This window comes from Grus americana, chromosome 25 (assembly GCF_028858705.1).
Source record: "Grus americana isolate bGruAme1 chromosome 25, bGruAme1.mat, whole genome shotgun sequence".
Taxonomy (NCBI): domain Eukaryota; kingdom Metazoa; phylum Chordata; class Aves; order Gruiformes; family Gruidae; genus Grus; species Grus americana.
In genome coordinates this window covers 1,696,565-1,817,393 of record NC_072876.1, presented here as the reverse complement: position 1 = coordinate 1,817,393, position 120,829 = coordinate 1,696,565, and the positions used below count along the sequence as shown (strand labels likewise).

At 57.4% G+C, this 120,829-nt stretch overlaps 4 protein-coding genes across 7 annotated transcripts; all 4 read left to right on the top strand.

Moving 5' to 3' along the window:
* The first annotated feature begins 4,341 nt into the window (after positions 1-4,341).
* On the top strand, positions 4,342-10,535 carry LOC129196569 (sperm-associated antigen 4 protein-like). 2 transcript variants are annotated; one of them, XM_054804294.1, is made up of 11 exons: positions 4,342-4,803; positions 5,053-5,137; positions 5,706-5,773; positions 6,372-6,433; positions 6,621-6,652; positions 6,907-7,000; positions 7,586-7,661; positions 8,230-8,342; positions 8,916-9,086; positions 9,452-9,541; positions 10,351-10,535. In XM_054804294.1, the coding sequence occupies exons 1-11, from the start codon at positions 4,521-4,523 to the stop codon at positions 10,480-10,482; spliced, it is 1,206 nt and encodes a 401-aa protein (XP_054660269.1). In that variant the 5' UTR covers positions 4,342-4,520; the 3' UTR covers positions 10,483-10,535. The 2 variants fall into 2 exon arrangements, with proteins under 2 accessions (XP_054660269.1, XP_054660270.1); XM_054804295.1 differs by lacking the exons at positions 4,342-4,803; positions 5,053-5,137 and adding an exon at positions 5,153-5,541.
* A 2,192-nt stretch (positions 10,536-12,727) lies between these two features.
* On the top strand, positions 12,728-61,647 carry CACNA1S (calcium voltage-gated channel subunit alpha1 S). Its single transcript, XM_054803732.1, has 44 exons — positions 12,728-13,017; positions 17,759-17,864; positions 26,183-26,322; positions 26,897-27,030; positions 27,624-27,776; positions 28,053-28,258; positions 28,849-28,952; positions 31,677-31,825; positions 32,806-32,887; positions 33,413-33,573; positions 34,284-34,509; positions 35,079-35,286; positions 35,595-35,715; positions 36,196-36,310; positions 36,436-36,529; positions 37,247-37,316; positions 37,561-37,693; positions 37,962-38,091; positions 38,848-38,907; positions 39,512-39,618; positions 40,040-40,127; positions 40,365-40,472; positions 41,275-41,327; positions 41,599-41,745; positions 42,023-42,224; positions 43,628-43,786; positions 44,125-44,235; positions 44,755-44,838; positions 48,334-48,390; positions 50,409-50,537; positions 51,194-51,259; positions 51,794-51,885; positions 52,388-52,547; positions 53,081-53,208; positions 53,651-53,747; positions 55,145-55,247; positions 56,377-56,478; positions 56,600-56,724; positions 57,771-57,899; positions 58,704-58,903; positions 59,648-59,712; positions 60,192-60,301; positions 60,818-60,934; positions 61,156-61,647. Exons 1-44 carry the CDS (start codon positions 12,857-12,859, stop codon positions 61,414-61,416), a joined length of 5,553 nt encoding a protein of 1,850 aa, XP_054659707.1. The 5' UTR covers positions 12,728-12,856; the 3' UTR covers positions 61,417-61,647.
* Positions 61,648-66,259: 4,612 nt separating this feature from the next.
* Positions 66,260-106,170, top strand: KIF21B (kinesin family member 21B). 2 transcript variants are annotated; one of them, XR_008574161.1, is made up of 36 exons: positions 66,260-66,370; positions 81,184-81,406; positions 81,755-81,937; positions 84,983-85,132; positions 85,370-85,504; positions 85,884-86,051; positions 86,564-86,679; positions 87,296-87,491; positions 87,895-88,084; positions 88,188-88,251; positions 88,690-88,914; positions 89,202-89,283; positions 89,773-89,890; positions 90,172-90,363; positions 91,071-91,270; positions 91,434-91,541; positions 91,974-92,042; positions 92,447-92,676; positions 93,078-93,225; positions 93,322-93,516; positions 94,320-94,421; positions 94,559-94,724; positions 94,976-95,036; positions 95,356-95,413; positions 95,930-96,135; positions 96,629-96,703; positions 96,874-96,987; positions 97,667-97,705; positions 99,517-99,653; positions 99,845-100,025; positions 100,406-100,570; positions 101,117-101,234; positions 101,987-102,157; positions 102,638-102,837; positions 103,280-103,546; positions 104,117-106,170. XR_008574161.1 is itself a non-coding variant. In XM_054803733.1 (35 exons), the coding sequence occupies exons 1-35, from the start codon at positions 66,333-66,335 to the stop codon at positions 104,169-104,171; spliced, it is 4,878 nt and encodes a 1,625-aa protein (XP_054659708.1). In that variant the 5' UTR covers positions 66,260-66,332; the 3' UTR covers positions 104,172-106,170. The 2 variants fall into 2 exon arrangements, 1 of the variants encoding a protein (XP_054659708.1); XM_054803733.1 differs by lacking the exon at positions 103,280-103,546.
* Positions 106,171-112,855: 6,685 nt separating this feature from the next.
* ELF3 (E74 like ETS transcription factor 3) lies at positions 112,856-118,019 on the top strand. 2 transcript variants are annotated; one of them, XM_054803788.1, is made up of 9 exons: positions 112,856-112,965; positions 113,784-113,952; positions 114,624-114,845; positions 115,066-115,152; positions 115,248-115,367; positions 115,566-115,655; positions 116,294-116,410; positions 116,593-116,788; positions 116,932-118,019. In XM_054803788.1, the coding sequence occupies exons 2-9, from the start codon at positions 113,790-113,792 to the stop codon at positions 117,050-117,052; spliced, it is 1,116 nt and encodes a 371-aa protein (XP_054659763.1). In that variant the 5' UTR covers positions 112,856-112,965; positions 113,784-113,789; the 3' UTR covers positions 117,053-118,019. The 2 variants fall into 2 exon arrangements, with proteins under 2 accessions (XP_054659763.1, XP_054659762.1); XM_054803787.1 differs by having other exon boundaries at positions 112,863-112,965; positions 113,753-113,952.
* The last annotated feature ends 2,810 nt before the right edge of the window (positions 118,020-120,829 follow it).

Genomic DNA, 120,829 nt, shown 5'->3' with positions numbered 1-120,829 from the left:
AAGTTTCGATGAAGTGAAGAGAAAACTGATGGAAGCCCCTGCACTAGGGCTCCCGAACTTGAGAAAGCCCTTTTTGGTTCTAAGAGACAAGAAGTGGCATGGGGGGTGCTGACACAGCATTTGGGAAGCTGGAAGTGGGATACTTTCCCAAACAACTGGATGAGGTCAGTAAAGGTTGGCCCGCCTGCTTGCGAGCAGTAGCGGCGACTGTAACCCTAATAGAGGAATCTCGAAAACTAACCCTGGGCCAACCAATTAGCGTATTTGTGCCTCATGCTCTACCGTCTCTCCTTGAAAATAAGGGACGTCACTGGATAGCCCCAAGTAGGTTAGCCAAATATCAAGCTGTGTTGTTAGAACAAGACGATGTCGTACTTTCTTGGACCTCCACCTTGAATCCTTACTCCCAATCACTGAGTCTGATGAACTGCAACATGCGTGTGTAACCACTGTTGAACAAGTGTATTCCAGCAGGCCGGACCTACAAGATGAGCCCCTACCTGATGTCGAAGCGGAGCTCTTCACCGACGGCGGCGGCAGCAGTTACGTGTGGGACACGGCGGGGCTGTGCTCCGTACGCCCTGTGTCCCCGCGCTGCCATGCTGGGACCCTGGTACAGGCCGTGCTGCCCTCAGATGTATGCGATGTTATACCCAGAGCGAGATTAAGACACAAACGAGGTCATATGGTGCTAACTGGCGGACTTTATTGAACAAAGTATTTATCAAGAAAGTAGCGATAGGAAAGGGAAAGAGAGAATAGAAAAGGAGGAAATTTAGCAAGCAGTCAGGATAGAGTTGCAAAAGATAGGCACCACCACGGATCCAGCGGCGTCCCGTTGGTCCGTAGTCTTCGTGTATTCCGGCGGTGAGAGTCCCCATCACCGTTTGACCGAGCGGTCTTTAATAGGGTATGCGGGAGGTCGTCCCCTCGACGACAGCACGGACTGCATACCTGCACATGCTCCGGACAGGCTGGGGTGGTCGCCCCTGTCTAGGCGTACCCCCACCACACCCCCAAAGCGACGGGACTGTTCTTTGACCCCTGTTGGTCTGCTCATGGCAACTGGGCTCAGCCAGTCCGGCGGGGAGTCTCGCAAAGAGCCTATCAGGGTTGCGAACAAGCTTTGTTCGGGTGGGCAAGATCTTGGGAGGGGACAAAGCCAGGAGAGCTGACCCAAAGTGACCAGGGGGAGATTCCGTAGCACGTGGCGTCTGCTCAGCAATACACCGCTCAGAAAGCTGTGTCCAGCCAAGACAGGATGAAAACCACGGCCTCTAAAAACTCCAGAGCCTGCAGGGACTGAGCTAATGGGAAACTGACCCTGGCCAGAAGGGCCAGACAGAAGCAAGACTTCGTTTCCCTCTCTGCAGCTGCCTAACAGACAGCGCTGCGCCCGCTACGCCGCCGGCGCCGTGGACCCGCGGGCTCTAGGACCCGGTGACCGACGCGGGCCGGGGCTTCGCGGCCTGAGCCCCGGTCCGCTAGCGAAGGCCCTCCCCCGGCTGCCGAGGCGCCGCGCTGCAGCGGAGGAGGCGGGAGAGTGCCACCGCACCCCCGGCACCGTGCGCTCGCCTGGTCCGCGTCAGCGGACGCTGGGGCTGCGGGCTTTCGTCTGCACAAAAAGGGTCCGAACATTGGATTACTATCCCACTCGCCCAAACTCAGCGTCCACCCTCCAAACCGAAAACGTCCAGCCCCTGCTCCCAGGCCAAAGGTGCCAGCCCCAAAACGGGCGCCCGACCTGAAACCTCCCTCAGCGGAACTTGCACAGCCCCATGGGGGGCACTGGGGCTGCGGGCTTGGGTTTCCACAGAAGTAGTCCAAATATCGCCTTCCGTCCCTCTCGCCCTCGACCAGCGTCCAGCCTCCAAACTGAAAACATCCAGCCCCTGCTCCCAAGCGAAAGGTGCCAGCCCCAAAACGGGTGCCTGGCCTGAAACCTCCCTCAGCAGCCCTTGTACAGGCCCACTGACGTTGGGGCAGCGGACTCGCCTAGCCACGCAAGGGGTCCGAAAACACCTTATGTCCCTCTCGCCCAAAATCTGCATCCAGCCTCCAAAGTGAAAATGTCCAGCCCCTGCTCCCAGGCGAAAGCTGCCAGCCCCAAAACGGGTGCCTGGCCTGAAACCTCCCTCAGCGGCCCTCGCACAGCCCCACAGACACTGGGGCTGCAGGCTTGCGTCTGCCCGGAAAGGGTCCTAACAGTGCCTTTCCATCCCCGTCGCCCAAAATCGGCGTCAGCCTCCAAACTGAAAATGTCCAGCCCCTGCTCCCAGGTGAAAGCTGCCAGCCCCAAAACGGGTACCTGGCCTGAAACCTCCCTCAGCGGCCGACGCACACCTCACTGACATTGGGGCTGCGGACTCGCCTGAACCCCGAAAGAGGCTAAAGACTGCCGTACTGTCCCTCTCGTCCTGAACGACAGTCCGGCCTTTAAACTGAAAAGGTCCAGCCCCTGCTCCCAGGCGAAAGCTGCCAGCCCCAAAAGGGATTCCTGGCCGCACAGAGGCTTGGCTGGGCAGAACCCCCTGGAGAAAGCACTCCTTGGGGTTGTCGGTGGGGTCGGCCTGCTGACCGCAGCAACCCAGCCTTTGCCCCGGGGGCTTGCTGGGTGAGCTTCTGCCCTGCACAGGCCCTGCTCCCGCCCCAGTTTAACCGGGCCGCTCCAGGCAGCGGAGGACTCCTGACAGCCTTCCCTTGGCATGCCGGCGCCTCTGGGTGCTGTGGCCGGCCCCTGGCCCGCGCTGCCATGCTGGGACCCTGGTACAGGCCGTGCTGCCCTCAGCGCAGCCTGCGCCCCTGCGCAGGGACCCTCCTGGCCCTGCAGGCCACTGCCGGACAAGGAAGGAGCACACTCCTCTGTTTCAAACTAGCAACGTGTCTTGGGTCTGGCTGAGATGGAGTTAATTTTCCCCACAGCAGCCCTCCTAGTGCTGTGCTGTGTATTGGTAGTTCGCAAGGCGTTGGTAACACACCAGCGTTTTGGCTACTACTGAGCAGCGCCGGCTGTCACGCACCAAGGCTGTCTCTCCAACATTTCTCCCCCCCTCAGCAGTAGGCTGGGGGTGGGCAAGATCTTGGGAGGGGACAGCGCCAGGAGAGCTGACCCCAAAGTGGCCAAAGGGAGATTCCGTGCCACGTGAGAAAGGGGAAGTCTGAGGGCCGGTGCAAGCAAAAGCGGGCGAGAGCAGAGGGTCCTTGTTAACCAGACATTCCGCTGGGCCCCTGACAGCACATCTGGGCTACTGGGTTTTTCTTCTTGGCCTACAAAACACTTGCGAGAGGAGAAACGCTGCTGGAAGCAGCTGTCCCATGGGGCGAGAGCAAAGCCCTCTTTCGAGCACCCTTTCTGGTTTCCCGGGGATGCCCAGGAGAGCTGGAAGCCCGCCCAGCAGGCCAGGCCAGGCCAGGCCAGGCAGTCGCCCGGCAGGGGAGCGTGGCAGGGTTTGGGGGGCCCACAGGCATGGGCTCCCACTGCCCAGGAGGGCGGCAGCCGTGTTGCCCCAGGGGAGCCCACAGGGTGTCCCCGCCCTGCTCAGCCGTGGGGAGCCCCAGCGTGACATCAGAGCCGCCATTGTGAGGTCAGAGCTAGCCGTCCGCAGAGCCCTGTGGTGCGCACGCAGGGGTCCCAGAGCTGCCGTGTGGCTGTTGCCCTGGGCAGGTGTGCTCCTGCTGGGGGCGGCTTTGGACTGCTGCCGCCGGAGCTGTTTTTGCCCGGGTAGCCAAACTGCTGGGGCTGAGGGGGAAGAACTGAGCAGGGAGCCTGCCTTTGCCCAGAGATGGCAAGAAGAAAGGCCTCCCGAGGAAGACGCCGAGGGGCCTCCAAAGTCTCCTTGGCGAATGAGGCTGACCAACAGCCGGCAGGGGAGGCAGCGGGGCCCAGCCGCTGCCAGATGAGTAGGTAGGAAGTGGGCTGCTTCTGCTCGGGGCATCAGGATAGGGTGGTAGCACGGATGCGGCCCGAGGGCGGCCAGTGGGGTGCGGAGCAGCGTGGAGAAGCCGACGGAGGTTTTCTGAAGGAGAGCCCCCCCCGTGGCTTGCGAAGCCCCCTTCTGTGGGGATGGCTCTCAGCTGAAAGCCTGGCTCGCTCCCCCAGCCAGAAGCCAGTGTGCAGCAGGGCCGTTTGGGGAAGCGGGAGCCTCGTGCTGCAGGGTTCGGAGTTCAGCCCTGCTGCACGGGGAGATTTTGCTGCACGGGGAGGCCAAGCCCCTGGGACCTGAGACTGGCCCCCTCGGGACGCTGAGGTGCAGTCCTGCCTGGCTGAGGGGGACAGCTGTGCAGGGAGGAGAGGGGTCGGGAGACCGCCAGCGCGCAGGGAAGAGGTGGGCACGGTGGGGGCGTGGTGGGGGACAGCAGCCTGTGCCCCCTCCGTCAACGGCCACTGCGAGATGCCTGCCAAGGGGCAGGGAGAGACGGGGTGACAATCGGGCTGTGCTGCCGGGTGGGCTTCCCGAGGCGGGGGACTGCTGCTGCCAGCTTGCTTCCTCTTCTGCCACCGCAGGCCTGTAAAGCAAAGGATGGGGAAAGGAGAAGGGGGGACCCCTGGAAGCAGCCCAGCTGTGCTGCCCTCCCTCGCTGCTGCTGGGACGGCCCGTCCTCTGGCAAGGGCCTCCGCTCAGGCTACTCCTGCCCGCCTCGCCTCCCGCGGCGTGGGGACAGTGGGCAGCCGGCTTTTGTCTTTTGCCTTCCACAGGAACCTTTGCATGGACGTAGAACTGCTGAGCCTCTCTTCGATGCCAAGTGCCGGCTCAGTCAGTCAGGGGCCTGCCAAGTGGCGCGACAAGGCCACAGAAAGTACACGTAAGCTCAGCACTGCTGCTTGCTGTGAAGTCCTCTGGGGTGAACCGGGAGAGCCGCGCTGTGCCAGAGCTCTGGCCAAATGTCCCAAGTGGCAGGAGAAGTGCAGGCTGCCCTGCTCTGTGCCCCAGGGAGGGAGCGCGTAGGACTCGGTGCCCGCCTCCCCACAGGGAGCTGAAAGACGCGTGGCCGGGCATCCTGGAGAGGAGACCTCAAGCGACGGGCCTAACTCTTCTCTGGTTTCTTTCCCAGGGATGGTCTTCAGCCGCCTTTGCCATCTGGCAGGTGCCCTTGTCTCCCTGTGGAGACATATGCTGAGCGCGTGCGTCTTCGCCGTGTACGTACTACGCGTTTCTGTGTGGACGGGAGGAGGAGAAAGGGGATGCCTGAGGGCCGGTGCGAGCAAAAGCGGGGGAGAGCAGAGGGTGTTCCCGAGCCAGCAGCCCGGGGCTCCCGCTCGGGCGCCGAAGCTCGTGCTGTGGCCGTTCTCAGGGAGAGCCAAGAGCAAAGCCCCTCGGCAGTCTCACCCCCACGTATTTGCCAAAGCCCCGAACTTTGGCTGCGGTAGCACAAACTGCCGCGTAGCCAGACGCTCGGGTGCAGAGCCAAGCCTCCGCAGGGGAAGGGTTTTCCCCGGCTCTGGAAGGAGAGCGCGCGGGTCTGGGAGGGCTCTGGGAGGAAAGCCGGACACGTGCCCCTGGAGCCCTTCCTTTGGGGAAGATCTGCCGGCTGTGTCGAAGGGTGTGGACAGAAATTGTGTTCCTCCTGGGCGCTGCTTTGTCAGCTCTCTGTCAGCAGCAGGCTTCCAAAACGGTGGCTTTTTGGCCTGAAAAGGGAAATCCACCTGTGAAGGGGTTTGTCCAAGACTCGGATCATTGACAGCCACAGGACTCCCTCTTTTTCAGGCAAAAGATGGCCCTGCGGAAGAAGAGGTTCTTGAAAGTCGTCTTCTTGTTGCTCCCAGTGGCTCTTGGTGAGTTTGCATGAGCAAACATCTGAGCGCGACAGCCTGACTGTGCTGGATGCCAGCTTTCAGCTGGCCCGCTTTCCTTTTTGGGCCAGCACGCGCGGAAGCTCCCGTGGCCCAAGGGCTTTCTGGGTATGTCCGTGGCTGGGACTGGCTTCCGGACTGCCAGTAAGACTGGTAGCCTCGCGGCCGTCCTGCTGCTCTGGCCGCTGCACCAAATGGCTTGCTTGGTCTGCAAGAGAAGGGCGTAGGTATTTCCAGGCCTGAACTGGGGATTCTCAGAGGGGAGGGGCCATGCACCGAGACGGAGAGGTCCCTCTCCTAGCCCATGCAGCCTGGTCTCGGTGCTCACTGAAGCAGTGAGGGCAAATGGGGAGTAGCTCCAGGGCACCGAGCACACCCGAAGATCATGGCTGTGCGGTCCCCTCAAGCCTGGGCTGATGGGTCCCAGTAAGAGGAGCGTCCTCTCTCTGCACCCCATGTTCCCCGCCTCCTCAGCTAACCTGCTGCCCCACCCCCATGGCAGCAGGGAGGCGACAACGCGACTGCAGGCATCGCTAGCAACCCCAGTACACTAACTGTCTCTTGGTGATGTGAATTGCAGCTGGTGTTTACCGCGGGACCTCATGGCCGGCATGGACAGTGCGGGGAAAGGGACCGATAGAGGTCGGTGACTCTTGTGGGACAGGCACCTCCTGCAAGGGAGCGTTGCTGACCGTGGCTGGATAAACCACGGGCTCCTCTGCTTCCACGCAGGGTGACGCAAAGGAGCAGCAGCTGGTGCCGTGTCTTCCTAGGGAAGCCTCGGCACCTCTGGTAGTGGATGCTCTAACGGAGCCTTTTTCCTTTTCAGGAGCCGACACGTGCGTCTGCAGCAGACCTAAAGTAAGAGCTGTTTCCTGAGCTCCAGCTGGGTCTGTGCAGAAGCATCAGCCGACCTTGTGCTACCTGCACTCATCTTCCTAAGAGCCAGGGCTCCCATGCTTCCCTGCTGCCTTTGCCTTTTGCTCAGCCGGGTGCAGAAGGGAAGCAGGAGCAAAGCAGGGAAAGCGCACGTCTCTCTCCTCCTTGCTGAGCTCAGATGCTCCCTAGAGGGGATGGGCCGCTCTCTGACAAGCTCTGCTTTCCCGTTCCTGCAGGAACTTGGGCGCTTTGTTGGCGGAGCAAACCCGAAAGATGCAGCTTCTGCTGGAGGAGGTGGCGCAGCTGAGGGTGGAGATCAGCAGTGCAAAGGTGATCCTGCAGTTTGGGGAAGGAGGCTTGGCTGGGCAGAACCCCCTGGAGAAAGCACTCCTTGGGGTTGTCGGTGGGGTCGGCCTGCTGACCGCAGCAACCCAGCCTTTGCCCCGGGGGCTTGCTGGGTGAGCTTCTGCCCTGCACAGGCCCTGCTCCCGCCCCAGTTTAACCGGGCCGCTCCAGGCAGCGGAGGACTCCTGACAGCCTTCCCTTAGCACGCCGGCGCCTCTGGCTGCTCTGGCCGAGCCCCTGAGGCAGCGGTGAGACCCCGGCACGCTCACGGGGCCAGCCATGGCTGGCAGGGCCTGAGCCCGTCTCCCGGCTGACCTGGAGAGCGTGGAGGCTGGGCAGGAGGGTGCGAGACCCTCGCCAACCCACCTCGGGGCCATGGCCGTGGCCACGGCCACAGATCCTGGTCCTCAGTCCTCGCGGCTCACGTCAGCAGCAGAAAGTCTTGCAGCTCTGTGGACAAGGCTTGCCTTGCATTTCTGACACTGACCCTTTGCCTCTGCGGGCGCTGGTAGCCACGCTGAACTGCCCGCTGATGCGGTCCTTTTCTCTGTGTGTTTATGGTGTTCCCAGGAAGTGAAGCAGGCAGCGTCCCAGACGGCTTGGGAAGCCTCCGTCGAGATGTCTGACTGGGCCCTGAAAAGCTCTGGTATGGACACAAGCAGCCCTGTCTCCTTGCCCTGCGCTTGTCTGTAACACTCCCCACAGGAGCCGGTGCTCCAGGCGCTGCTCTCCAAAGTGGGGGAGCTTAAATGCTTCATGGGGTCCAAGAGCAAGGCTGTGGCAGAGTGGCTCTCTCAGACTGCTCCCAGTGCTGCCCACAGCCTCCGCACGGGTGCCTCTGGCGCTGCCCCCGCACGTGTTCCTGTGCTGATGAAGGGGCTCTCTTCCGCTCCACTGCATTTGAAAAGGCAATGGCTGGGCCATCCTTTGCTGCCCACGCAGCAAGCCCTCAGCATTGGTCTGCTGTCATTCCCATGGGCGCCTGCTGTCTCCCAGAACGCTCAGGACCTTCTCCTCGTGGCGCTGTGAGAGAAACAGTCAATAGGCGCACGGATGCCATCATTCCCCCGCACCGCTGGGCACCCCCACCGGCGTGGTGATGAGGACAGGACCGACAGACGTGGAGCTGGCCAGCGGCGTCAGAAATAGTGCCTGAGCACCAAGTCCTCCTAGTCGGTGGCCTCTTGCAGTCATCTGCTCTCCCTTCCTTACAGGTGCCACCATCGACATGCAGAGAACTTCTGAGACCTACCACTGTCAAGAGCATTGGAGCTGCAGGGTTTTAAGCTTCTTCTACCCTGCCAAACCTCCTGATACTATTTTGCAGGTATTGGAGCAGAAATCCTCACGGAAGGTTTCCTTCCTTCCTGTGAGCAGTGGTACTGCTTAAGCCCACCGTGTTGATCAGGTTCCTGAAGCCAGAGCTCTAATGCAGGGCTCGGCTCGCTAGAAATCAGCGGTTCCCCTCAGGAGGGGAACGGAGCTGAACTGAGCTGAACTGCTGCGTCTTGCCCGCAGCCCTCTGCCACAGCTGGACGAGAGACTTTCTCCCTGGTGACCCCGTTTCCACACTCCTCCCTACGAGAGATGTTTTGGGGGCAGGAGGCGGGAGGTGGGGGGTGCCCTGCAGAGCCACTGGGCAGAGACGTGTTTCTGCTAGGCCCTTACTAGGATGGTTTCATCACCGGTATTCTCCTCTGCTCCGTAATACTGAGAGCCCCCTTTGTCGGGCAGGGAAGAAGGCCTCCTGCTTCTGTGCGTTTCCTCACACGCGCCTCATTTCCCGGCTGAAACAGACCCCATGGACACACCGACGCCTGTGCCTCAGGCTACATGGGCAGCTCCATGTGTCGGCCCCACCACTCTCTCACACTTCATTGCTCTCGCGTTCTGCTTGCAGCCAGATGTCTCCCAAGGAAACTGCTGGCCTTTACAAGGGCATCAGGGCCAGGTGGTCATCAGGTTGCCAGCACGAGTCCATCTGACTGGTGTCACTGTGCAGCACACCATGGGCCAAGAAGTCTTTACGTCTCGGACCACGAGCAGCGCCCCCAGAGACATGGCTGTCTTTGTAAGTCTCTGCTGGGCGTTTCCGGTGGGGATGTGGCCCCGGGGGAAAGCCGGTCAGGGACGGGGTCTTGCTTGCTTTCGGGCATCCTTTGGGGTTTGTGTCCTGCTCTCTCCCGAGCACTGCAGTGCCCCAGCGGCATGCTTCAAGGGCCCTAGAGGTTTCATCCCTCTTAAGACTTGTTCTGGCCAAGCACCTGAGGGTTCTTGACCAAAACTCAAGGCGGAGACTAAGCTCCACCATAACCAGTGCCAGACTACGGCTGGAGCCCCAGGAGAGGCTGGGGAGGTAACAGGGCTGATCCAGCACATACGTTCCCTCTTTGTCGGGATGAGTCTGAGCTGCTGTCCTTGTGCTTTGCCCCCGAGGGAGTGGACACGGACAGAGAAGAGGAAACTCTCCTTGGGACGTTCACGTACAACATAGCAAAAGAGGCCATTCAGACCTTCCCTCTACAGGTACGATCCGCGCACGGGGGCAAGGTGCCAGGGAGCGGAACAGGTTTGCCTGCAAGTCCGTGGCAGGAAGAGCGTGACTGCTTTCTCCCTGGGCAGATGACCAATGGGGAGAGAGAGAAAGAGAGAGAGAGAGAGACCTGGCAGGGTTGGGAGGGCTGAGTAGCACGCGGTGGTGGTAGCAAAAGGCTAGCAAGGGCAGGGTCAGGCCCGTGAGAGCATGAGTGCCGAGAGATCCCCGGCAGCACCCACTGCCTTTGGCAGAGCCAGCTGCACACGCGGCCACTCCACCCAAGCAACGTCTTTGTGCCGTGGAGAAACAGGGACGCCTGGTGGCAAAAGCCATCGGGCAGCACCGTCGCTCCAGGTGGTGGCCTGCTGGTGGGCTGGACAGTGTCCTCTCCTCCCAGCATAGCGTGCCCCTTCTCTCCCGGTGCTCTGCTCTCACGCCTGCCAGGAGGAAAGCAGGCAGTGCGGACAGCGGGAGCGTGGTGGGGTTGCACACCAGCTGCCCCACGCATAGGAGCACCTCCCCGGCTTCTCAGTCGGCACAGGGCAAGCAGCAGAGGGAAGGGGCAGAGGGAAGGGAGACTGAGCCGAGCCCCAGCCGGGCTGGCATGCAGAGGATGCCAGGTGCCTTCCCCCTTCCCGTGTCCCCAGCTTCCCCAGCAGCGAGCCTCAGATTTCCACAGCCGCCCCCACCACCTTTCAGGAGCTTGCTCCTGAGCAGGAGCAGGGCTGGCAGGGGGAGATACGTTGGTGGCATTGGTGCTCTTAACACCCCCGTCTCCTTTTCCCTCGTTTCTTCACAGAACGCACCGGTTCCCAGAGCCTTTTCGTCTGTCAGGCTTCTTGTGAAGAGCAACTGGGGAAAACCAGCGTACACCTGCATTTATCGAGTGCAGGTTCACGGGAAGATGGCAAAACCAGAAAGCCTCAACTGAAAGCGGAGGCGGACAAAAAGAAGGACAAACATAATAAAGAAAAAAGCGTGGCAATTCAGATGGGCGTAGCAGATTTGTCTCCAAAGCGGGGTGCACAAGAAGCTCCATTGCGAGGAGGGCGGGAGGGTGTGGAAAATGTTAGAACTTCAACCTCATTTTTTCTTAAAAACGAGGAAGAGATTAAGCGTTCCTAAGATTTAATCCAGAGAGGAGAGGCCCAGCCTGGCACCGCTCCTTCTCCCGCCGCCCCGGGAGGCTCCGCAAGTGGCACCAGCCTAGGGCACGCAGGAGGGCTTCAGCTTGCAGCAGGGAGACTGCCACCCGTCCCCAGAGCAGGCTCCGCAGGAGCTCTCCCAGGAGCTCGGCCACTCTCTTCCCGGCATCTCAGGCAACGGCGCCCGCCAGGAGGTGACGGGCAGGGCCCCCCCGCCAGCCACTGCAGCGCCTTTCTCTGGCCCCGCCACACTCCGGCCCCGTTGCCCTTGTCCCAACAAGCCTTGGGACAGCTCCTTGGGGCGCCCAGGGCCGGGGTTAGCAGCTCCTGCCGTCCTTTCTCGATAGAGGAGAAAAAAGATTTTAGAACGGACACCAGAATGTGGTAAAAGTTTCGATGAAGTGAAGAGAAAACTGATGGAAGCCCCTGCACTAGGGCTCCCGAACTTGAGAAAACCCTTTTTGGTTCTAAGAGACAAGAAGTGGCATGGGGGGTGCTGACACAGCATTTGGGAAGCTGGAAGTGGGATACTTTCCCAAACAACTGGATGAGGTCAGTAAAGGTTGGCCCGCCTGCTTGCGAGCAGTAGCGGCGACTGTAACCCTAATAGAGGAATCTCGAAAACTAACCCTGGGCCAACCAATTAGCGTATTTGTGCCTCATGCTCTACCGTCTCTCCTTGAAAATAAGGGACGTCACTGGATAGCCCCAAGTAGGTTAGCCAAATATCAAGCTGTGTTGTTAGAACAAGACGATGTCGTACTTTCTTGGACCTCCACCTTGAATCCTTACTCCCAATCACTGAGTCTGATGAACTGCAACATGCGTGTGTAACCACTGTTGAACAAGTGTATTCCAGCAGGCCGGACCTACAAGATGAGCCCCTACCTGATGTCGAAGCGGAGCTCTTCACCGACGGCGGCGGCAGCAGTTACGTGTGGGACACGGCGGGGCTGTGCTCCATATGCCCTGTGTCCCCGCGCTGCCATGCTGGGGCAGAACTGGTCAGTCACATTAGACTGTAACATCTCTGTAGGATAGGGATACCATTTGCCGTGGGACATAACTGTAAATAATAAGATCGCTACAATTATTTTGCTGACTCAGTCCAGAACACCCCAGGAAAACCCCAAGAGCAGCCCTTCCTAGTGCCTCAGTTTCCCCCACTGTGAAGAGCTGCTGACAATCTACCTATTTCCCTGTGTGCCTTCCAGCTCAGGTGTCACCATAACTGTTCATACCATTCATTCAGTTGGGCTTTCCCAAGTCCAGCTGGACTTGCCAGGAGACAATCCTGCCTAGGCTTGTTGGGGTTCCTGCATCCCCTGGCATCCTCCATACCCTGCAAGCAGGTCTGGGGAGGTGAGGCTAAGCAAGGGGTTGTTTGAGTGACCAGTGTCAGCCAAGGGTTTCCTCTGTCTCTCCAGAGAAGCAGGCCAGAGTAGTTTTTGGACTCACCATGATTCCCTGGAGCTCTGAGGTTGGAGTCAAAGTCCCTGTCAGATGGACCCAGCCCCAGAGGCCCTACAGCCCCAGGATCACAAGGCCCGGGGTTCAGCTGAGCAGTTTGTACCAAATGAAGGTGAAATCTTGCAGAGAAGGGACTGATCAGTTTGTGGGGTAACCTTCTTTGGGAACCAGACAGAGTTGGGTTCTCCATCTCACCCTGAATAAACTGATTCATCAAATGGGGCTGCATGCATTGCTTCAGACAGCCTGGATTTCCAGTTTGGGCAAGGGAGGCCACGGAAGCTGAGGAGAGAACTGACCTGGGACAAAGGTGCCTTTCTTTCAGAGACACTGTGCCCAGCACTGGGCAGCCTGTTCCCACCCCCAGCCTGGGTCAGTGGCATGTGAAGCACTTGCTGCCTCCCAATGCATCGGGTAAAGAAGCAACAGCTGCAGGGGCCCTTTTGCTGCCTCAGGAGCTGTGACAGCACCCGGGAGCCAGGCCAGGATCTAAATTTAAACTCATGCTTCGTGTGTTTGTACATGCAAGTGCAGGCTCCAGCCCCCACTCCCCACCACCTCCCCCGGTGCACAGAGGAGACAGACTCTGCAAGAAGGGAGATCCAGAGAAGCTCTAGCTGGCTGGGATCTGGGGAAGGGGGGCTCGGCCGTGGTGCAGGAGGGGGTAGAAACAACTAGGGGAGAAACACCATGGAGCCTGCTTCTCCCCAGGATGACGTGAAGAAGAGGCAACAGAAGGAGAAGTCCAAGAAACCAGTGCCACCAGCAGCCCCCCGGCCAGCCAGGGCTCTGTTCTGCTTAACCCTGCAAAACCCGCTGCGGAAGGCATGCATCAGCATCGTGGAGTGGAAGTATCCTTCTGGCTACGTGGGCTTGGAGCACCCATGTGTGCGCCTGTGAGCAGGGGTGCTGGGGAGCAGGACCCTGTGGGCTGTAGGCAGGAGAGCTGTCACCCCACTTCAAGCCTGTGCTGGCTCTCATCAGGTCTGTAAAAGGCAACGAGGTGCCTGGGGAGTTCCGGTGGGATGCATTAGCAAAGGCAACGGCTGTACAAACTGGGGATATGAATAGGCTTGTGGGGGAAGCTGGGGGTGAGAAGCAAGTCAAGCCATGGGAACCTTCGGTAGGGTGGTGCAGGAACAGGCAGGGGCAGCCTGGGTGGCAAGGGACTTGTGGCAGGAACATATTTTGTGCCAGCAGGAGTTGTGCTGGGGAGAAATGGGACCCCAGCCCACCAGGAGGGGAGAGGATTTGGCATGTGAAGAGGGGGCACAGTGCCCATGCCGAAGTGAGTATGGGGCCAGGCAGAGGAGGAGGGCCGGGCTGGGGCAGCAGGAGCTGAGGGTGAAGCTGGGGACAACAGGTTGCCCCAGCATGAGAGGTTTGGGGTTGTGTAGTGAGACCATGGCGAGTTGCTTGGGATGGCTCTTTGTGTGTGTCACGACTGGCCTGATCCCACAGCTGCTCCCTGCCCTGATGGTGGGGGCTGGCCAGCATCCCCCGAATCCTTGCCGACACTGTTGTCCTCTCAGCCCCCCTTTCCCATCCCTCCCTGCCGCTGCTGTCACAGGTGAAGGCTTTTGTGAATGATACTGTTCAGAGGGACAGTATCTCTCTGTCTTAATTTAGGCTTAATTTAGGGATGGGTTTTGGGTGGTTGCTCTTTGATTTGCCATCTTTTCACTAGCTCAGAAATACCAAAATGTTATGTTTCTGCCACTCATCCAGGAACTATTTTAGGCCATTAGATATCACCTTGTTCACCTGTATTTTATGGAAGGGAAGAGGATGGGAGATGAAACATTTCAGTATGGTTTCAGCAAAACATTTGGGCTCAGGCAAAAATGATGGAATCTGTGGATGTTTCCAGCAAATCGAGTTCTTCCACCCCAACTTTTCTCATTTCAGTTGCTGAACCAACCTGCATGTTCCTACCCTTGGTAGGATCATCCCAGCCCTGGCCAGGCTTTGCTACTCTTGGAGGTGGTTTGGTTGCATTAGGCTGGCTGTGTTGCTGTACATGTAGTGCCGTGGGGACACCAAAACCATGACCCCACACTGCAAGAGATGCCAGCTTGTTCAAAGCCCGGGGTGCCCATTTGCAGGCACTCAGGGCATGCTCACACCTCTGGTGGTGCTGTGCTGGCCATGGATTTTGAGCCCTTGCTCCTTCACTGCAAAGGGGCTTTCTGTCCTTCAAGGAGAAGGAACAAAGCTAAAATTGGGAAATTCTCCATTTCTGCTTCTCTGGAATGAGGACTGGGTTGTTCTACAAGCACATGGAAGGGAACTGTGTCTGTGTCTTAAATAAGCACTGAGTATGGAAGAAACTTGTACATACACCCTTGTGGCAGGGGAAGAGCTGGAAATAGGACTTACATCTTCCAACATACTCAAACACATTCCTCCTCCTGGGCCAACACATGCCAGAGAGTGTGTAGCACAGTGGGGGATCTTTCCCACACTGGTGCCCTGGAAGGGGAGTGTGGAGGGGTGAGGTGGGTGTCCCACCAGGAAGGTTCCAGGTGCAGGTGGTTCTGACCTGTGCAGGACAAATGATCCAGGGCATCAGATTTCTCCAGTGCCTCTCTTGCGCCTGGCTGTATTTATACCCAAATGCACCTGGCTGCCGTCGTTCAGGGATCAGGGTTTGCAAGGGATGACAGGGTCGTTCCAGTAGGTTGTTATGGTCTTCAGGACCAGGCAAGCTGCCAAGGCGAGATTAGCTGTGACCATTTTCCATAGGGATACTTGGCATCTCGGTTCAATATGGCAGTACACTTTTCTGTTCCTTGGGCCCATCTCTGCTGTATAGCTTCTGCTGTCAGAGCACAAAGCTGAGCCACAGGAGTGGGACAGAGTCTTTTCCAGGCAGTTGGAGGGTGGGGAGTATCACTGCACTCAGCCTAGGGTGGGTGAAAGTCAGACTGGCTTGAGGCAAAGGGACTTTTATGCTGAAATTTGCTCACATCTCAAAACCCACGTTTGTTAGCCCAAGGAAATCTGGGTACTCTGCAAATTGCTGGATATTGTGTGCTTGACAGCTAGCTCAGCAAGTTGATGGTTGTTGGGCCATGTCTAGCTTTGTGGTGTCACTTATTCCAGGTCATTTTGCAGCCAGGAAAACTTCAAGACAGATGAGTGAGGAGTATGGGGACCCTGGAGGACTACAGACCTGCAAGGCACTAAGGGCCTAATTCCTGCTGCAAGGCAGATGTTGGGACCCTTGGATGCTGTGTGGCAGGAGGCTGCTGGAGAGAAAGAAGTGAGATTGCAGGACAAGGAAATTAAGAGGATGTTGAGGCTCTGGGTCAGTGACAAAAGGCAGAGGAACCGTGCCCAGTGACACTACATGCCTCTTTCTTGGTTCAATCTGTCCAACTGCATTTCTATCTAATAACAGTGCCAGACTCGCAGACTCACAAGCAGCAAGCTGATTCCAGCTCCAGTTACAAGATATGTCATCCTTCAAGGAGGGCTGCTCATCTCACCCTGTCAGAGCAGGCAGGGAAGCCTCTAACCCTTGGGCTCTGCCCCTTTACCTGAAACACAGAGAGGAACAGCTTTTCCAGCTGACTTTAGTTTTTAAAGTGTCATCAAGTTGATGGATAGAAGGGTCCAGAAAAGGCAAAATAACCAGTGATGAGCATAGGACACAACTGACAGCACACAGCCAGCTCAGCAGGCCGATATGGAGACAATGCCTCCTAAGTGCCCCTTGCCCCATGATCCTGGATTGGGCAGTGGTATGGCCACCACAGCCCAAGGCAGACCTCAGCATAAGTGTCTGGAAAGCTGAGCTAATTATTTGATTAACTGTGGTGTAGAGAAGCGTCAGTATGACTGTAGGGCCTCTCTGCTGGGTTACTCTGCTGAGTTTCAAGGGATGTGCTGGGCTCTGTAGAGGCATCAGTCTGCATGGCTGAGCTCCCACAGAGCATGTTCCTGGGCGCTGTTCTCCTTTGGAAGTTCTACCCAAAGTGAGATGGGGATGCTGGGGAATCCTGTCTTTTACTGGAACCTCTGTACCCACTGGATGAGATTTACCAGTTTGCCCATGATGGCAGGTTAGTAGTTGCAGGTGGAGATGGGAATGAGAGGTCTCAAAACAGTTTATGGGGGTAGACGCTGGCTGTGGTCATGTGTGGATGTTGGCTGGTAGAACAATGAAGAGGAGAAGGGGCTGGAGGCGAGTGTACTGATTTACGTCACTGTTTCTTGATTTACACTGTAGGTGGGTCTCGCCCAGTGGGCAGCTGGATCGACATTTTCATTTCCTCCATCTGCTTCTAGTTTCAGTGGGTTCCAGGAATACAGGCAAGGCAAGTGGATCAGGAATAACTGAAAGGTACTTGTCAAGAGACATTATTGGCGAGGAAACTTTGAGATTAGTGTTGTCACCTAAAATGTTTCTTGGAGGTTTTTGCATCATGCTGTACCCAGCTGTCTTCTGGCAGCATGAGGCCACTAGATGAGTAGAAGAGACCCCTTTGCTTTTAGGTATGTGTATAGCTGCATGGTGCGGTGGCTAGGCACAAGCACTTCAGAGCTGCAGCAGGGCCTGTATGTGACCAGCATAGGGGTATCAAAAGATGATGGCTGTCTTCTGACCAGGTATCTACTGCATTCCCAGGGTACCACAGGGTGGCAGGTTTGGATCATGCTGGGAGGAACAGAGTGGGGTCCTTGGGGTGAGAGCCTGGTGGTGGACGAGGTCCCGGAGCCAGAGTTTGAGCTCTTTTGGGACTTCAGGAACATGATAACTGAAGCTTGACCATGAGGTTTCAGTGGCCCAGAAGAGCAGTGACAGCAGCAGGAGCCCGGGAGTGACCAAGTACCTGTCCTAGGGCCTTCAGGGGGAAATAGCAAGTCACCTCATTTGTTCAGAGATGTCATAGGTCCCAAACAACACAATTCCACCTTCTAGGGAGTGGGATGGAGCATTCCACTCTCTCCTAGCCCTTGGGACTCCTGGGGACAGTCACAGGAACACTGCCTGCACTGGGTCACTGAGGCTGAAGGACACCTGAGGATGTTAGCAGCTGGATGTTCTGCTAGAGGAGACCCTAGCTAAGCTGTCTTGCCTCTAGATACCTTCTAGTGAGGAAGACATGGCCCACCTGAGATCTGCTGCTCAGCAGTGTCTCCCTTGTGGATGCTGAGTACAGAGGGAGCCAGGGCCAGCACACTCTGAAGGGTGATGCTTTGGTTAAGTGCCTACATTATGCAAGAGGGTCCTGATTTTCAGGATGATTCACTGAAGGATGATGAGGGGGAAACTACCAGCTCTCCAATCCCCTTGTTATTCCTCCACCACAGCCTTTTAATTTGTGCCACCTCCCCATATGTCCTGTGCCAAATCTGCCCCTCCAGCAGCCATGTGCTGAGTGTCATCTTGGCCTCCCCGGGGACCCAAGAAATGGGCAGCAACTGAGGATGTGCAGAGGGTGAAGTCTGACTGCTGCCTTTGGTTTTGAGTCAGAATTTGTTTCCCCATAGCCAGTGGGGTTTTCCCACACATACCCAGACAGGACAGAGCAGTGGCACGGCTGTATTTCATTCCTGTCTCCATTCCTTAACGCTTTCTCTCAGACCCTTCGAGATCATCATCCTCCTGACCATCTTTGCCAACTGTGTTGCACTGGCCATTTACCTGCCGATGCCTGAAGATGACACCAACGTTGCCAACTCCAGCCTGGTAAGGCACAGCCCTTCCCACTATCATGCTGGACAGCCAGGTGCTCATCTTAGAGGGCTCTGCGGAGCTGGTTGTTCAGTGTGGTGTGGGTGCAAGATGGTAATATCTGTAGTGGAGGCATCTGCTGCTGCCCTGTGGGGTGCTGTCAGGCATCATCAGTCCAACGAGAGATGCTGCAAAGTCAGAGAAAGGCAGAGTGGTGGAGGAACCGCAGCAAAAGGGATTTTCAGAGGGGCTGAAACTGCCCCTAGGTTGAGATCAAAGGCAGCACATTGGTGTGTGAAGTACACAGGAAGGAAGAATTGATGCCAAAAAAAGGCTCAAATGTCTTGTTTCAGCATTTTTGGAATAAAAGTTTCTGACCTTTCATTTCAAAACTATTTTAATTTTGGTACTTTTTAATTAAGAGGAGAAAAAAAAACATCTCTGTTAAGCAGAGAGGTTGCTCCTTTCCAATCAGTTATTCTTTTTTTTTTTTTTTCCACAGCCACTCCATTTTGCCTGGAATAAGATGTTTTAATGTGATCCAAATCAATAGTCTGCACTATTTTTAGTTTGCCACCCCTTTCCTTGCTTCAGATCTCCATTGTGGTTCAATTCACATTGATTTCCATTGAGAGTCTGAGTTTGATGACCAAATCAAAGCATCTAAATACATCCTTTTCTAATGAAATGTTCTTTTCTGCTAATTTCAGGACTCCTCAGTGGAGTGTGTTGTGTGCAGGTCTTGATGCACTTAAAAAAAGCACCTCTACTGTTTTTGCCTGTTTCTTAGAGACTCTGCAGAGTTAGTTCCTGGGGTTTTCATTTAGCCTCCTGGTATGCTGTCTGATCAGCTTCTCTAACACCTGCGAGTTCAGGGCAGAGTTAAGCTCAAGATGCTAGTTTTGGTTTCTTCCTTGGCCAACGGGGCATAACAGGATTTGAAAGGTGCAGTTATCTCAGCTGAGAGATTGAAGAGGCAAAGCAAAACTGGGGCAGGTTGAGCATGGAAAGCAGGAGGTGGGAACAGCAGGGATGGGGACTTCCCACTGGGAGGGGGTTTGGGATTTGGCTGAAATCAGGACATCTATGAGGACAGAGCAGGAGAAAGCCCAGCAGTATGTGGTAGTGTGGCATGATGGAGGACAACCTGGCAGCAACATGCCTTGCAGTGCTCCCCAGCAGGGACTGGTGCTGCCCAAGAAAGACCAACAGCCTTTCCTATTAATGGGAGGCAGGCAGGCATGTACTGAGTAATGTCATGTATAAATGAAATTTCATCTATTTATATTTCTTGTATATTAGATTACTTATGCTATATCATATTGGGGGATTTTTCAGCCTGTTGCCATGCCAACAGCCCACTGTATCAGGAGCCTGACAGCCCCAGGCTTCTGTTCTTTTATCCCTGCTCTGCATGTCCCTTTGTCATCAAGTTTTGGTGGCTTTGTAAGATCAATCCCAGCTAAGAGCTGAGCCAGACCCCCATCACCTTGGGTATCGTGCTGTGCTCTGCGCAGGGAGCGCAAGTAGTGCAACAAAGGGTTGTTGGAGGCATTTCCTCCTGCAGCAGAGATGCTGCAAAGCATTTAATCTCTCCCTGTCACTTTTTTAATTGCCCCTCTTCATTGCACAGCCCTCTCCAGAGAGGATGGAGTTTATCTAAAGACCTTGAAATTGTTGAGGAGGCAAAACGTCTGAGGGGAAACTGAGTCAGAGCAGTGAGGACATTGCCTCACGTTATTTGTGGAGGCAGGATCGAGGCTCACTCTCATCAGAGATCACTCCTAACGGGTGTGCAGGAGCCTGTCCAGCCTGAGCTTCCTTCAGAGACCCCTCCTTCATCCCAGGCACTTAATGCAGTGAAAGCCACTCTGCTCTAAAGCTGGGGGTCTCCAGCAAGAAGGTTCTTGGGAAGGGAGGATCTCCTGGGATATCTCTGCTGCCACTTTCTTCCCGCAAAGTTGGAAAACCTGGAGAGCAGCCACACGTGTGACTGTCTTACCAGGACCACCTGGGAAAGATTTGCACACAGAGTTTACACTAGATTTAGAATTAGTCTCATGAAAGCTTTGTTAACCAGAACTCATTCTGGAGGATGTAAAAAGTATATTTAATAACCCATAAATCTTCTATGAATCCATTTTGCTTTATCCTGGAAGAAATACAGTTGTTTAATTTCAATGTGTTTCATTATTATTCTTTTTAGATTAGATTTCTTCTAATTGAGAAGATTTTTTTGTAATGCTGTTTTTCTCTAATTTTGTCCAATTCTAATGAAATCAAAATATTTTCTTTGACTGTTATGAAATTGATTTTTCAACTTGATCAAAAATTCACAGCATTTATTTCACTTTGACTTGAGTTTCCAAAATTGTCAGTGAGCTCCAAATCACACTTTGTCTTTCACTAGAAGCCTTGCTCCAAGAGCAAGCAAGTTTAGAAATGTGTTTAGCAAGGCAAGTTATTCAAGGGGATTCACCCAAGCAAGTAGAGATGTCTGCATGTGAGCTGACTGCCTGGATCCTGTTTATGGTCAATGGAGAAATAAATACAAATTTAGAGTAGGGTTTGTCTCCTAGGGCAGTTGGTCTCCTCCTGAAGGAGGTTCTGGTGGGTGGTAGTTGATATGCTGCACACGCTAAAGTACCTATTTTTCCCCACTAATGGGACCCAAGGGTGACTGCTCATAGGGAGACCACCCTTTCAGAGCATCCAAAAGCATCTGGGCTGAGTCCCATGTGCTTTGTAAGCATATCAGGTAGAGCGTGGGCCTGGTGAGTCAGGGACAGAGCTGGGGCTCAAGCTGTGCAGAAGACAGTAACACAGGTCATGGTCTATGTGTAGGCACTCTCTTAGTATCATAGATAATGGCTTTATGTTTAGGTAGAACGGATGTTTAATATAAAGGAATATGCTTCCAAAAATACCACCATTTTGGGTTGCATTGGGTTGTATCTCAGCCACAGAGGTCGGGACTCCCTGTGTTTTAAAGCCTGAACACAGCCCCAGGCACAATTCCGTTACAGGAATATTCGCATCTGATGCTGTTGCAGGTGTCCCAGACCTCCATCTGCTGCTCTGGAGGGGTATGACTTGCTTGTGGGTCCTGTGTAACATCTGGCACCCCACGACTGTCTCATGTAGCCCAGGGCATCTCCAGTAGCACTGAAAACAGCTACGTTTGGGCAGCTGACTCGTGTCCAGCAGTCCTTGAGCAGAGATTGCTGGTGCAGTGCTGGTTTTGAAGAGCAAGTACCTGCTGTTGGCTGTCTGTCCCTTGAGGCTGGCATGGGTCACTCACTGCAGGGAAGTCTGATTACATGTGGCTTTCCTAGAGCCTGGGGTCACCCTTGATCTCCTGGCATCCTGTAATAGCTGTGAGAACAGACCACACGCCTGCATATCTCCATGCACAGACTCGGTGCATGGGACTTCAGAAACTACTGTTGCTCTTTTACCCAGCATCTTGAGGGATGCACATAAAGATGCAGCTGTGTGAGCTTCCCCTGCCTCAGTCCTCCTCTTGTTTCTGGGCTGGGGCTGCTGTCAAGGGCCAGCACCCTGCCCAGTTTGTGGCTTGTCAAGCCTGGCTCCTGTGGCTCAACCTGGGGTTTTGGGTAGGCAGCTGAACCAGACCCCTCTGATCTCCCTGTTGCTGTCCCTTTCTGGCCCTACTCACAGTGCTTGGCCACCCCAGGCACCTTTTCATATACAGCCCTGCCATCACAAGGTTGCCTTCTTTCAAGCTCCTTCCCCTGTGGACAGACAGAGAGGATTTCACCTCGCCTTTGCACAGATCCCAGCTGTGACTTTTGCCGCCCATTGCTGGTGCACAGTCCTCACTCCCCAGTTTGCCCAGCAGAGCTGACAACTTGTCCTGAATGCCAGTAAAAATACAGCAGCTTCCAAAGCCTGCTCCATCAAGCAAGATGTCCCATGGTCCCCAGCTCCACAGCAAGGCTTCCTCTGAAGGGACCTTGCTGACCGTCTGTTCCCAGCTCTGGAGAAGGGTGGATTAGCTGCAGCTGCCCTGGATTTCTCTTCCTCTAGTTGGGCTCTCCATACCCTGGGTCTGACAGGTGATAGCTAAGCCCTTGTCCATAGTGTGTCCAAATCATTCTCCTGTCCATGGTTTTGCTGGCTGAGGTGGTAGCACCCAGCAAAGCCTTTTCAAACCAAGAAGTCCTAGAGCATTTAGTCCAGGGACAACCCTCAGGAATGCCACCAAGGTATCCCACAGACACCTGATCAGATGTGGGGTAGCTGGTGTGACAGGGAAGGGATATGGAGCAATGAGGAGCTGTGGACAGCAAGTGAGGGAGATGCAATGAGGAACAGCTCATAGGGCCTGGCCCCTTCCATGCTTGCATAGCTGCTGGAGAGGTTTATTGCTTTTTTGGTTCTTGCCTCTGCAGTCCTGGGGTTTGTCAAGCCCAGGTCTGTCACTTGTTTACGGGAAAGGAGGAGCTGTGGCTGAGGTATATGGCAGGAACATCACAGCGTCATGGAGCAGCTGAGGGTGGAGGGACCTCTGGAGATCATCTAGTCCAACCCCCTGCTCTAAAAAAATTGTGCAAACAATTCAAAACCTCTCCCAAATTCTTTCCTTCACATCTCTCCATCACAAGCGCTCTCCATGCTCTGCCAGAGGCCACGGTGAGAAGCAGAAATGTTTTTCTCAATGTCTATTCCCAGACATGGTGTGCAGCAGCCCTGAGGGGCCTTCTTGCCCTCCACTGTGCCCTTCCCATACTGGGTAGCAGGGTTTCCCACCATGTACTCAAAGGAGTCTTCCTCTGCTCCAGCCCTCATTTTTATCTTGATTTCCAAAGGAAGAGGAGCCTATGAGATTTCTGTAACTGTGTTCCCATACATTCATTAGCTGTTCTGTCCCCTTCTTCCTCTCACACCTGCAGGGCTTGTCTCATCTGCATTCAGGGTAAGGGGAGAAAGGCAGAGAGCTACTCTGTTTTGCAAGCACGGTTGCTGCAAGCCCCTGGAGAACACCCTTATGGGTGTTTTATGTTTAAAAAGCCCTTATGAAAGACTTCAGCAGCACAGCTACCTGTCCTGTGTTTCCTGGTGCAGGCAGTCCACACATGCATCATGGTCAACCCATTGGTGCACATATGAAAAACACTTTTATTGGGAAGGTAGTCAAACACTGTCACAAGTTGCCTGGGGGTGTTGTAGAGTATTTGGAGACATTCAAAACCTGCGTGAACAAATTTCTGAGCAACCCACTTCTAAGCTGGCCCTGCTTTGAGCAGCAAGGGCTTGTACTAGGTGACCTCCAGAGATCCCTGCAGGCCTCAAACCTCCTGTGAGCTGTGACAAGTGCCTCAGCCACGGCAAGGGCCATCCGTCTGCCTAGCAGCAAAAGGCAGTGTGAGACAGCAGAGGTGATGGGGGCTGGAGCTGCAGGGGGACAGGGGAGCAGGGCCTGACTGGGACTGAGAGGCTCCAGGGGAGGTGCAGGGGCTGATGGTGCAGCAGCAGGAGCAGGAACAGAAGTTTGGAGGGGTCAGGGAGGAGTGTGAGTGCTGTGAGTCCTGCTGCACATAGGTGTCTTCTGCTGGGAAGCAGGGGTAGCTATCTGGCTGTGTTACGGTCACGCTGTCCCCTCACCATCTATCCCCCACTTGGGCCAGCCAGGAGGCTTTATCCAAGCCCTGCTCCCCCTGTTCCCTGGAAGGACACACCAGGGACATGGAGCTGGGACTCATTCTGGAGACCCCTGCATGGCCGTAGGTGCTGGGAGCTGACATTGCTGAGGAGGCTGGAGCTGTGTCATGTTGCATTGCATCGGCATGGTGCACGCTGTTATTCCTGCTGCTCTGTGGCTCACTGAGCAGCCACAGGTCAGGTTACTCTATGTCCCCTAACATGGTTGAAGCATGTGTGTGTATAGCAGCCTGATGTGTTATAAAGACCTGCATCTTTTTATAGTGGCTTTTTGAAGGCTGGGCTCTTCATACACCCAATCCAAGCTCTGTCAAGCAGCTCTGCCATCCTTCCCTAAATAGCTTCCCACTGTGGGTAGTCAGCTCTGAATTCTGGGGGTGATGGGGGGACGGTGGGTGGCAGTAGCACAGAGTGGGTCCTCAGCTGCTAGAAACTGGCCAGGGCTTCAATGAAGTCAGTGGAGTTGTGCCTGTACGCAGCGTGTACCTGCCTGACACAAAGGGTCTGCCGTGTCTCCCTCATGGCACAGGGTGGTCACTTGGGTTGGGGGTGCAGTCTCCATGCTGACCTGCAACATGGGCAGCACCAGAGCTGAGGGAAGTGCATGACTGATTTTTTTCTCAAATCAGCCTGGGCAGATGAAGTGGGGTCTGCACCAGGTGCAGAACATGTGGTACTTGACCTGGTATAAAGTCTGCCAGGACAAAATATCCCTTAGCTTCTTTCTGCTGGTATCCAGAGGCAGCAGTAAGTTTGCCCTGGCTCAGGACATTGCTTTGTGGCTGCATGAGTTTCATTGCCAGTATGTGTCCTGCAGCTACACCTACCACTTGGACAATCCAGAGAGAGCTTGCCATGACTGGCACTGAAAAGCTACCCCACCTTAGATCACTGACAAAGATGTTTGTGAGATGTCTTCAAGTCAGGGGCCTGGCTCCTCTTGGTCTGCTAACATCAGCACTCGCCCACAGTTTACAGCCAGATAAGCCAGGGGAACTGGACCCACAGCTGTAGGACAGGTGATGGGGCATCCCTCCAGCCAACACTGGTGCATCACTGAGCTGGTACTGTAAGGAAATTTGCAATTACTGCCTCTCCTAGGATGGAGGGAATGTAACCAGGTCACAGGGGGCTGCCTGCTGGCTCTCCCTTGGCCCAGGTTTGAACCTTGCTGCTCACTGGCTGTACATGGTGGGCAAATACCATTGGAGCTGGCCAGATCACTGTTCATCTGGTTTGGGTTTCTCAAAGGGACCTCTAAGGAATAGCAAGTCATCTTTTGATTCTGGGCAAGGGGTTTTTAGAGGGAGATCCCTGCTAGTCAGAGAACCTGGAGCCTGATTTTGTCCTGCTGGTTGAAGCAGGGCAAGGAACTAGCTTTTGCAGTGCTGGAGCTCCAGATTGGATCCTGACACTTACCAGCCTGGGCCTTGGCAGCTGCAGGGCTGCTGTAGCTTGCAGTGGGCTCCCCCATTTCTCCTCCATTTGCAGCAGGCGAGATACCGCACCACACCACTGGCTGCTGGTGCGGGTCTGCAGTCCCTCCATATGTGAAATGATCCTTATGATAGTTGTGTTTACATGTCTGGGATTGCAAGGACAAGCTTTTGAAGACAGACTAACGGGCATCTGCAGTCTTCCCCAGTGGAGACCTGCTCCCAGTTTGGTCTGAGATGTTTCTGCCTTTCTTGGTGAAATTCCCTGCAAAGCCTAAGCAGGGACGCTCCTTGCCCTTCATGGGGTGCAGATGGAGGAGAGGGGCTGTGGAAGACCAGAAATATAAATACTCTCATCCATCTGGCTGCTCCGGAGGGATTTTAATCCCAGTCTGGAAAGGGCCATCAGCAGCAAGGGCAATGATTGCAGTGACAGGCAGAACCAGGTGGGCACAGGCAGGTCTTGGCCATGGTCTGGGGAAAGACGAGCTATTCTGGGCCTTGCAGCTGCAGGGCTGTGCTGAACCCCTGCAGTGGCGTGCCAGGTCCTGCCTGGGAGTTGACACAATGCATCTGCCCAGCAGAGCTCCCAGGTCAGTTTTTAGCCACTCACTCTGCCAAGCAAACATCTGGCATTGGGCAGGAGGTCTTGAGCCCAAGGTCTCACTTCCCTGGAAACCCAAGGCACAAAGGAAGCCACAACGCAGCTGGCTTGTCCCATGGTGACTGTGTGGTGTCTCCAGGACAGACCCAGCAAGCCCTCAGCTGAAGAGGATGAGGAGAAGGCATCAGTGCTGCCTGCAGGAGGAAGGCTGTGGGAGAATAAGAGGGTGAAGCAGCAGCGAGGAGAACCGGACATGCCCTAGGCCAGGCACCTTTGGTTGCTGCATTGGGAAATGGTGGCTTTGCTGGCATAGTTTGTAAGAACAGGTACCCATAGCCCAGGGACATGGTCCTGGCAGTGTGCCATTGAAGGGATGCAGGGGATCATGCTGTAGGCCAGAGAGTGGCATGTGGTGGCTCAGCATGCCACCCCTTCCTGCCCAGGGTAGCCACAGTGCTGCCTGGTGTGCATGGGAGATTACAGATGGGTTAGCAGCAGGGGCTGATCCAGAGACAAGTTGGGGGCAGCTGTGCATTGTGGTGATGCCAAGGGAGGTGACAGTCTGCTCTAATGAAGCATCCTCTCCTGCTTGTCTTTCCAATCCCCAGGAGAAGATCGAATATGCCTTCCTGATCTTCTTTGCCATTGAGGCGATGCTCAAGATAATTGCCTATGGGTTTCTTTTCCATACGGATGCCTATCTCCGAAACGGCTGGAATGTGCTTGACTTCTCCATCGTGTCCCTTGGGTAATGCAAGGAGGGGGAGCTGCTGGTGCTCAGCTTGTGCCAGGCCTGGGATAGCCCATCAGCTACATTGATTTTTTTAGTGACTGCAGTGGGTTTGGGGGCAACTTGTAGACTCAGTTCACAGCATTGTCCCATGGGCCCTGTTTTCATGCCCTGACATTTTCTGGGATCCTCTCTAAGTCCTGTTTCTTCCTGTCTGACACCTTAATGCCTCTTAGGTCTCCTTGTCCTGGAGAATGGGAGTGGCATGGGGTCCACCGGGGTTTGGCACACAGGGAGAGGGTTTACTGGGAACCAGGGGGTGGGAGGGCCCCTGGATGCTCAGCAGTGAAGGTGGCACCCAGTGGAGGGGTGCCCAGCCACAAGTGCACCCAGGAGTTGGACTTAGCCAAGAGCTGTTCCCTGGGTCAGGCTGAGTGTGGCTGGCAGAGCCTGTCCATCACTTTCCTGCCTGCAGAGCTCTGAATCCTTAGCACAGATTTCTTGGTCTCCATCCTCATGCCCTTCTCTTTCTCCCTGTCCTTCCTTCTGCTTCTCCCTCTTCCTTCCCTGCTCTGTGCCCCGGTTCTTTCAGGCTTATCACCATGACCCTGGAGCAGGTCAATGCGAAGCAGGGAGGGACTTCAGGGGGAAAAGGTGGCTTTGATGTGAAGGCCCTGCGAGCATTTCGTGTGCTGAGACCCCTGCGCCTGGTGTCCGGAGTGCCAAGTGGGTGCTGGGTGCCCTGCCAGCATGAAGGGCTGGCAGGTGGATTGAACCCTTGTGCCTGGCCAGGGTGGGGGGCCATGGGGCAGGTTTCTTGTTGCTGTTGGGTCAAGCCCAGCCAGAAGGTGGGTGTGGAGGAGCAACAGGTTCTTGCTCATACCTACAGCTTGCAGTTGACAACACTGGGGATCTGCAGGTCGGCACACATATAGCTCCCTCCATGGCTCAGTGTCAGCACCTTTGGGTGGCCAGTGTGAAAAGAGCCAGGGCATCACTCTAGTTTATCAGGGCAGGGATCTCCTTCTCCCATAACTCACATGAATACAGCCAGGATGAGAGCAATAGAACAAATGGAAGGGCATGAAGCAGCCTCCAGCACTGCCGAGTGCCTGGCTTTGCTGGGGTCTTCTGCATGCTTGCACGGTGGGTAGAGAAAGGATTTCTTGCTTCAGAGATTTCAGTCCCAACCCACCTGTGCCCCTCTTCCCTTGGCATGGGGCATTTCAGAGGTTGCTTGTCAGAGGGGCTGGCAGGAATGGAAGGTGCACCCAAAGCTGTTTAGGAAGTGGTTGACCTCCTCTCCCTTCTTGGTGCAGGCCTTCAGGTCGTCCTGAACTCCATCATCAAGGCCATGGTGCCTCTGCTCCACATTGCCCTGCTGGTCCTCTTCATGATCATCATCTATGCCATTGTTGGGCAAGAGCTCTTCAAGGGCAAGATGCACAAGACCTGCTACTACCTTGGAACAGGTGGGGCTGTGGCGGGGGGGGGTGATATGACAGAAATGTCTCTGTGTGGCTGCTGTGGGGACCACAGAGGTTCTGTGGGCAGCAGAAAGTCTAGTCTTGCCAGCATCAGTCCTGGGAGCATGGCAGGATCGAAGGATGCTTCGTACAGCACACAGCTTGGTGTGAGGAGGTGGTGAAAGGGGCCCCTTTTGGAAAGCTTTTGCAGGAGGCTGGGAGGTGCTGGGACCTGCTCTACTCGGCCTGACCTGCTGCTTACACCATGGCTTTTCCCCTCAGATGTGATTGCCACGGTAGCATCAGAGAAGCCAGCCCCATGCACCAGCTCTGGCCACGGGCGACACTGCACCATCAATGGCACTGAGTGCCGAAGCGGCTGGCCGGGGCCCAACGATGGCATCACTCACTTTGATAACTTTGGCTTTGCCATGCTCACTGTCTATCAGTGCATCACCATGGAGGGCTGGACAGAAGTCCTCTACTGGGTAGGCTCCAGCACCTTGGGCTTGGTGTCCAGCTTGGCAGAGGTGACCACCTCCAAGCGGGGAATTCCCTCCAGGACACGCGACCCCATAGCAGGGCTAGGTTTCTCTGCCCGCAAAAGACATCCTGCCCCTACCAAGCTTCATACTGTGATGCACATCCCATAGTGCACCAGGCGTGTCTTCTGCATCTCTGTAGGCACTGCCCAAGCTGTCCTTGCTCTCCACATAGACAGGAGGGTGCTCCAGCTCCCTCCTTTGTGAAGGGGTACAGGCAAGGCACAGCAATGGCTGTCTGGTGGATGCTTCTCTAGCAAAAACCCCATCTTTTGCAGTCCTTGGGAGACTGTGTTGTTGAGGCTTAGGCATAAGGCTGATGTTGAAATCTGCTCCCAAAATGCTTGGGTCTGGCTTTACCTCCACTAAAACCAGGCACAGAGTCATAAGGAGTTGGGGCTCAGAGTCATGTTTATCTGCTACCATCCCAAGCACTCATTTTAGCGGGGGCACAGTTCCCAGAGGCTGTTGAGGGAGCCCTAAGAGGAGACAGAGAGACTGAGTTCAGAATGTTTCATTTACGTCTCTCCTCACAGGTAAATGATGCCATTGGGAATGAATGGCCCTGGATTTATTTTGTCAGCCTTATCTTGCTTGGCTCCTTCTTCGTTCTCAACCTGGTGCTGGGGGTGCTCAGTGGGTAAGTGCCATCCTGTCCTTTCTCTTCACCAGCAAATCAGTGAGCGTGATCAGAGCTTGGACATTGGCTGGTTTTAATTATCCAAGAAGAAAGCCTGGAAAAGTTTCTGTTCCTTTTCCTCTCCCTTTTTTTGCAGGCTTAGAAACCCTGAGCCTTGAGTTACTTTTTCTGTTAGTGTCCATGACTGTCTGAACTCAACACCTAACACAGAAATTTTTCCCTGTAGCACAAGCAGCTGTCAGCAAACACACCCATGGAGCACATTGTTAGGTGTTTGTAGTGTGGTCTGCCAGCACTCACGGCAAAAAGAAGCTGATCAGGTGTGGTGCGTTGACACTGGCTGGGGGCCAGGTGCCCACCAGAGCCGCTCTCTCACTCCCCTCCTTCACTAAACAGGGGATAAAAAGTACAACGAAAAGCCTATGGGTCGAGATAAGGACAGGGAGAGATCATTCACTAATTATCGTCACGAGCAAAACAGACTGAACTTAGAGAAGGAATTCATCTAATTTATTACTAGGCAAAACAGAGTAGAGGAATGAGAAATAAAATCAAATCATAAAACACCTCCCCCCACCCCTCCCATCTTCCCGGGCTCAACTTCACTCCTGGCTTCAACCTCCACCCCCCCCTCAGCGGCACAGGGGGACGGGGAGTGGGGGTTACGGTCAGTTCATCTCACGGTGTTTCTGCCGCTTCTTCATCCTCAGGGGGAGGACTCCTCTCATCGTTCCCCTGCTCCAGCATGGAGTCCCTCTCATGGGAGACAGTCCTTCATGAACTTCTCCAACGTGAGTCCCTCCCATGGGCTACAGTCCTTCACAGACTGCTCCAGTGTGGTCTCTTCCATGGGGTGCAGACCTTCAGGAGCAAACTGCTGCTCCAGCGTGGGATCCCCCACGAGGTCACAAGTCCTGCCAGCAAACCTGCTCTGGCGTGGGCTCCTCTCTCCACAGGTCCACAGGTCCTGCCAGGAGCTTGCTCCAGCGTGGGCTTCCCACGGGCCACAGCCTCCTTCAGGTGCCTCCACCTGCTCCAGCGTGGGGTCCTCCATGGGCTGCAGGTGGAATCTCTACACCCCCTCATCCTTCCTCCATGGGCTGCAGGGGGACAGCCTGCTTCACCATCTTGGAGCTGGCTGGCATTGGCTCTATCAGACACAGGGGGAGCTTCTGGCAGCTTCTCACAGAAGCCACCCCTGTAGCCCGCCCCCCCCCCCCCCCACCAAAACCTTGCCACGCAAACCGAACACATTCCACCCCTCGGAACCAGGACATCAGGGAGCTCAAAGCAGCAAGTCCTTACCCCATGGCTGTGGGTCGAGACACTCATTCTCACTCGTACCCACAGTACTGCTGTACTTTGTGACCACACACGATTTCCTTATGGCCAGCCTAGGGAAAACACCTTTGATATGAATCCAAGGGATCCAAGAGAATTATTGTTAGGCTAATTAACACTTCAACAGTCTCATCCAAATACAACAATGAGCTATCATCAGTCTGGTTACAATGATCATAACACTTCTATGCCAAATGACTCAATTAGTGCTAATTCCCATAGCAGTACAGTTAAAGCTGCTATGCACAAAATATCTCTGGTGTGATGCTCAACCTACTATGCATTGCTGTGGTGAGGTGCCACATCCCAATTTTGTTGCTGGGAAGTGTGTGTTGTCCTGGGGAGTGAGGGGGGCTTTTCTCCTCAGTTCCGTGTAGGCTCAGGGTCTTTTTTATGTTTCAATCCTGTGTGTGCGAGTGGATCACACTCATCGTCTCTACTAGTTCACAGGGTTAGTTATACCCTAATTACTCGGATTTGTTAGTCCTTTTCTATGGCAAGGACCATACAACTGCACAAGGTTAAAACAAATTGAGTATTATATATATTGGATATATAACTAAAGCTCAAAACCACAAGACAGACCACAGGCACCTGACCCTTGCATGAAGTTGGCCGTAACAGCAGGACATGCTTGACAATAGTCATCTAATCCTAGAGTAAGTTGCAAGCACGGCAAAAGTTTCTGAAATATTTTTGCAAATATAGCTAAAATATGCTTGAGATCAGGAAAATCCAGGCAAGGCCTGACAAGTCCTGAGGCTTAGTATCTCTAATTATTGTTATAATGTCTGAGACCTATTACTAACACATGGCAACACCAGACTGGCTGGGCAGCAGATCTACAATCCTGCCAGAGAGAAAAGAAATTAATTAAAAACGAATGAGAAGAGTGGGAACCCCCTGCTTGTCAGACCTGTCTTTTCCATATTACCATGAAAAGTGTCCTGTTTGCTTGTAATGTAGTGAGCTCACCTTCCCCATATGGAGAGCTTGGGGCAGCTTTCTGCCCCCCAGGTGGGTGAGACCCCACTTGTTCTAATACTGAGCAGGGCTGGAGAACTCCCACAGCCTCCCATGTCTAGTGTTAGCAGACCTGTCCAACCACAGCATCCTCCAGCAAGGAGCTTCCAAAGAGCAGCCAGTGGTGGGGAAGAAACCGTGCCTGCCATCAGGCATCAGGTGATGATCCCCAGTGATCTTGCACCATGGAACAGGGCCAAGAAAGAGGAAAGTCACTAGACCAATCTAGCGATAGCACTAGGTGGTAGGGTATTTCAGGCTTTTATCTTTCTACAAGGACTGACCTGGCACAGGGCTGTGGTACCTGACCTCCACGCCATCCCCCTCCTGAGTCTCATTCTGCTGCTTGCCTTGTCCCAGGGAATTCACCAAAGAGCGTGAGAAGGCCAAGTCACGGGGCACGTTTCAGAAGCTGCGGGAGAAGCAGCAGCTGGAGGAGGATCTGAAGGGCTACATGGACTGGATCACTCACGCTGAGGTCATGGACAGTGACCGGGCCAGGGGAGAAGGTACCAGCTCTGCTTGGTCAAAGACCCTAAGGGTGCTGGTTGGGTTCCTAACACTGACCATCCTAGAGAGGCAGGGTAGAAACCTTTGGAGAAGTCACAAAGACTCATTTTGCTTGAAAACCTATGAAACAAAATGCTTTGACTTCTGCAGAACAGGTTCCTTTTTTTTTCTTTCCTGAATAATTTTATTGAATCTGACAGAAATGAGCAAAAACTAGTCCCTCATGCTAAATTTCCACTTTAACATTTATTTAGTATTTGCAGACTACTAGCAAGGTCTAGGTCTCCTTTGGCAAAATGTACTTGAAATGACCATGAGAAGCCATAAGGAGCATGTGCACTTTTGTGTGCAGGGTTACTAGCTCGCACACTAACAGATGCATGAATTTCTTGCCATTGCTTCACAATTTTAAGGGATTAGAAGTGGCTCAGGGACAGAGTGGAATATACAGGCATCTAGCCAAAGGCTCAGCAAGGCCTGGGGAGCTCTGCCACTGAGTTGCTGCATCTGCTATGCCACCCTGCCTAGTGAAATGACTTTTGATGCCTCAAGCTGAATGATACGTGTGTGCAAAGAGCCTTGGGAAACAATGGGAAAGACAAAACACTTCTTCCACACTTGTGGCCTCTTACAATCCTCCTGTTGTTCAGCATTTGCCCAGATCACAACTGACCCCAGTTTTCTCTGTGCTGGGAGTGTCTCGCGCTGAGGGAGCCTACATACACACTGCTGTCTTCAGGCTGCCTCTCTGGGTTGCTGCTGGTATTGCTGCAGGGCAGGTGTTCCTGGTGCCTCCTACTTGGTTTGCTTGTGACACTCAAAACCTTTTGCCCAAACTCTTGCTGCTGTCTCTCTGGGGCAGCGTTTCTTGATTTCACTTCTGATGGGGAAGCTCTTCCTGTACTCCCAGGAGAGGTTCCCTCCCATATGTTCTTCCCAAGGGCTCCAAGGAAAGCCTGGGATGTCATTCCCTCCTTAGGTATGATGCCATCGGACGAAGGAGGGTCGGAGACAGAGAGCTTGTATGAAATTGAGGGCATGAACAAGTGGATTCTCTACTTGTAAGTATGCACTGGTTGAACCATCTGCTACTCTGCATGTGGGCTTGCACAGTCTCTCGCTTGCTGTCCTGGCCGAGCGGGGCTTTCTTGTCAGCCACCAGTTTCTGGGCAGAGCCAGGGGCTGTGTGCTCAGGAGGAGATGCAAACATTGCAGACAGCAAACAGGGAATTTTACTCTGGTACTGGCAAAAAGCCACTTCAAGGTGAACGACCTCTTCACTTTGGGAGCATGCTGTCAGCATCCTCTCATGGCCCATGCAGCATGTCTTGTAATTTAGGAGCTGGGCCTGTAGCAGCCAACCATAGGTGACTGTATGCCAAAAAGGAGCCCCGAGGTGTTTGTGTGAATGAACTGCAATGCCTGAGTGAATGCACCAAGTGCCAGGGTTATGTTCCTCAGTTCTTTTCAGGGAAGGCCCCTGGAGAAGGGAGGAGGGGTGGCTTTGCTCTGCAGTCTGCAGGCACATCCCCGGGCTGGGCAGGACCCGCTGGCCAGCCCTGCTGACCCTTTGGCTGTCTCTCCAGCCGTCAGTGGAGGCGTTGGAACCGAATGTTTCGTAGGAAGTGCAGGGATGTGGTGAAGTCCAAGTTCTTCTATTGGCTTGTCATCCTGCTGGTGGCACTGAACACCCTCTCCATTGCCTCTGAGCACCACTTCCAGCCAGAATGGCTGACACGGGTGCAAGGTGAGTAAAGAGCCTGAGGGAGAGGGTGGGCCTGGGTCACCCTGCTGCCCTGCAGACATGCGTGAACTCTTACTGTCCATGCACAGCCAAGCTGCCATGGCACAGGGGCTGTTAGACTTGTTCATGCACACAAATATAGCCTGCATACAAGTGTGCGTACACCATCCCTGCTGCACTGTCACACACCTGCACATTGAACATGCATGATGCATACAGCATATATGTTCTTACGGACATGGGTTTGCATGGTGAACACACGCAGAGTGTGTACATTTACACCCATGCATACAAAGTACACACATTGCATGCACTCACACACTACCGCCACACTACCTGCATGCAGTCATCCTACCTGCACCCACACGCACGCAAACACACACAGAGACACAGAGCACAGCTGTGCACACAGGTAGACAGCTCAGCCACATGGACACACACACACGCATAGCCTAGTACACATGCACACACTGCATGGACTCACATGTACAGCACAGCCACACTCTCACACATATAAGCACACAGTTGCACATCACCTTTCTCCTCATCTTCCTCTCCTGTGTGCTGCCTGAAAAACAGCATTTGCTGCAGCTGCAGCTCTGGGCTCAGTGGGCAGAGAAGGGAGGCGAGCAGCATTTCCCTCCTTCCCTTCCTGCTGTCCCATGCTGAGATTAAGAGGTCCATGTGCTGATGGGCTGGATCTCCCACCCTAGACAATGCCAACCGGGTGCTGCTAGCACTCTTTGTGGCTGAGATGCTGCTGAAGATGTACGCGTTGGGCCTGCGCCAGTACTTCATGTCGCTCTTCAACCGCTTCGACTGCTTCGTGGTATGTGCAGGGATCTTGGAGACCATCCTGGTGGAGGTCGGCACCTTGTCACCCCTGGGCATCTCTGTGCTGCGTTGCATCCGGCTCCTCCGCATCTTCAAGATCACCAGGTTGGGGAGGGAGTTCTGTGGGTGCTGGTGGCTCATGGTCCCCAGACATCACTGGCCTTGTCCCTGGGGAAGGCTGCAGCCTGAGCAGAGCTGGTAGCTCCTGGATGGAGGAACAAGGCCAAGCTGGGGATTTCTGTCTCCAGGACATGGTCTGGGAGTGGTGAGGAGGACAGAGCAGGGCTTACTAGAAGTCTCCTGGGGTCCCTCTCTCACTCTGGGTTCTGAGGTGTAAATGGGGGTGCTGTGGGGCAGGACTCCTGGCTTCTCTTTCTGACACCAACCCATTCTGTGTTTATCCCCCTTCCCCATCCTGCCTGCTAGTACCCTGTGCAGGCGGCAGGGTGTCTTGCCTGTCACATTACACCTGGAGCTTCATTTCCACCTCCTGGGACCTGGCTGGAGCAGTCCCAGTGCCCAGCCTGTGAGTGGTGCTGGTTCAAAGCCCCCTTGCTGGGTTGCCAGAACATTGCCCTGAGTCAAGCAGTCTGTTCCCTGCATCTACCTATCTGGTCCTGCCCACAGCTTTCCCCACTCCACCTCCCGCACACTCCTGTCTCTCCTCTCCCTAGGTACTGGACATCCCTGAGCAACCTGGTGGCCTCCCTTCTCAACTCGGTCCGCTCCATTGCCTCTCTGCTACTCCTCCTCTTCCTCTTCATCATTGTCTTTGCACTGCTGGGCATGCAGCTCTTTGGGGGCAAGTTTGACTTTGAGGACATGGAAGTGCGGCGCAGCACATTTGACAACTTTCCCCAGGCCCTCATCAGTGTCTTCCAGGTATGGGGCTGTGGGAAGTGCATCAGGGGGCTGGCGCACAGGGGGTTGGGAGTCTCATCTGGGCCGTGGGTTTCCTGGCAAGAGCTGGGGCTCAGATTGCTCTGGGTTTGTGAGAGGTGATGTGGCTTTGAGGCAGGAACAGGGAAATGCAATTGGGTTCACGAGCAGTAGTGCAGGTTCAGGGTTGGAGCAGGGAGGTGGGGCTGTGAGGGTTTGGGGCTGGAGCCAGGAGGGCAGGATCGAGCTGTGGGGTTCTGCCGTGCTCTGCTGCAGGGGCTTTTGGGTCTCTATTTCTGCTCTGCTCCCAGATCCTGACTGGAGAGGACTGGAATTCGATCATGTACGATGGGATCATGGCCTATGGGGGCCCATCCTTTCCTGGCATGCTGGTCTGCATCTACTTCATCATCCTCTTCGTTTGTGGGAATTGTATCCTCTGCCTGTGAAGCCAGACCCAGACTCCCTGTGCCCAGCCCCATAGCATCAGCTACACAGGACTGTGAAGGAGGGAAAGGGAGGACTTCCTTAAGCTTTTCAGTGCATGCCTTAAGGTTTTCAGTTCTGAACAGCAGGGGTACAAACCACAGGCCTCAGAGTTTGCCCTGTGGTGGCTGGGGTCTGGAGGAAAGCACACCACAGGGCAGGTTTGGACAACCGGCAGGCGTAGCTTCAGCTGTCTGGCAATGCAGTAAGATTGAGCTGGACGGACTGAGCTAAGGCAGAGAAAGGGCAGCCAGCCCAGAGCTTAGTACTCACAAGGATGGGTGCAGGGTTAGGAATCACCAGCCGGGGTTATCTCAAGGGCTCGACTCCAGGAAGGTTTCTCAGGGCACCCTGGAAACCATGGGCAGCTCTGACCACATCCTCCAAATGGGAACCAAGTTCTTATGCTTAGCACTGTCCCTCCAGATATCCTCCTCAATGTCTTCCTGGCCATCGCGGTTGATAACCTAGCTGAGGCTGAGAGCCTGACCTTAGCCCAGAAGGCCAAGGCAGAGGAACGCAAGCGGCGGAAGATGTCCAGGTGAGTGCCACAGTCCCCAGCAATGGGAGCTCCCAAACCAGGTGCTTTGGTGTGAGGGGACAGAACGGCATCGCCCATGCCCCTGCCCAGAGTTCATTTCCTGCTCTCCCCTCCTCTTCACTCAGAGGTTACCCAGAGAAGTCTGAAGATGAGAAACAGATGCTAGCAAAGAAGCTTGAGCAGAAAGCAAAGGGAGAAGGGATTCCCACAACAGCCAAGGTCAGTGCTGGTGGGGCTGGGCCTTGGGGAGCTCCTGGTGGGGGACAAGGCTCCTCCTCCCACCAGCCAGGACTGACGAAGGCTTGGAGCCAGCCTGGTTCTGGACTGTTCTGGGCTAGAATCGCTGGCCTTTGCATCCTCTGATTATGGGGGCTCTCCGGGCTGAGGCAGGACATCCTTTTCTTCTGATTCATTTCCTTGGCCACAGACAGTTGTCAGTGGTTGAGATGGGCTGGTGCACACCAGTGTGGAGGGGAGCAGAGCAGGTCAGCAGCATTACAGACCTTCTTTATGTCAACACCAGCACCCCCTGTATGCAAAACCCCTCTATTCAGCTGTGCTGGCTGTGTGCTGAACTGCCTCCTCTAAGCATCTGGCCAGCAGCTACTTCCCTATCCCCTTTCCAGAGATGCCCCGTGGGACCTCACCCATGGTATAGGTGCGTGGCCCCAGGCTCTTGCTCAGCACACGTTCCCCTGTCCCATCCTCTTGGTATTGCTCTTTGCTCAGACTGCAGCATCCCTGAGGTGTTTCCCCTCACCCTGCTCCATCCAGGGCCAAGACTCCGTGTGCCTGGTGCTGTACAGGCCAAATGCAGAGACACCGCTTGCCCCACATGACTTCCAAGTTGACAGGGTCTGGCCAATATGTAACATTTGGCAGCAATACTGGCACATGCAGCCACATGTCCTCCTCTCTGTCTCTCCCTTGTTTCAGTTAAAAGTGGATGAATTTGAGTCCAATGTCAATGAGATCAAAGACCCCTACCCTTCTGCAGACTTCCCAGGTAAGACTTGTCCCTGGCAGGGCAGCAGGAAAGCTGGGGAGGCACTGCAGAGGGATGATGCCAGAACCCTGGCTGTGTGAGGAGCGAAGGATATGGTGACCTTCCACCAGCCTCAGGGTACTGAGGTCCTTCTGGCACAGTTGCCAAATCAGGATCACAGAATCAGAGGATTGTCCATAAGGTCACATTCCCTCTCCCTCTCAGTATGATTCTTTCCTTTTCCCTCCTTGTGTCCACCCTGCAGGTGACGATGAGGAAGATGAGCCTGAAATCCCTCTGAGTCCACGGCCACGTCCCCTCGCAGAGCTGCAGCTGAAAGAGAAGGCTGTGCCCATGCCTGAAGCTAGCTCCTTCTTCATCTTCAGCCCAACCAACAAGTAAGCACTGACCCTTCTCCCTGGCTTGTGGAGCCAGGCCTGGCCCAGGTACCTCTGGCACCAACCCTTCCCAATGAGGTCCTACTTGTGCATAACATCCAGCTCTGAAGGGAGTATTCTCTGTGGAAGGGCTGGCACAGATATCCCTTCATGCCTAGGGCTTTCCTGCCCTCAAGATTTAGCTATAACCCTCTTCCAGGCTGCCATGGCCCTATCTGATGTCCCTCTGGCTCCTCGCAGCATCTCGTGCCATTTCTGTCCCTGGCAGGTTTCGGATGCTGTGCCACAGAATTGTCAATGCTACCTGGTTCACCAACTTCATCCTGCTCTTCATTCTGCTTAGCAGCATCTCGCTGGCAGCTGAAGATCCCATCCGGGCTGAGTCCTTCCGCAACCAGGTGCCTGTGTAGCTGTGGAGGGTTGGGATGGGTGGGGAGACCTCATGGAGACCCTCAGCTCCCCAGTAACCAGAGGCCTGCTTGCCAGATGTCATGCCTGGGCAGGTAGCGATGATTTCATCCCTACCTCTGGGAGGGCAGTACAACTGTGGGAGGAGAGGCTGGCTATGTTTTCCATTCAGAGCACAGCTGGGACAAGTTTTTGCTGTTTCATGTCTCAGTTTACTTCTGGGTGAAGAGATCCACCTGACAGGGTGTGTGAGATTACCTTGGTTCAAGGCTGTGGTGGCTTATCAGGGATAGGGACATCCTGTGATGTGGCAAACTGGACCACTGATGTGTGCAGCACTCTAAAATCCTGCTGGCATGGAGCAGTGGTAGCCACATGAGGCACAAATGGGTCTGCACCCATGCACTGTCTGTCAGGGACTGGGGGTCTTACATGAGACAGCTTGCCAGGGTGTGCAGTGCTTTTGGGGATCAGATACTTTCAGGTGAATCAGGTCAAGCCTCACTCACTTGGAAACTGAGAGCTTGGTCCCAGGGTGCAGGTTGGATCATGCACTGGGGAAAATCAGCAAAGCTGAGGGAAGTTCAGGAGTCTTCTTGGCACTGGGTGTGCAGGCTCTGATGAGCTAGGAGGGTTCCCCAGTCCACAGAGTGGAGGGCAAAACCACAGTGCCAGGATGTTTGAATGCACTGGAGCATTTCCCATGTCCCCCAATTCTCATTCAGTTCTGGTGCTTCTGTCCCCAGATTCTTGGATATTTTGACATTGGTTTCACCTCTGTCTTCACAGTTGAAATTGTCTTGAAGGTGAGTCCCTCTGCCCTATGGTCCTTGCCATGCACATGAGCCAGTGCATGAGTCTAGACTGTTCTGGCCGTAGGCACAAGCTCAAGGTCCCAGCAAGGAGAAGCTGCCAGGTGGTCCTCACATCCCCAGAATTCATGCAGTCTAGGTGGTGTGTGACCTGCCCCTGAGGCCACACGTCCCCTCTAGTGAGGTCAGGCAGCCAAGTCGGCTGTGCTGTGACACAGGGACAGATGGGTCATGGCACCAGCATTTTTGTTCTGACATGCCCTTAAGAAAAACTTTGAGAAGGCAATGGAAATCTGTGGAGTAAAACAGTAATTCAAGCAACTGCTGCATATTGCTCCCACTCCAAGTCTCTTTACTCTTCTCCTCTTTAATTTGCTGAATGACTGGGAAGTGTTTTTACTCCAGCCAGTATAGTACAGAGGATTTTCAGCTGAAGTCAGTTTCCTGCCTGGCTGCAGAGGTAGAGGTCTGAGCAGCATAGGGTCCTCAGGCCATGGAGCTGTGAGAAGCCCCTTGGGCCCTGTCCATCCCATGGCTGTGGAGGGACCATGCCCCTGAGCCCTGCCTGGCCTCTCTCCTAACTCCTTCTGCTCCCCAGATGACAGCCTACGGTGCTTTCCTGCACAAAGGCTCATTCTGCAGGAACTCTTTCAATATCCTGGACTTGCTGGTGGTCGCTGTCTCCCTCATCTCCATGGGAATCGAGTAAGCACCTTCACGCTTCGCGGGGTGGGCACTGGTCTGTTTACCCTGACAGGGCAGCTGGGATGCTGCAGCTCTCTGTGCTGGATGGAGAAGGAGCAACCAACCCAAGGGTTGGGCATTAGCCCATGTTTTAGTGTCCATAAAGTCACACTTAGGGCATGGTCAACTGGGAGGCAGGGAACCAAACTCCTTGAGTGTTAAAGATGAAGATCTGGGTAGGAATTCAATTTGGGGCTGCTTTCTCTAGCTGCCAGTGTCCCTTGGCCTTATGTTGGGTGGATGGCCTAGTGACATCGCATGTGTCTGCCATCCCTTGCACCTCACCCCTGGTCCCAGCCTGGTCCATGGCTGCTTGGTGGGGCTGTGCCAGGCTGGCCCATGGAGACGAATCGCCCTATCTCAGCTTTGCCTTCCTCCTCAGGTCCAGTGCCATCTCAGTGGTGAAGATCCTCCGGGTGCTGAGGGTGCTGAGGCCTCTGCGAGCCATTAACAGGGCAAAGGGGCTGAAGGTAAAATGGAGGCTGGGGTTCCTCAGCCCATGGGAGTCCTTATCATGCCCTGTGGGGTTTTCAGGGCCAGTAACCCAATTCCCACTCCCTGTCTATGGAAGGGGTCTGCCCCATCCCACTGCTCTCAGCAGGCTCCAGCTCTTCCTGGGGCCCATCCCTACAGTGAGAGAGTGTGGGACATGCAGCAGGGGCTTGCCCCAGGCATGCTTACATGTGCACTGTCCTTTACCTCCACAGCACGTGGTCCAGTGCGTGTTCGTGGCCATCAAGACTATTGGCAACATTGTGGTCGTCACGACATTGCTGCAGTTCATGTTTGCCTGCATCGGGGTCCAGCTCTTCAAGGTGAGAGGTGTCTCAGGCAGGAGAGACATTCTGCTCAGGCACATCCTGGATAGGCTCTTCTAGTCATAGCCCTTGGGGATGGTGTCTCTGAGCGTTGAGTTCAGCACAGGCCGTGCTCTGCAAGAAGACCTGCCTGCACCAGACCTCCCGGCAGAAGACCCTGCAGTGGGAGGAGAGCAGGAAACACCCAGGATACTGTCAGGTCCAGCTGCTTCAGCCCACTTAGTGCCTCAGTTTCCCCTTTTGAAGGTGACAAGTGCTTCTGACTTCCTCTGCACTTTGGATGCAAAGTGTTTCCTTTTTCACAGCACCACTCTTGTTCTATGGGCCTTGTCTGCTCTAAGGCAGAGCTGGCTCTGGCTGAGCTCAGCTTTTTTGTAATAATTGAGCTTAAATTCCCCATCTTCCCTGCAGATTGAGCAGACCTGTCAGCATACCTTAACTTTTAGTTAATTCTGTGGTTACTGCTTTCTTCCCTATTTTCCAAATAGTTGGCTCCCAGATAAGATGAGCTAGATAGGTCTCAGCTCAGGGACCTGGAAGATTTGTTCCCATCACTACACAACATTTACTTGCTTCAGCCTCTGGTTGACCCCAGGGTCTGCCATGGCTCCTGAAACACCCTGTGAACTGGGCTGGGTTTGCATGCAGAGTGGGGAAGCCAGCGGCGTGTGAGGCAGGGGCCAGAGTCAGTACGGAGGCAGCGTGGGGACTGACTGTGGGCTGTGAAAAAGTCAAAACTCCCCAGAGCTTCTGAAGTCACAGCAAAATCATAGCATCTTCTGATCTCTGTTAAATGCAGGGCAAGTTCTATAGATGCACAGATCCATCCAAGATGACAGAGAAGGAGTGCAGGTAAGAGCTCTCTGCAGCTCAGCTCCAGCAGGGCAGTGGCCAGGGATGGGAGGGGTGTGTGTGGTGGGGGCCACTTGTGTTTGTGCATGGGGATGCTGCATCCAAAAAGTGGGGCTGGGGTCTTGTGCTGTTTTTCCTCACCCTGGGGTAAATCAGAAACAAGCACAGGGCTGTCCTCCCCTCCCAGGGACCAAAGAGCCCTGGGCCAGCACTGCAGTGAGTGGGCTGAAGGGGGCCCTGCCTGGTGAGTACCACATCCCTTCTGCTGCAGGGGTTATTTCATCAACTACGTGGACGGGGACCCCACGCAGATTGAGCTACAGGAGCGTGTCTGGTTGCACAGCAATTTCCACTTTGACAACGTCTTCTCAGCCATGATGTCTCTTTTCACTGTCTCCACCTTCGAGGGCTGGCCAGAGTGAGTTTGGCTGTGCGTGGGGCCTGACGAGGGACGGGTCTGTGCTGGGAGCAGGTCACTGCTGCAGGCCTTTACTATGGTAAAGAAAGAAGAGCTGCCCAGGCTGAGGAGTGGGGCTAGCCATCCTGGCAATGGCCATGGAGCTAAGGTCATCCCAGCAGCCCTGTCCCAACGTTATTGGATTTGGGATGTCCCCAGAGCTCTCTGTAACCTTCAAGAGGAGAGATGGTCTTTCTAATTAGGATCTCTGTTGCCTCACTTTCCCTCCTGTCTGTAGGCTGCTATACATGGCCATTGACACTAATGCTGAGGATACAGGCCCTATCTACAACTATCGGGTGGAGATTGCAATGTTCTTCATCATCTACATCATCCTCATTGCCTTCTTCATGATGAATATCTTTGTGGGCTTTGTCATTGTCACCTTCCAGGAGCAGGGGGAGAGCGAGTACAAGAACTGTGAGCTGGACAAGAATCAGGTAATGGCACTGCTGGGACAGGGCAAGGTGGACCAGCCCTGGATCTGGCACTGCTGGGACTGGCTGATTTGGATCAGCCCTTAGTGGTGGCATTGCTGGCACAGATGAGTTAACCTGCCCCAGGTCTGTTTGCTGCGGGGACAGGGTCAGATGGACCCATGCCTGTCACAATGCAAGCCTTCCAAGGGAAGGGCAGACTGGACCAGAACCAGGGAGTGGGCCTTCTGGTGCGGGTAGGATGCCCAGAATGAGCTGGAGCAGAGGGTTGTGCCAGTTCTGGGCTCCCCAGTACAAGAACAGCATGGACATGCTGGAGTGAGTCCAGCAAAGGCCACTGAGATGATTGAGGGTGTGGAGCATCTGTCATATAAGGAGAACCTGAGAGCTGAGTCTGTTTGGTGTTGAGAACAGAAGGCTCATAGAGATCTTACCTATGTCTAGAAATACCTAATGGGAGGGTGTGAGGAAGATGGAGGCATGCTCTTTTCAGTTGTGCCTAGTGACAGGACAAAAGGCAATGGGTACAAACTGAAGAAAAGAAGAAATTCCATTTAAACATAAAAACACCCCTTTTTTATGGTCAAGCACTGGAACAGGTTGCCCGGAGAGGTTGTGAAGTCTCCATCTTTGGAGGTATTCAAAACCCAACTGGACACAGTCCTGGGCAACATGCTCTAGCTGGCCCTACTTTGGGCAGGGAACTTTGACTAGACCACCTCTAGAGGCACCTTCCACTGTCAGCCCTTTTGCGATGCTGTCATGCTGTGATTCTGGCTGGGAACATTAAGGTTGAAAGCAGCAGAAGCGAGACCAGCATTGGCAGAGGATGTGGCATGCACTGGGGAGGACAGCTAGACGGCGATGCCTGCTGGCCCAGAGGAGGTGCCTGCTTGGTCATGTGCTGAGCAGAAGCAGCACAGGCACCTTGAGCTGAAGATGGTCAGGAGTGATGCGAGTTGCACATGAACCCAGCAGAGATGGCTCTGGCCTGCTGGGGAGGGAAGGACCTGCTCAGCATCTCTCAGGTGCAGAGAAAACTCAGTGCCCCCTTCACCCCTGGTTCATGTGATGTCTTCAGGCTGCTCTTGGCCAGTCCTGAGAGACCCTGGGAAAATGCCATGATAGCCAGGCAGGCTCAGGACTGGAGGGGTCGGTACAAGGGCAGCATGGCAATCTTTGGAGGCAAGCGGTGGCTTTGGAAACTTGGTCCCATGTGGGTGCTCTGGGGGTGTATTTGCAGATAGTTGAACCATTGCTGTCCCTGGCCCATGTCACTAGGCTGAGAGAGGAGAGACTTGTGTCTGTGGGACATGCAGAGTTGCTGGTGGTGATGACTCTGTTCCTGTGCCCGTGGCACTGCCCTGTGCCCTGCTGTGGGATCACACCTGCCTTCCCCTCCCCAGCGCCAGTGTGTGCAGTATGCACTGAAGGCTCGTCCGCTGCGGCGCTACATCCCCAAGAACCCCTACCAGTACCAGATCTGGTATGTGGTCACCTCCTCCTACTTTGAGTACCTCATGTTCTTCCTGATCCTGCTGAACACCATCTGCCTGGGCATGCAGGTAAGGGGCACAGTGCCCACCACAGCAGCAGACGGGCTAGTTCAGCCCTGCCGCCTCTAAAAGAGCTTCTGGGGAGGAGATCTTTCCTAAACAGCAAAGCTCATGGTGTGTGCTCAACACCCCTGGGAACAGGGGCAAAGTGGGACTGGTTGGATGTGGAGATCCCAGAGAAGGTGCTGCAGGGGGGGAAATTTCCTTTTTGCTGACCATTGCTGAGCCATAGGTCTGTGGGAGGGCAGTCTGCATCCAGCACACACCCCTGAGCTCACAATGGAGGCTGGCCTTGCCATAGTTTAACATGGCTCCTGCTAACATGGCTCCTGCTGCCTTCTCCTCAGCATTACAACCAGTCTGCAGAAATGAACCACATCTCAGACATCCTCAACGTGGCCTTCACAATCCTCTTCACTCTGGAGATGATCCTCAAGCTCATGGCCTTCAAAGTCAAGGTGAGAGGAGGGCATGGTCCAGAGAGCAGGAGAGGGCCTCAGGCCAGAGGGGTCCATTTGGCATCTCTCCAGTACAAACATCCCCCAGCCTGCAACTCCAGAGAACTTCCCCTTGTGAGACCCTTGGGGACCCCCATGTGCAGGACCTGTGAGTTTCTAGAAGGACTGCAGTTTTTCAGGGCTACCCTTGCTAGCCAAATCCAACCCAATCCAGCCAGCCATTGTTCCCATCTTTAGGGTCATCTGTCACTGGTGGGGTCATAGCTCTAGCCACCTCAATCCACCCTCCTCACTTTACACCATTGCAAGATAGGACCAAACAACTGACCAGAGGGTACAAGGTCTGACCACCATCCCTTCTTCTGGCTCTCCCTGAGGTGCTGGTGATCCTTCTGGCACTCCTTCCAGTGAGGTCATTGGTGATCCTTTTGGCACTCCTTCCTCTGGGCTCCACCATCTGTCTCTTCCTTGACTTAACCCTTGGAAGTTCACTCCTCTTCTCTGGCTCTTCCCTGGCAGGGCTACTTTGGGGACCCTTGGAACGTCTTTGACTTCCTCATAGTGATTGGCAGCATCATTGATGTCATCCTCAGCGAGATTGATGTAAGTGTCAGGCTGTTCGGCATGAGGGTGTCCCCGCAGAGCACCACTGCTGGCACCCAAGGCTGGGGCGAGACAGAGATGCCGGTGTGGTGTCCAGCTCTGCAGAGTGTTGGTGTCTTCTCCTCTGTCCCTGCTCTGCTTGGTTCTGAGAAGGGACAAGCTGGGATCAGCCCATGGCATGAGTGTGTGGAGATCACAGCCGCAGCCCTGTGGACCTTAAAGCACTGTTTAAACATAGGGGACCATTCTCAGCTGGCCAACATGTCACACTGCCCCCTCCCCTCCCTTCCCCTGAATATGTAGGCATGGGATCCTATGGAAAACAGTCTACTCATGCAGGACTGGACCATGAGCTGCAGGACACGTGCCACCCCCTGCCCCACTCACCCTGCCTGTCTTCCTTGTGCACGTGCCTGGACAGGCAGTCAGCCATGCATCCAGCCTCAGAACAGTGCAGATGGGAAGAAAAAGGGTTCCTGCAGCTCCCTGTACCCACAGGACACTGCTGTCCCATGCCAGGGGAGGATAAGACACATCAAATTGCAAGGCATTTGTTTTGCATGTGTCCCTTTATACAGCAATCCATGCATATACCCATACTGACTGTATATGTGTGCATGTGTATAATCTATACAATATTTCAGAAGCTCTACACCATATAAACTGTGTGGCTGGGTGGCTGCAGGCAGTGGCTGTATGGTAAGTGTTCTGCTGGGAGCATTTTCAGAGCAGTGCTAGGAAGCCAGTGTTGCACTGCCTTTCATAGCACTGGGACATCCACACCCTGTGTCTAGCACTGAAAATGTCCCTTTGCACCCGCAGGTCATGTGCTGCATTTAGCAGATCTGATGGTAACTCTAGAAGTAGCTGTAGGATCGGGTAGATTATTGATTAATCCTCTCTAGTGACTTTGCATGCCATCTCCTCTCAGGAGCAGGACTTGCCAGCTTTGGTGCACTGCAGGGCTGTGCCTGGCAGAGCTGCTGCCCCGCACAAAGACCTTCAGCCATTATCTGTGCTGGGGAGGAGAGGGTATTCAGGGGCCCTTGGTGACAGACACCTTCTTCTCTGGAGGGTGGTCCAGGCCTCACAGAGCTGGGATGAGCAAGACCATCCACCTTCCTCCCCTGTGACAGCAACATGCTCCTCCCTGCACAGTCCTGCGCGTCGATACTGCTGTCCTCTAGCCTCTGAGTTTCTCAGCCTTAACAAGCTCCCACATTTCATGCCAGTGCCAGTAGCTTTCATCTGTCACCAGGTCCTCCAGGACCCATCCTTGGTCCCCCAGCTCTCTGCACGGGTGACCTCGTTTCCCATTGCCTGTGGGGTACCATTTTCTAGTGCACTACCTCCTTCCCCATCCTATTGTCACTCAGAAATGAAGTTCAAAGGGTGCTCAAGGCCCTGCACTCAGCAGAGATTTTCAGTCCCTGTGGAGCGAGAGACCAGGTCACTAGGTCAGTTGGCACAGCTGCCAAGGTACTGCTGTGCTTGGCCATGTGTCTGTGAGGATGCCCAGGGACAGATGTCACAGGCACCCGGAGGAGTTCGGTGCCCTGGCTGGGATGGCAGGGACTGACCCAGGTGCTGTGCTCTGTGTGCCACAATGCAGTGACAGGGCTGTGCAGAAGGCCAGGCAAGATTTCAAGAATGGTCCTATATGGCCTGAGCTTCCCTGGACCTCTCCCCCAGGCCTGGGTGCTGGGTCACTAAGAGCACTGGTCTCCCCTCCCAGTCCCTCAAGCTCTTCAGGGACCTCCGTCACAGGCAGTCCTGCTCTGGCAGGTCTCATGCCCCAGTGACCATCTGTGTCCCCTCCTGAAAGCAGAGCTCCTCGCGGCTGCCCCACCCTTCCTCCTTGTGCTTTCTTCTCCATCCAGTCCACATCTCTCTCAGCATCACCAAGCTTTTCCCAGTTATCTGGTGACGTGCAGGGAGATTAGGATTAGGAGGTGGGGGGGAAACCTTGCCTCCCCTTCTGGTAAGTATCCTCCCTGCTGAGAGGTCAGTGCAAGGTGGGTCTGTTACCTCTGGTCCACAGGAGCTGTTTACAACCACTGCACCCATCATATATCACCTTGCTGGTGCAGGCAGACCTTGGGGGCTACAGTGTTTTCGGGAGAGTGGCCTTCACAGAACAAGCCTGCACCACGGTACAGGGGTGGTGGGTGACACCGCAGCAGCTGAGCCATTCCTGGTGGCACCCAGGCACGCAACTCTGGTTTGCAAAGTCTGTCCTCTCCTCCTCTCTCTTTTCATTCTGCCTCTTTTCTCCTCCCTCATGTCTCTGTGTGTGGCTGTCGGGATGAGGCGGTGGGGAGAGTTGTGCTGTCAGGCGTCCTCTGCAAGCCACCACAGCCAGATCTTCATGGCTGTTCAATCATTGAGTTCCTCCAGATCCCAGGGGGTATTGAGGGGTCTGGGGCAAGAGGGAAGTAGGGATGGGGGTCCTTCTGGCAGTGCTACCCCAAGCGCTGAAGTATAGGGAGCTGGCAGTGTCCATGCTGCCGTGTCACTCCTGCCACTGCCTGCCTTGGAAGCTCAGCCCCTTCGCAAGGGCCGACCCTCCCAGCCTGTCCAAAGCCTCCTGCAATTGCTGTCAGGGAACGAGCCTGGTCTGTGCAGGGGGCATTGGGGCTGGGCCACCCCACCAAAGGTCAGGTGCTGGTGTCTGCGCTGGGAAGGAGTCCCCCTGCCCCAGAGTATCCCAGGCTCTCTGCAGAGAGGAGCATGTCTCTGGCTAGCTTTGAGGAGCCTCGAGGGTTTGTGTGCCGCTGTGTGTGGGGGGGGGGGTCAGGGGTGTGTGTGTGGCTGTGGCTGTGAGTGTGCGTGTGGGGGGTGTGATCACTCCTCTGCACGTGAATGTGTGTGCCCTGCCTCTTGGTTAGTGGGTGAACAGTGCTGGGCAGTCGTTTGTCTCCTACCAACACATGGGACTACCAGTCTCTGTGCTCACTCCCAGCCAACCTGCACCATCTTGGTGCTCAGGCAGTCATGCTGAGAGCAGCCCAGCTTGCTGCGGAGGAGCCATGGATTGGCTTGATCTGGTCAGCTTGCCTCCAGATCCCACCTGCCACAGCCCTGGGCCTGACCTGGGGTATCCATGGGAGGCAGCAAAATTACACAGTCCTGAGGTTTGGCCAAGATTTCCTGGCCCGTACACCCCTGCCTCAGACGTGTGTGTCACAGCAGGTGAGATGCAGTGGGACACAGAAGTGGGTAAGAAGTCCCTCATGATCAGTGTGTTTCCCTGCTGCCTTGTGTGCCTGCTGCCTGTGTGTTTCATCTGCTGCCTCTGCCCCTCAAAAGTCATGTCACCCTGTCCGTGAGCCCAAGTGATGATGGGTCTCTGCCCGTCCTTCGCCTGTGCTCCTCCTCTTGTCCCCAGTTTCCATCTTACTCTTTCTTCTGTGTCTGTGTCTTTTGCAACCATCCATCCTCCCCCCTCTCATTCCTGCCTCACTTCTCCTGCTGACTCTCTTGTTCTCTCGACAGACTGTTCTTGCATCCAGTGGTGGATTGTACTGCCTTGGCGGAGGCTGTGATAGCATTGTAAATATCAGCTGCATGTGCTTGCAGTGCACCCCTCTTCCCTTCACTGCCCATGGCCATGCCAGCGTGCATGTGACCAGTGTTTGCATGTGTGCTGCATGTTCTTAAGACACACCAGACCCAGCTGCTCCCTCTGGGGTGTAGCTCTCCCCTTGCTGAGAGGGACTTGGGGTGAGACACCCCACCACAGACACCCCTTCCCACCCTGAGATGTGCCGGGCTGTTCCCCAGCCCTCCTGGGTCCATCTGCTGGTCCAGCCCTGCCCTCCACTGTCCCACTCCTGGCACTGTGATACCTGACCTGAACGGAGCATCTAACAAAGCTGTCCCTGGCTGTTGAGGGCAGGACAGTTGGCCTTGGTTCCTCTGACCTCACCCTGTCTGTGTAAGGCCTGAAGGGATTTGCCTCTGTGAATGCAGCCTCTGACACTGTTAGCTGGAGAAATGGTTAGAGGGGTGTCTCTAGCAACCATGCCTTCACCCAGGGAGCTGGCTGTGTCCCGCGTCTGCTGGCCTGATGTACTGGCAGGGCTGAGTGGGTAAAGCCCTGTGCTGGTGTCTGAGACCACTATGGAGGTGCAGTGGGGTGGAGGTGCCCTGGGTTGGTCCATAGGAGCTCCTGCAGGAGATCTGAAAATGTGGAGGGGCTGGCTGCAGGATCCCACATGCTGGAGCCTCTTCCCAGGGGTCCCAGGGCCCTGGTGCTGCGAACTGCAGAGGGCAAGGTGGCCTTTGCTGAGCACTGCCCAGGTCCTGGCAGTGGGGACATAGTGCACTGGAGATGATGAGATGTTCTTGACCACTGTGCTCGCTGGGCAGGTGCTAGGCACTAGGAGAGTGAAAGGTGAAAGATGGGTGGGGAGAGGAGATGGTGTTTTCAAGTGCAGCCTTGGGAACTCAGAAATGCCATACTGGGGAAGCTGGAGCTGATGTGAGATGTTTACAGGGGGTTTTGTTGCCCTGAAATAGCTGGGAGCAGGTGAGCTGGATGATGGGAGTGAGGGGGACCCAGTGGCAGCTGTAAAGCTCTGAGAGGCTGAGGGGGCAGTGGGAAAGGCATCCCAAGTGGTGATGGCGTTGGGATGGACAGTGCCTGGCAGAGGCCAGGAGGGTTTGCTCAAGGTTGCTGGTGGCAGAGGCTGGGGTTGAGGCTATGCCATGCTGGAGCAACCAAGGGAGCAGGTGACCAAGCCCCCAGCATCTCCAACTGCCAGTGTCCCAGGTGCTTCCAGACAAAACCTGGCCCTTTGAGCCCAGGAACTGTGCCTGCTGGCTCCCTTACTGCCTGCCTGTTCTGCCCTGAAGCCAGGAGTCCCCGGCCCTGCGACATGGCTGTTCACCCCTCCAAGGGGACCTGCAGCCACCCCAAGAGAGTAGGCATCATTGCAGTTATGGGTGACACTGGGAAGCACACCCTTCCCCGCCCCCCCTCCCCGAGCTTCGCTGCCTTCAGTTCCTCCGTTGGTCCATGAAAACCCTGCTGGGACATTCTCAAACCAACCTTTCCGTGCTTAAACAGCCATCAATAACCCTTCATGTGCCTGGTCGCTGGCCTACAGCTCACAAATAGGCCCTGAGGTGGGAGCGTCCCACGTGATATGTGCTGAGCGAGAGCCTGGAGGACCTGAGCCTGTCCTTTGGTGGCCCTGTCTGGCATAGGGTGAACAGCACCGCTCTCCCACCCTGTGTCACAGTATGCCTTTCTCCCTGCAGTGTCCCATCCCCCTAGCTAACGGGATTGCTCTCATACCCATAATCAGGCATTCCCGAGCAGCCCGGGGTGCAGAGATGTGAGACAATGGGGCTGGGAAGATGAACCCATTGGGAAGGCTGGAGGGAGGGTGCCAGCACATCCCCTTTGCAGTCTGGTCCTCCATGCAGGCAAGGGCTGTGGGGACCATGACTGGTGCCTGGGGGGTGGAATCTCGTTACCCTTCCCCCCCAGGACCTGGACCCCCCCTTGTCTGCCTAGAGGCATCAGCACCCGCTGCCCTCTAAGTGTTGTGCTCTGCCCGCAGGACTCTGATGACAACTCTCGCGTCTCCATCACTTTCTTCCGACTGTTCCGAGTGATGCGGCTGGTGAAGCTGCTGAGCCGGGGGGAAGGTGTCAGGACCCTCCTGTGGACCTTCATCAAGTCCTTCCAGGTATGTTAAGAACAGTGCTCCCCTCCCAGACAAGCACATGCCCTGAGCTGGCAGCAAGCTCTGATCCTCAGGCTAGCTGGGCGAGCAGTCTGTCCTCACCAGGCAGAGGAGAAAAGCTCCAGTGCTGGCAGGCTGCTGGCCTCAGGCTGGACCAGGGGCTTGTGCTGTGTAGGAGAACATTGCCTGTATGGGTAGGAAGATGTGGGGGGGTCTCCCTGGCTGATACCAGCATGTGTCGGAGCTGGGCTGAGCAAGCAGGCAGGGCCTGCATGGTTCCATCAGCCCTGGTCCCAGCAAGGCTGGGCTCTGCACCAAGTGAGTGTAGCTCAAGGGCATGCTGCAGCATCTCAGCACACACCCCTGAGCCTGGGCAGCTCTCTCGGCCCGGGGCATCCCTGGGTTGTGCTCAGCCTTCGTCCCAACTGCAGAGACCCGGTGTTCCCCTGGGGATTGGCATAAGCCTCCCATGCATGAGAATGGGAGAGTGGGGCTGGTGGGATGGTGGTTAGAGGAATAGGCAGAAAGTAAGCTGTCTCCTCCCATTTTGGAGGACTGGATGCTGGACTCACACAATAGCTTGAGACCCAACCTCCTATCCCTGGGTTGTCTTGGTGCTGGGCTGGTGTCTCACGCAAGCCATGGTCCTTTTCTCACAGGCTCTGCCCTACGTGGCCCTGCTGATTGTGATGCTTTTTTTCATCTATGCTGTGATCGGGATGCAGGTGAGAGGCACAGGGGTGGGATTTGGTCTTGAACAGATGCCCTGAGCCTGATAGGATCAGGGGAGATGGGACAGAGAGGAATGAGATCCTCTGCCAGGCACTCCCTGGGACTTTGCACATGATGGGACCATTTTAGCCTGGGGTGCAGGCAGCTTACAGGCAGGCAGCTTATAGCCCCAGCAGCCTCCTCCCATCCCCAGGCTGCAGCTGGGGCAACTGAGGCATGCAGCAAATAGCACTTTCAGAGTCTACGGCACAACCTAGACACACAGTCACCAGTGCTTGTGCCTGGTTCATAAGATGTTGTCTCCATGGCCCAGATGAAGTGGAGCATAAACGGGGGCATTTTCAGCATAGGCAGGAATGTCCAAGGATCTCATGAGCCCCAGAGCACCCACGCCCTGGTCTCAGTCTCTTTTGGGGTCACCTGAAGTACAGGTAAACAAGAGGAAGAGGAGCTCAGGGACAGGGGTGCTTTGGAGGATGGTTGGTGCCTGAGAAAGGGTGCTGGGTGTCTGACAACGTGATTTACAGATGTTTGGGAAGATCGCCATGGTGGACGGGACCCAGATCAACCGAAACAACAACTTCCAAACCTTTCCACAAGCTGTGCTGCTGCTCTTCAGGTCAGTCTTGTCTTGGCAAGCGAGCAGCTCCAGAAGGGAGCTGGGGTCAGAGTTGGCATGGGAGTCCACCAGTTTGGAGTGAGGGAGACCAGCATTTCTGTAGCTGATTTCTTTTTTGCTCTACAGAAAAATCTCTTGCAGCAGTGGAAGCATTTCAGGAGTGACTGTCAGTTTGCCTGGAGTGCCTGAACTGCATGAGAGAGGGGGACTTTGGGGTTTTTATTCTGAATGTTTCCTTCCCAGACTGGATTTTAATTTGTGAATTGTGAGGAAACTCAAGGGGAAGAAAGACCTTGGTCCAAGGCTTTCCTTGACTCCAAACACTTCACTTTGGAGCTTTCAATAGCAGACTCCGCACAGCAGCACAACAAGCCCAGGATCCCGACTGCTCCTTTCCCAGTGGCTGCACATTCCCCTGTGCACTGGGCTGGCCACAGCCCTCCCTGCATGCCCAGTTTATGTCCAAGACGGGCAGGGACCAGCAGGCATCCCCTCTCCCCAGGTGTGCGACCGGTGAGGCCTGGCAGGAGATCCTGCTGGACTGCAGCTACGGCAAGCTGTGCGACCCTGAGTCAGACTTTGCCGAGGGCGAGGAGTACACCTGCGGCACGGGCTTCGCCTACTTCTATTTCATCAGCTTCTACATGCTCTGTGCCTTCCTGGTATGCCGGGTCCCACAGGGCTCCCTTTGGCACACCCATCCTGGCCCTGGGCAGCCCCTGGTGTTGAGTTAGCCTTGCATTTCATGGGGCTGAGCCCACAGCACCCTCTTCCTAGGGGCATCATCCCCCAGCCCATCTACTGAGCCATGCTGTAAACCTATGGTGCTCAGGATCCCCTGTTAGTTCCTTCCCACAGCCCCCACGTGTTGCCATCCAGATGTGTCTGTGTTGACTCTTGCAAGGGTGGAGAGGGAAGAGATGCCCTGTGCCTGTTGCAGTCTTTCACATGATCTGCATGGGTGGGAGGCCCATCCCTGCATGGGGTGACCTGCAGCATGCTCTGGCTCCAGGGAAACCCAAGCCCCTTCTCCTCCCAAACACATCTGCCTGCATTTTCCCATGGCCCTGGCCAGGACCCATGGGCAGTGCTGCCCTGCTCTGTGCTGCCAGTTACTGTCCCTCTGCTCAGGGACCTGCTGAGTGCTTGGCCCTGCCCTAACTTGCACCCTTCACACCCACTCCTTTGCCCTCAGATCATTAACCTCTTTGTGGCTGTCATCATGGACAATTTTGACTACCTCACACGTGACTGGTCCATCCTTGGGCCCCATCACCTGGACGAGTTCAAACGGATTTGGGCTGAGTACGACCCTGAGGCCAAGTGAGTGACGGGGGTGAGTGGCACGGAGGGGATGGTCCAAGGGAAGCATGGGGTGGGCTGTCCTGAGACACACATGGCAGTGCGAGCTGTGGCACTCTTAAAGAGTTAAATCCCAGCATCTCAGAGGTGGATGTGGTCTTGCCAGCTTATTCCAGGGCTGATACAAACCATCAGGATGTTTGGAGACACAAGACTTCCAAGCCCCTTGTCATCCAGCCCTGGTGATGCTGCCAACTCTTCCCATGCCACCACACACCTTTATCTGCTGTCCAGTGTCATGGGGAACAGCTGTTTTCCCCAGGAGGAGCATAGGGAAATGTAGAGATTTGCCCACTGCAGGAGCACAGGGCAGGCCACAAGGATGAACCCACCCAGCGCCTGCCCGAACCACTGTCCCCCGTGTCTGCCACTACACTGCTGATGCAGTTTGTTGCATCTGCAGGGGCAGAATCAAACACTTGGATGTAGTGACTCTGCTGAGACGTATTCAGCCTCCTCTGGGCTTTGGGAAGTTCTGCCCGCACCGTGTCGCTTGTAAGGTAAGAGCCAAGGGGGTGGCAGGGTGCGTGGGCACAGGGCACCTTCCCCAAGCTGTCTCTGCATCCTCCAAGGAGGCTGAGGGTGACAATCCAGCCAGCTTCCCAGTGTCATGGTTTATATGCATGCTCTGACCTCTCATCTTTAATGGAAAGGAGTATTCAGGGAACAAGGGGAGATGTTGTTAACCTCCATGGAGCTGATGTATTTCAGGATCCTGAAGATAAGGACTTGCCTTTACTCCCCCCCCACACCAAGGGTGATGGCACCAGTGGACTGGGCTCTGCCTGACCTGGAGCCCTCAGTGTAGAGGGACTCCCAAGCCACACTGGGGTGCCCCACGTCTGCATCTGTGCAGGAGGGCAGTGCTGGGCCTGAGTATGACCTGGCCACGTCAACTGGGCTGTAGAAGTTTGTTTCCAAGGGCTGATAGCACTGAGGCAGCTGGAAACACTGGCTCTGTAGGGATGAGTGCACGTTTCCTGGCTTAGCTCATTCTGCACAAATCCAGGACCTGTGTGAGGCTCACGTGTAAACCACATGGGCAGGGGCTCAGGCACTAGTCTAAACCCTCGAGGGTCTTGGGCAAACTCATTAGGAGGTTTGATCCCCAGATCCCTCCTGGCAGACTGGACTCCTTTTTGGAGGGTGGAGGGCAATGCAGAATGACTCCCATCTCCCTGAGAGCAACGCTGTGTCTCTTGCTGGCTGGTTGGTTAGTCTGGAGAAAAGGAGACTTAGGGGAGACCTTATCACTCTCTACAACTCCTCCTTTCAGGAGGTTGTAGTGAGGTGGGTGTCCGTTTCTTTTCCCAAGTAACAACTGATAGGACAAGAGGAAACAGGCTCAAGTTTTTCCAGGGGAGGTTTAGATTGGATGTTAGGAAAAATTTCTTCATAGAAAGGGTTGTCGAGCACTGGAACAGGCTGCCCAGGGAAGTGGTTGAGTCACCATCCCTGGAGGTATTTAAAATACCTGTAGATATGGCACTTAGGGACATGGTTTAGTGGTAGACTTGGCAGGTTAACAGTTGGACTTGATAATCTTAAAGGTCTTTTCCAACTTAAATGATTCTGTGATTTTCTCCCATGGCACTGGTGCCCCATAGGTTGGGTTATTTCCACAGATCTGACCTGGCTCTCCCCGCAGCTCGGTCTGGTTTAGCTGGCAGGTTAGGATGAGTGATGTTGCTGCCCCTGACCCATGTGGTGCAGAGCCCCATGGGCCCAGGCAGAGCAGGTAGTGCTGGGAAGGCTCCTTGGCCAGCAGCTCAGTGCCCTGTGCAGAGTCTCTCCCCAGCCAGCATGGCTGCCCTCTGGCCAGGACAAGCTCTGTGTTTGTGGGGAGCTGCCAGCCTGCTCTGCTGCCTGGGGTCACAGCTGTTGGTTTGCTATGCAGCGTCTAGTGTGCATGAACATGCCCCTGAACAGCGATGGCACCGTCACCTTCAATGCAACCCTCTTTGCGCTGGTGAGGACAGCCCTCAAAATCAAGACAGAAGGTAAGCGATGCTCCTGTCTGCCTCTATGGCCCGATGGGGAGACATCTCCTTGTGCTGCAGGATGCTGGTTACACACCATTCCCCCACTCTGTCCACGGACAGCAGGGCACTTGCCTGTGTGGCTAGACCCTCTGGTACAACCCTCAGCTTCATGCTATTAATTATCTCATTGAACCAGAGAGCGTGGGCACATGCATGGAGCTGCTCAGGCGAAGCCTGGAGGACATTATTAGGTGCGGGCACATGTGTTGCAGCACTGAAGAGTGAACCAATGCCACCCCAGCTGCATAACTTCACCCGCTCAGGAGTGGTTCTAACCCAGTTCCCATCCCTGCCACAGTGCACAGCCAGCCTCCCTTCCCACACTGTTAGGTGTTGTCTGATCTCCCCCTGCCCCCAGCATAGCATCACTTGCTCCAGTTTTGCATTTCCCCATCTATTTATAATCTCAGACTGGAATGGAAGGGGATGGATCCTTTTTGAATTTAGCTGCGCTGGGAAGGAGTTGCTTCCATCCTCTTCCATCCCCAGCAGCATGGTTTGCAAAGCCCTGCTTTGGGAAGATGCCACATCAGTTTGTTTCCATGCCTGGAGGTTAGGCAGTATCACACAAGCAGCTCTGTGGCTGGGCTGGGGCAGCCAGCTCTGGCAGGAGGTGAGGCAGGGCGGTGGTGGGCCACTGGGGCTGGCGTCTTCCAGCAGCATGGCACGGGTGCCTTCCCTCCAGCTGGGGTGGGGAACGTGGCCTCGAGCACAGTGCAGGCAGCCCTGGGAGGAGCACAGGAGATCTCGGGCCACACACGGGGACAGACTGGGATTGCAGGCAAGCGGGAATGGTAAAACCTGTGAGAGCACCAAAGGGGAGGCCAAAATCTGTTGTTGATCACCAGAACAGATATGGTGGCACTAATGCTCCACCTGTTTGCTAGGTCTGACTCACTCTATAGTTAAAGTCTTTTTGCTAAAATCAAAGCCTCATTCTTACAAAGCTCATTTTTGCTGGGTGGGGAGGCTGGAGAGGAGCTGTCACACCCTAGAGGAATCTGGCCAGGTTTTCACAACCTTTGTCTTCACTCATGTTCACGTTCCCTGGGAATGAACTGCTCAGTCCTGCTCGCTTTTCTGGCAGGTAACTTTGAGCAGGCCAATGAGGAGCTCAGAGCCATTATAAAAAAAATCTGGAAGCGGACGAGTATGAAGCTTTTGGACCAGGTCATCCCACCTATTGGAGGTATGTCACCTGGTGGTACTTCCCAGAGGGGCAGAGCAACGCCTGGTCAAGGTCTCAGCTGCTCTGACAACTCAGGGCCTTGTGATAGGCAGTATCATCAGGTTGGTTTCCTCTCCTCCAGATGATGAGGTGACAGTGGGCAAATTCTATGCTACTTTCCTCATCCAAGAGCATTTCAGGAAGTTCATGAAGCGCCAGGAGGAGTATTATGGTTACCGGCCCAAGAAGAACCCAGTGGAGATCCAGGTTGGTAGCGTGTGGGTGGAGGGGTGACCCTTCCTGGGGGCAGGCAGGGTGTGGTGGGGAGCTCTGCAGATCAGGGAAGAGGCTTGCCCCAGCTCAGGAAGGTCCAGGGTGACTTAGAGAGACAGATCTGCAATGACACATGGGGACCTCTGTCCCTCAGGCTCTGGAAATGAGGTGGCCCCAAGTGAAACAGCGCTGAAGTGGCCATGAGCATTCCACTGCTGAGGGTGACCTTAGTCTCCAGGTGACTCCAGAAGCAAAGGAGATTTTTGACTCTCTGCCCCACTGACTTCAGCTGCAGAGAGGGCTCAGCAGGGTCTGATGCCTCACCAAGCAGTTTTAAGTCCTGGAAACCCCCACCACAAACCAGTGTCTGGGCCAAATGCTGCTCATCCAGGTCCTTATCCATGTACTCTTCTCCATTCCCAGGGCCTTCTCCCTTTCCTCACCTTAAGAGCGTTGCGGATAGTTCTGTGTGCTTGGTGCTCCCTGTATCATCTCTCATTGCCTTGCACAACATCTGGTTGATGTGGCTGATCTTGACAGGACCACTGCAGTCAGAGAAGCTTGCACAGCAGCCCTGAAGGATGATGTGAGGGTGGGATGGGAGAGCATTTATGTGCCTGGCCAGAGCAGCTGGGATGTCCCCAGCCTCTCCTGACCATGTAGAGAGGAAATCACTTATAGAGATAAAAGACCAGGCCCCAAAGGTACAAGGCAAGGAAAAGAGCCAGGCCCCAGGTCAGATGCCTCCAGATCAGGGACAAAGGCACAGCTACCCCTTGGGCATCACCAGTCCGACCCTTCGTCAGGCTGCCCTTAGCATGTCCCTTTGTGGGACAGCATTAACCCAGAAGCTGTTCACCAAGCACGGAACCAGTCAGCTGCAGGGCAACCCATGGCCTATCCCTGGTAGGAGACCTGGCAGGGCAGCATGGCTTACCAGGTGAGCATGCTTCATCATGGTTCCCTCTCCAAAGCCCAAATTGAGAGGGATGGTGGGGCCAGGTCACAACCAGTCATCTGTGCCTTCTTTTCCCTACCAGGCTGGGCTGAGGAGCATCGAAGAAGAAGCTGCTCCTGAAATCCGTCGGGCCATTTCTGGTGACCTGACTGCTGAGGAGGAGCTGGAAAGAGCAATGGTGGAGGCTGCCATGGAAGAAGGGATATACAGGGTGAGGACAGCCCTCAGAGCAGCCCAAGTGGTCCCACCCAGCCCCATTTTGATGTCTTGGTGATGGGTCAGCATGGCTACCAGCAGCTGGAGGACAGTTGTAGAATCATAGAATGGGTTGGAAGAGACCTTAAAGATCATCTAGTTCCACCTCCCCTGCAGGGACACCTTCCACTAGTTAAGGCTGCTCGATGCCCCATCCATCCAGTCCAGAGGTGAGCCTGACCGTGAAAGATAGTGTGGACCACAAGGATGGATCAGCACTTCTTTCCTCTCCCTGAGCATCAGGACGTCCTGGTTGAGTCATGCTGGGCAACCAGCTCTCTGCCTCAGTTTCCCCTCTGTAAAAGGACCCTGCTCATATGCCTGGCAGGGGGGTGCTGAATGTTTACCCACAGGTTTGGAGGGCCCCATTCACACCTTCTGCTAGGCTAAGATGTCATCATCACCAGAGCAGGAACAGATTCACTTCCCACTCTCTGGGAGTCTTTGAGACAGCCTGGGCAGCTGTAGGGTTGCAGGGTTGCACCTCTTGCTGTGTCCAGAGGTGCCACCAGCCCAGGCTGTCCCACAGAGGTGGCAGGATCTGTCCTGCACAGGGCTGGCTCTCATCCCAGTGCTGCTGCGTGACCATCACCACTCAGTGCCTCAGTTTCCCCACCTGGGCAGCGAGGCTTTTGAAAGTCTGCAAGGCCCAAGCAGAGAGACGAGCAGAGAGAACGCTGTTCCCACGGGCACCCCCACATGTCCCCTTTCATGGGAATGGCCCCAAAGCCTCCCCTGATGCCTTCCCTGTTGGTTGCAGAGGACAGGTGGCTTGTTTGGCCAGGTCGACAGCTTCCTGGAGCCCAGCAGCCCCCTGCAGCCCCACGTGGCCAGCCAGAGGCCCCTGCAGTTCACAGAGGTGGGCAGCGAGGACCTTGACTCCCCTGTCTTCCTCGATGACTTCCCCCAGGAAGGCAACACCAACATCAACAATGCCAACAACAACGACTGGCTGGAGGGGTAAGGGCTGGTGAGCCTCGCGTGGGACAGAACTGGGCCATGCCCGTTGGCTCCCAGCGGGGTTGTGCTGGCATCTGGCTGCACGTCGGTCTTGCCCGGGGGCTCTTCATGGATGGGTAAGGTCTGGAGAAATGGCTGAGTTGCAGCAGCCAGGTCCCTGCAGACTCAGGGAAGAATTGAGTGCTGGCCATGGAAGTGGTTCCATGGACACGAGAACTTTGTGCAGAAATTCAGCCCTTGAGGTGGAGGCAGGGACCAGGCAAGGGGACAGAGAAGGCAGAGCCCCCTCACCGGTCCCCGGGCCCCAGCCTGGCACTTCCAGAGATGTCCCCAGAACATGCAGACTAGCTCCAGGGCTGGTGTGTGGCTCTGCGCATCAGCATATATGATTCCCCGTGTGCCCTTCTTGTCCTTCCCATCACTCCTTCATCTTGGTGCTGTGAGGATCGAGGTGGACAGCAGGGCTCCAGGGATCACTCCCCTCCCTGCCAATCCCTGAGTGCCAAGGCCACCAGCACCTGCCTGCACACAGGTACAAGGGACAAGGGTTACCAATGTAAGAGGATGTACTTAATCCTACTTGTTGGGGTCTCTACCCTGTTCATCCATCCCAGGTACTCCTCCTGGTCTGCCCCCAGCTGCATTCCCCAGGGTGGAGAAGGTGGGGAGGGCTGCCCTCCTGGGTGGAGCTGGTCTCAGCATGTGGTCCCTGCTCAGTCTGACCCACCTGCCTGCCCTTGCCAGGATGGAGTATGAGGACGAGGTGCTGAGGAAGACAGTGCCAGCAGCACCCAAGCATCCAGTGTGGGGTGAGTCTCAGCATCATTCCTCTTCTGGGGGATCTGGACCAGCCCAAGTGCCAGGGTAGGGGGAAGGGCCTGATGTTGGCAGGCAGGAGGAGGAGATGCAGACCCCGACAACTTGGAGGTTAGCTGAGAGCCCCAAGCACAGCGAGACCTGCCTGGGGAGCTCCAGGAGACCCTCCTCCCACCTTCCCACTCTTCGGGGTGATGGAGCACGGAGCCAGTGCCTCGGGCTGGGGGAGGACCAGCCACCCCCTGGGGAAGCAGGGCCACAAGACCATGTTTTGTTTCCACAAACAGGGACTTCTTCCCAACTGTGAGTTAGGAGCCAGCACGAGGCAGTGGGCAGGCACTGGTACTTCAATTGGTCCTGAACCCTTAAACCCTTTGGTTCCTCCAGTCTAGTTAACCCGTTCCCAGCTCTGGGTGGCAGTGGTGTCCTTGCTTTTGTGCCCATCTGATGTCCCCACCTTTCCCTCTCCCAGAGCGCAACCATCCCATACCCATGGAGAGGCTGCAATGGAGGCCGAGCAGAAGGCGAGGGGCCACATCTGGGGGTCACCCATCATCAGGGCTGCACTTTCTCCCCCAGGAGGTAAAGGGGGTGATGTATGCCCAGAGGCAGCAATGGGTGGTGAACCTACTTCCCCCCCCCCCGGGAAAGGTTGTCACAGCCATGCTGGGGAGGAGCCAGTCTCTAGGGCTCCCTGCCATGAACCCGGCTTTGCTGGAGCTTTTCTTTCTGATCAGCTTGGGGAAGGAGCTGGGCACCCACCCTGCTGCTGCAGTGGGCACGGGGTGCTCATCCAAGCTGAGACAGCTTGAAGCAGCATCTCTGTGGCTACCTCCAGAGCCAGGGCAGAAAAAAGGGGTGCATCAGGTTTGCTCCCACACTCCCCTGGCTGCGCTTGGCTGGCCCTGTGGGCAGGGCAGGAGATAAGGGCTGGTTCCCAGCTTTCTGTGCCCACATGGCCCTGCTGGTCCCATTGCGGGTGGTGCCCTGGACCCAGGAGCTTCAACAGGATGGGAGTGCACATCCAGGCTGGGGACAGTACCTGTAGCCCCCACATTAACATGGAAGAAGCTGCACCTCTTTGCTCCTCTCGCCCAGGTGCCTGGAGAGGATGGCACTGTGATGGGAACGACACCCAACTCAGGGTACCACCGGGGTGAAAGCGGTGACCCAAGCACATCCTCCACCCCGGCCATCACCTTCCTCATTCAGGAGGTAAGGCAGGAGCACAGCCTCGCAGAGGGAAAGGCAGGGCTTCCATGCTCATGCCAAGCTGGGAGGTTGGAGGGCAAAGCTTAGCTACGAAGGTGAGCAGCAGGTATGTACCAGTGCAGAGGGCAGCAGGGAAAAGGAGGTGAGGGTGGGTTGCCTGCAGCCAGGGACACTGCTCAGCAGACTGAGCGCACATTGGGCTGTGACCCCATCCTCTGCTGCAGGCTCTGATCTCCGGGGGCCTTGCAGCTCTGGCCCATGACCCATCCTTCGTAGCAGTGACCAGGGACGAGATGACTGCCAGCAGCCAGCTGGAGATGGATGAAGTGGAGAAAGCAGCTGTGGAGCTTCTAAAGGGAAGAGAAACACCCCAGGGCACAAAATCTGGCTCTACCTGCCAAGACACCTCAGCCACATCATCAGCCAGCTCCCCAGGGCTCAGCACAGCCCCCTCCCAAAAGACCATCACTGCCATTTGCCTGTGAGCTGCCTGCTGATGCAGCCCAGCAGGCACCGTCCCTTCAGGAGCTTGCAAGGGGTTACTGGAGCAATGCCGCACTGCTCCCCCTCTCTGCCCCGGGTCCTGGTGGGCTCTGTCCAGCTGCAGGAGGATTTTTGGGCCGGGTCTGCAGGATGCTGCTGCAGGACAGGACAATGCTGTGTCAGAAGGGTCTTGCAAGAGCTGAACAGGTCATTAAAGTGTGCCTGCTGTGTGACTCCGTGGATGCCCCTGTCCCCTCCTTCCTCTGTCACCCTGCTGCACAGCCTGTGCCCAGGGCTGCTTGCTGCCTAGCCTAGCCTGGGGAGGGGACTGCAAATGTGAGTCCATGTTTAACCAGAGCTGGCAGTGGGTATCTAGCAGCCCCCAGTCCTCATGCTGACGGAGGTCTGTCCCTGCTCCTAAGTGCTTATGCCTTAACCCGTCATTTTGAGGGTGCCAAGCTCTGGTGGTCTCCTGGTATCCCAGCAGCTGGACCCAGCATCCTTACATCTCTGCTGGCACATACTCCTCCTGCTTGCAGCCAAGCCTGTCCTGTGGAGAGGAGGACAAGTGGCTTGCGCAGATCTGCCTTGGGCTGGGGCAGTGGGCAGGCACAGGCTTTGCGCCAGAGTGAGGTCTGGGGGCTTCTTGGCTCACTCTCCCGGGTGGGTAAGAAAATGGGGGTGGGGCAGAGGTGTAGGAGCATGTCCAGGTCAGTGCAGCAGCCCTGGGTGTAACCAAGAGGGGACTTGGCCACTGCTGTGCGATTTCTGTCACTTCAGGTATCTCCAAAGACTGCTCTCGGGTTCAGGCACCCACTGCCCACCCTGGCCCGCAGGAGGGTCTCATCCAGCCTGCAGACATTCCCACTGCTCTGCAGGGGACGGGCCAGAGATGCCACAGCCAGGAGAGCACCGGGAGCACAGTGCCTGCTGCATGCCCGTGCCAGCACTGACCAGCGCTGGCTGCCCACTGTCCACTGCTGCCTGGTATCAAGTAGAAGTTGAGGTTATTCCTCTCCTGGAATGAGGCTGCCCAGGGATTTCGCTTTACAGACCTCAGTGCCCCAGATGGGGTCTGGGTGCCAAGCACTGGGGCAGCCCCGTCACCCCAGGCCATCTCTTTGTGGGGATCTCGCTCCAGAGGGCCCCCAGCCCAGCCGAAGTGGGCAACGCAGGGCTGTTCCTTGTCTAATATATATTAAAATGCAGCAAAGTGATGGGTCCTGGGGGAGATGCTGAATCAATAGAGCTTGCCTGCTCTCCAGCAGGGCATTTATTTGTTAACTTAATAAAAGGGAAATGGCTGTTGCTGAACTCCAGCTGCAGCCTGAGTGCCGGAGAGCCCATCTTGTACAGGGGACGTGGCAGCACAGACAGCTTTCCCCTGAGGGGATGCAGGCAATCAGCAGAGATGGTGTAGGGGCAGCCGCTGCATCCCTTGCTCTTGCGTCACTGCCTTGGGGCAGGATGTACACCCCCTTACACACAGGCACACGCTCACAAACACATCCACCCACTACTAAGGGGCATGGAGTGGTTGCCAATGAGGCTCTGGCACCTGCTCTGCTGGAGGGATGTCAAGGATGTGCTTCGTTAGTTACAAGGTGAATGGTCATGGTGTCCTGGTCCCTTTAGTGAGGTGCTGGACTGCATGTGCCACTTTCCAAGGCAGGTGGGTGCTCACTGGGGGCTCCAAACATGAAGGGTGATGCTATGGTGGGTCCATACTGCGGTGATGGAGCAGTGCCTCTGCACCCTCTCCTGAGGTCTGGGGCTGCACAGGGGCTGATTTGCCCCAAAGTAGCATCTGGGGGGTCTTTCTTGAATTCATTTCTAGCTGAATTGGGGGACAGATCTGGCTTGTGACCTGGCTGGCACAAGGGTGGGAGTAGGAAGATAGGGCCAGCAACACCACGCCATGGTCACTGCCCCCTCTGCCTGGAGCTTTGGTGGGGAAGGGTCCAGTCTCAGAAAAAATGGCAGCTCAGGCTGGGAAGTCTCCCCCCCCAACCCAGGAGTCCTTTCAAACATGACCCCTGGGGACAAAGAAAGAGAAATACCAGCTTCTCACATCCTTGCAGGACAACAGACAGGCCATATCCTGCTCATCCCCTTGATGCTGTACCAGCATGAGGTGCCCTGGAACTTGCCCATCCCAGCAGATGCCAAACCAGGTCCCCAAGGTGCAGAGCTCTGTGCGCATATGGCATGTGGCCCTGGTACCTTGGGAGCCTCAGGAGGAGCATGAGCAGACGGGGTGAAGGGATGGTCCTGTTGAGGTGAAGGCATCCAAATCTCAGAGCAGAGGGCAGGTGCTGGGCTCTGGGCTGGGCACAGCTCCGACCATTAGCTGTCGGCCACCAGTGCTGGCATGTCTTGGCTGTCCCAGAGCAGATGAGTGACCTCTCCCAGGACATAGCCTGGGCTCCTCAAAGTAAACCTCAGTGTGCCTCAGTTTCCCCTCACACTCCATTGCTGTTCACCCTGACATCAATACCAGTCTGCAGAGCTGGGGTTTGCCTGTAGTCCTACACCTGCTTCAGGCTGGGAGATGCTTTTTCCTGCTCAGCCAGAAGCTACCTGTGTCCCTGGGCAGTCCAGGCTCTGCCCGTGCTGCCAGCACAGGGCAGCATGTCCATCTGGCATCAGCCCCAGCAATGTGAAGGCAACTGCCAGGGAAGCCAGGGCAGGACTCCTTCAGCTACTCAGCTCCTGCCTGCCCCCAGTCCTGCTCCCTGATGGGCCCTGGACATGTCCCCCTTGCTAGCCTCCTGAGAGCAGCTCACAGGGTAGAGCCAATTGCCCTGTGGGCACCATCCTGTGCTGCATGGGTGCCCACCTTGCTGATCGGCCTCCACAGCCACACAGTATGGACTGGGCATGCTGGAGAGCCGTGGCAGCACCTGAGCACTATCCTTTCATGCCCAGGCCATCAGCCGCACCCCGTCCTCTTGGGATAGGCTCTTGCCACGACCTTGTGCAACCCACAGAGTCACCAGCCCCCCCAGTCCCAGTGGCTCTGGCAGGAGCACCCAGCTCACCACTGCCCTGCGCTGGCTCCTGCTGCTCTATGCTATCCCCCCGCACTGCAGAGCTCTGGGATGGGACCAGGTGAAGCCATGGAGGTGTTTGAGTGACGCCAACCATGTGGGAAGAAAAGCCCTGGAGGTGGTTGTTCACCTGCGTCATCCTCCAGCCACTGCTGCTTGGAGGGTCTCAGTCCCCTGTCCCAAACCAAGAGGAGGCTGGAAACGTCCTTTATTGGCACCATGGGGCTGGAGGGTTTAGTCTGGGGATCGTGCAGGGCTGTCATTAATGCCTTTGTACGGAGGTGTTTCCCTCCTCAGTGCCAAGCGTAACGTGGCCTCGTCAGTGCTGGGTGGCTGGGGACAGTGTGTGGGGTGATGGCTGTGCTCAGCACCCCTGTTTCTGCTTGTGTGCACACCCAGCAGCACCTGCACCCTCATCTACACACAGTGGTCTCTCTCAGGCTGCCCAGCTACCACCACTGCAGACGAGTTGCCTTTGCTGGCCCCACACCATAATGCTCCTGTGTTTGTCCGCTAATGGGGAGCTGGGGGCCACCCGAGGGGCTGCATGCCAGCAATGGCAGGGGAGGGCTGTCACAGGTGCATCGTGCCCCCTTTTCATGTCCCACTTATCGGCAGGAATAGGGAGAACTCCATTGTGCCTCCACAGCAGCACCCGAGCCACCAGGGCTGGCTGCAAACCTCTCCCATTTGCACCTGGGGGACAGAGGAGCTGGGTGACCAGCAGAGGCTCAGGGACAGGGCAGGGCAGAAGCGCAGGCAGGAGAGGGCAGGCAGGAGGCCAGGGGGAACGAGATCCTGTGGGGGATCTGGGTACTCCCGGGGCTGGTAAGAGCATCAGGTCTGGACCAGAGCTACACCGGGATACACTGGGCAGCATCAAACTGCATTGAGATGCATTGGGATACACTGGGATGCACTGGCCTGAACTGGGCTACACGAGGCTGATCCAGACTGCACTGGACTGGCACTGGACTGGCAGGAAGCCAACATCCTCCCCGGGCTCCCCCAGCCCTCCGGGGGTCCTTCCACACCAGGATCTGCCGGGGCCCCTCTCCTTCCTGGGGCACGGGAAGCACCCACCCTGCAGGACCTCGGCCTGCTCTCCAGCCATCCCCGCGGGGGAATGCCCTGTACAGCACCGATACACGCTGGTACAGCCCGGTACAGCCCGGTACGTCCCTGTACAGCACCGATACACGCTGGTACAGCCCGGTACAGCCCGGTACAGCCGCGTGCAGGTGGGAGCGGGGCCGCTGGCCCGGCAGGGGGCAGTAGGGACCTACAGGCCAGGGGGTGTGAGCGTGTGAGTGTGAGTGTGTGCGTGTGTGAGTGTGTGTGTGTGTTAGTGTTTGAGAGTGTGTGAGTGTGAGTGTGAGTGTGTGAGTGTGTGTTAGTGTGTGCGTTGGTGTGTGAGTCTGTGAGTGTGTGTGCAAGTCTGTGAGTGTGTGAGTGTGTGTGTGTTAGTGTGTGAGTGTGAGTCTGTGAGTGTGTGAGTGCGAGTCTGTGAGTGTGAGAGTGTATGTGAGTCTGTGACTGTGAGTGTCAGTTTTGTGTGTGTCCGTGTGTGTGTGTCTGGCCGTGTGTGTGTCTGTGTGTCCGTGTGTGTGTCTGTGTCTGGCCGTGTCCGTGTCTGTCCGTGTGTGTCTGTGTGTGTGTCCGTGTCCGTGTCTGTCCGTGTCCGTGTGTCCGTGCGTGTCTCGCCCTTTCCCCGCGTGTCCGCGTGCCGGCAGTGCCGCTGAGGGGGCGTGTCCCGCCGCCCCGCCCCGCCCGGCACCTGGGGCCGCCCCCGCCCCGCCCCGCCCCTCCCCCCGCCGGCCGTGGATGCTCTCGGGCAGCGGCGGCCGCGGTGCCCGGGCGGCGGGGGCATGGCGGCCCCGGACAGCTGCGTCAAGGTGGCCGTGAGGTGAGTGCCGGGGGTGGGCTAGGGAGCTCGCCGCTTCCGGCGGCGGCGAAGCGTGCATCCCCGGGGGGCGCAGAGAGCTCGGTGCATCGGGGGGGCCCGATGCCCACCGGCGGATCGGGGCTGCAGCTGCGTGTGACGGCGGGGGGGTTGGGGATGCCCGGCTCGGCGCTGCCCATCCCTGGGGCAGTGAGAGTCCCCCGAGTCGGGCTCTGCCGCCACCCCCCCACCCCCCCCAGCCCCACCGCCATCCTCCCCACCCCCCACTCCGCATCGTTTCGGGTCTGCCTCACCCCCCCCGCCCCGGCTCCCCCCCCCCCCCCGCTGCGCAGCACCGCGATGCCCATCACCCGTCCCGTGCCTTGCGGCCGGGGGGGGGGGGGGGCGAGGCTGGGGACCCCCAGCCCCTTCACCTGGAGCGCTGGCTGTTGCCCAGCCTTTGCAGCTCGGCAGCTCCTGGCTGCGTCGCGGGTGGGTTTGGCTCCTCGGTGGTGTCGGGCAAGATTGCGGGGGGATGTGGAGGTTCCTTGCCTGCTCCCCCCCCGCACCCCCTCCCCCCCCCCCCGCTAGGTGGCAGGGAACGATGCGGCATCTCGGTGTCCTTTGTGCTGGCTCCGGGCTGGGAACAATGCGCCTTCTAGATCGTGCACCTCAATAAAGGAGCTGCCGGCGGCATCTAATTCATGCGGGGGCTCGGGGGGGCTGCGGGACCTCGAGGGGCGCTGGGCTGGGCGGCAGCCGGCGGGGCAGACCACGCATCGTCTGCAGAGCCTCACGGGCGTGGGTGAAATCGGGGGGGGCTCTTTGTTAGCGCTGTGCCAGGCTGGGTGTATTCTGTGTACAGCCGCTGGGGTCCCGCAGACCGGCGTCGTTTAGCTCCTCTCTGCCCCAAGAGGAGGAAGGAGCCCCCCGGAGGAAAGGGGGGGGGCGGGGTACGAGCCCCGCCGAAACCAGCGGGAGAGGCAGGGAGGGACCGGGCCCGGCTGTCACGGCCGGAGCTGCCGTCCCGCGTGGCAGCCAGCGTGGGGAAGGGAGCGGGCGTGCGGCTTCCCCGTGCCTGCGCCGGGTCAGCCCGCGTCTTCCGGCGCCCCGAGCTGCCGTGCAGGCTGCTGGAGCGGAGCTGGGCGAGGGGAGGATCGGGCCCCCGTGGGGACACGGCTCGGCAGGCCCAGCCCCACGCGGTTACACCGACCTCCTCGTCTGGCTGTGCCTGCCTTGTCTCCCACTGTGGGGCTGCGGGGTCACGCTGGGGAGGGCAGGGCATGCCGCGTCCCCCTGTCCGCACCCTTAACGGCACGAGGCAGATTGGGGTGCTGATGGCAGTCTGCAGGGGTGGCTGCGTTCGTCCTCAGAGGAGGATTTGCAGAGGGCACTGCCCTGGCTGGTCCCTGCCTGCCTAGGCAGAGCGAAAGCACAAAAGATGCTGGGTGCAGCGTCAGTGATGGAAGGAGGGAGGGTGGGTGTGGGGCTGTGCGCGCTGCTGCGTGTGTGCATGTGTGTGTGCGTGTGCATGCGTGTGTGTGCGCACCAGGACACCTCCCAGCGCTGTCTGCCCGTCTAGCCTTCCTGTCTTGAAAGCAGGCGGTGGTGATCTTCTGCCTTGCTCCATTCGAGAGGCTGAGAATTGGGGCCAGGCTGTGGTTTTGCAGGATGGGGGAGGTGACAGCATGCCCCTCTTGCGGGTGCTGCTGGGGTCCCTGTGCAAGGGCAGGGCTGGGCTGTGCCTAACCGGGTGTCTCTGCCAGGACACTGACCGAGGAACTCAGTGATGCTGGCGACTGGGGGTGGAGATTTCCTGCTGGTCAGACTCTTCCCGTCCTCCATCCTGCATTTCTCTTGGGATGAAGCCTTTTAACAAAGGCCCTGCTCAAGGCTGGAGTCCCTTTTCCCTGGGAGATGGAGTGGGTGCCACTGGGGATGGCGGTTTTGGAGCCGTTTCTGCTGGTCACCTCCTACCTAATCCCTTTGGGCCCTGCCTGCGATGGGGTCAAGGACTGTCCAGTACCCCAGGAGGGGATCACGAGCGGGAGGTGACTTGAATATGCAGCATTGCAGTGGGGCTGGGGTGTCCATGTCAAGGATCTGGGGTAGGGGGGAGGTCCAACTCTTTCCTACCCCCTCCTTGAGGGAGCAAGCTGGCATGCTACATGGTGCAGCCGGTGGGTGCCGGGCAGCTGGGGTGATGTGGAGGTGAAGGTGAGCTGGCAGGACAAAGGAGGAGGGCTGGGAGCAAGGAGGCTGCGAGACAAAGCAGGCAGGTTGCAGCACCATGTGGGAAGGTGGCTCCCGAGGCTGGGCTGGGGTGTGCAAGTGCTGAGCTGCTCTCCCTGCAGACCACCTGGCTTTTCTGCAAAAGCAGCCCCGGGGGGCTGGTGATGGGTCCCCTCCTGCCCTGGTCTGGGAGAAGAGCGAGGTTTTCCTTTGTGAGCGCTCGTGACACCACGCCGGTGGAGTGGCTGGGCTGCGGGAGTCTCCAATACCCCCCACCCTCTGAGCAAACCTGCCCACAGATCCCACCTCCCTTGGCCATCAGAGCATGGAGGAAGTTGAATGGCTCTGGGGTGCAGCAGGATACGGATCAAAGCTCCCCTTTTGTCCATTTATAATAACATGAATGTGCCAGCTGTGCCATTTCTTCAGGGTCTCTGTGTCTGTGCTGCTGGTGGGAATGAGGTGGGACCTTGGGGAAGGGCTGGGGATACTGGGAAGCGATGGGGGCTTTGGAGGAAGGTGCTGTGTGCTGTTGGGGTTAAATGGCTGGGTGTTGGTCCAATGTCGAGAGGTGCTGCAGCCACTGGGACCTGTCTCTGGGGCCTCACAGAGCCTTTGGGGTGGGAGGAGTGGGAACAGAGGAGCAGGGGTGGTGCGGCGGTGCTGTCCCTGGGGGGACCCCAGTTCTTGCTGGTTCTCCTGGCCAGGCAGGAGGAAGCAGGAGAGATGCTGTGGCGTTTCACTGTCAACTTCACAGGTTCCCATATTCCCTTCAGGAGATCCCTGACTGCCCCGTTGGCACTGGGGGTCCAAAGGGCCTGAGTGCTTAGCCATTGATTGGGGCACAGGGGTGCTATTTAGGCTTCCTGCATGCCGGGAGTGAAATGGCCGGTACCTGCTGCAGCGCTGCTGTCAGCGGAGGGAAATGCAGGCCCAGGAGCTGCTCCTGGCCCAGGGGCTGATGTATACTTGCACCTTGTACCTGCAATTCAGACCTGCACTATCTGCAAGGGCAGGGCTGGATCTTGCCCTGATTCCCACCCTACCTGCAGGCAGGGTCTGCCTTTACTTGCCTGTCAGTGTTAAGCCTGGCATGTCGCTTCATGGGAGCGTCTGAGCTTGCCGGCTCCGGCGGATGCCGCTGGGGAGGAAGCGATGGGGCTGAGCTGCCGGCAGCGGTCGGGTTGGGTGCCCACGCGCCCTGTGCCGGAGTAACGGTCTCAGCTGGGAAGCTGCCGCCTGCTGTGATGGTGCTGAGAGGGCCGCCCGGGAGCCCTCACTCCTTGCTGCTGCGGGGGGGGTGGTCCTCAGAAACTGGGGAAGGCAACAACTGCTGTTTCCTTCTGTAGGTGACCTTCAAACTGGTGGCTGCAGTGCAGCCAGCTCGGCAGCTCCCCGCTACTGCCCTCCATCTGGGAGCACAGCCATTGATTTGAGGCTTGTGCCTCCCCTTGAGCCTCAGCAGCACCCCTCCCTGCAGCACCCAAGCTCACTGTCAGGTGCTGTCAGCTCTTGCAGCTGCAGCGAGCCAGGGTGCAGGGGGGGAGCGGGACTTGCCGTGCTGGTTGCAGGAGGTGGAGCCCAGCCCTGTTGCATGCGGGTGGTTTTGCTGTGTCAGGAAGGGCTGGTGGCGCCTTTTGAGCCAGAGGCCATTAAACTCCTTGGCCAGGGGAGCTCTGAGAAGCCGGGCTGGCTGCAGAAATGCTCCCTGAGGGCACTTTCAAACTGCCCAGCTCATCAGAGAGAAAGTGGCACCCCCTGTGCCAGAGCTGCCTGCAGCACCCGAACACGACTGGCTAGCTGCCGAGACTCAGGAAACGGAGCTTGTGAAATTGGGGAAGGAAGTTGAATCGGATTTCAAGTTTATTTAAACCCTGCAACCTCCAGTGCTCTGCTGCTCTCATAAACACTCCTGCCTTGATGCTCTGCACTCTATGCAGGCAGCCTGGTGCTGGCTGTCTCCTGCCTTGGGGAGCTGCTCCCACCTTCTCCTTGGGAAGGTGGACGGGCTGTGCCACTTGGGACAGGACACACGCCCAGCACCATGTGCCCTGGAGGGCCTCAGCTCAGTGGGAGCATGCTGGCAAAGGCCGGGTGCTGGGATCAGCCAGGCTCCCAGCCGTGCCAGGGTCCTGGCATCTTTGCTGTCACGTGGCCGGGGCTCGTCTGCCTGCTGGGATGGTTTCTGTGAACCTGAAGCCTCCGGGAGCTGCTGGGGTCAGTCTCTGAGGAGGTGGAGTTGTTGTAGGCCTTCCAAACCAGCTCTTCCCGGGGCAGTTTTGTGTCTGGATGGAGAGGCGGTGTGAGCCCAACTCGTGCCAGGCCAGTGCACTTGCTGCCCAAGTGCTCCAGCACGGAGAGGGGTGGTGCAGCCTCGTACCCACTGCCCACCATCGCCACGGTGCTGCTGCAGCTCTGAGCTCCTTTGGCGTGGTCCCAGGGGAACGCCATGGAGTGGCTCGTGGGATACTGTCCCCTGACAGGTCTGGCTGGTGTTGGGCTGCTTTTGCTCAGATGTCACAGGGCCAGGCAGGGGAGACATGAAGCAAACCCACCCCACTGCGCGGGACGTGCCTGGCTCCTGTGGTGATGGGGGGCGCAGCCTGTCCTGGTGTGGTGGCACAGCCCAGCCCTGGGGTACCCTGTCTCCCATCTGCGAGGGTTGGGAGGCTCCCTGGTGAGCAGCCCTAATCCCAGGAAGGAAATATCCGAGGAGGCTGCTACAGCCTGTGGGTGCTGGGCAGGCAGAGCACCAGCGTGGGCACCCCCCAGCCGCTTTCCCCATCCTTTGCCTCCACTGAGGGCAGCTGAACCCTGGCAGCGGGGACCCCCATGCCCCGTGGCTGTTTTGCTGCTGTGTTGAACCCTTCCAGGCAAGCTGCTGCTCTTTGGTTTCACTTTGGGGCTTGCCAGCCCTGGTGCAACGCAGGAGCATGCGTGCTCTCTGCTCCCAGTGAGCAGGGTTAAATTTTGGCCTCCTTGGTCTGGAGAGAGATGTTGGGGGCTGTGGCGGGTGGGGGGGGGCCCACGAGGTCTCGGAGGGAAGTGCTGAGCCCAGGTGTGTGGGCACAAGGGTTTTTTCTGCACCTGGCTTCAATCAGGCGCGCGCTCGCTGGCCTTTACAGCGGGAATGTTAGAAAGGGGATGGTGCCAGTGAGGGGGGGCAGCAGGGCCGCACCCTGCGGTCCCATGCAGACATGCCATTGCCTGCGACATCGCTTGGGGCAAAGCAGCTTTAAGAGGCTTTTGGTGCTTGCACCCGTCACCCGTCAGCAAGGGATTTAAATATGTAATGCCATGAAGTCTCAGGAACTTGGGGGGCTGGGGCTGTCTCTAAGCCAGAGGACAGAGCCAGCTGCAGCTTTCCTGCACCAGCTGTGAAACTGGGGGCAGGAGAAAATTACAGGAGATGAAGCCCTAAACAAAGCTGTCAGGAACACTGCTCCTGGCCCCCGGAGAGGGAAGGCGATACCCCCACTGAGCCCGGTGCTAATTGAGGAGCCAGCCCCGGCCGGGCGGCTGTCGTGCTGTGCCTGCTGGGCAGGGGCACTGGCCCCGGTAGTCCCACGGGGCTGTTTCCTGCCGAAGGATGTCAAAACAGTCCCTGTCGTTGGTTAAACAGCCGGCAGGTTTGGGATGTGGCGGATTGTGAGGGCAGCTGCCACCCGGCTCTGCTGCAGGAGATCGGCACGCCACAGGGCGACTCCCTGCCCTGGTCAGATGCTGATGGATTTCTGCTTTGGCTTGGTGGGAGGGAAGGCAGCAGGCCTCCCACCACCCCTGCCCCTCTGGGCAGACCAGGAGCTGGTCCAGCGCTGCCCTGGCACGTCCCTGTGTCCCCGCTGGCTCCGCACTGCTGTGCGGCCAGGGGCGGCTGGCAGCCTCATCCCGCTTGACATCTGCCTCTCTGTCCTGCTCTGTGTGGGCACAACACGGTCGTCATCTCTGTTTCCAAGTGAGGGTTCGGGGCTGAGCTCGATGTCCCAGGGATCCCAGTGAAATCCCTTCCTCTGCAGCTCCCTGTGGCCAGGACACGGTGAGGGAGGTATCTTGTCACGGGTTGCTATAGCCTGTCCCCAAACTCCCCTGTGCCATGGTCCCCTCACCTTACGTAACCCCATGGGGATGTGAACACCTCCCTGCCCATCCGCCCGTGGCTGTCTGTTGTTCTTGGTGGGTGCCTCTGCGGTGTCCGGGGGGGGACAGCCCCCTCCAAGCTCTGAGTCTGTTCTCCCAGTGTCGCCAGCCCCACATCTGGGCCAGTGCTGAGGGCAAAGCTCTGGAGACTGGCACTGGGGCAGCCCGAGGGGCATTCCTGCACCGGTCTGGCCCTCCCCAGGGCTGAAAGATTTAATAAAGGTCCTTTTGTCCTGCTGCCCCTGGGCTTTGCTGCAGCCCAGGCCCCCTCCCCAGAGAGCGGTGCAGCCTGACATTTAGCACCAGGCACAAAACCACCTCTGACCTCTTCCCCAGACTTTTCCTTCCTCCCCATCCACAGCCTGGGGCACATCTGAGTGCTGGAGCCCAGGTACGTGTTCAGGGGAGAGGGATGAACGTGCTGGGGGCAGGAGGCTTGGTGGGGCAGGGTGGGATGTGCTGGGTCTGTTTGGCACCCTCTTCCCCAGAAGTCACAAGGGTCCCGTGAGCTTCACACAAGCTTCTGTGCTGCTGCGTGTAACAACCCAAATAACCCATCGGCAGAGCCCCGTGGGCGTGCTGGTGGCACGCCGCTTGGGTGTGTGGTCTAGGAGGAGATGAGAAATGCTGGCAAAGGAGGAAAGGCGCCGTGGTGGGGCAGAAAGGCTGGAACTGGGCTCCTGGTCCTTGCCTTCCTCTCTGCCCTCCAAGCACTGAGCAAGGGCACTTCCTTGGCCCAGTGTTGCAGGGCTGTGAGGCACAACCCGACCCCTGCCTGCATTAGGAGGGGGGGGTCTCTTGGTCCATGTTGCTGTGATCTCTGCTCATCTATTATTTCATGCTGCACCTGCCCAAGGAGGACATTAGGGCACAACGTGCCTGTTCCCTTCCCAGCTGTGGGACCAGGTTCTCTCTTGGGTTCTTCATAGCATCCCCTGTCCTGCTGATGAAGGGCTTGAGATTTTTTCTTTTTTTTGGTGGGGTGGAGAGGCACCTCTTTTGTGCCACCCGCTCTGCTGTCTTGTGGGCACGTTGCTCCAGATGTCCTCTGTGGGCTGTGGGGTTGCAGCATCAGGTGATCTTCCCAGTGGTGATCAGAGGATGCTGGGGGGCTGCAGGCATGCCTGCTTTCGTGGGGACCAGGAAAGTCTTATCTCCAGTATGGGTGCACCAGTACTGGGGTGTGACTGGGACATGGGGACCTCACCACGGGCACTTGAGAAAGGGAGAGACCCTGTGGGTGTGATTCACTGGCTTGGGAGAAAATGGGAGCCTCAGTACCGGGGTGCAGAATTGGGAGGGGGAGTGTGTCTGTCTCCATAGCACTTGGGGCATCTCTGTGCCTCTGCAGGGTCAGGCCGATGGCCTGTCAGGCCCAGAGTCTCCTGGCGAACGATGGTTTCCTATCACTCTCCAGTAATTGCTGACGCTGCTGCTGAGCCAGTGGTTTCGTGGCCATTCCTGCACGGTCGGAGGGGAGCGGGGGCCCTGCTGGGGTGTGTGTCTAGTTGCGTGTGCTGCCACACGTGCGGTTCCTTGTGCTGCCCACCTCACCTGGGGTTTTGGGGCCCCGCGCCCCTTTGCAGGTGACTGTCCCGGGTCTGTTGTTTGCAAACATCCTCGTGGTGTTATTCTCTTGGGCAGGTCCAGCATGGAACTGATGGCATTGCCAGTTGCTTATGGGGGTGAAGGAGGGGTCCAGGGAGATCCCAAACTTGGTCCGCTCCTGCACCCCTCTAGGCTGGGTAAAGTGTGATCCCGTGCTTCCCCTGGGCCCTGCTGGTCTCTGCCCACTGCCTTGGGCTGGGTGTCCCCAAGTGCTGGGTCCTCCCGTGCAGGCAGCACGTCCCTCTTCCCCAGCCCGTGGTGGGTCTCGGTGCAGAGCAGATGGCGCGGCTCAGCGCTGGTGTGCTCCTGCCAGAGCTAATGAGCAGCACATGGCAGCTGCCAGGGCCTGATTTAAAGGTTTCCCTAAGCCTGGGAAAGCCTGGTGCTGGATGATTAAGGGGTTCTGGGGTCCAAGGCAGTGAGGTTTGCCCCACAGGGGAGCAGGCTGGGCAGCTGGGAGCTGGGCACAGCCAGCACAGCCATGCAGAGGATCTATATTGGGGTTGCTTTCTTGGGGGATGGATGTGGGGTGGAGGCATGTCCCTCCACTTAGCCGTGTCCAGCATGCACACCCCAGCTCTGTGGGGACCTGCCTGTCCCCAGGCGGCCCAGCGCTGCGGCGGGGTGAGGACCCAGGAGCCACTGAGCTCCGTCTTGCCTCGGTGCTGGTCCAGCGGTGCTGGCCATGGAACCCTCTGCTTTGGCGGTGTTTGGCTGGAGCACAGGCAGCGATCGCGTGTCCTGAGTGGCTCCACAGGCAGGCTAAGCCTGGTGCTTTTCCGTGTTGTGCTCGCTCCTGCTAGGAAGTGGCTAGCTATATCTCTTAATTGGAGCATTTGCTGACCAGACCTGGCAGTCCCTGGGGAGCCTGATTCAATTTTCTCTGATTGCTGAGCCGCTTCCCTGCTGCGGTAATTAAATGCTTAACTTTGTCTTGATTTGGGTCCAAAGCAACCTGCGTGCAAACAGCCAGCCCTTGGCAGCCAGCCCTCTCCTGGGACCCGGTGCTCAGGGGGCAATGGGGCTGGGGGAATCCCTTCCCTGGCCAGAAAGCAGATACCCCCTCCACGGGATCAAGCCATGCTGAGCTGAGGCCTGGGGAGCCACTGTCTGCTGGTGAGGGCGGGCAGCCTCACGCTTGCTGTGCTGGCCTGGAGATATAAGAAAACCTAGAGCACTTTGCTCTGATCTTACCCTGGTGATGCTGGCAGCACCCAGCTGCCTGGGGAGCTGCTTGGCCAGGTTGAGCGCCCTGTACACCTCCATGCTGCACCCCACGTGCCACACTCTTGCCTGTTGGGTTTGCAAAGTGTCCGTGACCCAGAGCATGTCTTAGGGGAGCACAGGATGATGTTAGAGCTGCTCTCCTCCTGGCTGACCTGTGCTGCAGGGTGGGATTGCAGGGCAGCAGCAAAGCATGGAGGGCAGGTTTGGGGCAGAGGAGAGCAAAGTGCAGGAGGAGCGGAGCGGCTAGCGAGGCTGGCAGATGGGCTACGTGCGAGTCTGTGCTGTTTGGCAAGTGCTCCTGCAGCTCCAATGCCGGGGAGGCTGGAGGGAGCGCAGGCAGGGTGAACGAGGGTGACGCAGGGAGCAGGGATGGGGATGGGAGCAGGGCGAACGTTGGTGGTGCGGGGATGGGAGTGGGGTGAACACAGGTGATGAGGGGATGGGAGTGGGGTGAATGCAAGGTCATGTGGGGAGGGGAAATGGGGTGAATGCGGGTGACATGGGAAGCAGGGTGATGCGGGGACGGGAGCAGGGTGAACGTAGGTAATGCAGGGAGTGAGGATGGGAGCAGGATGTATGTGGGCAATGTGGGGAGTGGAGCCAGGCACTGCCTGGGCTTGCTCAGCCCGCCTGTCTTGGCAGGCACATCCACAGCAACCGGGCTGCGCAGCTAGTCGGGGTCTGCCAGCTCCAACCTCTGCCCACGGCCAGGTCAGGGGCAGTGCCCCAGCCCCTCACCTGATGCCAGAGCTACCAGCATCTCAGCAGGAAATCTTGCCCCTGTGAAGATGGGGTGGACGAGAGCAGGAGGCTCCAAGCCTCCGGGGCCTGGCACAGAGGGGGGAAAATGCCGTGCAGCTCTTCCACTTGCCGCTCCGCAGCTCTCTGGCTCGGCTGCCTGGGAAACCGGCCTCAGGAGGGGAGAGGAACAGAACAGCTCCTTGCAGGGAGTCTGCAGGCAGCCATCCTCCATTCCAGAGTGGTCTTGGAGGGATGGGAGCTCCCTGCTGCAGCTGGGGCAGGCTCTGCCCGTCCGCAGTTGCCAGGTTATAAAAGGCAGTGAAAGGCAGCTGCAGCTGGGGGGGGGTTGCCTGCATCCCCAATCTGGAGTGGCTGTCCTGCAGCCCCCTGCCAGCCCTGAGAAATGTTGATGAGTGAGTGTGTGCTTGGCCTCCCCGGGGAGCTGGGACAGCCCCTGTTTGAGGTGGATGATGCTGGGTGATGGGTCTGGGGGAGGCTGGATCCCCTCTGCCTCCGTGCTCATCCTCTTGTGCCCAGCTGTGCTGGGTGAGATGACTGCCCTGCCCCAGGGGTGGCTGTGTCTCAGCAGGGTGGCGGGGCGGGGGGGGGGGGGGGCTTGGCATGTGCCTTGCTGTGGGTACAGGCAGTTGGGGGGCAGGGTGGGTATTGTGGCTCTCACCATGGATGGGGAGGCTATGGGAGTGTGCTGCCACAGCTTTGGCAAAGTTCTGGGGGCCAAAGGATGCTCTGGAGCTGCTTGGGGTTGCCATAGCAGTGGGCTGCGAGGGGGGAAACTGAGGCAATCAGGTGAGGAGGCAGGAGGACATGAGGACATGAACCCATGGTCCATGTCAGCTGAATTGTGCCTTCCTGTGCAAGGACACAGCCTCCCTTTGGTGCACGGGGGGGCTGGGTAGTGACTGCTGGTGGATGCAGCCCTGACATGGGGATGCTGGCTGCGCCCGGTGTGGTGAACTCTGTCCCCTCTGGTGGCTGCAGAGCTTGAGATGCTAGGATGGGCAGGTCTCTCCCCAGGGGGGCTGCTCCCACCGGGTAGGACGGACCCCTGAGCTGACTCTACGAGGGCTGCTGTAGGAGCTGGCTGCCTCGTGGTGCCCATCCGGTGCTTGGCTCCCAGCCTTGCTTGGTTCCACCTCCCCTGGCCAAACGCTGGCATAGTGCAGCAGCGCTGAACAACTTGGCCTTTGTGCTTGCCGCCGAGCACACCCGTGTGTGTGCTGAAGCTCCCTGCCCCTCGGGGTGCAGGACCCGCTCCCGCCTTCCTCCCAGATGCTCGGTTGCCCTGGCAGCCCAGCCATGGAGACAGCGCTTTCACCGCCTGCCAGCCCAGCAGGGAAGGGAAGGAGAGTGATGGAGAGGCTCCCAGCCGAGGTCCCCTTTGTGTCCCCATGCGGCTGCGGGCTCTCCCTGGCACACACACCACTTGTGCTGCTGGGTTTGGATGCTGATGCTGGAGCAGGCAGGCTCCTGCCGTGCCACCCGTCATCACCCAGCAAGAGGTGCCGGTTCGGGAAGGAGCGGTCTCCACCCCTGCCTGTGCCTCTGTCTCTGTCTGTGTGCCCATCTGCCTCCCAACCCTGTGTGTCGGGTGCCTGGGGCTGGGAAGTGGCCGGGTTGGCTTGGCAGGAGCACTCAGGTGGGACCATGCAGCTCTGTCCTGGCCGTTCAGTCCCTTGTCACCGTCCTTTCACGGTGATCTGAGTGTGGGGGGACCAGAGATGGTGGCCAGGCACATGGTGCTGCTGTGGTCCTGCCAGCTCTCTCCTCCCTGGGTTTATTGGCTGTGCCGAGGCTGGTTTATAGGCATGGGTTGGAGGGATATGGGGCTGGTGCTGATAATCTTGCTGGCCCTAGGACAGCCTTTGTCCTCCCCATGCCAGATCTGAGCAGGAGAAGCAGTTACCTGTGCCAGCATGGGGATGGCCAGGCGCAGGCTGCCCAGTGGAGCTGGGGCTCTGGTCCGCTCCTGCCTGGGCTTGGGGGGGTGGCGAGGCAGCACCACGCTGGTTAAGCGCTGGTTTATTTTGGTTGCTGCTTAGCAGATAAGTCCCCCATTGCCTGTGCCATGGGCTCCCAGAGGATCAGCTGGGCTCTCTGTGGGTGTCCCAGCCCTTTAGGACAGGGCACCCTGGCATGTTTGGTTCTGCAGTGGGTCCTGGTGCTGGGCACAAACTGTCCTTCTGGCTGGTGACCTATGACCAGGAGCAGAGCAGGTTGGCTGAGGGAGCAACTCCATTTTCCTGCGGGCTGGGCCCTGATAGCATCACACCCAGTTCTTGCAGACCCATGGACAGACAGGATGTGGCCAGCATCTTTTTTGGTAGAAGTAGGGACAAAGAATGTCAGAGTGCACTCAGTTGGGGACTATATGACCACTAAAGTTGCTGATCTCTGTAGCAGAGCAGGGAAACTGAGGCAGAGCATGGCAAGCGTGGCCAGCTCCCCCAGCGTCACCTGGTGGGGTTGAGGACAGCACCAAGGAGAGAGCCCATGCTGGCTCTGCCAATGTTTATGTCATGTTTGGAGGAGGTATCGTGGTGCCTGGTCATAACCTGAACTCCATGGGAACACCTATCTGGCCCGACCAGGGTCTCACGTTGCCCAGTGCCTGGCATGGTGATGTTCCTCCTGAGAGCAGGGATGGGACCCCCTGGTGTGGGAGAGCTGGGACAGTTGGACATTGGGGAGTGGGAGAAGCAGCTGCACTGGCCTAGAGAAATGCTCTGTGATGTCTCTTGGTGGCCATGTAAATCTCCTGTGATGCTGGGTGGCATCTCTGTGCCATCCCATGAGGGACTGTGACTGCTGGTGCTCATCCCTGCCCTCCTGCTCTGCTTGTCCCGCTCTTGTAGCCAGGGTCCGTAGTATTTGCACGCCAGCTGGCAGCAACTCCCAAGGACATCCCTCGGGGATGCTTGGCTGATTGCCTGGAGAGCAGGACCCTCCTGGGGGGTTCCTGCATCTCCAGTCACCCTGGGGAGATGGGACAGTGGGGGAGGGCGGGGGGGCACATTAAGGACTGGCACCTGGGTTCCCTCCAGCCCCCACAGATCCTCTGGCTATGAGAGCCAGGGTGAGCGATGGAGTCCCTCGGGTGCTTGGAGCTGGCTGGGCAGCAAGGTTTGGGGAGTGGGAGAGATATCGGTGTTGGTGTGTGGACAGCTGGAACAGCCCAGTGTGGCCAGGCTCGAGGTGGGTCCCCAAATGCCATATGGAAAATTCATGTGCACACATCCTCCCATGCTGCTGCTCATCCTCTCTTCCAAACCCAGGTGTACATATTTAATCACCTGAGGGAAGTGGGGGGAAAAAAAGAAAGAAATCTTTTGCTGAAAACCCTGTTCTCATTTTTTTCTTGAGAGGAAAAAAAAATTCCAAGAATACCGTGGTTTCAGTTTGTTGCTCTGCCCGTTCCCCGGGGACGCTGTCACTGTGCATGTCTGGGGCAGGGAGTGGGGGAAGCGCATCATGTTGGACAAAAAGTAATTAAAGCTGGGGTTAATTTTCCTGGAGGAGGGTGGGACCCTGGGAAGGCGACAGGAGTGAGTATAGGTCTGAGCACATCAGAAGCTGCTTTCTATTGTGGCTGCTGAGCTAAATATACCCACGGATGCTGTTCCCACACGTCTGCTGTGCAGACTCCCGGCGGCGTGAGCAGGGTGCTTGCGCTGCCTCCCACCCTGCCGGGGACACCCTGTCCCCCCAGACGCAGTGGGGTTTGGCCCTTCTGGGCTTTGGTTGCCACTGGCCATGCTGGCAAGGAGCGGTAGCTCGTGCAGAGCCCCAATCCGCAGAGCATCTGCTGTGGTCGCTGCGCTGGCTTGCTAGTGATGCGGCTTCAGAGGAATTAATAGCTGTGTTTATAAAGCACCCAGGGAGGGGAGATGTGCAGTCATTAGCTCTAATGAGGGCTGTTTGCCATGGCGCTTGGCTCCGCACTCCCTTTCTCCATGAGTCTCCCAGGACCAGCCAGCTTCCCGCAGTCGGCACATCCACCAAAAGCCAGAACTGCTGCAGCCCTAACGTGCGCCGGTGCCTGCGCTGAAGCAGAACCATGACTGTGCAGGTCCGGCCGTTCTGTACCCAGATTTCTTGGGGAGGGCTTGAGTGTGGTGGGCAGGGATGCGGTGGGTCGGTCTTGCATGCTGTCAGAGCCAGGAGCCCATCGCAGCCTCACCTGTCCCCTTCCCGTCTGCTGAGTCCACGGCTGGGGACAGCCATCGGGCTGGGCGGCGGTTTGGTTTAGACAGCACTGGGACTGTCTCGTCGTGTTTTTGCATTTTGCATTTCAAGCCTTTGTAACTGCGGTTTGATCTCGTCGCTTCTCAAGCGAGCACGGCTGGCTGCAGTGCATCCCAGCTGCCCACCCGTACCCTGGCAGTCCCTGTCAGAGCTGCTTCGATGTATTGATCAGTGTCTACGTGCAGCCCAGAGCTCGCTGCCTGGCCAGGGGCATTGTGGTGAATGAGCCAGCGTAGGCGTGGGGAGGCTGGCTGGCCCCAGATGGGCTGTGCAGGGCCATATTCAGCAAGGGCAATTTTAAGTGCAGGCTGCATGCCGTTGCCAGGTCTGCCTGTGCCATGGTACCCAGCCCTGCCTGTCACCTTGGCTGCGGAGGTGGCTGGTGGTATCGCTGGCATGCACTAACCTCTTTTCTCAGCCACAAATGGATCAAGGTTGTCACTGGGTCCGGGAGTTGAAGCATCCCTGCGCTGTTTGCTCCACACTGCAGGCAGAAGTGCTGCCGGTCCCCTGCTTGCAGCAGCCATGGTTCCAGTGTGGGTCACACTCGCGTCCTCAGGACCAGGCTCATGTCCCCCAGGACTGGGGTGAGCCCCGAAGCTGCCCTCAGCCCACTTCTCTTCCTGCAGGATCCGTCCCCAACTGTCCAAAGAGAAAATAGAGGGATGTCACATCTGCACCTCGGTGACGCCTGGTGAGCCCCAGGTACTGCTGGGGAAGGACAAAGCCTTCACCTACGACTTTGTCTTTGACCTGGACACATGGCAGGAGCAGATCTACACGACGTGCGTGGGCAAGCTCATCGAAGGCTGCTTTGAGGGCTACAATGCCACAGTGCTGGCATACGGCCAGGTACGTGCTCTGCCCAGTCCTTGTGCTCTGGCATGGGCATCAGGTTCTCCCGCAGTGCTGGGTGCTGGGGATGCTGAGATGGCACCTGCAGAGGTTAGCAAGGCAGGGGGTGTGGAAGGGACAGAGAGTTGTCCCTGGGCTGGGTGAGAGCTGGGGCAGAGGATGGCCATGGGTGGGAGGGAGGCAGGGCTGGGGAGGAAGCATGGGAGCCGGTGTGGTGGTGGGGATCAGAGGGGCTCAGCAGAGGCGTTTGGGGAGCCTGGGGTGGCAGGGGGAAATGTGGGGTGCAATGGGCAGCACTGAGCCTCAGAGGGCCCAGCCAGCTCCCCACTTGCTGCCTCGTCACAGACTGGCGCCGGGAAGACATACACCATGGGCACCGGCTTCGACATGAACATCTCTGAGGATGAGCAGGGCATCATCCCGCGGGCCATTGGCCACCTCTTCAGCGGCATTGAGGAGCGTAAGCGGGCGGCGCAGAGTCAGGGTGTGGCAGCACCCGAGTTCAAAGTCAGCGCCCAGTTCCTGGAGGTGGGTGACAGCAGGTCTGGGTGACCCTGTGGCCCTGCCCTGTCCTTTGTTCAGGTCCCATGTCCTGGGCTCCTTGAGTCCTCCATGCCCCAGCTGCTCCCCGACTGAGCTGGACCCCGCAGCAGGCGTATGGCCAGGGATGCGTGCCAGGGCAGGGGACACTCAAAGCGCTTGTTGACCTCATGATGCCACAAACTGGGGTGGCACTTCCTTTGCTGCAGGGAGTGCCTCCCCCTGCCATGGGGAAAGGGCTTATGCCTTGGTCCCCTGGAGATTCAGGGGGCTCCGGGCACACTTACTCATGTTTGAGGTCAAGGATAGTGGCATTCCAGTGAAACAAGGAGAGTGCCACTCTTGTGGAGATTTGAGGAACGGCTGTGTTATTTCCCATGTCCTCTGCTGCATCTTTGACCCTGAGAATGTTTCATTGCATCCTCTCCCGCCTCTGCTTTGGCCTCTCCATTTCAAAAGCCTCTTCTATTAACTGCTTCTTTCCCTGGAGAAGTTTGTCCCAGAAAGCCTGTGGAGCTTGTGTGTCTGCAGCAGCTTCCCTGGGGGCTGGTCCTGGGGTGAAAGTGGAAAGAAGTCCAAGACGGGAACTGGTTTAAAGCCCTGGTGAGAAAATGTAGTGTGGTGTTGAGCAAAGCTGAGCTCCTGAACAAACTTCATGTGGTTGGTGTGTCGGTCTGGAGTACAGCCCAGAGGAGACGGGCAGGCAGAGAGAGAGGCCCTGTGCTGTGGTCTGGCCTCTACGTGGCTTTGGTGGCCATCACATCTGGGTTCCTCCAGATGTTGATGGCCTGGAGAGGGCAAGCAGTGCCCAAAGTCACCTCCTCCTGGAGGGCTGACCTCCTTGCTGGAGAAATCCTTCCCAATCAGCTTTCCATCTGCAGAGTCCTTGTTAGCTCCCATGGTGCTGTTGTGTCTGACCACGTCCTTCCCTCCCCATCACTCGGCCTGTCTGAGCTCCTGGCTGCTGTCCCATGCATCCTCAGCCTCGTGGGGCTCTGCTCTGGGGAACCTGTGGGCTGGGATGGAAATGGGGACAATTTCCTGCGTGTTCTAAAGTCCTTCTGGGGGATGAACCTTGTCAGGCTTTCTCCCTCAGGGAGAGTCCCAAAACCCTGTTGGGGCCGGGGCATAGTCCTGCCTTGCCTGGGTTACAGGATCGGATACTGGCCTTCAGCCCAATGTATGTCCCCTCACCCTATGTGATGCACTTTCTCTTCCCTCTCAGCCCCCTGACACTGCCCTCTAGGAGCTCCTGTGCTGTCCAGCTACAGTTTCCCTTGCCTCAGTTTCTCCCACTCAGTTTGGGATGGCCTGACACTGCCCCAAGGAGCTGGGTGACCTGTTAGCTGGGGTTGGGACACATGAAGGACTAACACTGGGGAAGGGATGCCTGTGCTGCCTCTGTTCCAGGCCATCCTAGGAAGTATCTCTGCAGACCAAGAGGACCAGGGCAACCCCAGGGGCACCTGGAGGTGACAGAGCAGTGGCCCTGCATGGGGTCACACCAGCTGCCACGGGGATTTCCTGTAGCCTTTGTCTTCACCACCTCTGACCCCTGGTGGTTTTGGCTCTCAAAATAGCCTCAGAGATGTTTGTCTGGTGGCTGTGGTGGAGGATGGGAACAACACTTCCTCTGCTGTGTTTCAAAGCTGCTCACGGTCGTGCTCCCCAGGCCAGCCGTGCCCAGTGGGACACTGGCAGCCCCAGGGTGAGGGGGCATCTGCCAGCTGCGGGGGCTTGAAGGCTTTCCAAGGGCCCTGTTACACATGGGGAGAGTAAAAACCCATTGCCTGATGGCCTGGTGAATAAGGCCATTGTACCTTGTCTAGGGCTTTGCTCACTGGTCCACCCTGCAGGCACGGACATCAGGAGCTCTTGTGCTGCTACACCGAGACCTGTCCTACAGCCACCCTTATCCAGGCAACAAGGGCTCTCCTGTGCCAGCGTGGGCACGCGACTGCATCAGATGCTGGTTACCAACCCTGCTGTCCCGGCAGTGGTACAGGATTTGGCCCTGCTGATCCATGTCCTGTGACTCTCCTCCTGGCAGCAGGCTGTTGGAGAGGGGTTTAAACCCTTGGAGAGCCCCTTTGCACCCGGGGCAGCCAGGGCCGGATTAGTCTGATCCGCTCTGCTGGCCAGGAGCCTGTGGTCCTTGGGTGACCCTGCTCTCTGCACTGGGATGGGGGTGCAAGAGGGTGACTCGTGGCATTGAGTGGTGGTGGGACAGATGGGCAGGGGTGTTCCTCCACCCCAGGGTGAGGAGGATGCTGCAGGGTCAAGATATGGATGAGGGTATCCTCTGTCACCTCTGGGTCCTCAGGGTTTCCCTGACTCTTCAGCACTCCCTGGTTCCCCTTGTCCCCTTTCTACCTGGCAGAGATGACCTCAAGGAGCTGTGGTGGGAGAGGGGCTCTGCTGGCTTGTGTGGCCAGGGGCTCCCTGGGTGAGCAGGGAAGGCTGCGGGGGACACGTAGCTCCCAGGTGTCTGCTTGGGCTGTGGGGACAGGGCTCTGAAAGTGTCCTGGTTCCCACACAGCTGCTTGTGTGGGTCAGGGACAGGACAGGGTTGGGCAGCTGGAACCAACCCAGATTGCAGCTCAGAGCTTCGCAGGATAGACAGCCACATGCATGCACACACGCCACATGCATGCATACACGCCACATGCGGGCACACACACGCCATTCCTTCTAGGCATCCTGTCCTAGCTGGGTACCCACGTGTGCAGGTCAGAGCTTGCCTGTGCATCATCTCCTATCTGCATACGCATGCTCGTGTGTCCTCTCATACACTTGCATGCGCACCGGCCCTCCTGGTCAGCCTTGCGTGAGCACACACGTGCATGTATGTGTGAGCACACACGTGCATGTATGTGTGAGCACACGTGCACCCCCAGATGTGCGACCTGTCCTGTCTCTCAGGACTGCAGCAGCAGGATGGCAGAGGGCAGCTCCCGTCAGTGCTGCTGCACTGGGCTCTAGCAGCCTCCTGCTTACTACCAGTCACCCCACACCCGCTTCCACCCCACTCAGCTCTACAATGAGGAGATCCTGGACCTGTTTGACAGTGCCCGTGACCCTGACGCACGCCACCGCAAATCCAACATCAAAATTCATGAGGATGCCAGCGGGAGCATCTACACCACAGGGGTCACGTCGCGCCTCATCAGCTCGCAGGACGAGGTGGGTGTGAGATGGGGCAGACAGGGAGGATGGATGGCAGCTGGGTGCTCACTGGCAACAGATGTGCTATGTGGGGACAGCCAGGCGAGGAGGGGATCTCACCTGGGATGGGACAGAGCAGCCCCAGGGTGATGCAGGGAGAGGTCGGTGTGCCTGCTGAGCTGCAGCAGGGTGCTGTCCTGACTCTCTAGAGGGATGCTTCAAGGTTTTGTTCTTCCCTGCCCCATGTCGTTGTAGCTCATCCAGTGCCTAAAACAGGGGGCTCTTTCCCGCACCACCGCCAGCACCCAGATGAATGTGCAGAGCTCCCGGTCACATGCCATCTTCACCATTCACCTGTGCCAGATGAGAGTGTGCACCCGCCCGGAGCTGGTGAGATGTGCTCCTGCCTCATGACTGGGCTGCTCTTGGATCTGATACCCAGGCAATGTGTGTGGGTCCCTTGGACAGGGGAGAGGGTTTGAATTCTTGCAAAGAGAGGCAGGGCTTTGTCTTCTTTCCAGCCATAGCCTGTGCTAACATTTAATGGGAGCTGAGGTCTGCCCTGGAGCAGCCTCATCCAAGGCAGAGAGGGTCTGGTCCAAGGGATGGCCCAGCCCAAGCTGCTGTTGGGATCTTCTCCCCCATCCCTGAGGGGCTGGATGTGGAGGGTGAATGCTCAGGCTTTTGCTGATGTCTGAGTGCGGCCAAGGGAGCTCCTGCCCGCTCTGGGTCCGTGGTGGTGACCCTCTCTATGTGTGCCTGACTGCAGGTGAATGGGGAGGTGACCAGCCTCCTGGATGGAGCCCAGCCCACCACCGAGTACGAGACCCTCACGGCCAAGTTTCACTTCGTAGACTTGGCTGGCTCAGAGAGGCTGAAGCGAACGGGTGCTACTGGCGAGAGAGCGAAGGAAGGCATCTCCATCAACTGTGGGCTGGTACGGCTCTGGGCACTGGCGTGCAAGGGGAGGGGGGAGGTGGGACCTGCCTGGGGGAGCCTGGGACACCTTTGGGTCCTGCTTGGAGCTGCTCTGGGCTGTTGGTGTTGCTGCTATCTCTGCTGGGGTTTATGCTACCTGACCCTGTAGGCAGGAATATGCACAACCCAAAATGCCAGTGGTGAGGGCACAGCTCTGCTGAGGGCAGGACTATGGGGAGAGGTACAGTTGGGCACAAGGGTGCAAGCCCCTAGAAGGTCATGGTCTGCTAACTCGAGCTTAAAAAAAAAATTGCCAGGGCTTGATGCTGCTCCTCAGTGCACGTGGGAGAGAGGGACAGCCCAGGGAAGGGGGGGCAAATGATGAGACTGGCAAGGGAAGCCCCATACCTCCACTTCTTGCACCCCAAACCTGTGCTGCAGCACATGCCCCAGGCCTGATGTGCTGGCTGTGTGATAGCTGTATTCTCAGCAGGAGCTGAATCGAGGGGGGGCTTTCTTTCATGTTGGTAGCTGGCCTTGGGGAACGTCATTAGTGCCCTCGGAGACCAGAGCAAGAAAGTTGTGCACGTGCCCTACCGCGATTCCAAGCTCACCCGCCTGCTGCAAGATTCCCTGGGGGGCAACAGGTAAGGGGGCCCCAGGCCAGGGCTGACCCCTGAGAGAAGAACGCAGGGGCTGGTTCCCTGCAAATAGAGCTGAGGGTCTATGGAGCCATGTGGGAGCTATGTCAGGACTCAAACGCCTCATGGGTTGCCTGGTGGGGAGGGGATGCCTCCTGGTAGGCAGTGCATGACTTTGAAGGTGTAAAGACCTTGGCTCCATATGCGTCCCAGGCGCAATAAGCGAGCTTTGGCAGAATTAGCTGGTGCAAAACACTCTGGAGCCCTTGCAGATCTGGGACTTGGCAGGTGGTGTTGCCCAGCATGGGATGGATTGAATTCCCTGCCTGCTTTGGGGGTGCTTCTCTGAAGCGCCCATTCTTTTCCAGCAATCCTTGTGCGTGTGGGCTGGCTGGTGGAGGTTGGCTTTGCTCAGTGCTGTCTGGTGTGTTGCTCGTGGGGTCTTGCTGGTGCTCTGGCTCTGGGAGGTGCTGAACCCAGTCTGTACCTTGGTTGTAAAACACAGAAGGGCCTAGGATGGGTCTAGGGGCATGTGGCCTGTGCTGGGTCCCAGGTTTCCAGGTGCTGAGTTGGTGCAGGGTGGGGGAATCTGTCCTTTTACCCTGACCTTCACCTCCCCAAGCCAAACCATCATGATTGCCTGCGTGAGCCCATCTGACCGGGACTTCATGGAGACCCTGAACACGCTCAAGTATGCCAACCGGGCTCGCAACATCAAGAACAAGGTGGTGGTGAACCAGGACAAGACAAGTCAGCAGATCAGTGCCCTGCGGGCCGAGATCGCCCGCCTGCAGATGGAGCTGATGGAGTACAAGGCGGTGAGTAGCCAAGCGAGCCCGCAGAAGCGGGATGGAGGCAGGAGCAAAAAGCCTCCTCCTTGTCTTTGAATTGGAGTGGTTTTAATGGGAAAGACCCTCCTGCCTACCATGCACTGCCCCTATTGATAGGGGTAATTGCTAGGAGAGGTCAGGAGGCTTAAGAGAGGGGTGCTCAGCTCCTGCTTGCAATGGCCAGGACCTTGGGCAAGTCTCTTGGGGATGCTAAGGCAGGGAGAAGCCTTGAAGCATCTCTCACCACCTGCCTCTTGAGTTCAGGCCTTCCTGGTCCTTAGATTTGTCCCTGCCCCTGCTTTGGTGTCTGGGGCTGCCCCCAGGGATGCAGTGGTGGGCCCCCATGTCCCAGCTTGCCTGGCACTCAGGGAGTCCCCTCCTGTCCCCGCAGGGCAAACGGGTCATTGGGGAGGATGGCTCAGAGGGCTACAGCGACCTTTTCCGTGAGAACGCCATGCTGCAGAAGGAGAACAGTGCCCTGCGCATGCGGGTGAAGGCCATGCAGGAAGCCATCGATGCTATCAACAGCAGGGTCACCCACCTCATGAGCCAGGAGGCCAATCTGATGCTGGCCAAAGCAGGTGAGGCTGGGCTAGTGCGTGGCGTGGTGGATCAGCCCAGCCGGCATAGCTGGGATGGGTGCTGTAGTACAGCCTTGATCCACCTGTGCTTCTGCTCCTCTAGGTGACGGTAATGAAGCCATTGGCGCCCTCATCCAGAACTACATCCGGGAGATTGAAGAGCTGAGGTGAGCTGGGCATGGGGGCTGGTGAGTTGTGGTGGGGTCTGAGCCCAGGTGTGGCTCACAGCACTGTGCTGTCAGCATCACTGGGGTGAGTTGTAAGTCCTGATGGAGTAGCAACTGACTACACTGCTGCTACACTGGGGCTGTAGGAGTTCCAGCCCTGGTACTAGGCAGCACTTTGGCCATTGATGGAGGGGGAGATCCCGATGGGAGTGTCTGGTGTCTCCCAGGGACTGCTGGCCCACCAAAGCTGGGTCCATCCCAGTCTCTTGTGCAGTCCCGGGACCTTGCAGCATCCTGACCTTCTGACCCAACATGAATGGGAATGGCTTTGTGGTGACTCTGTCCCTGGCTCACACCATCCTAAAACCAGGCAAGATCCCCTCCTCCAGGGACAGTGAGATGTCCCTTCTTTGACCACATCCTGTCTCCACTCCCTAGGACGAAGCTCCTGGAGAGCGAGTCCATGAACGAGTCTCTGCGTCGCAGCCTCTCGCGTGTCTCTGCCCGGCCCCCCTACTCCATGGGTTCGTCCCCAGCATCTGGCTTGGCTGGCCTGTGCAGCCCCGCTGCTCCAGTAGAGACGGAGGCCTCCGATGTCCTCCGACGGGCTAAGCAGGACCTGGAGCGCCTGAAAAAGAAAGAGAGGAGGCAGCGGAGGAAAAGGTGAAGGCAGCTGCTGTGTGATGTTGGGAAGGGGGAGGCTGCGTGTTGGTCCCTGCTTGTTCTTGTGGGGTCAGGTATCCTGCTTCCCCCATCCTTGCTAAAGCCAGAGCACTGAGACAGAGCCCAGATGCCTGGGTTCCCCTCCCAGTGCTGCCTTGCCCTTGGTCTCCTTTTCACACACCACATGATCCCGGAGGCTGTTTTCCCCAAAGGGTCCAAAAGCAGGAGATGAGGCCCTGGCAGGACCAGTCTCTGGGACTCACCAGCACCCCTCTGCTCTCCTCCAGCCCGGAGAAGGACGCATTTAAGAAGCGGCAGAAACTGCAGCAGGACAAAGGGGAGGAGACAGATGAGAACGAGGTGGAAGAGGTGAGTGGGCTTCGTGCTCATACTGAGGGGGGTGCTTGGGTCATTGTCATCTCCCCACGTGGGAGAGGGACCAAGCCCAGCCTGGCCCTACAAGCAGGCTGGAGGGGTCGTGGAGTCAAGGACTCCATGCTGGAGTAGGGGGCAACTGGATGCTCCACAGCCAGCCCTGCTGTGGAGCAAGGAGTCTACATCTTTTTGGGCTTGGTTTCAATCAGCATAGGTGAAGGGGAGTTGGGTGATGCAGTGCTGCTCAGCTGGGAGGGGATGGATGCAAGGATGGATGGGGAACAGAACTGCTTCTCTCAACAGTGTATGCTGGGGGTCCAGAGATGGTGCTGCAGCCTCTGGGCATCCTGTGTGGGAGGCTGAGTCCCGTTGTGGGGGCTGCAGCCCATTGCTGTGGGGTGAGCTCAGGTTTGGAGGAGAGAAGAGCTACAGAGAGAAGGGCAAGGCCATGCTGCAAGCTGAGGTTAGGCACTCGTCTCTTAGGAGGAGGAGGAACAGGACGAGAGCGGCTGTGAGGAAGAGGATGGGCGTGAGGATGAAGATGAGGACTCGGGCAGTGAAGAGAGCCTGGTGGATTCAGACTCAGATGCAGAGGAGAAGGGTAAAGCATGGAGCCACACATGCAGTCCAGGGTATGGGGGTGCATTCGCTGGTGTCTCCTGGCACTGGTCCTGGGAAGGGAGAGTCCACTGGGACATCCTGGCCATGTCTCCTCTGGGGTGCTTGAAAAGGTCTCCAATGCTCTTTGGGGTGCTGCTGCTCTCCAGCAATGTGGGTTCTCATTGGCTCCATCTGCCCTTTCCTTCTGTTGTGGCTCAGTGGGGCTGTGGGAGTGATGCTCCCCCATCCCTCCCAGCCTGACTGTTCCCCACCGGCCTCCAGCCGTGAATTTCCAGGCAGACCTGGCAGATCTGACTTGCGAGATAGAGATCAAGCAGAAGCTGATTGATGAGCTGGAGAACAGCCAGCGACGCCTGCAGACCCTCAAGCACCAGTATGAGGAGAAACTGATCCTGCTGCAGAACAAGATTCGGGACACACAGCTGGAGCGGGACCGGGTCCTGCAAAACCTCAGTGAGAACCACCTTGCCCGCGGGAACACACCCCCACAGCATCAGGCCTCGGTCCCTACGCCTGCCCAGCTGAATCAGAGCTAAAGCATCCACCCCCTGCACACAACGCTGGCTCTGGCAGAGCTTTGCCATCCCCCTGCCTCTGCTTGAGCCCCTGGGACCCCCAAGACCCTACTTGTCTTGCTGTGAGAGCGGGGTTGGTCAGCTGAGGAGCTCCTGACAAAGAAAGGATGGGTGATGAGGCATCCCAGGACTCTCCGCTGGTGCTGGAGACGTGGCTGGAAAGGATGGCGAGGCAAAGACTTGTCTAGCCTTGAACACTGCTTCATAAGATGTGGGAACGCATGGGGAAACTGAGGTGCTGAGGGGCACATGAAGACCCCAAAGACCTAGTGGTGTGGCTGATCTCTAGGTTCAGCAGGGCAGGATCACCCATGCACGTGGCTGTAGGTCTAGGTCTGCAGCTTCTCTCAGTCCAGTGACTGTGCTGTAACTCACTGTCCTCAGCCTGCGCTGAGCCCTAACCTGTGTCTTCCAGTGGGTGCCCCCAGACAGACCCCAGTTTGGGATGGGGCCAGAGCGGAGGGGTGAGAGAGGGGTCTGGTAGGATGGGGAGGGAGCAGTGCCCAGTGTCTCCAGGCAGGGTGTGTAGGTGCACAAGGAGCCCAGGGTGTGTGGCCATCACAAGCTCTCTCCTCGCTCCCCCAGGCACCATGGAGTGCTACACAGAGGAGAAAGCCAACAAGATCAAAGCAGACTATGAGAAGCGGCTGAAGGAGATGAACCGGGACCTCCAGAAGCTGCAGGCAGCCCAGAAGGAGCATGCTCGCCTGCTGAAGAACCAGTCCCGCTACGAGCGGGAGCTGAGGAAGCTGCAGGCAGAGGTGGCCGAGATGAAGAAGGCAAAGGTACCTGGACATGCCAGGGCAGGGAGGGCATCCTCAAGTCTGGCTCCCTGCCCAGAAGCAATGTTTTCTGCTCTTGGTGGCAAGTGCAGGATGTCTGTCTGCTGGGTGGGTGCCCTGGGACGGTCAGATGCCTGTACCAACACAGGGTACCTTCCTGTTCCAGGTTGCGCTGATGAAGCAGATGCGGGAGGAGCAGCAGCGGAGGCGGCTGGCAGAGACGAAGAGGAATCGGGAGATCGCGCAGCTCAAGAAGGAGCAGCGCCGGCAGGAGGTGAGAGCCCAGCCTGCCCACGGGCTACTGGGCATCCCTGGGGCTGACTGGGGGTAGATTTTTGGCCTGCTCTGACACTCCAAGGTACTCATACGTATCAGTCGGTGAAGCTCAGGGCCCTGCTGCACCCATGGCCTTGCCAGGGACCACGCAGCCCCAGCAGAGCACACGTGGCTGAATGGCTCCCAAGGCTTCCCACAGCTCCCAGTGTGGTTGTGGGAGATGCTGTGAGCTCCCCGCCACGCTCGGGGGATAGTGCGCCATCAAGGCCATCCTCAAGGCTGGAAACCTGCTTGCTGTGAAAATCAGAAGTGAGACTGTTCATGCCAAAGTAACTGCTCCAGACTTTGGTGGTGGGAGCTCCAGGGCTGCGACCATCGCTGGGGTGTCTAGGCAAGACCCCAGGGGTGTGTCTCTCTCTCTCTTGTGCAGTTTCAGATCCGGGCTCTGGAGTCTCAGAAGCGGCAGCAGGAAATAGTCTTACGGAGGAAAACCCAGGAGGTAAGGGGTGGGGGGGTGGGGGGATTTGCCTCCATGTAGCCCCCAGCCCCCATGGGAGTTCTGGCCCCAGCACTTGACTCAGAGACACCCTGTCCTCCAGACAGAGCCAGCTCTGGGAGCGGGTTTCCCAAAAGGCTGGGAGGATTTTTATGGCTCAGTAACCAGGTGGGAGATGGCTGAAGGCAGCAGAGGAATTTCGCATCTCCTGGGGCAGCTGAGCCCGGCGGCAGGGGATGGGCTACGAGGGAGAAGGGGGAACCCGCAGGGCACAAACGGCCCCAGCCCCAGGACTTCGGGTCTCCAGAGCTGCTGCTCTTGGTCGAGTGGGGACCTGGGGGTGAGGTGACGGGTTTGGGCTGGGGATGCCTGTTTGACACTCTTTCCTCTGCCCCTCCTCTGGGCAGGTCTCGGCACTGCGCCGTCTTGCCAAGCCTATGTCAGACCGGGCTGCGGGCAGGACAAGCCAGAAGCCAGCCATGCTGGACTCAGGCGCAGAGGTCTCAGCCAGTACCACCTCCTCTGAGCCCGAGTCCGGTGCTCGCTCCGTCTCCAGCATTGTGCGCCAGTGGAACAGGAAAATCAACAACTTCCTGGGAGACCCCTCATCCTCTGTGAATGGTGCTCGGCCTGTCAGGTCAGGGCAGGGGCTGTGTGGATGGGTGATGATGCGTCCCAGGACTCCCGTGTCTGGCTTTTGGCTGGTGGTGGAGGTTGAACGTGAGCTTCTTATTGGGCATTTGGCCTGTGTTAAACCACTGACCCAGTGACAGGCTGTGCTGGCAGCGAGTGACTGACTGTCACCTGGGCTTGAGCCCAGTGCTGGTGTTCCATCAGCATTAAACACCATGGCACAAACCCTGCTGGGCTCATCTCTTGTCCCTCGCTTTGCTAAGGGGCGATGGAAAAGCTGGGCAATCCAGAAATGATGCAGATGCCTCCTCTGCTCCTGGCCAACTAGAGCACAGGCATCATTTTGGGGTAAGCACAGCTTTCCAGGCTGGTTGTCCATGTGCCTCTTCTCCCCACCGGCTGTAGGAAGAAGTTCCCCAAGAAGGGTGCGAGCCAAACCTTCAGCAAAGCTGCCCGCCTCAAGTGGCAGTCGCTGGAGCGGCGCATCTTCGACATTGTCATGCAGAGGATGACCATCGTCAACCTGGAGGCTGACATGGAGCGGCTCATCAAGGTGACGGTGGTGCTGGGGACAGAGGGCTGGGCGGGGGGTGCAGGGCAGGGGGACAGCCATGCCAGCAGTGCCAATCCCTCTCCTTTTCCCCCCCAGAAACGTGAGGAGCTGGCACTGCTGCAGGAAGCATTGTTGGGCAAGAGGGCGAAACTGCAGGCAGAGAGCCCTAAGGAACAGAAGGGGCTGCAGGAGCTGAACGAGGAGATCGAGGTGCTGGGGGCCAACATTGACTACATCAACGACAGCATTTCCGACTGCCAGGCCACCATCATGCAGATCGAGGAGACCAAGGTGGGTGGCTGGGCCCAGAGAGCAGGAATATCCTTGGGAGGCAAGGATGTCCTTGGGCATGGCCAGGCTGGGCTTCCCGGAGTCCTCCTCTGATCCATGTCACACGCTCCGTGGGGCTGCAGCCGCACGGTCACTTCTCATTAGGCGGTTAACCGTGGAGGGAAGTGCTGCCAGGTCCTTGCATGTCCGAGGACAGGCTGCTGGTGCCCTGCACCCCACCGCCGTGAGACGTAGGGAAGCTGCAACCTCCATCCTGCCTGTGGGGCTGGTGGTCACTTGTCCCCATGGGAGTTTCATGTGCTGGAAACATCCCGGGGAGGATTGACTTTTTTTCCAGCAGAAACCCTGCAGGTTTTGTGTCCGGCTCAGACCCTGGGCCTGTCACAGAGAGACTGTGACTCCCGACTCCCCTCTAGCGGCTGCAGCCTGGGCTGGGGCTGTGTGCTGTCCCTGGCTGTCACCTAGATTGGCAGGGAAGAAGGGGCTGTTGTTAATTCACATGAACCTTTGGGCCGATGATGTGGTCTGATGTGGATTTGGGTGAGGCTGGTGTCTGCAGATTAGTCTCTAATTAAGTGTTGGCACCAGGATTCCTGTAGCAACACAGAAGCCTTTCAGGTTGCGTTGGCCATCTCCATGGCTGGATCTCCTCTGCAGCCACTTGGGCTGACTGAGGAGAGCGAGTGTCAGGACTGGGCCGTGCGGTGCAGGTGCTGTGATGGCCACGGTGCCCGTTCTGCCCGTGCCGCACTCAGCGGCAAAGCTCCCTCACTGCATCCAACGCTCGTCCCTCCACGTTTCAGGAGGAGCTGGACTCCACGGACACGTCGGTGGTGATCAGCTCCTGCTCCCTGGCCGAAGCCAGGCTCCTGCTGGACAACTTCCTGAAGGCCTCCATTGACAAGGTTTGGGGCCAAGCCGGGACCCTGATGCGTGACAGCGTTTCCCGCAGCTGGGGAGGGGAGCAGGGTGCCAGGGTGGGGACCTGGTGGTGGGGACCCGAGACCCCCGCCTGAGGCCTGGTGTTGTCGTCCTTCCCCAGGGGCTGCAGGTGGCACAGAAGGAGGCCCAGATCCGCCTGCTGGAGGGGCGCCTGCGGCAGACGGACATGACCGGTGCCTCGCAGAACCACGCCATCCTGGATGCCCTGCGGGAGAAGGCTGAATCGCACCCCGAGCTGCAGGCCCTGATCCACAACGTCCAGCAAGGTGGGACCCAGGGCTGGTGCGTCCTTGGGACGGGCATGCTGCCTGTGGGGTGGGGTGCCATGGCTGGGACCAGTGTGCCCAGGGCTGCCCCAAGAGCAGTGCTGGGTGGGGGCATGCGCTCCAGCCACCACGCAACAGGGACAATGACCAGCTGCCTCCCCCAGCCGCCCCCTCTGCCGTGCAGTTCAGACGGGGCTCAGCACGATGGGGTCCCCTCTGTGCTGCTGACGTGCTGTTTCCCTCCTGCACAGAGAATGGCTACGCCAGCACGGATGAGGAGGTCTCAGAGTTCAGCCTGGCTTCAGATGGGAGGTGAGTGCCTAGCCCAGCCCTGCCTGCGATGGTTGTGGCTGGGGAGGCCAGGGGTGAGGTGGGGTGTTTGGTGCCACCCACAGAACCTGGACATTGATGAACAAAACCTCACCTAAGCTTTCCTGTGGTTGTCTAGCCTTTTGGGAGGAGAGCAGATATGTGTCTCGGACACCAGTGGGGACTGAAGACTAGGTCATCCCTTGGAGAAAGGGTGCTGGGGAGCAAGGAGTGACCCAAGGAGTCTGGTGGGCTGGTGGCAACCGGCTCTTTGAAATGGGTTTGGCATTGAAGATACATCTTTGCTCCCTTCTTCTTGCAGCATCTCCCAGTCTTTCACCATGAAGGGCTCAGCAAGCCAGGATGACTTCAAGTTCAAGGTCAGTTAACCTTTCTGTGTGGCCCCATCACAGGGAATGGGAGGAGGGATGAAGAGGCATGTTGTTCAGTGATGCTCCGGGCCTCTGCTCTGTAGTCTGACCCTTGGAGAGCCAGGCTTGGCCTAAGGCAGTATGGCTCGTCTCTGGGTGGTGTCAGCTCTAGGCAAGGGGGAACCCAGGCCTCCTGGTCCTGTGGTCTTCTGAAGCACCAGAGACTTGGGAAATGTCTACCACACCAGCCAATACCCTCCAGATCTGAGTGGGTACCAAGGAGGTCCCTGTGCACTGCTGCATCCATTGTGGGCAAAAGTGGAGGAAAGCCCATTGTTCTGCACAGGCTGTCACATTTGCTTAGAGTATGGAGACCTGGTACTGTGATGGGCATCCCAGGATGATGCAGGGGGAACTCAACCTCCTGTGGCCAGAGAGCATGAGCTGCTCCACCCCACAGCTCTCTGGCTGCTCCTGCTGTCCTCCCCCATGCTGTCTGTGCCTGAACCCTCTGCCCTGCTCTAGGGAGAACCCAAGCTCTCAGGGCAGATGAAGGCAGTGTCAGCTGAGTGTCTAGGACCCACGTTGGACATCTCCACCAAGAACATCACCAAGTCTTTGGCATCCCTCATGGAGATCAAAGAGGATGGGATCAGCTTCTCCATCCGAGACCCTTATTACAAGGAGAAGGTGTCGCGCACCATCAGCCTGCCCACACGAGGAAGCACCTTGTGAGCATGGGGTGATGGGTCTCTGGGCATTGGGAGGCTCGTGGAGGCATGGGCCTGCAGGTGGGAAGCTGTGCCCTGGCTGTGGAGTTGCAGAGCAGTGAGGGTGAGACCAGTTCTGCATCTATCCAGGCTTGTCTGCAGCAAGTAGTGGTGGATTTCTCCAGCAGGCCTTGGAGAGTGTCTAGGAGCATGTTGGTATTCTCTGCAGATGGAGAGATGGGTACTCCAGAAGGGGGGAAAGGTTGGGGGGGGGGGTGAGGTCTGAGGCTCCCTGGCTTGCTGCCCTGGGTTATCAGCCTTCTTGGAGGCTTCTTGGATTGCCAAAAGCCTCTGTACTCATGGGATAACTTGAGACATCCTCTGATCTTGTGATTGTGACTCCAGGGCAGCCCAACTTCTCCTTTGCTCTGCTGGGGAAGGACATGGCTGTTCTGTTTGGAGGGATCCCAGCAGGGGGGCAGGCACCCACTGTGCTCCATTTCACTTGCTTTAGTCCCAGGCAGTCTCGTGGCTCAGACACTTCGCCTCTGACAAGGAGGAAATCCTATGACCGTGGGCAACCTGCCAGGTGAGTTTGGGAGCTGGAGAAATGGCCACCTGGGCAGGGAGAGGCTTGGTGTCCCAGAAAAGTGGGGAGAGATGCTGGCTGGGCCACCTCTTGCTGGGCCCTGGTGCGCCAGGCAGCTGCCAGGGAAACAATTCCCAAGTCATGTGTCCCTCTAATCCTTCCTGGCTCAGGCCTCCAGATGTTGGCTTCACGCCTCCCTCATCCCCACCCACCCGTCCACGCAACGACCGCAATGTCTTCTCTCGTCTTACGAGCAACCAGAGCCAGGGGTCTGCCTTGGATAAGTAAGTCCTTGTGGGGTGGGAGAGTCTGAGGGAGAGGGACCTGTACCACAACAGCAAATTGCATGTACTGGGTCCCACAGTGGGGTGGAGGAGCACAGGACCTGGGCTGGCTCCAGTCAGCCTCCTGCCACTTTTTTGCTCCCTGCTCCCCTCCATGAGGGAGCAGATGTTCTGCAAGGGCCATGCTGGAGCCCTGCCCTGTCCTGCCAGCTGTGTGTCCCCTCTGAACTGGCTGCTTGCAGGAGCTTGCAGTCCTGGCCTCTGGCTAAGCCCTGCTTGGAGACGTGGTGGTGCCAGACTTGGATCACTGGAAAAGGCTATGGAGCAGGATGGGGTGAGGTGGGATGGGGGCTTGCAGGTAGCTGAAGGACTGGCACCAGCCCACAAATGCTGCTCCAGCATCCCAGCCTCCCCCTGCAGCAGGTCGGGCAGCTGCCCTTGTCTCGGAGCATTGCTAGCAGCGCTGATAGGGACCTGCTGTCTAATCCTCACATGCCCTCCTGCTCCTCTGCCCTCTCCCCTGGTTCTCCATGTGTGCTTCTCCCTCTCCACCTCTGCCCTCCTCTTCTCTGTCCTACACTGGCTTGGATGCAATAACAATCCTCCATCTCTGACTCCTCTGCTGCCTCTTCTAGTCTGGGTTTTCTCTCCCATAATCCTGCTAATTTTCTGCCCCTAGGTCTGATGACAGCGATTCCTCTGTCTCGGAGGTGCTGAGGTATAGACAACTTTCTATTTATTATCCCTTCCTCCTTTCCTCCTCCTTCTCTCTGTCTCACGAGTCTGATTTCCCTTATCCCTGCATGCTCCACCTGCTCCTTGCCGCTCTCCCCCATCTCCCAGCTTGTGTGTGCTGTCCCCTCCTGGCATGCCACCTCCAGTTTCTGACACTGTCCCCTTGGTTGTGAGTTTGAACTGTTCCTGCTCTGATCAGCCCTTGGAAACGTGGCTCTGGGCTCACCTACGGGCACTGGCTGGTTTGGGGTGGCAGCATGTTCTCCTCCATCTCTGCTGGGTTCTCATCAGCATGATGCCACCATGGCCCATCCCGTCCCCCAGCTCTCCAGCAGGACAGTGTGATGCTGGGGAACGGGGCAAGCAACCCCGGGCGCTCCCGTTGTGTCCGTCTTGCAAGCATTTTCCAGGCAAATATCTCCAGGTGCTCCCCACGCTTGGTTGTGCTTCCCTGGTGCTGGGTTGTGGGTGGGTAGATCGCTTCCCCAAAGAAACCAAGTCAGATTGTAGTGCAGAGCTCAGCCTTGGAGTTAAAGTGTTCCTGGGCTTGTCCCACTGCGCCCTCCTGCCTACAGAGGTTTCCCAACATAAGGGCCACCTTTCCCCTGCCCTTTAGGAACATCAGCCCTCCAGCACCCAGGTGCTCCCTCACATTGCCCATGCTCTGAGTTCCCACAGGCGCCCGGTCACTGGGGAGGTGTCACCAGACGTGTCTGTGCTGTGTCACCTCAGGCAGCAACCAAAGTCCATCAATAATGCCTCACCCTGGGGAGCTGGGATTTCCATTTAGATTTAGTGTCACCTCGAGACTGGTAGAAACACCAGGGGTCAGGGGAGGGCTGTTTGAGTTTGTAAGTGCAGCTGCTGAGAATGACAGACACATGCATGTGACTTCCAAACCCAAATTAATGAGCCTGTTTGTCCTCATTACTAAATGCAAACCTTACGTGGCCTCAGGCCTGCCCTTCCCTGCCTATAACCAGAGACTAGCGCAGCCCAGGGGCCCATGGCCACGGGGAGACTGTGCTGTGGGACGCCAGCTGAGAAGACCTGTCGGTGGCCGTGCACACTAGGGTCTGGAAGGGTGGAGCTGTTGATGCTCAGCACCCCGAGCACTTCTAAAGTGGAGAGGATTGGCAGATGCTGTGTCCAGAGGGGCAGGCAGCAGTGTCCCTTGGAGGAAGGTTTGGCAGAGACAGGTCCCCTCCTGCCCAGAGCCGGTGATGGGTGCAGTTTCCACAGCCATTGCGACAGGGGTGCTGGGTGCAAATGCCAGTGCTGTCCTTTGTCACCTTTGTGACCTTATGTAAAGGGGTGGGGCCCTGCCTCCAAACGTCCCAGCCACAAGCTGACAGCCTCCAAGGAACTGAGGTGCCAGATATTGGTACCCTGAAACACTTATCCCAGCAGAACTTCAGGCTGGAAAAGGTGCAGTTTGTCGCAGACTGACCTGAGGACCGATGAGCTGGGTCACCTGGCTCCTTGGGTCTGGGCTGGCTAGGTGCTGGAGGCTCAGCAGGAGAACAGAGGCCACTGGGCAGCCCCCCCTTTCCCAGTCTATGTTGCTGGGGCAGAGGCAGTAGGCAGAGGTTGCTCCTGGGGAAATTCCCAGGATTTCCATGAAGAACTTTGCTTAGGCATGCTGGGTTCAGACCAAGGGGCTCATCGCACTTCCAGGCGGTAGAAGAGGCGTGGGGTGAACCAGCTCTTGCTCTCCCATGCCCCTGGGACTGAGTAGCGCAGTGCCTTTCCACACACACCTCAACGTGCTTTTTCTTTTTTTCCCCACGCAAGGGGCGTCATTAATCCGGTGGGTGGCACTAAGAATGCCCGGACAGCCCCACTTCAGTGCGTCTCCGTGGCAGAAGGACACACCAAACCTGTGCTCTGCCTGGATGCCACCGACGAGCTGCTTTTCACTGGGTCCAAAGGTGCGTGATGAACAGAGAAGACATAGGGGTTGCTGGTCTGCAGACGCTATGGGAGCAATTCGGCACGATTCCTCTGGCCCTGTGGGTGGGGGGAGGCAGTGCTTAGAAGGGGTTTTGCTCCCATGCCACCACACCCTTGGAGGAAGTCCCCATCCAGCCTGACGCTCTTGGACATGTTCCTCCTCCCGCAGACCGGAGCTGCAAAATGTGGAACCTGGTGACGGGCCAAGAAATTGCTTCCCTCAAGGGTCACCCAAACAACGTGGTTTCCATCAAGTACTGCAGCCACACGGGGCTGGTGTTCACCGTGTCCACGTCGTACATCAAAGTGTGGGACATCCGGGACTCAGCCCGGTGCATCCGCACCCTCACGTATGTGGCAGGCGGGAGCAGCTGTGGGGGACCCTGGGCACTCTGGACATCTCTGGCTTTGCAGAAGCTAGTCCCAGGACCTGCTGGGCCAAGTACCAGCTGCTTTAGTGCCAGTTTGCAGTGCTGCATCCTTAGGGTACAGGGAGGTTGGGAGAGAGCTTGGGGTGAGGGGACCCATGGGGACTCCTGCACTGGCCTAGAGGACAGAGATCTTGTTGATCCCATGGCAGCCAGAGAGACAGTGATACCTGTAGGGCCATCCCCTCATGTGGGACCCACCTGTGCCAGCCTGGAGCCAACAGCCCTGTGTGGTTCCTCAGTGGGGCCTCGGTGGCTCTGATCTTTGCTCATCCTCCCCCCTTGACCTCTCTCTCCCTTAGATCTTCTGGACAGGTGATCTCTGGGGACGCATGTGCTGGGACCACCACCCGCACTGTCACCAGTGTGCAGGGGGAGCACCAGATCAACCAGATCGCTCTCAACCCCACTGGCACCATGCTCTATGCTGCCACTGGTAACTCCGTTCGCATCTGGGAGCTGAGCAGGTGAGGGAGTGTTGCTGGGGGGGACAGGGCAGATTGTGGATGTCGAGTGGACACTGTCTGCTCAGAGGGGCCTGAAATCACTCCCTTCAGGGAAAGCGAAAGCCTTTTTAGTGATGGAAGTTGCCTGGAATAAGGACTTTCAGGACTCTTTCCCATGGGACCCAAGGGGTGATGAGCACCAGTGGAGTTACTTGGGGTGGGGGGTTTGTCTGTGAGCTGGGCAGAGCTTTGGAGAAGGGGAAAGACGTGTGGGATGAGCAGCAGTACCCCCCTGGTTTTGCCTTTGCCCCCCTCCCTGACAGGTGGGCACTGGGCTGCTGACCCCTTGCTGCAGCCTGGGCTCTGTAGCCAGATGTTAGCATGCCCTGAGGCTGCCTTCCTCCCCTGGCCTCACTAGGAAGAGGGGTGTCCCTGCTCACAATCCCCCCAAAGGGACCACCCCCTCCAGGGGGGCTCCAGGGCTGTGGGGGTCTCTGCCTGGGAAAGCCCCTTGGAGGAGCTTCAGCACCCAGGAATGAGTTGGCTGACCCATGTTATTGAACTCAGGTTGCAGCCCATCGGGAAGCTGAGTGGCCACATCGGCCCTGTGATGTGTCTCACAGTAAACCAGACGGCGAGCAACCATGACCTGGTGGTCACAGGCTCCAAAGATCACTACGTCAAGGTACTCTCCTCCTTGGAGACCAGAGCCCTGTGTCCCTTAGGAAAGCCCAGATGTTGGGAACCCCTAAGGGCTCTTCTCTCCTCCTGAAATCTGTGTCCAGATTTCTCTTTTCATCTCTGCATGTGAGATTTTTGTGTATCTCCTCACCCTAAATCTAGCCTTTTGCTTGGTCCACAATACAAATGGACCTTTGGAGATGGATTTGCATCCCTCTCATCCCTTGGGCTTTGTGGCTGGTATTTACGTGTTATGGCTGACAGATTAGCAATTCACCCTGTTCTACTTGATTCTCCCCCCCGATACAGATGCTTTGCGCCTGCTCCTTCAAAGCTCCAGCACAGCAAGAGCTTGCCCCTCCCTTTTAGGTTTTCATTGGTTTTTAGCAGATTGAATTGGAGCTGGCACCAGAGGAGTGAAGAGGGATGGTGAGATGATGAGGGAGGCACGATCCCATTCTTCTGACAGCTGCAAGCTGTTAGCTTGTCTCAGGGAAGTGTGTGAAAGCTCACCATGAGTAAAATGCATCAGAATGGGGGCTGTCTCTGGTGGCAGACCTCCCCTGATGGTGGCAGGACCCCTGGCAAGACCTCAGCTCCAAAAAAGCCTCCACTGGCCAATGCCCCCCCACCTTTCCAGCATCACTCCAAGTTCCCTGAGCCTAGAAAACAGAGGGTGATGGCCAAGTTCTCCAAGAGAGGGTCCCCTCTGTTTCCAGCCCCATCTGGGGTCTCTCACCCACTGTTTTTCCCCAGGTGTTTGAGATTGCTGAGGGCATGGTGGGGAATATTGGCCCCACTCACAACTTCGAGCCCCCTCACTATGACGGCATCGAGTGTTTGGCCATCCAGGGAGACATCCTCTTCAGCGGCTCCAGGGACAATGGCATAAAGAAGTGGGATCTGGAGCAGCAGGAACTTATCCAGGTCTGGAGGGGAGCATACAGCACAGGTCCTTGGGGTAACGTGGGGCAGAGGAGTATTGCTGCTGGGGGTCTAGGGGGACCTTTGTTCAGGGACCTGCTGCCAGTGTCCTGCACTGAGCTAACCAGGGAGGGCACTCCTGTTCCTGGGAATCTGGCAGTACATGTGCGAGGTGGCTCTGTACCCCTATAAGTTTGTGCTGTAGGGCACTCAGGATTGCCAGCTCCCCCTGGCACACAGGCTGCAGCATCGATTGCACTGCCTCTCTGAAGACAGGATTGTTGTCCTCTGCCCAGGGGGCAAACCAAGCCCTGACTTTTGACTCCATCCCCTTGGCCTCCTAACCGCATCACTAGCCCCACGATCCAGATCAGCCCCAGGGTGACAGTGAGGATCTGAGCCTCCCCAGTTGGGTGCATGAGGCTGCTGATGGTGCTGCAGATGAGGTTGGTCATGATCTCCACTCTGGGCTTGTGCCTACAGCAAATCCCCAACGCCCATAAAGACTGGGTCTGTGCCCTGGCCTTCATCCCCGGCCGCCCCATGGTGCTGAGTGCCTGCCGAGGAGGCATGATCAAAGTCTGGAATGTGGACACCTTCACCCCAGTTGGGGAGATTAAAGGGCACGACAGCCCCATCAACGCCATCTGCACCAACTCAAAGCACATCTTCACCGCCTCCAGGTGAGTACTGGGCTTTCTGCTCCCCAGACTCCCCGGGAGGTGGGAGACCCCTGGGTTGAAGTGTCATCACTGGGCCTGGGTGGGTTTGTGCTGAGTGGACAGGGAGCCGGGAGGGAGGGAAGGGGGGAGACTTGCAGCTTCCTACTCCCTCCACTCCTTCATCTCATCTTGCCGGCCTTAGCCTGCCCCATGACAGAGCCTGCCCGCTGCAGTGCCAAGAGCTATTCCCCCAGCTGTCCCCTGCCCACGCGCCGGTGATGCCCTGGGTTATCCCCCACGCAGGGACCCCTCTCCCCCGGGGATGGGCATCCTCTGCTGCTCTCGGGGAGCTCTTTGGCAGCAAGACTCTGATATCCTCTTTTCGACCATGTCCCTTTTCTCCCTTCCTTTTTCTCTGTCTCTCTCTGTCTCTCCTCCTCCCCACCTCCCATCTGTGCCACAGTGACTGCCGGGTAAAGTTATGGAATTACGTGCCTGGGCTCACCCCTTGCCTTCCACGACGCGTCCTTGCCATAAAGGGCCGTGCTACTAGTCTGCCTTGACCCTCCTGCTCTTTCTGACTCTCTTGCTCATGCACTCTTCTTCCGTCTTTTCTTTCCTTTTCTCTTTCTCTCCATCTCTTTCTCCCTCTGTCTTTCTCTCTGTTGCTTTTTTGCTCCTCTCGCTCTCTTTTTCTTTCTTTCTCTCTGGTCTGAGCTGCTTCTTCACGGTATGAAACTATTTTGCGTTTTTCCCCACTTGATAAATCTTTGCTAGAAGTGACTTGCCCCTTTGTCCCAGCCACACCCCCACATTGTTTTTGTTTGCTTTTTTTTTTCCTTGCCAAGTGCCCACATCTACTGTGGCAACTCTGTGGAAGCTGTGGCTTGCATAGATGGTGGGACGGGAGTCAGCAGCCACCCCCGAAGCAGCCCATGCCCTGGGGAGCCCAAGCACAGCACCTCCCTGCAGTGTCACTGCTTTGACCTAGTTAGAGCTCATTCAAGGGGTGCAGAAGTCCTGTTGTCGGGGTAGCCCTGGAGGTCACCATTTCCCTTTGTCCCCAGTTGCTGCCAGTGGGGTGAGCTGGAGGCTGAGCCCCACAGGGCCTGCCTGCTCCCCAAAAATGGATTGGGCAACCTCCTGCCAAGAGAAAAGAGCCTGGAAGTCTTGTGGGCTGCATGCTGCCATGGGCTGGGGGTGGGGAGCGTTTCTCCTCACAGTGCCTCTCTGCAGCGTGTCTGCGGGGCTCCTGCGGGAACCCCTGGGTCATGCCATCCCTCTCACCTTTGTTTCTCAGCGACTTGACAGTGAAGCTTTGGAGCGGGAGGAGGTTACCCGCGGGGTCGAACTAGGAACTGCAAAAAGACTGGAAGACGTGACAGGAGGGTGAAGGTCGGGGTACATCCCACTTGCTATCAAGACCCTGTCATCTACAGGACCTCAGCCCAGGGATAGGGATTTCTTTGTGCCCGACCCAACGGGGTGGATGATGTCCCATCTGGTACTTTGAGCACTGCCAGGTCCCGTGAGGAGGCAGCTCTGTGGGGCACCATCAGCTCCACCTTCCCTCCTGCTGAGGTTTCTTGATGGTTTTCCAGTGACCAGGAAATGTTTTGTCTCTCTTCTCACCCACCCTGCTGCAATGCCTGCCGGGACTTCTGGGGGTCAGAGCTCCTTGGCTCCTTGTCAAGAGACACCCAATTCCCTCCTGCCACTGTGGGCTTATGTGGCCTCCACCGTGATGTGCTTCCTCTGTCCCTGTTGGCTCCGGGGCTGGTTCCTGCAGGAGTCTTTCTCCACTCCATGGCCATGAGGACATTTGGTGTCTGCTGGCCAGGACCACAGCATGGAGGGGCTGCTTCTTTGGAGACATTACTTGTGAGATAGCCTCTCTGCTGTGGGGGTCTGCAGAAGGATTTTCGGGTAGTCCCATCATTCCCCATCCTCCGTCTACCTGTCCCCAGCAATTGGAGGTGTGCACCTCTGAGCTCCTTTGCCAAGGCACAGCAAGCCTGGGAAGATCTCCATCGGGCAACTTCCAGACAAACCCTCTGCAGTTCCCTTCGATGTTCTCCAAACCCCAGTCATAAACTCAGCTGACCCATGGCTCTTGGCGTCTTCCCGTGTGCCCACCCTGCTCTGCAGTGGGGAAGGGAAGGGCTGCTTAGCCCTGCTTTTGAAACCTTGGTCCTCAGCAGCGATTTTGTGGTGGGTTCCTGCAGTGTGTTAACCCCCTTGAGATGGAGAAACAGAGCGAGACCGGAGGTTACAGGGCAAAGAAGCCAAGGCTGGATTTTTCACCCCCACTCCTGTGGCCCATCTTGTTTTGCCATCACTGGGAGCTGGAAGCTGTAACTCCTTCCCCAAGGCTCTGCTCTCAGCCTTCTACCAGAGAGGGGGCTAGCTCAGGTTTGGCCTGTTTCCCCCTGTGGATCCGGGAGCTGGAGGAGGCCCAGCTAGGCATGGAGCAGCCAGTGTTTGGGTCAGGATGGAGTTGGCTGTGCTGGGAGCAGGGTGAGGAAGGGGTTGCACACACTGGGGTTGCACAAGTCCCCTGATTCTCCCTATGCTTGAAGGACAATCGTGAAGTGGATGATCTTGCACAATCTAACCTCCGTGAAGGGCTGGGGGCTCCGTCCAGTAGTGTGTCCCCAAGGACACGGCTTTTCCAGGCTCCCTCCTCCCTCTCTCCTGTGCAAGGGGCTGGCAAGGTCCTGGTCTCACACTCCATCTCTCCCATGGCTCGTTGGACCATCCCCTGCTCCATCCTGCCCTAGGCCAGGCAGGGCTTGTTGTGGTATGGCTGAGGAGACCCCCGGACTGGTGCTCTTGCCTCACGTGGTTTCACTTCCCCTCTGTCACAGAAGAAGCAGCATTTAAACTGAAATTTAAGGATTTTTTTTCCATGTGATCCCACCAGCACTGAACTGGGATCTCAGAGGCCAGGGGCTCCAGGACCCGCCTCACAAAGCACAGACCATTTTCCTTCTGCTTTGTCCAACCATGGTGACTCGCGGACCAGCCCCAGGTCATTTGCCACCAGCCCTCGTTAAAACCATTCCAGGTGGAGCGTGGGAATTCCTCTGCATCCTGAAAGGCAGGAGCATCTCTGTTGATTTTATGGGGATTTTTTTGCCTTTTTGGGGGGGAAAAACCCCATCCTGCTGGCTTGCCTTGATGGGATGTGTGTGGGTGTGACCCTGCCCAGGACAGTGACTGGTCCCTCATGATCGTGGCTGAGCCCTGCACAGCCTGGGACCGGTGGCTGCATTGAGGCGAGGAGCCTTCCTGCTGTCGCTGGTGGAGAAGTGGTGCTGATGCTGGCAGCTCTGGGCTGTGCACTCCGTGGGACTTGGGGGTGAGAGGGGGGGAAAAAAATGTACAGGGCACCGCAGCTGCCAGAGTAAGGCACAGATGTGGGGGGGGCTGGAGGAGGTGTTCCCCTCCAAGCCTGTCTTGGAGAGGGTTTCCCTGCTCATTCCTCAGCCAGTTGCTGGGTGGGGGGGTGTTTGGCTCTGGAGCCAGGTGTACCACGTGCATCAGTGTCTGCACCAAGATTTGCCAGTGCCTGACCTGAAACCTCTTGCTGCTCCCTGCTGAAGTCACTGAAGAGACCTCTTCCTGGGGGGCTTGGGGTCAGACTTGCCTTGCCTTTCACCACCAATTTCTTCCCGTGTGTAGGCTGCAAGTACCTGCTTAATTTCCCAGGGCTGTGTGGCCAATCCTGGATGATGCTGAGCACCCATCTCGCTGCTACATCCAGCAGCACATTGAGGGGGCCTTCAAGGCTTTCGCAGCCTGCAGGTGGAGGGAGCTGAGTACCGCAGCACAGCAGCAAGCATACGGGGGGGGCAGGGGTGTCTTTGAGGCGAGGGGTGATTGTGATCCCATAGCTCTGTGTGTGTGTGTGTGTGTGTGTACACATCTTACTGTCTGTGTGGCTCGTATTTCCCATGAACGCAGGAGAGCATTTCTTGGGTGTTGATCTAGTTTAGCTACCTCATGGTGCAAGCTGGGTGCTGTCGTCATTGGGCTTCATTTTGGAGATGGGGTGGGGAGTTTGTGGGTGTAGGGTTTTTTTCTTCTCTTAATTATTGTTATGGTTTTGAACACTTGAATTTGTCCTGGGGACACATGGTCTCACCTCCACCTTGTTGCATGTCTGAGCCACCCCTCGTGTCCCCCTCCCTGCCTCCTCCTGAGCAGCGCTGCAGGACCAGCATCCTGCTCTCCCTGTGCTCCCAGCTCTCACCTTTGCAGTGGGATCCCCCAGCTGAGTCGCAACACTGAGATTTTGTTCCTGTTGCTTGTGGGATGCTTGGACCAAGGCTTGGCATTGTTGCCATTGCTGGGTTGATTTGCAGCCTGGACGTGGTCCCTCTTGTCCCTTTGAAGGATGTAAAGGGACCTCTGAAAGGCCTGGCTCAGCTCAGCTCTCACAGATATTTGCTGTGGATGCAGTGAAGCCCTTCTTACCTGGGAAATGTCATGCAAAGCACATCGCCAGAATGGGCTGGCCCTAGTTCCTATTTTCCAGAGCCTGTTGTAATTTGGTGGCAGCCTGGAGCAGCAGGGAACTGGTGCCATAAAAGCCTCTGTCCAGGGTGGGGGTGGTCTGTAAGAGAAGCTGATTCTCGCGTGTGATGTTTGATTTTTTCACCCCCAAAACATAGTTGAATCTACATCCCATCCCAGGCACTGAACATAACCCAGGGTAACCCTGGAGCCCCCAGATTACACCTGGGGAGCTGACACAGGGCTGTGCCCTGCTCTTCTGGTACAATGGGATTTGGGAAGGGGCTCGCAGCTCTGAGCCACACTCAGTTTGGGGGGGCAGGTTCCCCCGAACACTAAAGCACAAGGCCCCAACACGCAGGTGGTTTAGCAAGGGTGGCCCCTTGGACTTGAGTCCTTCAGAGCTCAGACTGGGGCCATGGGCTGGGACAACCAAGGTGGAGGTGGGGCTGGGGATGATGGTGAGGGCTGTTTGCCTGCTGGAGCAAGCAGGTGAGCTGTTTGATCCTTGTGCACTGTGCTGGGGTGCTCTCCTGGGGCTCAGGACTTGCACTGCTGCATAGCTTAAGTCCCTTCCTGTGGTCTCTGAGCCCCTCTGCCAGCCCCTCCGTTCCAGGGACAGTTTGAAGCTGTCTTCGCACCATGCACCTCATTTTGCTTTGCCGTTGGGTGCCTTGGTTTGTGCCAAGGGTGTGATGATACCAGCAGTCCAGGGAGGTCTTTCCCTTCCTCAAATTGCTGGGTGATGCTTTTGTCCCCGGGCCCCGACTCTTGCTCCGTGGTTCTCCTCCCTCCAGCACACAGGAGCCAGCTCCAGCCTCTGCTGAGGGTGTAGCGCTGGCCTAGAGCTGAGCTTTGCACACAAGGGGTGGAGGTGACTCAGGAGCCCAAAAGTACTGGGTCCCCAAACCACTGTGAGCCCACCCAGGGAGCCCGGGCACTGCCCCCTCCCTGGCACCCACAGCTCTTACGGCACGAAAGGACAGGCTGGTGGTACGTCTCCCAGTCTGGCAAGCTGCGAGGAGCTGGAGCACCAGGGTCCTGTCTCCTCCAGGTATGTTGTTCCTCCCCAGCACCTCTGAGCACAGCTGCTTTTGGGGTCTTGGATTGGTGCTGCAGAACCAGTGCCTGTTCCCCAGGGTGCTTTCGCAGTGCCCCTCTCCCAGTCCTTCCCCTGTCCCATGCTGGATGGAGTCCAGGTACGATCCCTGCAGAGCACAGGGCTCCTGCTTGCTTTTCGGCAAGTTCACTGGAGCTTTGCTCCATCCTGCAGGCTGCATGCCCTCCCTGAGCCCCCTTCGCCCTCCTGGGGAGGGAAGGGGTCCCCCTGGTCCTGGCCCCTCTACGCACTGCATGGTGCTCCAGCTGTAACTGGGAGGGAGCTCAGCACAGCCCCGACCCCCCAGGCCCTGGCCTGGCCTCCTGGGCTTCACCCCCAGAGAAGCACAACCCTGCGCCTTCCTCCTGCCCCTGGGGGCTTGTCCCCCCCACCCTAACAGCTCTGCCTCTGGTATCTGCCAGCTGTGCCGCATCCCCCCTGCCCTGGGACCACCCAGTACCCTCTGGTCCAGCCCTGTGGCAGGGCTTGGGCAGCTGCAGCATCATGTCACCTGCTCCGTCACCCCTTCCCGCTGCACAAGTATCACAAATAGCAGGTGCCTTTTCTTGCTTGGAGCTGTTTTCTAGAGGCCAACTCTTGTGAAGGCTTTTTTTTCTCTGCTGGGTCGTGTATTCCAGCCCAGTGGTCTGGGTTTGTCAGAAGACAAGGCGTGTACATATATTTTATACCTCGATGTGTTTCTGTAAATAGTATAAGTTATTTTGTTCTCATGATGTACATGTTTTTTTTCAATGACTGTGTTTGTTCCTTGCCTTTTTGTCTTCACAAATAAAATGTACTGAAATGAAGTGATGGAGCAGAGATGGCTTTGAAGAGGGAAGGAGCACAGCTGGAACCGCCCGTCCATCCTGACGCACCTGGCCGAGGGGCTGGGGGACTGTGCAAGGGGCTGGGGGGGGCGGCGAGGGGGACGGGCACCGGGCACCCACCCATCCCACATCCCACGCTGGGGCCAGCCCGGTCGGCTGAGGGGCGCGGTGGCCGTGGGGACAGCCGGCAGGTGGCAGCCCCGGCTGCGGGACCGCGGTGCCCCGGGCTCGGCAGAGCTGCTGGGGCGGGGGGCGGCAGGGTTTCCCGCCCAGCTGGGGGTGCTGGGGCGGGGGGGAGGAGGTGACCCCGGTGCCAGGCTGAGCGCCCGGAGGTGACCGATGCTGGCACCAGCCTGTGCCCCCCAAGACGTTGGGCAGCCAACCTGCCCCAGCCCCAGGTGCTGCAGGGTGGAGGGGGGGGGGGGGGGCAGTGAGCTGTACCCCCAACTCCACAGGGTAGGACCTCAGCCCCAGCAACCTCCACTTTCACTTTCCCAGCCAGCCAGCACTGGTTAAACTGGTCGGACAGAGCAGCTGAGCAGGGAGCCGCCAGCCATGGGCTGTGCCTGTGCCGACCACCCCAGATGCGGATCCTCCTGGCGCGCACCCTGCCCCCCGCGTGCTGCCGCAGAGTGAGAGCTGGGGGCCCCCAGCCCTGGGCTCAAAACCCACCTTGCAGTGCTCGTCCTAAGAGCACTGCCAGTCTGGCCCTAACAGTGTCTCTGGAGGGCTGGCGGTGCCCAGAGCTGTACGGGTCCCCAGCACCGTATCCTGCCTCACCTTTAGCCTGTTCGTGGCTTATCTTGGCGTGAGCTTCCACCATGGTGCTGCCAGGGCAAATGGGATCTGTGGGGCCACAAATGTGGAGGTATGATGGGCCAAATTACACCTGGCAGGGCAGGTGACTTCAGTAGCATCTCTCTCCCCCCGGTGTCCCAGTCACTCAGTGCACCACAGACACCTTTTCTCGCTAGCCCTCATGTCACCAACTCACTTCGAACTCATGACCACCTCTTTCTCGCTGCAGCAAGACATCAAGCCTGGGCTGGCAGCGCTCTGTGCCATGCTCCCCACATGCTTGAAGGCGCCATGGAGCTCAGACCAGCAGCAAGGAGACAGCTGGAACACATACCTGGCAGCCACTGGCTCTGGCGATGAGATTATGGCAGCCCTCTGCCACCCATCCCCGGGCTCAAGGAGGAGTTGCCCTGACCCCATCAGTGCTGCGGCTGCTCCTTGCCAGTGGAGGGTCCCATGGGCACCATCCAGCAGTTTGCTGCTGCCCTGTGGCTCTGGGGAGGGCATGGGGACCCCCAGGAGAGGCTTATGCTCTCCCATGCTCCCGACACAGTGTCTCAGCATCTGCAGGGAGTGTCCCCCACTGTAATCTTCTCCCCATGGCCCATTATAGGGCCTGGGTTGTGGCACATTGGTCGGGCAGACGGGCAGGAGGGCCATTTCTTCATGTCGGTAAAGCTGGAGGGTGTCTGCGGGGTGTTGGGGAGGATTGCTCAGGTCTGCTGGCCTCTTGGCAAGGAAGGGAGCAGGCTGTGCCCCAGGAGGACCCAGAGGGCTCCTGGCACGTCAGGCACATCTGAGTGGCTGGCCGGTGTTACCCACTGGGGACACCTCTCCAATTGGTGACATAGCCCGGGTGCATGGACTGACTGCAGCACTTCCCTGGGTCTGCTGTGGGTCTGCAGAGAAGGAAGCCCTGGGAAAGGGGATGCTCAACGTGGTCCATGCCAGAGAGCCCCATCAGGCATCTGACTGGATCCCCTGGGGTTGGGGGGAGAGCCGTGAGTGGGCTTGGGCAGGGGACTCCTAAATGCTACAGGCCCTCCCCATCATCCCTTGGCCTGTGGCCCAGGCCACGGCACAGAGCTGTCACGTCACACTCTGCTCCAGAGACACCTGCGTTTCAGCAGTGGGTGGAAAAAGCTTCCCCAGGGGCAGGTTTCTAACCACAAGCACTGGAAGCCCAGCCAGGCGGACACAGTGGAGCCCTGGGATCAGCTCCCATCTGAACTCAGGCTTAAGGCTCTGTGTTTGCCCAGCACTGGTGTTTTCCCCGGTGGTCTTGGCTTGCCCTGTGGCAGCTATGGCAGGGGCTGCTCCTGGGCATGGGGATGTCCCTGTGCACTGTGGGATGCTGTGCCCGGGAAACAAAAGGGCCTGGCAGAACCCAGCACTCGTGACTGTGCCGCAGAGGAATGAAGCTGGGGCAGGTGATCAGCTAGCGTGACCCGGTGCCTCCTGGCTGGCACGCTGGCCCTGCCTGCCCCACGGCCACAGTGTGGCATGGCATGGCAGACCAGGGTGACGTGACAAGGGGGATGGGGCACAGAGCCACCCTGCCCTTGCTGGCCCATGGGCCGAGGTAGAGCATCCATGTTTGCAATGGTCTGTCACCACCTTGTCACATGAGATGGTTTGCTGCCAGGCACCAGTTCGAAGTGACAAGGACCTAGAGGTGACTGTGTGATGCCAGGGTCTGCCTTGCTCACACAGTGCCCAGGGTTTGTGCCAGCCCATGTGTGCCATGGATGTGGCTGGCTCAGCAAAGTACCAGCACCAGGCAAATGGGTGCCAAGGCCTGGACTGACCCGGAGCTTCTCTGCCAGCACAGGGCTAAAACCAGCATGAACATAGCCAGACATCATCCCAAGTACCCCTGCCCAAGAGCTAGAGGGGCGAGAGCCACCAGAAGGTGATTCCCCAAATGCATCCCAGAACCCTGCCATGCCCCTTAGCATGTGTCCCTGGTGAGTGTACGTGTGTGTCTGTGCCAGGCGCTTGTGAAATGCCAGGGGAATGGGCAGTCATAGCTCTGCAGCCTCTTCCAGACACCACCCCACCACCACCACCCCCCCACAAAAAAATTGACCCATCCTAACAGAGAGAGAGAGAGCAGCAATATTCAGGCACCTGCCAGGTCTCTGCTCCATCCCCATGCAGACCACCTGTCCCCACCTGAGTCCTGCTCCCAGCATCTGCCCAGCTTGGTCACTGGGTCCTTCCTCCCCCTTTGGCAGAATCTGTGCCTGTGCCAGACCGGGGAGCAAGCAAGCCTGTGCTTCAAATGTGGCCAAGGCACCCATGCAAAGCACCAGCTTGGTATGAGGGCTGGGCTGCCCTCCTGAGCAGGGGGATGCCACATGGCTGAGTGGGTGCCCGGGGCAGCGTTCCCTGCCCCTTTGCCACGAGCAAAACCCCAAGGATGGATGCGCAGCCCCCGGGGCCTGCTCCAGCCCTGCTGGGTGTGTTTGCTTGGCAGCAGGAGCTGAGTGAACCTGCTGCTGTGAGCAAACAAACACAAACCAGGCAAACAGCAGCGAAGAAAACACCCGCGAAGCCGGTGTGGGTGAAACTCTGGGCACTGGCAGGGCAAGGGCTCTGACAATGATTAAACTGGCCAACCCAGATTTCCCGGCAAGGCAGCGCTGGGCTGGGACCCGGTGGTTCATATTATGCAAATCACCTGGATCTGGGAGCATGAACGTTTCAGGCTGGAATTCCCCTCGGGCCGCCAGATCGCGTTACACCGCCCTCGCTATAAAAGAGGAGACGCGGGCAGGGCTTGCCCATCGGCACCAGCCTCCTCGGGCCCATGAGCAGTGGCTAGCGGCCGGGCAGGGTGTGCTCCGTCTCCCCTTGCTGCTCTCTGGATTAGCTGTCCTTCCCGGATTGCCATCACAGAAGGTACCAAACCGTTTTCATCCGGGGCCTGATGACGTCCCCCAGCCCGGGATGGCTGCTTTGCTCCCCTCCCTGTGCATCTTCGCTCTCACTGGGGGATGCGCTTGGTCTTTTCGTGCTGCATGCCTGTTCTCCCACCGCAGCTGCCATCCCTTTCGGGGGGCCAGTGAGACAGTGGTCTGGAGGGCCCCCCGCCTCTGGCATTCAGGTTCTGTCAAGCCATCAGCAAGATTTTGCTCTTCCACAAGAGCCAGGCAGGGACTTGGCCCCCCTCCTGGCTGCAGTTACTGGGATGTGCTTCTTGTGACTGGTTGAGAGGACTGGAGCTGCCGGCAGGCACCGGAGTCCCTGCAGCGGGGTAGCAGGCTGTGCTGGCCCTAGCATTGCTGTGCGGTGGGGTTGGGGGGTGCTCGATGGCTGAGTGCCCGGCAATGCCCATCCCTGCGGAGGGGCTGTGCAACACGGGTCTCTGCGAGCCACCTGCTTGCTGTCTCTGCGCTGGCTGCCAGTGGGGCCGGTGAGGCCGGGCTGCTGGGGATGGGACTCTTCAGCAAGCTCGGTGAGGCTGTGTCCCCAGTTTGCTCCGGCTCAGCCTCCCTTGCTCCCAGCCCCCGGGGCGGTGGTGAGTCAGGCCCCAACCCTGGCTGGGGCTGGCGGGTGCTGGGCGGGTGCTTCTGCAGAAGTGACCTGAGAGGTGACGATGGGTGGAGAGAGGGAGAGCCCAGCCTCACTCAGCCCAGTCCCAGGGGTGCTGTGAGTGTTGTGGGCTCAGGTTCCCCCACCTCCACAGGGCCAGGGCTCACTGTCGTCTCTTGGCACAGAGCTTGATGGCGGGATCTTGCGAGATCAGCAACATATTCTCTAACTACATCAGCGCCATGTATCAGCCAGACGAGGTGCAACCGACCCTGGACATGGTGGGACACCTTGGGGACGATGGCAGCCTGGGGCTGAGCCTCCCCAACAGCCAGCCCCTGGCACAGGGCACAGGTAGGACCGGGGGAGCGGTGGTGGCGGCGCAGGGGTGCCAGCATGCAAGGCAGCAGCAAGGCAGTGCAGTTGGCTTGGAAGAGCATTGCAAGGTCCTAGTCCCACTGGGGCAGGTCAACAGCTTGCACTATGCCTCAGTTTCCCGAGGGGTGTGTTGGCTTAAAAGGTTGCTGGAGGAGACCCTGGGTGGCACAATGTGCGGCTGCCTGGAGCACAACAGATGCATACGGGGGATGAGGGACTCATTGCCCTCCTCCCTCAGCACATCCCAGGGGACGGGCTGCCAGGGCTCACCAGGACAGCAGTTTGGAAGCACAGTCCGGGTGCTGGGGGTCCCACTCCACTGGTGGGACCATCATGGGATGGCTCTCGGGGAGGCACGGGGAAAAGACCAGCAGAGCAGGGCAGATCCCAGCACAGATGGGACAATGGCACTGAAACCAATGGTGTGCAGGGTATCAGGTCCTTGCTGTCCCCCAGGACAGGAGCAGGGCAGAGCAAGGCTGGTGACTCAGGAGCAGGCGCTAAGCTCCTTTTAGTCCCGTAACCCTCTAAGCGCATAATCGCCACAAGACCAGACCCTGTGCCCAACTGCAGCTGGCAGCCCGCGTGTGGCACACGGTGCTGGCATGGCCGCCCTGCCCCTGAGCCCCGCTCTCTGTCCCTTGCAGACAAGCCGGAGTGGTTCAGTGAGCTCCCATACTTCTGGACCAAGGTGCAGGTGCTGGAGTGGATCAGCTACCATGTGGAGAAGAACAAGTACGACGCCAGCTCCATTGACTTCTCTTGTTGCAACATGGATGGGCACGCACTCTGCCACTGCACCAGGGACCAGATGCGCCTCATCTTTGGGCCCCTGGGGGATGAGCTCTATGACCGCCTGCATGAGATCAGTGAGTGTCCCAATGTCCCCTTCGTCCCCAGTCCTGGCAGCTCGAAGCATGATGCTGAGATCTCCCCACCAGCCCAAGACCCCATGCTTCCTGGGCACTGTGGAGAGGGGACTGCATGGGGGGACGCGGGGGCACAGGCCAGAGTCCAGGCAGGGTTGTATGCGCCATTGCCCCCCACACCAAATAAGCATCGCTAATCCCAGTCCCCTCACTCCTGCAGCCTCCGACGAGCTGAACTGGATCATTGACTTGCTGGAGAAAGAGGATGCAACTTCTCAAGAGACCTTCCTGGACTCCAGCCACCTGGGTAAGAAGGGGCACCGGCCAAGCCTTTTCCCCAGGGACCACGTGCTGGTGCAGGCAGGGCTAACCCCTTCTTCTTCCCTTCTCTGCCCCTTCCAGAGCTAGGAAATCCCTGTGCCAAGGACTCCCTGGAGGACATGAAGCCCACAAACCCTTTCCTAGCCACAGACTTCAACTGCTTGCCTGGTGCCATGTCCCCAGGCAGCTCTGATGTCTCAGGTCAGTGTTTTGCCTTGCAAAAAGCTCCCTTTGCTTACGCTGATCTGGGACATCAGCGGGGAACTGCCCCATCACCAAGGGCAGGTTTGGGTCTTGCACTAGGCTGCCTGCAGGGGCCTGGGGCAGGGGAGAACCCATGGGGAAGCATCTCCAAATGCCAGCATCTGGTGGTCTGAGCCCTGTCCCTTTGCCTCTCAGGGCCTGTGATGTCCCACAGCCCCAACTCCCAGGACTCCGGTGGAAGTGACCTCGACCTCGACCCCACGGAAGCAAAGCTCTTCCCTGATGGTAAGTTGTTTGCTTCCTGACGGGAGCTGGGAGAGGAGGGCTTGCTCCAGGGCACCTCCAGCAGCTGCAGAGCACATCTCATCTGGAAATGATTTAGGGACAACACCTAAACATCCATCCCCACGCTGGGAAGGAAGGAGGGGGCTGGTTTTCTGTGTGCTATGGGTCTGTTTCTCTCCGTTGAGCACAGTGGTGGTGCAGGCTCTGGGGTAGTCAGGGCAACAGTGAACTTGGTGGAAAGGGGGAGGTGGTGGCAGCTGGGTGAGGGCTGCAGCCAGAGCTCCTGGGCACCGAAAGCTGTGTTCAGTATTGGTCCCAGCTGGTGATGATATTCAGGACATCAGGGATGCAAGGAAGCAGCAAGGTTTGGGGAATGAACAGCATGCTACCCTAAGTACAGTGGCATGGAGGAGGGTGGGACAAAGCTGGAGGGAAAGGGGAGACCTTGCTCTGATAGGGATGGTTCCCTGGTACCTGGGCCTGAAAAGAGGGTGCAGCCCCTGATCTCTCCCCCTGCCCCAACCAGCTCTCCCCTGTGCTTCTGCTCCTGAGGAGGACATCTCTGTGCCCAGGGAGCAGGGAGCTGCAACCCAGCAGGCTCTGCACAGCATAATGTGTCCCCTTGTCTGTGCACACAGATGGCTTTGCAGGGAGCAAGAAAGGGGACAGCAAACACGGCAAGCGGAAACGAGGACGGCCCCGAAAACTCTGCAAGGAGAGCAGAGACTGCCTGGAGAGCCGGAAGAGCAAGCACTGTACGTGGACCCTCCAGCCTGGGAGCGGGGACTGCCTCCCCCAGCTTGGCTCCACTGGGGGGGGAGATGGGAGGAAGGGCCATGTCTGCTGGCCTTCCCCCTTGGCAAGGGGGTTTAGGGAGATCCAAAGTGCAGGGACTTGCAGGACCTTCCCTCCTCTACAGCTTGCTCTCCTCTTCCAGCCCCAAGAGGTACCCACCTGTGGGAGTTCATCCGGGACATCCTGATCCACCCAGAGCTGAACGAGGGGCTGATGAAGTGGGAGGACCGGCGGGAGGGCGTCTTCAAGTTCCTGCGCTCAGAGGCAGTGGCTCAGCTCTGGGGCCAGAAGAAGAAAAACAGCAGCATGACCTACGAGAAGCTGAGCCGGGCCATGCGGTGAGTGCCCTCCCCTGTCCCCAGGGGTACCTGCCCCACAGGGCTGGGTCAGACCCACCAGGGCTCAGCCTTGATCCCCCACAGCAGCTGCCCAGCACACAGGGCTGTGTCCAGAGCCCTGATTCCACCTCCATCTCCTCCAGATACTACTACAAACGAGAGATCCTGGAGAGAGTCGATGGGCGACGGCTGGTGTACAAGTTTGGGAAAAACTCCAGCGGCTGGAAGGAGGAGGAGGTGCTGAACAGGAACAAGGAGCTGTAGGAGTCCTGGATGAGTTGGGGTCTGACAAGCCCCTCGGGGCCAGCCCCAAGCTGGGCTCCTTGACAGGAAACTTTGCCTGCAGCTGTATCTGGAAGCTACTGCCCTGTGCAGCATGTGAAACTCCGACCCTTGCATGGGCACACTCGTGCGTGCTGGTGACTGCTGGCACTGAGGTGTTTAAAGCTAATGTTTTGGCTCCAGTAGGTTATTTAAACCATTATTTCCCTTGCTGGATTCGTACCTCTGACTGGAGTTGCAGTGACTTTGGCTCTTTCAAAGCCTGGACAAACGCAAAGGGGAAGAGAAGTTCAAGTGGCAGCTGGCCCCACCATGAGAGCCCAGCAGGTCTCCTGCTGTCACCCACCTCCTGCCTGGGCAGAGGGGCAGCATCACTGTCTCACCTGTGATCGGACAGACCTTATCCCAGCTCTGGGGTCCTCCCTCATCACTGCTCGTGCCCTGCCGAAGGTGCCCACCGTCCTGTTTTCGCAATGTGGGATGGGGGAGGGCCCCCTGTGCAGCAGCTTCTCGGTGCGGCACCTGCTGAGAGAAGATGGGAACATTGTGGAGCTTCACCTGGCCCTGGAAAGCCCTCGGGGAGAGAGGACTTGGGACAGCAGGGCCACTCTGCATTTCCAGCCTGGCTGCCTGTATCTAGAAACAGGCCTTTTCCTGAAAAGTAGCTTCTAATTTATGTAAGACCCAAAACAGCCACAGAATGAATGTACAGATATATTTTTTCATGAGTAAGATGTTCCCATGCAAGAGTGTGCGTTGTAGGGCACACACGTGTCTTGTGGCAGGTGGTGATGCTCAGCTGGACTGAAGCAATGTCACAGGGGCACAGACTGGCTCTGTGTCAGCCACAGGAGGGGGATGCCAGCCCAGCCAGGCACCCAGCATGTGGTTTCCTCCTTTTCAAACGGGAACATAAGAGGAATAAATTGTTGTTTGGTTGGGTTTTTTTGTACCTCCTTGTCATTTTGCTTGTTTTTCTTAAAGACGTGGTGGGGACCAGACTCACATTACCTGGGATGTCCCATTGCATGAACCCCATCTGCCACCATCCCTCCTGCCTGCTGTGGCCTGGACTTCCCTGGTCATCCTGGCACAGGGTCACAGGGCCTTCCTTAGGGCAAGGTGGGCTGCTTGTCCCTTGGCTGGTGGGAGTGAGATTTGGAGGCTTTGTTTCAAAGCCAGCCATACAGGGACATCTTGACCCCCCTCCCAAACCTTGGCCCTTCTGAGGATCCTCCAGAAATTCAGCCCTGGCACTTGCCTTTGCAGGAGGACTTTCCTGGAGCACCAGCTCCAAGGCAGAGTTTGCCAGTTGCAGGCTGCTGGGAAGCAAATTCCTGAGTGGTCTGGCGGGGGGTGTTTCTCTCAGCTCCCTCCATATTAAGGCCCCTAGCCTGGCTGGGGGTCACAGGCTATAGGAGGACCTCCAGCCCCTCTCTGGCCAGTGCTCTCTTCTGAGACATGGCAGGACATCAAGAAGAAGCACAGGCACTGCAATATGTTTAAGGCTTGCTCATCTTCCAGTCTGGTTATTTGGGAGCCTCTCCCAGGACCTGGGTGCTTCTCAAGGACCACACCTTCAGGAGGGGGGACCACTAAGGCCTGGTAGTGTGGACAGCCCAAACACATCATCTGCCCCTTCTTGCTCAATAGCAACACCAACCTTCCCCAGCTAGCCCAGCAGTGAGGAGGCAGAGAGGGTGCCCCAGGGGTTCTGGGAGGATCTCTCTGACCCACAGGATCTGTCTGTGGGGCAGCAAGAAGGAATTTATGGAACTGGAGGCCAAGCAGGCTCTCAGATATGTTTCTACCATGAGCTTGGCAAACAGTGGTCCATGCATTGCCTGCATTTCATGATGAGTCTTTCTGAATACTGCTGGGAACCAGAGGGTCTTGTTGCCACCCTAACCTCTTGCTGGTGTACAGGACCCTGCTGGATGTGGTCGTGCAGGGGATAGCACTGCTTAGCTCCTGTTCATCCTCAGGGGGAAAGGCCCTGGGACCCCTCCTCTGAGCTTGGAGCTTGACCAGGTCTGGGATGCCCAGGCAAAAGCAATGCCACAACCTTCTGAATGGTTTCAGCCAGTGCCTAGAGTGACTAAGGAGGGAAGTCAGCCCACCAGCGGGGAGGGGGGTGTGTGTGGGGGGTGGCTGTGAGGTGTGAGGGGAGGTGAGGGGAGTTTTTGGGATGCCCCTAGGCAGTAAGAATGCCTTGCAAAGCCTGAGATGCCTTTTTGGCAGCAGGACCCAGCCATTGTTCCCTGACTGCCCTTCGTTACTGCTGGAGACATAGTACAGTTAAAAATCACCCATCTTGCACTTGCAAGAGTGTGACCCAATGCGAGAGAGTGAGAGAGAGAGCGAGAGCGCGAGAGAGAAATAAGTCCTTCAAAGCAAGGTCTCACATAGATCATCTGTGCTGTCTCCCCTGGGCTGTCCTGGCTGCACCAGCTGGAACTGCTCCCATTCTGTCTGGTCTCAGCTTAAGAGTGAGGCTGGTGGCTTACAGCATCCCACTGCCAAGCCACTGTGCTGCCTGGGGAAGCCCAGGTCCCTGCTTCACCAGCATGTGGATAACAAGAGATAGGTCATGGGGCTGGAGAACCACAGACCCTACCACAAACTCCTGGTGGCCATGGCCCCTGGTGCCCTACTTCTCTGCTGGGAGCCCCCAGGCTCAGTGGCAGCTGAAGGACCTCCTGGAGATGTTGCAGTGGCATCAAGGGCATGATCCACCTACTTTGCCAGGGGCAGGAGGTGCCCATGGGCCAGATCAAACCCCTTTTGGGTGGGTTCAACTGCTGTTTACATGAGGAGTTGCCTTGCTAGTCCAGCTGGGATGCCTTGTCTCCTGCAGCCATGCCATGCCATGCCATGCCATGCCATGCCATGCCATGCCATGCCATGCCATGCCATGCCCACCCTTGCAATTCAGCAAGATGTAAGAGGGGGTCTGCAGTCATGCAAAATCCTGGGGATGACAAAATCATACAGAAGACCTCCATCCCTTGCCTTCTAGTGTGCTGGGCTGAAGTTGTACTGCTCCCAGTTCCAAATGTTGTGATGAGGCCATCAGGGTTGCCCTGTGGTGCAAGAAGAGGTCCCAGTCCCCGGGTGTGAAGCAGGAGCCAGTACGTGGTCTGGGCTGCAGCCAGACCTCCATCACATTTCTTGCGTAACTTTCCCCAGGGAACAGGTTTTCCTGGCTGGCGTCTGCTGGCTCCAGCGAGCGGAGGGTGCTCCAAGCCCATCCCTGACCTCCTGGAATAGCCACAAGGAGCAGGCTGGATTGGGTGACAGGAGGGACAATGCCGAGATGTTCAGCCTGCCCACACCAGTGGCATGCATGGGAGGGGGTCGGGATGGTGTTTGATGGCAATCAGTGTGTCCAGGGAGGGTATACAGCAAGCAGGACAAGCCCTGCCCCAGGCCAGGTCTTGCAGGAGCCGTCTGTGCTCCTGGCTGCTGTCCCTCTGAGTTTGGGGTTGTGGGCGAGGTGTTTATTCTCCGTCAATAGATAACCCTGGCAGGTTGGCAGGGAGAGGGGAGCACTTTGTCACGCAGCCTGTTGCCCTGCCAAGCGCACCTTGTTTGCTCAAGCAGTTTCATTTCTTTCCCACTGCGGTTTGTTACCTAACTGGCCTGGGACAATGTTTAACCAGCTCTGGCAGCAGCAGGGAACCTGTCTGCCTTGCCTCCTGTGTCCCCGGTGTCCCCACCACCCACCACCGCCACCCCACTGCCATCACTAAGCAGGAT

Coding starts and splice junctions, on each gene's coding strand:
- ELF3 (XM_054803788.1), top strand. CDS start 113,790: ATGGCGGGATCTTGCGAGATCAGCAACATATTCTCTAACTACATCAGC. Junction 115,153..115,247: donor CCTGGACTCCAGCCACCTGG/GTAAGAAGGGGC, acceptor TGCCCCTTCCAG/AGCTAGGAAATCCCTGTGCC. Junction 116,411..116,592: donor GAGCCGGAAGAGCAAGCACT/GTACGTGGACCC, acceptor CTCCTCTTCCAG/CCCCAAGAGGTACCCACCTG.
- KIF21B (XM_054803733.1), top strand. CDS start 66,333: ATGGCGGCCCCGGACAGCTGCGTCAAGGTGGCCGTGAG. Junction 88,085..88,187: donor TCTGATGCTGGCCAAAGCAG/GTGAGGCTGGGC, acceptor CTGCTCCTCTAG/GTGACGGTAATGAAGCCATT. Junction 93,517..94,319: donor TGCAGATCGAGGAGACCAAG/GTGGGTGGCTGG, acceptor TCCACGTTTCAG/GAGGAGCTGGACTCCACGGA.
- CACNA1S (XM_054803732.1), top strand. CDS start 12,857: ATGGAGCCTGCTTCTCCCCAGGATGACGTGAAGAAGAGGCAACAGAAG. Junction 28,259..28,848: donor GGACAGAAGTCCTCTACTGG/GTAGGCTCCAGC, acceptor CTCTCCTCACAG/GTAAATGATGCCATTGGGAA. Junction 33,574..34,283: donor ATGGCTGACACGGGTGCAAG/GTGAGTAAAGAG, acceptor CTCCCACCCTAG/ACAATGCCAACCGGGTGCTG.
- LOC129196569 (XM_054804294.1), top strand. CDS start 4,521: ATGGGGAAAGGAGAAGGGGGGACCCCTGGAAGCAGCCCAGCTGTGCTG. Junction 7,662..8,229: donor CTGGGCCCTGAAAAGCTCTG/GTATGGACACAA, acceptor CCTTCCTTACAG/GTGCCACCATCGACATGCAG. Junction 9,087..9,451: donor CCAGAGACATGGCTGTCTTT/GTAAGTCTCTGC, acceptor TTTGCCCCCGAG/GGAGTGGACACGGACAGAGA.